At 39.2% G+C, this 144,179-nt stretch overlaps 6 protein-coding genes across 8 annotated transcripts; 5 read left to right on the forward strand and 1 right to left on the reverse strand.

The window, feature by feature from the left end:
• Positions 1-7,527: 7,527 nt before the first annotated feature.
• On the reverse strand, positions 7,528-9,034 carry LOC134874103 (glial cell line-derived neurotrophic factor-like). The gene is made up of 2 exons (XM_063898104.1): positions 8,800-9,034; positions 7,528-8,090 (listed from the first exon to the last, which is right to left on the reverse strand). Exons 1-2 carry the CDS (start codon positions 9,032-9,034, stop codon positions 7,528-7,530), a joined length of 798 nt encoding a protein of 265 aa, XP_063754174.1.
• A 6,451-nt stretch (positions 9,035-15,485) lies between these two features.
• On the forward strand, positions 15,486-40,635 carry LOC134873134 (pikachurin). 2 transcript variants are annotated; one of them, XM_063896561.1, is made up of 25 exons: positions 15,486-15,580; positions 19,480-19,589; positions 22,832-22,918; positions 23,953-23,979; positions 24,238-24,355; positions 24,464-24,599; positions 26,600-26,766; positions 29,606-29,718; positions 29,800-30,047; positions 30,675-30,862; positions 30,964-31,064; positions 31,143-31,243; positions 31,561-31,705; positions 31,940-32,129; positions 32,620-32,745; positions 33,171-33,414; positions 33,508-33,619; positions 34,111-34,227; positions 34,475-34,655; positions 35,036-35,059; positions 35,275-35,353; positions 35,503-35,646; positions 38,060-38,143; positions 38,524-38,627; positions 38,713-40,635. In XM_063896561.1, exons 1-25 carry the CDS (start codon positions 15,487-15,489, stop codon positions 38,862-38,864), a joined length of 3,192 nt encoding a protein of 1,063 aa, XP_063752631.1. In that variant the 5' UTR covers position 15,486; the 3' UTR covers positions 38,865-40,635. The 2 variants fall into 2 exon arrangements, with proteins under 2 accessions (XP_063752631.1, XP_063752633.1); XM_063896563.1 differs by lacking the exon at positions 35,036-35,059.
• A 4,592-nt stretch (positions 40,636-45,227) lies between these two features.
• Positions 45,228-47,640, forward strand: si:dkey-251i10.2 (uncharacterized protein LOC562682 homolog). The gene is made up of 5 exons (XM_063898096.1): positions 45,228-45,456; positions 46,354-46,466; positions 46,617-46,726; positions 46,807-46,871; positions 46,956-47,640. Exons 1-5 carry the CDS (start codon positions 45,264-45,266, stop codon positions 47,063-47,065), a joined length of 591 nt encoding a protein of 196 aa, XP_063754166.1. The 5' UTR covers positions 45,228-45,263; the 3' UTR covers positions 47,066-47,640.
• Positions 47,641-59,014: 11,374 nt separating this feature from the next.
• On the forward strand, positions 59,015-68,242 carry opn4xb (opsin 4xb). Of its 2 annotated transcripts, XM_063896412.1 has the most exons (10): positions 59,015-59,599; positions 59,688-59,883; positions 61,752-61,885; positions 61,982-62,185; positions 62,461-62,632; positions 63,110-63,271; positions 64,305-64,412; positions 64,546-64,708; positions 65,339-65,485; positions 65,576-68,242. In XM_063896412.1, the coding sequence occupies exons 2-10, from the start codon at positions 59,717-59,719 to the stop codon at positions 65,963-65,965; spliced, it is 1,647 nt and encodes a 548-aa protein (XP_063752482.1). In that variant the 5' UTR covers positions 59,015-59,599; positions 59,688-59,716; the 3' UTR covers positions 65,966-68,242. The 2 variants fall into 2 exon arrangements, with proteins under 2 accessions (XP_063752482.1, XP_063752481.1); XM_063896411.1 differs by having other exon boundaries at positions 59,015-59,883.
• Positions 68,243-75,635: 7,393 nt separating this feature from the next.
• Positions 75,636-89,424, forward strand: LOC134873801 (PDZ and LIM domain protein 5-like). Its single transcript, XM_063897666.1, has 4 exons — positions 75,636-75,881; positions 76,279-76,545; positions 88,717-88,868; positions 89,284-89,424. The coding sequence occupies exons 2-4, from the start codon at positions 76,450-76,452 to the stop codon at positions 89,390-89,392; spliced, it is 357 nt and encodes a 118-aa protein (XP_063753736.1). The 5' UTR covers positions 75,636-75,881; positions 76,279-76,449; the 3' UTR covers positions 89,393-89,424.
• Positions 89,425-102,027: 12,603 nt separating this feature from the next.
• Positions 102,028-127,213, forward strand: LOC134873341 (PDZ and LIM domain protein 5-like). The gene is made up of 14 exons (XM_063896848.1): positions 102,028-102,113; positions 102,465-102,526; positions 106,033-106,154; positions 106,847-107,265; positions 109,800-109,820; positions 109,942-109,959; positions 110,368-110,539; positions 110,801-110,835; positions 119,954-120,036; positions 122,427-122,628; positions 123,473-123,653; positions 125,147-125,267; positions 125,415-125,530; positions 125,696-127,213. The coding sequence occupies exons 1-14, from the start codon at positions 102,028-102,030 to the stop codon at positions 125,783-125,785; spliced, it is 1,728 nt and encodes a 575-aa protein (XP_063752918.1). The 3' UTR covers positions 125,786-127,213.
• The last annotated feature ends 16,966 nt before the right edge of the window (positions 127,214-144,179 follow it).

Here is a 144,179-nt window from a genome sequence, read left to right on the forward strand (position 1 = left end):
AGCAAAAACATTTACCTAAAACTCTCTATTATGAGTCATTGTTAGTGTAGCTACTTTTAATGAGAGAGTCAACAAGCATTTGGTAGAGATCAAAAGACAAAACTAGCTTCAGTTGTTTCTTAAGGGGTAGTCAGATTTATTGATTTCACCTTTTATGAAATTGGTGCACATGATTTTGAATCCCTCGTGTGGGTCAAAATTAAAAAAACTATTTCCCATAGTCCAATAGATGTTGACTAATTTCCATTCTGTATGCTAAGCTAAGCAGATCCTGGCTATTGTTTTATACATACCGTACAGAACATAAAAGTAGTGTCTATCTTTTTTCATCAAACTGTCTGTAAGAAAAACAATCATTTTATTTATCAGAATGTCTAACTTAAGGTTTTAAACATTTTGTAATCATGGTTCTCTGGTTTGCAGATTTAAGGCATCTTAAAACGTAAGCAATAAGGTCATTTGGAGAGAGTAGTAATGGATGAAAAGAGGCTGAAGGAACTAAAGGTATTAGCTCAGTGTTTGGCCTTTACTAAATGCTTGTGGCAGGGATTTATTTTTTACATCCTGGTGGAGGGGAGTTGTTTATTTTAGACCATTGCTGTTGTTCTGTGTATGTCAAAGGTTAGAGCATGGCAGGAACATTACAGAGGTCAATGTTTTATTTCCTGTCGTGGTAATCTCTGTTAAAATATGTTCCCTTCACAGTGGCATAGGGCACTTTCCACCATATGGCAAAACTTAAATGAATCAAAGGGCAAATAAACATGCTATGTTATTATCCACCTTCTGCTTTCTACTCATAGTTATATAACAGTAGAATTGTAGTCTTAAAGCAGTCCGACATCAATCACTGTGTCTCTGTGTGGGTTCATATGAACATCAGGTGTCCGTGGTTAGTGTCTGTATCTACCTCTGGATGTAGATCTAGATGATGTGTTTTAGTTAATTACAGGGAAACTTAGGCTGAGATATCAAATTTCCATGTCTCGTTGTGTCTCAGCTCACTCAGGCCTGGATGGGGGTTATTAAGGTCCGAAGAGGGGTCATAAGAAGGTCATTGTAAGTTTATAAAGGGGCTGTGAGTCAGAGGTTTGAACTTTTTGCTCCCTGCTTTCGCTCTGTGAGTCACTTTCTGGCTTAGTAGGATCCATTTCAACGTCCTTTCACCTCAGGGGTGAAACAGATGTCTGTCAGAGGATCACAGGGTTTTTAATATTTTACAGGTATTTTTGGAATGTTACACACTAATGTTAAATGTTGTTCAGTAGCTAATAACTGCAACATTTGGTGGCAGTCCTTGCTTATCCACCAGAAACCTACTGAGGTGGCCTTACATGAGTATTTGATGTGGGTTTTTTTTACTGAATGTATGGACTTCTTAAATATTCTGAGTGTGTATTCACAATGTTGAGTCTCGATGTGGCTCACGCTCTTCAAAGCCCTCCTCTATAACACATCTCCTGTTTCTTGTATGCATACTATTGAGTAAAGCCAAAACAATATGACAAAATTACAAAGATGAGGAAACACTGCTGTAAGGCTGCAGCTTTCACAAAGGAATACTTGCTCCTTTGCATGGTTGGGAAGTGCATATTATTCCAGTGTCCTGATGAGCTGTAGTTTAATGTATACACACATGGTCTGGTGGAATGTCAGTTTTTGGCATCCTGCAGTGTTGTTTCTTTGGATTTGGCCCAGTTTACATTATGGATGTGGTTTGTGTTAGATGATAAGGATACAGTACCATCTGTTTGTATTTGTGTGTTGTATCTGAGTGTGTGTTATTCTTGTAAGTCAGATACTAAAGCCAAGTTGCGTGATCTATTCATCAGATTTATGAACACCTCTTGCCATTTCCCTCTACAATGGATAACACAAACGCACAGTGCTGCATGTTTTCCAAACATGAGTAACAAAGACAAAGATAAATAATAGTAAGAAACTTTGATTCAGTTGCTGATGATTGAATCAATGCAGTGAGAAGCAGGCAACTTTATTTGCGGATGCTTTGTGTGATGATGTTGCTGATTGTGACTGATTTGTTCTCTGTTCCTGTTTTGAATTGTTTGTCTCTAACTGTGCTGCTACCCTGCTTGGCCAGGACACTTTTTTAAAAGACTTCTCCTGGTTTAATAAAGCTTAAATAAATAAAGTAATACATTTGCGAGGCATAGCTATAGTCAGAGAGGCTGTAGGAGTCAGAAGTCTTTGCTACAGATCCTTTGCATACCACTGAGGTGTTTATGGAGGAAGTGAGAGGTTCCTCCCCTTAACACCAGGGACTATACAGACAGACACATGCACAGCAGTGGACCCACACACAAACACGGGGGCCAAATCCTGAGTTTATTCACAGGGGTAACAATTACGAGAAAACAGAAGGAAGGAGAGCTGGAGACATTAATGGATGAAGGTAAATGACATCAAAACGCATGGGGACGTTAGGAAGGGGAGAGATGTGGGAGGGTGTCTGAAGATGAGGTAGTGAAAGATACAAGAGGATGGAGGGAAGGTGAGGAGCAAGAAGGGGGTCAAGGGAGGTCTGCTGTTTCCTCATGAGGTGAGAATGAATTGTGTGTTAGTACTCTGGTTTGCCTCTCGGGGTCTTGGGCACACACACACACACACACACACACACATACACACACATACACACACACACACACACACCATTACTGTGTTTACACTGGAGATTAGAGCAGTTCCACTCCGTACCTCAGCATAGCAGAGGTGCTTCAGACCCATATGTGTAAACGATGAGAGGAATGTATCCTGATGTATTGACAATGTATGCTATGTTCCTTTTGTAATATTTATAGCCTTTTTACCCCCGGAGGGAGCAGCTGTAGTATAGGGTCATGTAACTACAATGGACACTTAATTTAAAAAGGGAGCAACTGATAATAATTTAATAACTGCTGCAAAAAACAACAAAAACATAATGCTGTAACAGCTTATAGGGATTCTGTATATTTTGGGTTATCAATGTCTGAAGAAAAAACAAAAAAACTTTCTCTCCTGCAAATTTGAGAGTTTAGGTTTCAAGGAGTATAGTTTTTGTATTGCCACAAGAGACGTTTATTCTGCCTGTGATCCATTTCTTATCGTTTCACTCTGACAACACGGACAGAAGTGGCCGTCAAAAAATCATGTCGTCAACCAGCCTGTCAATGTTTTTGGTTAATTGGCCTATTCCTACAAGGCATTCATTCAGAATAGGATTTACACATATAGCCACAAGAGCAGGTCCAGCTTAATATTAAACGAAACAACTTTTATTTGTACATTACATTGCACTTTCTGGCTTTAAATACAGGTTGAAGCTGACCCTCTGCCATAGCACTTAACATTTATGCTTTCTTATATGAATACATGCACACACAATGGCGTGTCACATTCGTGAGGCTGAGAGCATTGCAATGCACATTCTCAGGTTGCACCTGAATATTTAACTATCGTGTTGAACACCTCGTACTCACCACCAAGCACGTGGTAGTGTTGCATTCACACCTCTTGCCATTTCCTTCTGGACATCTATAATTTGTGTCAAAATATTGCATCCGCTAAAGGAGTTGGGTCAGGTTCACAAGTTAACTGAAGTTCAACTGACTTTTATTACATACATTACAAATATGAAGCACTTGCATCATATGTATAAGCTCCAGATGCTCCTCTCTTTCAATTATTTCTTTTGCTATATTTCACAAAAATCCTCGTCAATTGCAATTAGGGTTTTGGTAAGAGTCTCACTACAGAGTTTTTTTTATGATGTCTATTGTTCTTTCTTTCATGTCCCTGATGATTGGGTGTATGAATGTATATTCCATCTGCAGGTCACTTGAGAGATGACTGATAACACATGTCAGTGTGTGTGGTAGTGATGAGCGGGAGCCTGTATAGCCTGTGGCTGGTGGTCCAGACTGGAGGTTTGGCGATAGGCCAGTAGACGATGATCAGGGCAGTGCGGTTAGAGCTCCGTGGTAATCCCCTCTGCTTCTGCTTTGTGTTGCAGCCAGTCCACTGTCAGCACAGCTACCCTTCTTAAACTACAGATCACAGCCTGTTTCTTGCGTGGATCACTAAAATACTAGTTTTTGTTTTAGACTTCTCTCAATATTTCTGAAGTTTGGCACCAAACCATGCCTTCTGCCTTTCTACTTTAACATTTTCTTGACCGACAAAATACTCCTTTTATCAATTGTGAATACGAGAAGATATCACATCTTGGAGTCTCTCTTATTCTTTAAAAAGGGGTGAGAAAGCTTCAGTGTTGCGTTGTCGTCATACATCTGGAATTGGTTGCTGTATTGTTTTCATCTGTGATGCCTTACCTTCCTCCTTCTGTGGTTGTCTTTACAATCGACTCTTCATACAGTATGAGTCACACTGACAGCAGTGCCACAAAGAGCTTCTTGTGGTTTGACAGATGTCTAATGAAGACCCACGTTATGTCTCATATAACCGTGATTACACTTCACGCCAGGTCACACAATGGTGGTCCACAAGGCTCTGCCCACAATTGCTTTCTCTTGTAAACAAATTTGGATTGAATGATGAGAGTTTGAGCTACTGCGAAGACACTTTATGAAGTGCAATTTAAAACCATCATGCTTCCTTCGGAAAAACGGATTTTAACAGCAGTGTTTACTTTGCCTGCACTATTTACCCCATAATAACTACTAAAATATGTCTTTGACTGCTTAGCTGCACAATGGGAGTATCCATATGGAAAATTAATTGAGAAAATTAAACCATCTTGTTTTTCTCTGAACCTGTTCCCTGGCAACTAATAATAACAATAATAAAACTGTTTTTATTTTTTTCAAATATATATACTTTATGTCTTATGTGTTGTGCACCATAAGCATTATTTTATATACTTCACATTATACTAAGATCTAATATATGAAAATGTTTCATGGTAGACAGATATTATATTTTAGCTGAACAGGCCATTTGAAGCGATTACTGTAACCTAAGTGTCTCCTTCTCAGTTCTGACAGAATTTAGCACCTGTTTGAAGCACCATCCTTTTAACCGCTATCACTTGTGTTGTATTACACTCTATAGGAACATTATCCTCCATTACAAGCTCCTCTGACACCACGAACAAAAGAGCAGCACAGGCTCATCCGACAAATGACACTATCCTCTGACTGTCAGTGAGCGCTAATGGTTTCCCCTGCTATTCACAGTTAAAGCTGAGGACCTTGTTGTGCATATTTTCTACAAGGGGGCCAATAAAGGTTTGGCAGAGTCATGGTTAACTCAGTTTTATGTTTTATTGGTCCTATCGTAGCAATCAAACTAAAGTCCACACTCGGCCAATTTGTTAAATGTTAAGTCTTGAGTGAAAACTGTGGCTTAGTAACTGAATTAAGGAGAAATAGAAGGTATAGCAATGGAAAGTGTTGACTCTTGGTTGACCAGAAAGCGAGGAAGCTCAGAAATTAAGTGAATGTGGCACTTGTTTTATTTTAATATTGGTATTGTGAGTAGCTGATTTCTCTCAATCAATGAATAACTTGCTGCAGCTTTTTTACAACTATAACAGTGTCATGGTAATATGTTCAACATCCATAAGATGAACATTTTCAAGTACAGAGACGTACACATCTGCAGTGCCTGCAGAGCTGAGCTATAAACACATCAGTGTAACCCCAGAATCTATTCATCCCCAGCTCTGAGCTCGACTGGTGTATCAGCTCTGGTTGCAAAGTTATCGTTTATCGAGATAATGACTTGCATAAGAAAATTAGGGAGCCTTGGCTAGCCCCAGTTTTGCCCTGTAATTGTTGAACCAGACATCGCTGACTCACAGCTCGGGGGACAGGAAGAGGAAAGACTGTGAAATGTGAGAGAGTAGCGGATAGATCAGATATCGACAACACACATTAGTTAAGCAAGACACATCATCTCTTCTCAAGTTCTCCTTCATCATTGTCTTCTCTGGATATGTGCCCCCTTTCTACTGTCTTCTCATTGTCCCCCCTTTCTCTGCCAACATATACGTTATCTCTTAACTCATTAATCCATGTTGTTTTTCTTTATGTTGTAACACTCGTCTTTCACCCATATATCTGCTGTCCATCTCATCTTCCTTTTATACTTGTACTATAGATACCATACTTTGCTGTATGTGCAGATACTCCATCCTCTTCTGTTTGATCTCGGTTCCTGTCATTTGATAACATCATTCTTTACATCCTTTATATATTACAAAGGCAAATCCCTGATGTCCCATTCCTCTCGTTGTTTTTCCGTTTTCACACAAAAGTGATGGAAATACAATGATTCATTTCTGTTACCTGTCTCGTTTCTATCAATGCCAAGTGTATGTAATGGCTGTATGGCGTAATGTTGGAAACCTGAGTCTCTCTGAGCATTGGCTTATTGTTCAGATGGACAACTTTTGAGAACATGGCTTCTTGTCTGCTAAACTCATCACCATAGACCTGAAAAACTAAATCCTTTGTTAATCACATACAGAATACACTGTGAAGAATACCTTTATTAATAGACAAATGAGAATAGGTTTAAAGTGAATATTGTATAAAAATATAGCTTTAGGTACATTTCTATAAGGAAATCTTGTTTCACTTACACATGAAGTAAATAAGAAAGTGAGGGCAGTTTTGAAGAGGTCCTGTAGAGTTTTTGATTTCTTTCAAGAGCTGGTCCCTGCTTGTTTGTATAGTATGAGCATCTGAGCGATGCACCGTCCTGCAACCATCAAAGTAGATTTGCAACAGCAAATAAGACGCCTGCAAGCGCTTAATCATGATGTAAACAATGCACAATTTAAATGATTGTTTTCAAAATCAACTTACAAAATGTTTTATGAGGAAGAAAATTATTTTGAAAACGACTTCAAGGACACAAGATGTGCTTTGGTGAGAAACAATAAATGAACACATAAATTAGTTTGCAAGACAATTCCACAGGGCGCCTAAAAGATTATTTTGAATTGTAAACCAGTCTTTCATACAGCTTTTGTATGGAAATAGATCATAACATTATTTGTTTTAATCTTTTGGCACGGTCTGAGATATCACATTACAGTAATAAATAACTTTTATAAAGCAAAATAAATATCAATAAGTTAATCAATTCAAGATTTCATAAATACATTTCATATGTATTTAACTTTTTCCATGTAAAATATGTGCTATACAATAGACAGAACGAGTCTGCTGATCATCCATTGTGTATGACTGATTTCAGTCCTTTAGGTAGAGTATCCATGGAAACATTTAAAATCACACTGAACATATTAGCAATGTGAGGTGTGAACTGTGATGGAAATTATGGATATTTGGATTGAGCAATTGAGAAGAAGAGGATCATTGCTTTGAGGTTAAAACTGTAAACTCCTTTCCTTATTTATTTCTTTACTGGTGGACTGGATTCGACCACACGTAATGCCTGGAAGTCTCCTCACAGTGGGAAAAGCAGAAGTAAAAACACTCAACATCAACTTCAAAGTGGGAGGGTATGTTAAACTACACAAAACCTGACACCAGCTCCCTACACACAGCCACACTTCCTGGCAGAGTGCTTCCTCACGATGTGGTACACCAGGTTGTCGTCCAGGAACGAGAGGTCATCGTCAAACGCTATTGGCCGACAGCAGGCCTGTGGGAGCGTGTCTTTAGGAGGAAGCCTCCTGTTGTGAGCGAGGTTGTAAAGAATTTTGTCATAGTTGGTCTCGGACTTCCTGCAGGGTCCAGAGCAGTACCTGAATACCATTTCCTCGCTCGAGCTGTAACCCAGCCCAAGGTCTGTCACATTGAGGTGGATCTGTTTAAGCACACAGCCCTGTCCTCGTCTGTTCCCTCCTTTTACCTTCCTTCCTGTCTCCCCTCCTCTACCTTTTCCTCTTCTACCTCCACTCGGCTGGCTTGCCCCCTTCTTCCTTTCCCTCCTGAGTCTAGTCCTGCTTCTCAGGTCTTCTTCGGAGGGGGGAGAGTTGGTGGAGGAGGTAGAAGAGGACACAGTGGATGAGGAGGAACGACGTCTTCTACTGATGGTCACTTTTATTAAATCCACCATGTCCTTAAACTCATTTGAGGGGGACTCCTCCATGGTGTCTGAAACACATGAAGAGAAATGGCACTCTTACAAGGGCAGCACATATCGTTTCACTCATTAATCTGGCTATGAGATGGAGGAGTGTTGTGTCAAAAACGTAATATTCAAAAGCAGAAAAGTTGCACATTTGGTTTGTTTTCTGCAGAAGAATTTATTTGAACTGATTCAGCCAGACTATTGTAATTTGAGGGTTTCATTAAAGATAAAGAAGCCACTATGTAGCATATACCGCTAGAGCTAAAATTGCGGATTTACAGAAAGTTAATTGACAACTATTATCACTTACAATATAGCATAATAATTGTATCTATTGAAAATAATCGTTTCTTGCCAACCTACATACCATAACTGAATTCTGCCCAAAACCAACTCTTCCATTTTACAGCCTATGCAGTGTTAAAGGTATAAAAAAAGTAATAACACCACAATCCAAGAGCTCTGAATGAAGCACGCCTACAGGTAGAGGCAAGGATGGGACACCATAACAAATGTTTCAAAACTAGATCAGCCATTATACATATGTACACACAAAATACGTGTAAACATTGATTATTCTCTGAAGTGTAATTCGGACAAATGAGTTTCACGTTTTGAGTTTTGCAGTTCATTTTGTAAAGAATATTTTTGGGGAAAATAAAAATAATTCAAGACTCATCAGGTCTGCACGAGGGTAATCTTATTGTGGTTTTTGGCACCTTGGGCTCTTACTTTTTTCTCCTTCAGCCAGCTTTCTTTCCCGGTCCGCTTTATCAGCCTCAGCACCGCCGATTGCCGGGGAAGTGAGAGACAGGCGGACATGAACCGGCCGGAGCTCCAAGGGACTCTCGGCGGCGGGCCCTTTCCTTTCGGTGGAAGTGGACTGTGGTCGGCTCCGTAGCAGCCGGCTGGCGTGCACGGCGCTCAGCAGTATCAAACAAATGGTCAGGCTATCCCATAACTTCATTGTCCAGCTCAGTCTGACACAAGGACATGGCGCGAGGAAAAATCAACAGGTATCATCTGGCAAATATGATTAACAGCATGTTGTAGACGTTTGCGAGGAACATATGGGGCGCACTCCGGGTTCCTACCACAGACAATTGTAAAAGATCGACGTGTTATTGTCAGCGCACTGTAAACTGCACGCTATCTCTCACATGCCAGCTGGCAAACGGTGTGCAGCGTGGCGCAACATCCAAGGAGGCACGAAACCAGAGGTACAAGGCAAAGACTTCCCGTAAAGTTGTTCGCAAATCCAACGATGCTTGTAAGAAACAAATTAGTCCCAGTTTATAGTCTACAGGTTTCCACTCACTGGTCCTGTTGGTTCTATTGCACAACACGGTCACTACTGCTCATCCCCTCTCACCATCAGTCCTGACTGAGCTGTGAGCAGAAGGAGAGGCTTGGCAGAGGTGGTGACGTCTGAGGGTCCATCCTCTGCTTCTTCCAGTCCCCACCCATGCAGAGTACACAGACGGATGGGGTCCAGATGAATGATTTCAGCTTCAACTTCAATTTCCAGGTTTGGTAATGGAGTAGGGGTTAGGTTGTGAAAGAGGCTCAGAGAGAAGTTTCACACTTTGCACTGATACTCCAGATTCCATATCGTGCTTTTGCTGTTAAATTGATATTGGAGGAGAAATGTGTTTCTTATTAGCCAGTCAAATACTGATTACATTGCGCTTCAAAGCACACTTTTTGTAGTTAATGAACACATGACATTTAATCATTGGAGTCCTAGGGAAAACTGGTTGTGAATTATCAAAGGTGAAAGCATATTCTTTGTTGAATTTCCTTTGCACAACTTTGAAGCAACGTGTCAAGAACAACCTGCTAAAAGGTTAATAATAACCTGTTTAAAGACAGTCAAAGTGTTAAAATCTGTGGACTTGGCAAAAGCATTCTGTAAACGTTTTCTGTTTTTATGTTAGGTACAATTGACGCACTATATGATATAATGTTGCTGTGAGACACGACAAACTGTATACGGATCAGCCGGCTGCACATGTGTTTTGCGAGTGATCCTGTTAAACAAATTAAACAACTCCAAACTTCCCTTGGAAACTCAAGCTGTAAACCAGTCATAGTGGGTGTCAAAAAGAAATTCAGAAATTCACTTTACACAAAGCTGAAAATTAAACTACGCCCAGGTCCCACCCCGACAACATTCTCCTGCATTATTTGGTGAAAGAAAGGAGGACGCTGTAAAGTAAATGTTATTTTCTTATGTAGCTAGTCATTGTGACAGATTTTCTTAAAATCTTATCATTTTAATTAGATAGGCTGTAAGGCAGATAACTCTTTGTGTTTAATAACTGAGACCGGAGCAATAATGAGTGGAAGTCATTTAGTTTATGTGCCTAATACTGCATAATAAACTAAATTAACGTAAAGTCATTCATTTGTTCCTTAGCGCCAGTGCCAGTTGTCCATGCACTATGTGTGGCAAACAATTGGTTAAAGGCGGGATATTTAGAGAGTATACAGAGGGGCAGAAACACAAGAGAAAACTCAAACGAGAGGAACAGAAACAGTGTTGAGGGATTTGTTTCTATCTCTATAAACAAGGCTTAACGTGACAATTGCTCTTTTTCCAGGATTTGTTAAAAGTTGTTTATTTTATTTTAGTCATCACAGAAGAACTTACTTACGCAGCTGTAATGCTTTAAGACTTTAGGTATAGGGTAAGCACAACAAATATTATATGTACGATTTATATGATTATGTATATACCACGTGATAATATTTGATTGAAAGCCCAGATGCAAACAACATCCATTTCAGTTTTAAGGAGATAACCAAGGTCAATTAAATTATTACGTGCTAGGATACTTTGAATCCTGCTTACATTTTAACATTCACTCTCTCTCTTCTTCCGCAGTTGTATTTGTGGGTAAAATGTGCTGCTGTTCCATGAAGAAGAGAAATGTCGCTGTTTTCTCTCCTGCTGCACTGAATAAGGCTGTTTCCTCCAAGGTAGTTTAACTTTACAAGACTGATGTGAAATATAAACAGTATGTCTGCATGTGTGTGTATAGTGAATGTAAATGTATAAACACACATGCACTTCCATGCACCCTTAAAGTGTTGTGTTTGGAAATGAATCATGTTCATGTCAGTGGATGTTAGCCACACTGTATTCTAATCACCTCACCACACAGAACATGCAAAAACCATTTGAGCATCCAAGTATGCTGTAACTGAGAAGTCCTACAGAATAACAGTTTTCTTCCACTTGTGTTTTTAAAAGTTAGACTACTAATCACTCAGAAGTGGCTATCCTTTTCCCTGACCCACTCCTAACTGTATGGAAATATCTCATCCTCAAGCAATTAGACCCTCAAAAGCAGCAAATACACCAAACAGATGTCCATTCCACTTCTTGCAAGGCACAAGGGCTAACCGGGGGCTGAACTGCAATTGAATCTGTCAGCCATTTATGGGGCTCAGTTTTACTCACATGAATAAGGGTTAATTGCACAGGTCATTTCACCCGTCATTATCAGCCAACATGAAACTGCATCCCCCAGAGCAACTTATGTGAAGAAGGAGTTGACAGCTGTAATGGACGTCTGATTTGGGACACTGCTGCTGGTGCAGAAATTAGCAGGGAAAAAAATAATATCATATTTTTCCAAGCTGTACAGAGTTGATGATAATATCCTGTGTTCTGTTTTGTACACGTGTTTTAATCTCATACTTAGAGTGGAATGTGCTTCCTCTTTAGCAAGAAACATGGCCCATTTGGTCCAGACTGAAATGTCAACTACTATTTGATGGATTGCCATGGAAATCAGTACAGACATTCATGTTCCCAAGAGGATGAACTGTAATGACTGTGGATAACCTGACTGTACATCAAGCACCACAAGCAGGTCACATTTTTCAGAGAAAATATCTTCCTTACCCAGAGAAATATCTTCCCAGGCAATGACTAATTCATTTTTTTCATCCCCTAAGTTCCCGTCCAGTACGGTAATGAGTCTAAAGTTAATTTTTTTGAACCAAAATGTCTTAATAGCTATTCAAATTATTGCCTAGAATGAATTTGATTGATCAATTACTAAACCACAAACATTTATAGTCATCTTCCGCTTCAGGGGGGTGATCAAGCTTCAGGAGCTGTGATAGGCCACTGATGAGCTGAACCACTGGAGCTCTGAAAGGTCAAAATAGGATTTAAAATACATAGTTTACTCCATGTTTGTCTTCAGTTTTCAAATAAGTGTGACATTATTACCTAGTAGGTAGCCATATAAAGCACAATTGTATAGGTACATCAGGGTTGAAAGCACTACCCCTCGCGATGTGCAGAAACACACATAGGACTTGCATGGATGAATGCTGCCACTAGTGGACACCGTTTACCATATCTACTGTATGTACTGCTGTCAATGTGTCACACATGTACAGCATTATGCAGCACCTCAATGTTGACACAAGAAAGTAACATTTTCATGTTTTCTTTCTTTCCTTTTTGTTTAACTTCAATACCTTACAGAGTTGAATTTTTTTCTATTATTTGTTATGATTATTATTTCTGTGCAATGTGGCCCTTAGATGAAATAGGTCTTGTATGTTAAAACGTACAACTGATTTTATTAAGTCCTTAAGGTTGAAGTATGACAACATAGCAATAATAACAAAACCAGTGATGCAAGTAAAGACTAAGATCAATTTATCTTGATATTTGTAATGATCTTGTAGTGTGAGAAAGAACTAATTAGTTCCCCAAATATCCAAAAAACCCTGTTACATGCGTATTACTAGCAACTGTTGCTCTTCTCCTTGAGAGGAACAATTTTCTAAACCACCAGTCTGGTTTATTAGGTTATTTAAAAAATGTAATTAAAAAATGTTTTAATTAATTTACTTGGACAAGGCTAACTTAATTTTACCTTGCGTTTCCCTCTTATTTTGAGTGAGTTCCCCAGAAATATGGATGGATGGTCTGGTTGTTTGTGTGACAATGTTTGTCCAGGAGATGGAACCAGTGAGTTTATTCATACAACGATTGACAATCATCTCAGCCACTGCTCTCACTTAAACGTTGTATTACATTGTAGAGATCCTTCAAAACTGTTGTGCTGATTTTGTGGTTATTCGAACATCTTGCCAAATGACTACAGTTGAAAATTAGCCTGCTGGCTAACGCTGGCACGTTTACAGAAATGTTGATCAATGTGCACTGACCTTTACATAAATAAATCAATGAAAAAAATCTGACTGAGTAATGACAAGTTTAATCCAAGCAGGAAGTTTTGTAGCTGAAATTAAGTCCTTTAAGTTAAACACGTTTTAGTTTTACAACTACATGGTGACAACACAATACACATAATCAGTTATGACCTCAATTATTTACTTTTTTTTTAACATGAAGAACTAGAAAATATAATTTAGATGATAAAATATGATAATGGGATCCTGCTCCACTAAATAACGTGGCCCTGAAGTAAAAATACTAAATATTTCACAGAACGAAACTACTTTTCCGGCTGTGTCATATTTTGTGATTGTTTAATTATTTCAGGTGAAGAAACTTGAATAATCAGATCACATTTTTCCTCTGTGACCCAGAGAGTGTATGATAAATATGAAGAAGATTGGATTCAAGTTGAATAGAAATAATGTAATTTCTGGATTGTGGTAATAAGACTAATATCATTGTATTATAGTATTTAGTATTTGTTCTGTAGGTCATTGATCATGATAGGTCGTGTGACTTTTTGGTTTCTTTTTTTTCTTTTTGCAATCTGATAGATCCATGCTATGAAGGAAAAATGTATTTGTAAGTAGAGTATTATTAGTTTGTACTTAAAGCAGATACAAGACAATTAGTTGTTTATTGATGCACACTATAATGAACAGTTATAACTTCTCTGATGGAGACAATTTCATATTTTATACCGTGGTGGTCATCACCTGTTTGATTACCAGCAGCATTGTTGTTGAATGCATCAACAGTGACAGATATCCTTAAATCAGCTTACAACTACATTATACTGAGTGCAATGTATTACATTTTTTTATACTCCTTGTAAACGCACCTTGCATGGTAAATTGCTGCTATTACTGCATGCATCTGTGTTAGGGAATGAGAGTTAAATTATAAAGCAGACTATAAATGAAGCAATTTACACTTTTACAAAGAGGATCATAACGTTTTGAAAATGACTATATACAGTTAGTTTTACATTTCTACTTTTAAAGACGTACACTTCTTTCACATAATAATAACAATGAGGCTGATTTGTTCAGGACAAGTGATGGATAAACTGCACGTTCACATAGTCTGACTTAGAAAAATATACTCAATCAGTGTGAAGATTGCCTGCTACTGTGTGTACATTGTTCCCAGTTTTCTTTCACTCTCCTTTTCTTTTTCTAGCTCATTGATAAGTAAAATGCCTCTGAAGTGATTTGGCTGAGCACTCCTGCAAACACTGCTCTCTCTCTCTCTCTTACACACACACACGCGCGCGCGCGCGCGCACACACACACACACACACACACACACACACACATGCACATTTACACACACTTACACTTACACTTATACTTACACACACATGCACAACACTCAAACAGCATTCCTCTCAAACAAACTGTATGTCTTTTTAGAGACTTAAAAAACATAATCAGTTAAAGAGTTGCAGTCGTAAAATAATCAGTACGGCAATGTCTTAGTGGGATTAAGACGTCATTGTTTTGCCGTCTTTAGTAATTGTCACACACACACACACACACACACACACACACACTCACACACACACACACACACACACACACACACACACACACACACACACACACACACACACACACGCACACACACACACACACACACACACACACACACACACAGTATACAGTTACTCTGCTTCTGCGTCTTCATGCTCTCCATCTGTGTCCATTGTGCGGATTAGAGGCTTGTTATCCTCTTAGCTCTAAATGGCCCCACGTTCCTGCATTCCGCTGTCCGTCTCATCTGCTGTTTAAGTCGCGGACTGGAGATGAGACGAAAGCGAGATTCATGCGTAAAAATGATCGAGCTCACTATTCAGTTGTTTTAGTCGTTTCGCATTACGCGCGACTTGTCGGGACAGCACTCTCTATCGCCAGTCTGAGCGCGTGGGGCACAGTGGATGTCTTTCCGTCCGTCAATGTGTTCAGCCCACTGATCTTTCGTAGACTGTAATCTTATCAGTGTCAAACCGTACCTGCCTTTTCCTCTCGGGCTGTTTCTGTCCGTCTTCGTGTGCCATTTGCAAGAGTCTGGATGAAAAAACGATTTGGGTTAGAGAAAAACTTTATCATCACAAGGGTCTGTTGTTATATTTACAGTTACAGGCACGTTTGCGTGTGGGATAACATGATCATTTGACCGTTTTCAATTTTCGACCTGCAGAAGACATGGGATCTAAAGAAAGGATTCTGTTACTTCTCTTCACAATATGCACAGCCAACGTTTGCCTTTGTGCAAGAAAATCAAATGCTCGGAGATCTGGTGAGTTTACCTGCTGACCTTTAGTCCACATTTGACATGGTGTAGTAAATATTATGATAATCCTTATATTGAAACATTGTGGATGAGCGCAGACTTTCTCATCTTTGAGTGTGCTCATCTTTCCATTTGTCTGATTACTCCAGTATCATAAAGCCTGCTTTTGAAATGAGTTACGTACCATTTCAATTATTACATGAAAAATACTATTTTAGCATTAATTCACCAACATTTACGTGACTATTTTAAACTTTTAAAGTCCTTTATAATGGCGATAAAAGCTGTGCAATATGAACATTCCTGTTAAGAACAAACACCTTCCTCATAACACCCCTGTTCATAAAAGTGATAATTCTACAACAGAATCTACAGTGCAGCATGTTACTTATAGACCATTTAAAGAAGTTCAGCTCACTTTTTACGATGTAATTTGAACACAATATATGTTCTGATAGATTTTAGGCAGGAACTTGTGACTAAGAGGGAAAGAACATGGATATAACGTGGTAAAAAACACATATTTTATGCATTTTCCTAAACATGAAATGTTTGTCAAACAAAGTCAGGGAAGTATTCAGCTTCGGACAAACTGCATACCCGGTAAAAATCTTGCCAATGGATGTTGATTTGTCCTTCCAACATGTGCCTTCTCTCTCCCCCTGTCTCTACCTTTTCTGATGTCCTGTCACCCTGAACACTTTTTCCGTCACAGTTTCTTCCCTTTCCTCCCTCTTTCCTTCTTTCAATCACTTCCTTTCTCTCTCGCTGTCAGTCTCTCTGATTTATTTCTCCCTCAGCCTAAGACCCACAGGCTACAGCAGGCTGACTATCACATCTGTCTGTCAGCACAGACACTCAACACAGTGGGGACTGCCATACAGTGGACGGCTGTGGTTCTGTCTCCATGACCTCCAGTGACATTTGTACTTGTTTTCTTTGTTTTGAGGTCTCTGAGGCTTCCTTCTGAGGAAGGGGGGAGTTGGGGGTGTCAACAGGGCTCTATGTCCAGATGCATCACATCAGCCTTTACACAACAAAGCTGGTAGCACTAGGAAATCGTTAAGATTGAATGACGTCTTTCCCCGAGGTTATCTTACTTTTTCCAGATTTTGACAGCCCTCTCGACAGTTAGTGGAAGCTTCTGAATTATTATCCTATCCTATTTCTTTAACCTACTGTAAGACAAATAAAAAACCTACTTGTTAAGAATATCATGCCTTTTAACCTAAACTATTCCATATTTTATTCCTGCATTTTTTTTTCATATTTTATAAGGCATTTCCCACTTTATTTGAAAGAGTAAAAAATGGGGTTATTACAAGCTATAAGTACCAAGGCTGGAATCAAACAAAGGACACCGTGGTAATGTAGCATGCATTGTAAACACTGCTACCAAGGAGCTCCAAAACAATGAAAATATACTTCTTTTTTTTCAGGAGATGACATTTGCCAGTTAATCCTGTCAGATTCATGTTTACATTTCATTCAAATATCTTATATCTTTACAAAAGCCGTGCTGAAGGGCAGCACACGTTTTGCTGGGTGAAATGGACCTGGAAGCAGTGTTTTTTCATATGACTGACTTCAAAAGTGGAGCCGGAAAATCAGAGTGAAATGTGCAGGTGCTTTGCTCTAAAAGATGTCTGGCTGCCACTCAATGTCTATGCCGTTTTGGTTCTAGAGAGCCTGAGTGTACCTGCAGCCAATCGGTAAACAAAATCCTGGGACTCCTGTGACATGTTGACTTACGTTACAAATAATTTATTTCTACCTGAAAAACATGGAAATGCTACCTGACCACTGAAAAGTGTAACTATTGCATTCACACTTCAGCGTAACAAGGGACTTCAAAGGAAACATCTCTGAGTGGTAATTTGACAACCTGGTGTGTTGAATTTTGGTGTGATGTGTTCTGCATGAGAGCCCGCAGATGTAACTTTTTCTTTATCAAGGCAGAGAGCATGAAAATGTTTGGGTGGCTGACAGTGTGGTCTCTTGTGGCCATTTTTTAAACAGTGTTTTCTACTGTACATTGTAGAAGTTTGCACCCTTTTGGCATGACCTCTAAAATCTGGCCTCTCCTGTCCCATTCAAGTATGCGGTGGGCAATGCACCCTATAGAAACTTACCAATCATGCGGAGTTTCTGGCTGGTACGCCCAAGTTGAACAAACAGTAGCAATAACAGCTTATGTGGCAACTATAGCCAGCAAAATAGGTTGATGAAGACAACAGTAACTAAAAACAAGGTTGATGGAAAATAAGTCTTCCAGAGCTACCTTGAAGCAACATTGTAAGCTGCTGTATGATCATGTACCAAAAATAATGATTTAAGAAGTCCTATCTCCATCAACAGTTTTTTCTGTGAGTTCAATTCACCCGTACACTTCCCTGGGGAGATATGGATGATCAGGCATACAGCTGACATATTGAATTACCCGCTTGGATGGAAGAGCAGGGAAAAGGGTTCGATAAAGCAGAAGAGATGTTCAGTGGATTTAGGAAAGAGGTCGGCATAGGAAGTAGAAGAAGGGAGTCACAAGACATAAAGAGGAGAGAAACATGAAAATGGAAAAGAGCAACGTTGTAGCTACATGAGATTTCAATTTACAGAGATCAGCCTCCTACATTAACCTTTGTTTATTCCCCATGTCAGTGTATACGAGGGACCTCTGTCCTTTTGTCAGCTAGACCAGATCAGGACATATAAAAGTCTCTATCACGTATAAAGGTCATAAATAAAACTTTAAAAGATGTTTGGCTATTTTTATGCGGCATTTTCATGTAGCCTCTTCATTGCTTGAATGCAACATGTGTTTTGTGTAAATGGTATGATATAAGGTGGATGACTATGAGGCCAAGGGTTCTTGTGTGCTCCTCTATCTCTATTAAAGCCAGGTGATGAATATACAACAGGTCATCAGAGGTGGTGATGATCTACACCTCTATAGCTCGTTCTCTTTCTTCTTCATCTTCAAGAGGTTTTTCAGGCCGCAGTCTGATGCTGGAGGTGCAATTACAATCTCTTGAAGTATCACACTAACACCCAGGATTTTAATAACTCCAGACCAGGAAAATAATGACATATGAATCCAGAGTCAGTTGACATAAGAATCCACACCAGAGAGCTATGGGTTATGCCATTTAAAATGATAATTTCATAACTCTTATAAAAGGTAAGGTTATGTTTATGTTCTCAATAGCTATTTGAAAAAAAAAAAACAGATTGCCAGGACCTGCTTTTGTTCAAACCTCAATGTGGTATTGACAAAGCATTTATATATAATTGACAGGCAATTTTTATTCTTACGTATTCTAAAAGTACTCAATATATATGCTTTAACCCCAAAATAATCTTCACAAAGACAAAGTTTAGGTTGGAATTTCATGTTGATTATTCATTTTATATTTATTGAACATCCCCTGATAATTTGCACTATTGGAAACATCAGAACAAGCTGTGAACATTTGCACCGATGAATGTTAGCAACAGGTGAATATTTAGACATGGAGCATATAAAGAGTACCACCAGCATTCCTTTAGATTTGAGTTTCTATATGTGGGTTTTTAAGAGCTTCCTTTGCCTTCTAAGACACTGTCCTGATGAAGGGGTTTAAAGCAAACAACAATGCCATCTGTAAAAACTAAACTAAAGACACTAAAACATTGAAAAATGATATGATAATTCTCAGCAGGTTGGATTTCAGTAGCAGCACCTTTCACATTTTATCCACTGTCTAAATTAGCTCATCATTTTGTCAACATACCGGTAGGTCAAAAGCTGCCATGTAAATCTAACTGTGTAGTTCAAATGAAGATTTCAAGTATTCCTGATCACTTGCACTTCCCCCCCTGTATATTTTCTGTTGCCCTCAATGATTTGTTTTCTGTGTATTTGTTAGATCGCCTGAGTCCTCCACTAGACATCCAGCTGGAGACAGTCAACTGCACTGCCTTTAGTGTACGATGGAAGATGCCCCGGCGACATGTCAGCACCATCACCGGATACAAGGTAGTCACACAGCGTGTCTTTTACATTAAATAATAACTCAGATACAAACTTGATACAATTTCTATCCGGGTTTTCCAGCAGTGATGTCATAGACTTTATATGGATGCTATCCACAAATTTAAAGAAACCCTGCACAGAAAAACAAAAGGAAATGAAAACATTCAGCTTTACAAACAGCAGGCTAACAAAATCCGCCCCTATATTCTGCCCAAAGTCCTTTTAAGAATGCATAGAAAGGTTTTCAACTTCAACATAAAAAAACTATTGATATGTCATAAATCATTTTGCCTCTCTTTTTTCTAAGCGGATGCCCATTTACCTCTGCAAGCCGTTGAGTTGGTGCCCCAACGTTTTTAAAGTGCCTGTCAAATTTACTGTCCAGCAAGATGGCCTTGAGGGCTAGATTGATATTTCTAAATGTCTTGTGGTTTAAAGGAACCTCTCACTTTGGAGTTATGCGTTTAAAGGGGCAATATAGCTCTGAAAGATGTGGACACAAATATGTGTTTTAGTGTTTTGTCAATAGATTTTTTTCTCCGCTCTGTGCTTCGAGTACTGAAGTGGGATTTATTTTCTTGGTAGAAACATATTGTATATATACAGTGGAGGAAATAAGTATTTGGTCCCCTGCCAATTTAGTTAGTTTACCCACTTACAAAAAAATGAACAATCTGTAATTTTTATGGTAGGTTTATTTTAACAGTGAGAGACAGAATAACATTTTTTTTAAATCCAGAAATGTAGATAAAAAAAAAAAAAAGATATCAATTGATTTGTGTTTAATTAAGGGAAGTAAGTATTTGATCCCCTTGCACCCAACAAGGATTCTTGCTCCCACGGAGCGGTTAAATAAGTCCTCTTGCTTTAATAAAAATTACCTGGATAAAAGACACCTGTCCACAGTCAACAAATCAGATTACAACCTCTCCACGGAGGGCAAGACCAAAGACAGGTCTTGTGATCATGGTGGAACTACTGTCTAAAGACATCAGGGACAAGATTGTAGACCAACACAAGGCTGGAATAGGCTACAAGACCACCAACAAGCATCTTGGTGAGAAAGAGACAACTGGTTTGATTATTAGAAAATGGAAGAAGCACAAAATGACCATCAATCGTCCTCGGTCTGGGGCTCCACGATCAATGATCATGAGAAAGGTGAGGGATCAGCCAATAACTACACAGGAGGGACTTGTTAATTATCTGAAGGTCAGCTGGGACCACAGGCACCAAGAAAACTGTTGGTAACACACTGCACAGTAATGGATTAAAATCCTGCAGCGCCCGCATGGTCCCCTGCTCAAGAAGGCACTTGTACAGGCCGTCTGAAGTCTGCCAATGAACCTCTGAATGATTCAGAGAAGGCTTATGAGAAGGTGATGTGGTCAGATGAGATCAAAATCAAGATCTTTGGCATCAACTCGACATGTCGTGTTTGGAGGAAGAGAAATGCTGAGTATTACCCCAAGAACACCAACACCATGGAAACATTATGTTTTGGGGGGGTTTCTCTGCTAAGGGGACAGGGCAATTCACCGCATCGAGGGGAGGATGGAGGGGCCCATGTATCGTAAAAAATTGGAAAATGGGACATGGATAGTTTTTCCAGCTCGACAATGACCCAAAACATACGGCCAAGGCAACTAAGGAGTGGCTACAGAATAGGCCCATTAATGTGATGGAGCGGCCTAGCCAGTCTCCGGACCTTCATCCCAGAGAAAATCTGTGGAAGGAGCTGAAGCTTCCAGTTGCCAAGCATCAGCCTCCAAACCTTAAGGATTTTGAGAGGATCTGCAGAGAGCAAAGGACCAAAATCCCTCCTGAGATGTGAGCAAACCTGGTGACCAACTACAAGAAACATCTGACCTCTGTGCTGTCCAACAAGGCTTTCTCCACCAAGAACTAAGGCATGTTTTGCAAGGGGATCAAATGGTAACACTTTACTTGAATGGGTGTTCATAAGACTGACATTACATTGTCATAACCATAACATGACACCTGTCTTAAACATTAATGAATACTTATGACAGTTGTCGTTAAGTGTCATTCGGTAAGTTATGTCACTTTTGATGCAAAGGTGACATTGTTTGAGATGTCCTTGTTATGACAACTTAAACATGTCATAGCAGACCTAACTGTCAAACTTAAGAATAATGTTTAGCTTGATATCTTAGCGTGACATTAAACCGTCATATATGGATGTCTGCTATGACATGTTTATGACAGGTGTTGTTGTCTTGGTTTATGTCAAGTTTTCATAACAAGGACATCTCAGACAATGCCACCTTTGCATCAAAAGTGACATAACTTACCGAATGACACTTAACGACAACTGTCATAAGTATTCATTAATGTTTATGACAGGTGTCATGTCATGGTTATGACAATGCTATGTCAGTCCTATGAACACCCATTCAAGTAAAGTGTTACCGATCAAATACTTATTTTCCCCAATTAAATGCAAAATAATTCATATATTTTCTTATTAATGTACATTTCTGGATTTAAAAAAAATATTCTGTCTCTCACTGTTAAAATAAATTACCATATAAATGACAGACTGTTCATGTCTTTGTAAGTGGGTAAACTAACTAAATTGGCAGGGGATCAAATACTTATTTCCTCCTCTGTATATATTGTATGATATGCAAAGGCAGGTCTGGAGATTGTGTATAGTCGTTGCATTAGGTGGAAAGGATGCTGAATAGAAAAAAGGCATTCATTCTAAGAGCCAATGTTCTATGTACATTTTAATTTTGTATTTTTTGAAAGAAATATAATGCCCTAGTAACTTCCTGCTTTCCTTGCTTGTTTGCTTCCTTGCTTCCTTCCTTCCTTGCTTCCTTGCGTTTGTTTTGAGTCAACCATTAACAAAGTGTGGATCAGGACCAGTGTGCTTTGCTTTTGACCATATGTCCCGATAAGAGGATTAGCCAGCTAGCAACGTACAGTATGTGTTCATTTGACCTATCACTTTAGAAGTTCATTGTTGATCTGGTTTCCTCATAATTTTTCCTCCATGTTTATAAAGAAACCATGACTTCATAATGGAATGTTAAAACAATGGTGCTTTAATTCAAAATAGCGAACATGATATTTATGAATAGAATAGAAAAGAAGTATGAATGCATGCCAAATCCAACACAGACAGAATAGGTTTGATTTTCAATGAAATAATGTGAATCTGAAAATGTTTCATACTAATAAGTATTTGTATATGTCTATGTGTGTGTGTTTTTCAGGTTTTCTACACAGAGATGAGGAATGGTCGTCCGATGGATACAGGGTCTCTGATGGAGGTTCCTCTCAACTTGGACATGCTGACCACTGTGAGAACTTTAAACTCTGCTGTTTGAAATCAGTGGTGAACATGGTATAGACTGGAGTATCCTATTTATAATCACCACTCAACTTTGATCCATCTCTAACTTCAAATGTTGACAACGTGGGAATTATCAGCTGTGGTAGCCAACAAATCTTTGCAGTGCTGCTTTATCATTACTTGAAAAAACATACTTGAAAAACACAATTACCCTTCCCATCAGTGTAGCCAAAGCCTGGTTCATTGTATTCCTCTCTTCATTCTATGCCAAAGAGCTCCTTTTTTATAGTTAATTATAAAAGTATACCTTTAAAAACACATGAATTATTCCCAGAGATTGACATGTTGCTTCATTATTGTGAACATGGACACTGTCATTTTTTTAAAAGTTGATCCCAAATGCATCGTCCTGCTGCGTTTATACTACAACACTGATTGTGTATTAATCTGCTGCTGAAAATATTTACGTGCAGTACAATGTTATCACTGTTTTCTGACATGTTATATAAAATTGCAGTGCCCAGTTATTTTAGAAAGCTATTTTGCCTTTTTATAAAATACAACTATATACTGGACCATAGAGCGACTATGGCTGCGAGGGAGTGCGGTCGTCTTTAAACCAGAAGGTTGTTGGTTCAATCCCAGCCAATACATGCCGCTGTATCCTTAGGCAAGATAAGATTCACACACAGTTGGCATGGCCAACTGTGTGTGAATCTGTTAGCATCCGTATTTTACCTAGTGGTACTGCTCTGTCGGAATGGAGTGTGAATGGGTGAGTGACTCGTACTATGTAAAGCGCTTTGAGGGGTCAAAAATACCTGATAAAGCGCTATACAAGTACAGTCCATTGACCATTAAATTCTTTAAAGTGCATTTTTATAAAACTCTTTCTCACTATCTAAAGATATTTAAACTACATCGCTACCATTAAGTTGAATATTAGAATGTTTTGGACCTGTAATTAAATGTCATAATATCCGCTGCACTGCTACACTTTTACAACTTTTACGTATACCTCTGCTCTTATTTTCTCCAAAGGGCCAATTTGACGGACAAGCAAGCTTTGTGAGTATTATTTTCCTTTTTTTACAAACTAAATTGGACTGCTTTTATTATCAAGCTTGACATTTACCGCTGTATTTGAACTACTTTCAACTTGGAAATCTCAAAAAACAAATCATATGTTTTTTAGTCTCCCACCATCTCTCCTCTTTTTCTTTATTGCCTCTTGTCTTTTTCTCCTTCTTCCTCGAACAATCCTTGTTGATGCGATCTTAATCCATATCTGTCTTTTTCTCTACTCTACCACTCTCACATCTGTAGGATGTGGACATCGGTAATCTTAAAATGAACACTAAGTACAGAGTGACAGTCGGAGCGTATGGTTGGGCAGGGGAAGGCAGACCCAGCATGCCTAGAGACATCAGCACTGCCTCACATGGTAAGAATATGTGAGTTGTAGTGACTTCCTTTTACAGCTCTTGCTAATTTTTCTGCAATGGTATTGTTAATATTATCTTCTGAATTACATTTATTTCTGTGCCACTAGACACGTGCATGCCCCCATCACCCCCCACTCAGCCTGTTGTCATGGCTGTATCTGACACTGAGCTGGCGTTGTCATGGCAGCAAGGAGAGAGTGAGGGAAGTGCACCTGTCCTTCACTTCCTGGTGGCCTACATCAGGTAAGTGGTTACATAAACAACGCAAAGAAACATGTAATGAACTTTTATGTTTATAAAACAAGCCATTTATTTCAAATCATATCACCCATTTGTAATCTTTAGTGGATATTGCTAATAGGTGAGCTGAACTGCACCTACTACGGTGTTAAATTGAAAGTTAAAAATAACAGGTAAAATAATTCAATTACACATGTCGTTTTGGACACAAACAGAAGAACATGTTAAAGTTTGAAACGTCATATTGTGAATAAAAAACACCCAGACATTGTTGGTATCACAAGATGCAAACTACTTGGCGTCTGTCTGGTGTTTTGACTCTTATCGATCGCACATCTTTCATTTATCATGGAGTTTGTCGCTTTTTTTATTAAGTCAACTCACATCGCCTTAGCTCCTGTCATAGATCCTATGCGACTACAGGTCAGTTTTGTTTACTTGTATTCCTTCTTTTGGTCATCAACCCTCTGAATATCTAAAAAAACCTACTTTTTTTCAGAAGCCTCACCAACAAAGTGTTGCTGCCAGAACTCACACTGACACACATTTACAGGTTCAAAGATTTGCAGATGCACTTCCCCCACACCTTTGGTTTGGATTAATCAAACTAGAAACCACCTTTTTCTTTCTTTTGGGCTTTAGGCTTTAGTTCCCAAATGTATAAACAGAGTGATCTCATATTTTACTCCCTGCAAGAAAGTAAATAGACAATATACGGACTATATAATGGCTACACGATCATTTCTAAAAGCTCTTTCCAAACATGTTTCTGTGTAAAGCTGTACATTCAGCCTCCCTTTGCAGAACATCTGCATACACTCATTGTCACATTACTACAACACAGAATACAACATTTTTCACTGAATTTCGTGAGGCCTTTGCTGGTCTGCTTAATCTAATCACTTTTGTTTTGACATGAGGATCAGGGATCAGTTAGACCCGAAAAAGAAAGAATTTCATTTTTGTGGCTGGTAACCTCTCTCTCACACACACACACACACACACACACACACACACACACACACACACACACACACACACACACACACACACACACACACACACACACACACACACACACACACACACACACACACACACACACACACACACACACACACACACACACACACACACACAAAGGACATTCAATGTCTAGACAAGTCCTCAGGCTGCAAATTCAAGGAAGTCTGATAATGATGCTTCTTCTCCTCTGTCCGATTGCTAGACCGAAATAAAAAAAAGAGAGTTAAAATGTTAAAATCCCTCCATAAGAATAACACAAGTAAAACTGTTCTAAATATATAAGATAAAACATAGTTTTGCCTTTTGCATTAGAGAGTTAACTCCCTGAGACTGCCTGAAGAGAGAAGGACAAAGACAGAGGCAGAGAAACTGTCACTTACTGTGACAGCGTAGACATGAATCAGTGTCTGTGTTTGCATGCAGGGGCATTTTCAATACAAAAGGGCCTTATCAGAGGCAAATATTTCTCCCCCTACTTCAAAAGAGGCCTTGCTGAAGAGAGACAGTGATTGGTGGTGAAGATGACTCTGTTCAACAGATAGTCGTGGCTCCAGGCGCAAAGAATCAGCACCAAATATGGCAGCTGGAGATGATAGGCAGAAGAGATGAAGTTCAGGAGTTCATCATTCTGTTTTTGCTCTACTTTTCAAAACAAAGAAAGAAAGAAAAAAGAAGAAAGCTTAAGACATAAAGAGCCTTAAAAATAGTAACATTTCTCTCTTTTGTGACTTTGAATTACTTAGATCTACAGTCTCTAGTTATTGTTATATTTGCAAACACTTATAGACATTTTCAAGGAAAACAAAGACAAATATCATCATCATCATCGTCATCATCCTCATCATCATCATCTTCATCTTCACTATCATCCTCAATCTAATCACTTTGAAGATGTTTTGAGAATGAGGATTATTGTAATTTCTAGATTATGAAAACAAATCCCAAGTAATGTATTTTGTGTGTCTTGTCGTTCACAGGCCAGAAATGGACACTGAGTGGACATATATCCGTGAGCCCATTGAGACGAACTCCATGGTTATGAAGGGGTTATTACCGGAAACAAAGTACCAGTTTGTCGTCAGAGCGGCCAACTTGCACGGAGTCAGCCCACCCAGCAACATCAACAACCCGGTGCGCACTCTTGGTGAGAAAAAATGTTGATCATTCTTAGCCAACGTGCTGTGATGTGACGGTCAGGAAATCTCCCTCGTTAGTCTTTCAACCACTTTCAGTTTACTTTGAACAATACAGCCACACTGAACTAAACAGACTGTGGTCATTTTTTTGCATCACCAAATCTTGATGTTCAACCACTATGCAAAACCCCGGTGTTACAGTGGAGAACAATGCTTTCTTACTCACTGCCCTGGGAAGCAACGAAACTTAGATATTCTTTCAATACAAGTAGATGCATTGTTTATAAAGAGGAGCAACATGTAAATGTAAGATTATTATGACTAAATTCGGTATTACTTTATTATATAAACAGTTTCTCTCTTTCCTTACTTACCAAATCCTAGTCTAGCTTTCTAATGAAAAAAAATGCTTGTAATTGAAGTAAATTCAGTTGTAAAAGCCTCATCACATGTAATCCCACAGTGTAATATTCTGAAATCTTGCCATTTTAGATATACTTTTTCCAAATGTGTTTTGATGTTGAGATCTCAGGCTCAGGAAACCTCCTCAAATCATAATTATGGTATAAATTAAATGCATTTTGAAACAGCAACACATTTAGCCTCCCCTAAGCTTGGATGTGCACAGCACCTGACAGTCTGTCAGTGGAGTCTGGGATGATGGAGATGGAGATCAACGGATTAATTTACATTATTATTTTTGCTGTGGTCAGCTGCTGTTGGTGGGGATGGGGGAAAGACACGGTAAACACAGATTGATATTAAAACACACACGCACATTCACACAGGTGTGTACTTCACACACACACACACACACACACACACACACACACACACACATACATGCAGCAAAAGCAATGTCCTAATGGTTTAGGGACCATGACATTCAAACAATTTACTTACAGATGTGAAGGCATAATGTCATGCTCTGTGAGATTGGATGCTTGTTCATGTCAGTCTTTGGGAGTAATAGCAGTAACTATTAATCAAATAAATCCAACAGTCATGTAGACACAATCACATTATCCAGACTTTTTTTGCTGTGTCCTACAGACCTCACTGCTCACTTGCTGCATGTTGGCAGGCGGCTGTAGCGCCACACGCTATGTTAGCTGTCAACTGATGTAAACGACTCTGATTGAGTTAAGTGCCCTAAGTCCTGCTAGACTGCTCTGAGACACAGACACAAAGCTACAAAGCCACACAGAAAGAGAGGTAATAATAGAAATAACTTGTTAAGAATAATGTCAATGAAAGTTCAATGAAGCCAAAGATAAGTCAGTTAGACAGACACACAGAGACAGACGGACAGACAACAGCGAAGACATGGAAAAGCGTGGTTCCTTAGCAGGGGATAAAAGCGGGTTACGCTCGAGTCTCATCAGACAGGATTAAGGACGGGATGCCAGGCCCCTTCCCTGCCAATGCACAGCCCTGATCGATGCAGACACACACACACACACACACACACACACACACACACACACACACACACACACACACACACACACACACACACACACACACACACACACACACACACACACACACACAATGCTCCGCAGCAGAGTGAACAGCGGGGGTGGGCTTGACTGACTGACATACTTTTCTTGTTGCTCTCTGGACTGAGTATGGACTGAGGGGGATTGTTACACAACAGAAGATTAGTTGAGGGCTTTTTTGGGTGCCCCCCTCCCTGTATGCCAGCAGTCAGCATTCAGGATTTAATGTTATTAGGCTGTGCTAATTGGCTCTTTAAATCTTGATATCCATTAAGATTAAACAATCAATTTTCCATGAGATCTTTCAATGTTTAACAGTTTATTTTGTTGTATAAGATGTTGGTATTCAATCTATAAATACAAATTATTATTTAATTCCCTAAATTTGCAGCGTTTGATATCATATACAGGGAGTGTGAGGCACAAAGAGACAGGAGGGAGGGGATGTTGTGATGTTAGCTAAGATTAAGCTTTATCAAGATAGAGTGGGTGGCAGAGGAGGTAAACATGCTATTGTTTCTATATCTTGTTGTTCTTTGGTAGAAAGGAATTCATCATTTCTTTATTTTTAAACTGTTAATGTCCAAATTCATAGAAGTCCAATGTTAACAAAACCACCAAGTTGATAAGATAAGGAATTATTTCTAATTAATTAAAAATAAATCATATATATCTATATATATATATATATATATATATAAACACATTTATTGTCTGTTGTCTTTCTTAATGAATGGTTAACTAAAGGAATAACAATGTAAGTTGTCTTTTATTTATCTTAACTCAAACCATTCAAGCTATATTGAACTAAATCTTTATAGGTTTATTAACAATACTATCTTTGCAGCTGCAGGTAGAGCTAATGACCAAAAAAAGACCCAGGTTTTATGCTATGCTCACATTATTCACTGTCTGGTTTTGTCTTTGTACCTGATGAGCAGCCGTTGTGTATCGAGGAGACACGTTTCAGTACATGGTGCAGCGGCCTGGCTACAGGCGAACAGGAACACCTGGTGGGCCAGAAGCTGTTACTACTATTCACTATCTGTGTCCCACCATCAGTGAAATGTTGTCACATTCCCCAGTGATCGTTCATCATTGGAAAACAGAGGAACCATACACCTTCAATCTCTCCATTTGTGCAACTGTCATATGAATTTCACACCATGTTGTTTGTTTTTGCCGCCTTTTTAATTGTCTAACAGCGTACTTGTGTTTCATCATTCCACCAACTTTGTTTGACCCTTAAACGTGCAGTCATTGTTGCATTTATAATCAACAGAAATAAAGAAATATAAAGAAGTATGTAATAAACATCATGTATCTTTATTGAAATTGTGAACAGGTGCATCAGAAGTTGGCAGTGGGGATTACGGCCATTACATCACAGACACAGGAGACAAAGATGAAGATAGCTTTGACATTGATGACTCTGATTATGACATCTTTATTGAGGAGGTGGGTGATTGCATACCACAGCTGGACATGAATGCTAACTGTATGCATATTTATCCTTATTATTCTTCTTCCTTTTCGTAGTTAAAGCCATTCCCAGGAATCAATAAAGACAACAGGAAGTCCCAGCTCCGTTCACGCCCCAATGGGCCATCTGGAAGTAACATTGTTTATCGTATGAACACCATCGCTCCCCGCAATGTTACTGCTACTCCAGCTTCCTCCACCACCTCATCAATCTTCCCAGATTTCACAGATCTGGCTTTCTCAACCACCTCAGAGCCCAGGACCACCATTGACACAAAAACTACGGCCACACTTAGCACAACCAGGTAAGATTTTAAACCTTAGTTTACCTCGAAAATCTGTTTTACTGAAGGAAAATGTTTCACATTATACTATTGCTGTTTATCAGCAGCTGTAGTAGCTATGGCGAATCTTTTAAAGATGGTTTTTCCTTATGTTTCTAATGGTTGAACAAAAAACAGCGGTGTCAAGATGCTTTTTTTTTTTTATCTCAGCAAAATCACAATTTTGATGTTGGATTCCTAGATTGTTCTCTCTTCTGTCTGTTATTTTCTCCTAAGATCCACACACAGTTTTGTTTGTATACGCTTAAACTTAATTATTTGATAATAGATGGACAATAGAGCAGTACAATGTCACATCAATCAAAGCCGCCATTCTGGTTGTGATGTACTGCCTGTCATCAACTGCAGCAGATATGTGTTGGCCTAACTAATGCTGTTTTGCATTTGATCTGTTTAATTCTTCCCCTTATAATTTACATTTATATTTATTCACAGAGGAAAAAAGGTATCACTTTAAGTTACAACTTAGGACAGAACTGATAGATACATTTCACAATTGCATTTCAAATTGAAATATAATTATTTGTTTAACCCCTGACTTTGAACTGCAAACATCAATGAACTTCTTTCATCCTCTTCTTATTTTAGCATGAATTTGCCCAGCACCACTACCCCCACAACCATGTCTGCCTGGAAAGGTGAGGTACCTCGTGTGTACGACCTGACCTGCGATGACACTGTGTGCCCCCCAGACAGCTTCTGTCTCAGCGATTTCGATAGCGGAGGCTCACGCTGCCACTGTAACCTCGGACGGAGAGGGGACAATTGCTCTGAGGGTGAGGGAAGTGTAATTGAGTTCAAGCTTTAGTTAAAGTGTAGTGATGCTGAAGAGGCAACTATCAATTTTGTAATACTTTCGTCTTTTTTTCCTACTCAGTGGTATCCGTGAACTTTCCCAGGTTCCATGGCTACTCTCACATGACCTTTGAGCCCTTGAAGAACTCTTACCAGACCTTTCAGATTACTTTAGAGTTCAAGGTAAAGCGCCATGTCTTTGATTTTACCTCTTTGATTTTGGATCACCAGATATTTAATACTTTTTTTTCTGTGATACAGGCCGACTCTGAGGATGGCTTGTTATTATACTGTGGAGAGAATGAACACGCACGTGGAGACTTTACCTCTTTGGCTCTGGTGCGAGGCAAGCTGCATTACAGGTGAAGAACAATGTGACTCACTGACAGGAAAGAGCAGATTAATTTAGATAAAGTTTACAAGACTGGTGGTCCTAAGAGGCTGGATTGTAAAATATTTGATCAAATAAAATAAAATAAAATTGTGTGTTAAATATTTCACTCTATAAACACAATATATCTTCGTTGAAGTGTTAGAACAAGCTGATTTTAAAATATATTTGTTATTCATAAATGGCCAAAATAATTGTATTGCATCACTCCCATTTGTTCTTATTTCATCCTTTGAATCATGTCAGCACACTTTATGTAACTGGAAATATTATCTGTTTTTCTCTCAGGTTTAACTGTGGTACAGGAGCAGCACAAATAATAAGTGAGAGTCGTATTGTGGTCGGTCTGTGGCACACGGTTACCGTCTTCAGAGATGGCATGAGCGGCTGGCTGCGTATGGACAACGACAACCCCTTATCTGGTCGCTCAGAGGTAACAATAACATGAACACATAATCACTTGCATATTTATTTATCAAATTGTTAAAGTGCAGTATGGCTTCAAAAATGGAAAAGCTTTTTGCAATATAACCATTTTGTTTTGTTGGTTTGGATGAATTTTGTGTGGAACATTGCTGCCAATATTGCCTTTCAGTCCTTTTAGCGAGTGGACCAAGCTCAAAGTGTTTCTACACTAATAAAGCACATTTTTATCTTTTGCTTTCAGGGCCAGTACACTAAGATCACTTTCCGCTCCCCGCTGTATGTGGGTGGATCCCCGAATGCTTATTGGCTGGTCAGGGCAACAGGGACAAATCGTGGCTTTCTCGGCTGCATTCAGAGTCTGACCGTCAACAACAAGGCGATAGACATCAGACCCTGGCCGCTGGGCAGAGCTCTGAGTGGAGCAGATATAGGTGAGGCGGCATACTACCAGCAGTATATGATTCGTACGAGTGTTGCCTATAATGCACTAGTTCTTCTCTCGTGTATTGTTGCTCAGACATGTAGTTTAGGAGCAACAATGCCTCCGGAGAGGGAAACAAGTTATTTTGGAGTCTGTACATAGGTCATGTAATGAGGTTAGAGGGCTCTATTTGAATGTCTATGTCAGTATTTATTCATAAGACAGTTTGGTGCTTGAGTGATTTCACTTTATCTAAGGAATGAGAGCATAGCATGACATGTTTTGATAGCAATTATTCTTAGGTTAAAGACAAACAAATATGTTAATATTAGAAAAGAAAAACAATCTAAATATTGTAAGTAGTCATCACCCAAGATAATTGTTTTGCACATTACCTTTAAATGGGGGAAGAGCCTGAGTTATTAGATGGAAAAAAAAGTAAAAAGTGTACCATAATAAAAAGAACCCTATCCCTGTCTAAATCCCCTCCTTGCTACCAGGCGAATGCAGCGACAGTGTGTGTGACCTGGTCAGCTGTGCCAATGGTGGAGTTTGCTTTGCAAATCGTGCTGATGGCTACATCTGCCTGTGCCCACTCGGCTTCAGGGGAGCACTTTGTGAAGAGAGTAAGACAACTGTATTTCTCGTACCTACTCACTATGTTTGACTCATACTTAAGAGTACTTACTAAACACACACTGTTATCAAGAGTCACATTTCTCAAAATCCTTTTGTGATGGCTGTCATAGATTGTCACCGAAACCTTTTAAAGTAATTACTGACCAGAAGAGTGCCATATAAAGGAACATTTTTTGAGATGAGGATTATTATGTTTTATATAGAGGCAGGGGGATTGATTGCGTGAGACTAGGTTTTAAACATTATATCCCCACTTTCTCTCCATTTTCTTTTGTTCTCATCAACTCCTTCTTCCTCCTCTTCACTCTTAATCACCTCTATGTTCTCACACCACTTCTTCCTACTTGGCCCAAATCATTTTTTGTTCTTTCTATTTTTATTTATTCTCATGTCTCCTCTTTCCCTTCTCTAGGTTTCTCACTGTCCTCCCCTCTCTTCAATGAGACAGTTTTTTCGTATGCCGTCATCCCGTGGCCCCAGTCCTTTCAGAGTTATCTGTCCTTCATGGAGTTTGAGCTGACGTTTAGGCCGTCGTTGCCCGATGGGACGCTGCTGTACAGTGATGACGCAGGCAGCGGAGACTTCCTGGCTATCAACCTTGTGGATGGATACGTAGAGTTCAGATTTGACTGCGGCTCTGGAGGATCTACTATAAGGTATTAAATAGATGCAATCTTATTGTATTCCCCGTCTGCTTTACTTTCTCAATATATTTGCAAATTAGATGGCTGAAATTTTGTGTGCTACAGGAGTGATGAACAGATCAGCCTGGACACATGGCATGAGCTGAGGGTGTCTCGCACGGCAAAGAGTGGCATCCTTCAGGTTGACAGCCAGAGGCCAATAGAAGGAATCGCTGAGGTATTTTGTTTTTGGGTTGAGGAAAGCTGCAGTATGTCATTTTTTACTAAAAGAGGGCAGGATAAAGTCACACACTTAGCAAAGCGTCTTTATACACTATTTAGTTCTGCAGGTCTCTATAAATAACATTGGACAAATAAGGAATTCAGTTGATGCAAGGCAACATTGGTGTACCATTGGAGTCACAGTTGAACATCAGCCCAACCTGTACACATCCTATGTCTATATCTCCTATGTTCTTTATTGTTTTCTTCTGTGTATTTGACAAAAAAATCACTTACACTCGTAGTTTGATTTTGCCTTTTAACATGTAATTTTTTTTTTTACATTTTCCAAATGTTTCTACCTTAACCCATTGGTATCAAAATGGTACAGTTTTTTTGGGCAGGAATCATTTCTATGAGGTTAAACCCACTGTACATAATTGCTTATATATGACATTAAATGATGTTATAAATCACTAAGTTATTTTCGTTTGATTTCCCCTATAGGGAGCTTTCACCCAGATCAACTGCAGTTCTCCTCTTTATATTGGCGGGGTGCCAGAATATGATAAAACCAAGAGGGCATCAGGTGTTATAAAGCCTTTCACTGGAATTATTCAGAAGGTAATTCACTTCTTTTTTACATTAGTATTTCAATTCTTTTTACATTTATTTACAATCTGGAAATGACTAAACACTTCAAAGTTATCATTAAAGTCAAAACACTTTGTTCTTTCACATCACTTTTGGTTCTAAACATCAAGAGTCTTTTTTTAATCCTCTCTCTCTCTCTCTCTCTCTCTCTCTCTCTCTCTCTCTCTCTCTTCCTCCATCTTGTCTATCTGTGTTTCTTTTCTTCTCCCTTCCCTAGCTGATACTTAATGATCGCACCATCCCAATAATAACTGGCTCAGCTGGTGGAGTTAATGTAGCAAATTCAGCTCACCCATGTGTGGAGAGTCCCTGCGCCAACGGAGGGACCTGCAGGCCTAAGTGGGACGGTTATGAGTGTGACTGCCCCCTGGGGTATGACGGGAGGCACTGCCAGAAAGGTCAGTTTCATATTTGCACAGAAAGCATAATAACTATAATTTGCAGAACTTGCTGTTTTAGCATAGTAGCATGTGCTTTGGGTCTTCTTTAGTCTGTACCTTACATACTATGCTATTGCAGTTACAAAATAGGGGCAAGTCTAATTAAGTTGATCAGAAATTGAAATTAACTTGTTATTCTTAATTAAATGTGAAGAAGTTAATGATCACCTTTTTTTGTGTGTGTAATTTTTTGATATTATCCTGTTGCATGATTTTTGGTCCCAGGGATTAATTGAGTTTTCTTTTTTCGTGTAATGTCATATTTAATGTTATGTTGGAAAACCTAATCCCTTAAGCCTTTTTATGCCTTCTCTGTTTTAAATGCTTTCACTGTACAGAATGTGGGAATTACTGTTTGAACAGTAAGTTTTTTTCAATGATTTAAAAATGCAATTAGTTGTAACCTGCACACCATAGTACTCATAACCTATCATTGCCTCCCTTAATACATAAACACGTTTTCCACTCGTAAATTTCTCCTCTCAAAATACCTTTTAGTCTTGTAGCTTAGTTTCATACATGCTGGTGCTGCCGCCTTGTGATGGTATGAAGTAAATACAATGTTTTCTCTGCCCAGCTGTGACTGAAGCCATTGAAATCCCACAGTTCATTGGCCGAAGTTACCTGACATATGACAACAGAGATATCCTGAAAAGGTTGGTTGAAAAAACGGCTGCAACTTGTCTTGTCATAGGTATATTTGTACTTCAGTTATTTACTTTAGGTACTTGTCATAATGTTTGTTACTATCAGAACAGTGCTTGTTTTAATTCCTTTTGCAAATAACTTTGACTGTATTTCTTAGGTTATCTGGTTCTAGGACCAACCTTTTCATGCGTTTTAAGAGCACAGCCAAGGACGGTCTGTTGTTGTGGAGAGGAGACAGTCCCATGAGACCCAACAGTGACTTCATGTCTATTGGGCTTCAGGATGGGGCACTCATCTTCAGGTATTTTTCTATGTGTAAAACATGAGGAAGAGTATCACACCACTGTTATGTACGTGTATTTTACTTGGTCTTTCTGAGATATCTGGATTCAAAGAAATATTTTAAATCCAACTAAAAGTCCTTCTTGCCGCAGTAGTGCTCTTCCTCGTATTATTGAGGAAACAAGGGGGGTGTAAAGGGCAGATTTTAGTAAGAGAAGAAAGTCACTGTGAGAAAGAAGTTGATGATTATGGATAGGGACGCTGATCCCACCAAAGGACGAGAAGAGCTATGCTCCCAGTAGAGGAAGAGCTTAAAAAAGACCTGAAGGCGGAAGCTGGACCTTTATCTGGAAAAGGTGATCAAGGTGACAAATGTGAACCCACTGCAGGTGTATAGAGACTTCATTATGTTTGTGTGTTTCTATATCTGGATAGAAGACCAGGTGTGGGCATGTTTTATATCTGTAAATATTTAAACTGCTGGTGATTTTGGTGGAGGAAACACATTGACACCTCTGGACCTTGTGCGGACTCGTTTGGGACGGATGAAGTATTGAATAATATTTTGTAAAAGAAAGCAATTATCAAAGTACTGTGTTGGAGACTGAGCATTTTATATTGTGGCTAAAATGTTATGAAGTGATTTGAATAAATAATTGACACACATACAGTGGGGCAAAAAAGTATTTAGTCAGCCACCAATTGTGCAAGTTCTCCCATTTTAAAAGATGAGAGAGGCCTGTAATTTTTTATCATAGGTATACCTCAACTATGAGAGACAGAATGAGAAAAAAAATCCAGGAAATCAAATTGTAGGATTTTTAATGAATTAATTGGTAAATTCCTCGGTAAAATAAGTATTTGGTCACCTACAAACAAGCAAGATTTCTGGCTCTCACAGACCTGTAACTTGTTCTTTAAGAGGCTCCTCTGTCCTCCACTCGTTACCTGTATTAATGGCACCTTTTTGAACTCGTTATCAGTATAAAAGACACCTGTCCACAACCTCAAACAGTCATACTCCAAACTCCACTATGGCCAAGACCAAAGAGCTGCCAAAGGAGACCAGAGACAAAATTGTAGACCTGCACCAGGCTGGGAAAACTGAATCTGCAATAGGTAAGCAGCTTGGTGTGAAGAAATCAACTGTGGGAGCAATTATTAGAAAATGGAAGACATACAAGACCACTGCTAATCTCCCTCGATCTGGGGCTCCACGCAAGATCTCACCCCATGGGATCAAAATGATCACAAGAACGGTGAGCAAAAATCCCAGAACCACACGGGGGGACCTAGTGAATGACCTGCAGAGAGCTGGGACCAAAGTAACAGAGGCTACCATCAGTAACACACTACGCCGCCAGGGACTTAAATCCCGCAGTTCCAGACGTGTCCCCCTGCTTAAGCCAGTACATGTCCAGGCCCGTCTGAAGTTTGCTAGAGGGCATTTGGATGATCCAGAAGAGGATTGGGAGAATGTCATATGGTCAGATGAAACCAAAATAGAACTTTTTGGTTAAAACTCAACTCGTCGTGTTTGGAGGAGAAAGAGTGCAGAGTTGCATCCAAAGAACACCATACCTACTGTGAAGCATGGGGGTGGAAACATCATGCTTTGGGGCTGTTTTTCTGCAAAGGGACCAGGACGACTGATCCGTGTAAAGGAAAGAATGAATGGGGCCATGTATCGTGAGATTCTGAGTGAAAACCTCCTTCCATCAGCAAGGGCACTGAAGATGAAGCGTGGCTGGGTCTTTCAGCATGACAATGATCCCAAACACACCGCCAGGGCAACGAAGGAGTGGCTTTGTAAGAAGCATTTCAAGGTCCTGGAGTGGCCTAGCCAGTCTTCAGATCTCAACCCCATAGAAAATCTTTGGAGGGAGTTGAAAGTCCGTGTTGCCCAGCGACAGCCCCAAAACATCTTGCTGTAGAGGAGATCTGCATGGAGGAATGGGCCAAAATACCAGCAACAGTGTGTGAAAACCTTGTGAAGACTTACAGAAAACGTTTGACCTCTGTCATTGCCAACAAAGGGTATATAACAAAGTATTGAGATGAACTTTTGTTATTGACCAAATACTTATTTTCCACAATAATTGAAAAATAAATTCTTTAAAAATCCTACAATGTGATTTTCTGGATTTCTTTTTCTCATTCTGTCTCTCATAGTTGAGGTATACCTATGATAAAAATTACAGGCCTCTCTCATCTTTTTAAATGGGAGAACTTGCACAATTGGTGGCTGACTAAATACTTTTTTGCCCCACTGTACATGTCCATCATAGCCTGCTCCCCCTTAATAATAATAATGAGCAACTTCCATTTAAGAAGTATCCTTTTACAGTAAATCCCATTCTTTTTGTGGCTCTGGGTCCATCCCCACTGTGCACCTTCTGTAACTCCTTGTATGTGTTTCCATGTTGTTCTAGTTATAACCTGGGCAGCGGTTCGGTTAACATCGCTGTTAATGGGACCTTCACAGATGGAAAGTGGCACAGAGTCAAAGCAGTGAGGTAAGCTCTAAATAAATATGAAAACATCCATGTTCACTAAGAGATCTCTGGGTATGTTTTGCACTTGACAACTCAGACAATGAAGATGCACCAATGTTTTTCTTTGTCCACTTGGGGGCAGTAGAACATCCTGACAAATCACCTTTGAAGTTGATTTATATCCGATGTGTTATGCCCATAAGCAATCCCTACATACCTACATCGTCATTTGATTTTTGATATATTCAGATGGATTATTTGAGCTTTAAGGAAAGGTATGACGTTCAGAAACAGCATCACTTCAAGCCATGTGGAAAATGAAATAAATAAATAAAAGGACAAAGAAAAACAAAAATAGAAATTTGAATTCTGACTTTAACTTATACATGACCCGATTTCAGAGATGGCCAGTCAGGGAAGCTGACAGTAGATGACTATGGAGCAAAAACAGGACGGTCATCTGGAAAGATGAGACAACTCAATATCAATGGCCCCCTTTATGTTGGTAGGTGGTGCTGACAACTGATCTTCTCAAAGTGCTTTACATCTACTGTAGACAATCATTTTAATTTCTATTTTTCCCCCTAAAGGTGGCATGAAAGAGATAGCCCTTCACACAAATAGACAGTACATTGGAGGCTTGGTGGGCTGCGTATCCCATTTCACACTCTCCACTGATTATCACTTGGCACTGGTGGAGGACGCTGCTGACGGCAAGAACATCAACACCTGCTCCAACTAAAAAAAATGACTTCAATAAACGAAGGTCTGTTTTCAGCACAACATTTTTTAACTGGAACGAACAACTCGACCAGCTGAAAACTGAAAAAAAAAAAACACCTACATTTTGTTCTGCCAATTCAAGGCTGACATTGTATTGAATGGAAGTGGGAAAAGACTAACAACTTTGTTACTTCAAGTCACAAGATGATTTAAGTGGCAACGTTTCCAAACCAACTCTAACTTGCCAAGTTTTATGTTTTATTTTCATGTAACAACGTGTTGATGAATTGCTCTGAAGATGTGTTTGGACATATGGCAACAGCAAAACGACCAGAGGATATTACAAAGCACAAGTTGTCTGTGAAAGGAGAGAAAAGCTTAAAGTTATGGGTAATGGAGGTCTTTGAAATACTTTTTTTTCATGGGATGATCCAAATCGTATATATTTATTTTTTCTGATGTTTATCCTGATTTGATTGCTGGAAGAACTGAGTGATTCGAGGTATCGCGGGCCATCACAAATGTTTCATGATCCTGACCCACAGCAGCTAGCAGAGATAAACTTCTTTTTAGACGATTTTGGTTTTGACCCTAGAGGACGTCTGTTTGTTTTTGTGGCATTGTGAGGTGTGTTCTTGTTGGTGACGTGTTTTCATTTTTTTGAAAGTCTGATTGATGACAATCTTTTTAAAGGTTGGTAGTTTTAAGGGACGTAGATGTAAGCTGCACGTAATATTTAACCTTTATACACTCCTCTTTTTCAGTTAACATGCTTCTTTATTTGGAACAATAAGATACTTGAAAGTCACATGAAAGTCGGATGATGACAGGGAAGTAGCCAAAATCCTTGTGATATTGTGCGTGACCGTCTTTTACTATCATCTGACACAAACCACATCCCTATGCACTTCAGCTTTGAAATTGAACTTCTGTTTCACAACATAGAAAATCAATCATTTCTTATATTCAAGCATTTTAAGTGCAAGATGGTTAATGTAGTGCTTTCTCATGCCTAAGCCTGCCTATTTTGAATGACACTTGCTTAAAAAACAACAAAACCAATGATATGGTTATAACATGAGTTTGCATCTTGAATTTGTTTTGAGGAAATAAAAGAAATGTAATAGTAATGGTGGCATTATGGTTTTGAAGTCTGAAGTTATCTAAATTAAGCACATCCAATGAAATATGCATTGGTGAATAAAAATAGGTAATGTGATCCACCACTGGGTAATTCAAGGGGTTGAACATCAACTGTACACATCGTAGCACATATTGACTGTTGAACCATGTGTGTGAAATAGCTGTGAACCATAGCCTGTAGGAAAATGTTGGTGTAGCATCTATGATGTCAGCATATGTGTCAGTTAGTGAAGCCAGATGATCTTGTGCATGGGAACTGACCTGGGTAGAGCTGAAGTGGGAAGAGCAAGCAGAAACCATCATGGCTGAGTGTGCTCATCCTAAACCTGATTACTACTCTAGCCTTAAAACTGTATCTCCATTAAGATCCCCTGAAAATAACAGAGTCATTTACTGCACCAAAAAAGTGTATAGATAACCATTTGTTATAAGAGTTGATTGTAGGCGAGTATGAAAGACAAGTATACATTTTCATTACATTTTTGCAACCATGAAATAAACTAGGAGAGATAAAATACGTAAGATTTGAATGGATAAAACCACCATTTGTTTTTTATTAATAACAAGAAATGTTCACTGTATTTGTATTTGGTACACTGTGACAATTGCCTGTCCAAAACTAGAGGCTGTAATAAATTCTAATCAAATAGTTTGCTGATTAAATAACACGTGGTCATGATTTGTAACAAATGGTCATGCTCTCTCCATTTATCTGGGAAGTGGACGCAAACATTTCAAAACAACATTTGTTATGGATTGAAAAAAATGTTATGAACAAGATTTCTGTTTAATATGGTCAACTATTCCAGAGGTAACCAACATCCTTTTTAACAGGATTGCAACCAAATAGCAATCCTCTTGTGGACAATCCGGAGAGCCAGCAGTATCTGAGGTTTGTTTCAGACTCAACAGCAAGTTAGATCTACAGGAATCCTCAAAAAGAAAACATTTGAATATATAATAAAGACGATCTATGTTGTCATCCATCTATATACAATGCAATACAGTGAATTGATATCAATATTATTCCAGCACATAATTTGTGGTCAACTTGTTTACAACAGTCAGATTGATAAAGGAGAGATTATTTAACAAATGACAAATTCCTTTTGGAAGCATGAAGGAATCCCAGATCTTGAAAAACAAGTGCAAAGCAAAGGTTGACCCTGTGTTGGCTTTTGTAAAACAAAAAAAAACAATATCAAGTACATGAGAAGAAGCGAACACATTTTATAACCTGTGATTCACAGAGGCAATCTTTACCTCACCTTTTCCAAATACTTGTTGTTACTATACTTAACATAGCTGGTAGATTAAATAAGATGTACAATGTTTGTTTGGAAAATTGTAAATGTCACACAATAACTACTTGGTGATAACCCACACAGTACTGGATCCAAGAAAATGCTTTTTTTCTTTTTTATAGTTTTGTATGGAACATTTTTCAACCACAATACACAAACAAGGTTCAGGAGAGCAAAGGTCTGCACATAGGAAAATACACATTGAATTGTTGTTTCTTTCCTTTCGTCAATTGTATTCTCCCCCTGTCATTATTGCCCTTTTCTGGAGGTCCATTCAATCACAACTAAGATTACAGGATTTGACATTACATTTCAGAACACGTTGGTTGTTTTGTAACATCCAGGTTACTACAATAGTTGTCTACCGTGCTTTGGAAAATAGGGCAGTTTGATAGACTTTTGTCTGCTGCAATACAACCCTCTATAACACTGGCTATAAAGTATTCAGTTGCACATTGTTATGCTTATATCCAACACACAGCTTCATCATATTAATGTAATCATGTCACTGGTTAATACTGTCATTTGATGCAAGCGGCTAAAAGCTAACAGATACATTGTCATGGTACATCTTACCATCTCCTTTGCACATTGCTGGAGATGACATGGCACATTTTGTTCAGGACTGAGCATCATTCAGAGGAATTTAACATTGTTTTTTATTGATTTTTTTGCCGCTGGAGTTCTGTTCTTTCACATCATCAGAAGCAATAACTTGTGTAGCCACACACACACACACAAACACAGCGCACTCCAGTACTACATTATCTACAGAATGCCTGATGCTAGATTAACACCCAGAGTTCACACTCAAATGAACTGAGAGCAGGGGGGACTAATGAATTGAGTTTTTCATTGAAGTGAAACCATTTACAAATTGAGGTCATCCTCTTCTAACCACAGTTTGAGGTTAAAGGTAACCTCTGAGAGATTCACTATAAACCTGCCACATTCAATTCACTTGTGATATCCAGTGTAATAACTAGTGGTTTATAATTTGGTTTTATCTTAGCATTCTGTATATTCGTCTTTGGATTAAAACTGATTGCAGTACAGTTACCTAACCTGTACCCTAACTCTAATCCTTTTTCTCACTCTGAACATTGACTTATATTTTATTATTATTATTATTATTATTAATAATAATAATAATAATAATAATAATAATAATAATAATAATAATAATAATAATAATAATAATAATAATAATACATTGTATTACATACACCAGGAACCCTGTAACCTCATCCTGCTCCACTTGCAGCTTATAGTGTATTTAAAGAGTTGACTTACCCAGAAGACAACACATTGTTCCCCTTACAGGGTATTAATTTATTTGATACTGATTCTGAACACCCAAACTATTTAAAGCAAACTAACAAAAAATCAGAAAGCACTGGTGACAAGATTTTAAGAGCCTCATCAATGTAAACAGCCAGATACAACAAAACAGGCTTCCAAAATCTTTCCATGTGACACAATCAGGATTGAAATAGAAATGGAGGATTTAAATTCATTTACGTTTAATCGTCATATGTGCGCAGCACTGCACACACAATCAACTTAAATGAAGCATCTGCATTTAACCTATCCTAATATCACAAGCAGTGGGCAACTATTATTTACTGGCAGCAGTGTGAGGGTCCTATGCCTTGCTCAAGGACATCACTTTTAGATACTTTACTTTTTTGTTTGCATGAACATGTTGATGGGAAAGCTGTGGTAAAGGGACATTTTTAGTCTGGAACAGACAATGTAAACACATCAATAGGAATATAAATGGAATATCTACTTGCTCGCATTTCACTGCTCTGAGTTGTTTGGCCCACGCTGCGAGCCTGTAGGGGATGATGGAAATAATAGGAAAAGTCTCTTGACCTTTGTCTTTGTGCACAATTCAGTCTTCTCTCACATTAGCCTTAAATAACTTTGTTACCAAACAAGGTTATGTTCTGTTGGATCTCTTTTCCCCATGTTCACTAGAACAAACTTTATTTATGGGAAGAGGGGAAGACTCTTTTCAGTCTTGCCAAACAGGGATTCTTTGGTTTATTGGTCTCCAATGATTTATATTTAAATTGAAGAAAATGAGAAAATGCACAAATGGAGGAGGCAAAGAAGGAAAGATATGCACAAAGCAGATGATCAATCTTTCCTAAATGTATTCCCGAATTCATTCGTTACCTACTCATTTTCAAGTATTTTTTTCTAAATTGTTCAAACAAACAAAGGCAACTCTAAAGTTATCCTCAGGTTGCTGATAAGGACTTTTACTACAGGCTATGGAGTGATGTTGAAAACAGAACACATTGTACCATGACTGTGCAGAGCACTGGGAAATGAATCAGTAAGCATGTGGCCCATTAATGATTCAGAATTCAGCTGGAACAAACCCTTATCTGACTAGAGTATCATGTCATAATGCTTCTTATATATGTATAAAAGAAAAGTTTTAAATCACATTTCCCCTGATAAATGATGAAAGGCTAGAGTCCTCTTGGGGAAATGTACATTTAAACAGATGAAGGCCATTGAGAACATGTCATGGGTGTGGCTCTGCTCATAGTGCAGTCTTGCTTCTTCCTCTTAGTGTCAGGTTCACACCGTTTGATCCTTTTTATGTAAAATAAAAAATACATGTATTCTGCAGACAGAAAGTGTGAAATGTTGGACTGAGAGACGGACTTTCTCTCTGTAATATTAATGAAAAGTGAAGAGAGATTCATTAGTTTTTCATATCTTTACTTTTGTTTCATTATTCACCAAATCCTTTTTGAGAAACAAAAGATTACAAAGCTAACAACACTCAAAAAGTCTCACTAATGAAAAACTAATCCTTTAAGCTCAAAGAAAAGGAATTATAAAGTGATTTTCTTTTACTGGTTTAGAGACTTGGAATATGTTTACAAAAAATAGAAAGTGCAGAATAAATAAAACGCATATGTGATCTTCAGAAATATATCTTTTTACCAAGAAAAACCAGTCCATCGCACTTAATGATACACCGTCTTGTCAGTTAGTATTGCATCCAGGCTGTTCCTAGTTTTGCTGACAGTGAAGACAAAGTGAAGCAAGTTGAAAGGAACAAATATCCTCTTTCTCATGTTATTAAAGCTTAACACTTCAGCTTTTACTCATACAGTGAAGAAAAAACACTTGTTTTGCTTTTGTGGAAAACAGTCCACCATCTTGTGTGGGGAACAATGGGCAGCACTGCTTGAGTGCAAACCTGCTCAAATGCTTATGCAGTTTTGTCAATGCAGAGCTTTCATATTAAGTAATCCCTTTCACAACACGTGTGGTACAGTGATAATAAAATTCAGTAAAAGGGTTTTAAATCCACAGTCATTATGTAGTGCAAATGGATCAATCAGACAAATCAAGTGTTTTTTGTCTAAAGTGTTTTCACTACAAGGTTCCCTCTTTATGTTTCACCTGACAGTAGGTCAATATATTCTCTAGTGACTAGTAACATTTATGTCATGAACTATCCCTGAAAGAAATATGCATTCATAACACTTTGAGTGACTTAGACAATGTTATAATCACAAGGGATTTTTGATTTCAGGAAAAACATTTACAAATAAGACTTTGCTGCTGAAGAGTATATGTATCATGTGCTTTTCCTAAGAAATGTTTCCTAACTTCCCTAAGCCGAAATCGTTTTCTAACTTCCCTAAGTCAAAATCATTTTTGAGTATGAGAAAAAAAAAAAGATTTAACTATTTTGTTTTTTCTGTAGAATAATCAAGCTTTGTTTCAAGAAATCATGAGAGCATCCACACAAGAAACACATTACATGGTTGGAAAAGAGATTGCTGGATAAAATTAGAATTTTCTGGTTGTGTGACTCAGCAGCAGTATTTCATAATTTTAGTCCATCTCTTGGCTCACATCGTGCGTTTCATCCTCATCATATAAGGCTATTTTAAAGTTTTAGCTCAAAGTGTGGTTGCTTTTCATTCAGCCTGATGGAGCTGTCATTGCCTGGGTTAGTTATGCTTCAGATGCTCTGTTTAGCTACTGGATATCCCACTGGGGCTCCTACTGGCGCCTGTGAAGACATGATGCCTCGCCATACTGGTGTGCTGCCACAGCCGTCACCAGCACCCTACACTCTCCTGGTCAACACTGGGACCTTTCAGCCGGGAAAGGCCATTACTGGTAAGATGTCTACGATCACTCTTAGAGATAAGAAGAAAAAAATCCCATAAACATTACAAACTATAAATAAACCAGTACACAGAAAGCTGTGAGCAATGGAGGAGAACATTTATGAAGAAATTGCTAGTCTAATTTTAACACTTGTTACAGATGATAAGGGATTTATATTCCAGTGTGGATAGTAAGAAACTTCTCATTGGATCTTTGTTACAAAAGCTTTGTTTATCTTACTGTGGGAAAATTAAAAAATTCATTCAAAAACTCACATCTGTGTTCACGTGCAATTCAAATCTTACAGAACAACCAATGGATATGATTGTTTGAGTCATTATAAAGCTGATATATGTGTTTGCATATGTTATATTAGGGCTGCAAATTACATCGTTTATATAGCCAAATATCACAAACGTTCGTCTCAGTTGACATTACTAAACAAACAACAACATTATAAACAATACAATTACAGGAAAATAATTCAAACAATGAAATGCCTTGTGTGTTCAATTCAATGTTCATTTTTTTAGGAATCATTTCTTTTAATTTCTTTTCAAACAAGCTATTTGCTGTAGTTTAGCACTATACTAAGGGAAGCAGAAAGGTAGACTGAGAACACTTTAATATCTGTTAACTTATTGTCAGAAAATACATTATTGCAATATTCAACAACCTAAAGCATATGGTATTTTCCCCTCATATCCTGCAGCAATGTGAACTTCTTACTCTAACTGGTTTGCATGCTATATTGGCTTACTGCATGTATCAATACATTAATAAAATGAGGAATATCCTGTTCATCTGTTGTTTTAAAAGCCATACTTTTATAAAGGAAAAGAAAATGAAGAGTAAAAGAAATATTACTCTATATACCGGCTCAGCTGTATCTGTGTATTCCTGCAGTGACTATCAGTGGACCAGAGTATCGTGGTGTGCTTCTGGAAGCTCGGACATACGGCAGCACTAATGCTATTGGGAGCTGGCAGCTCCCTCCTCCAGACACAAAGTTTCTTGAGGCGAGTGTCAAGCAGCTACCTCTCAAACCATCCGACACAGAGGAAATAGGAGAGATTTCTTTGCTAAGTCCAGTCATCTAGAAAATATATTGTTTTACATTCTTATGCCTGAGAGATTTCATGATATGATTTTGTTTTTTATATCAACAGTGTACAGGGAATCCACAAGGTGCTATTACTCATTCGAACATCAACCTGAAGGCCGATTCCACTGCATACAGCTGGATACCTCCTAACTCTACCAGCCCTGTCTACTTCATGTAAAATAATTTACTTTTAACTCAGTTTTTTCAATCACAAAAACAAAACACTTCCGCTTTCATACTCTGTGTTTCTTTAGGGCCACAGTAGCTCAACAGCGCGCAGTCTTCTGGGTAAATGTGAGGTCCGCCGCTCTGACAAGAGGTGGGTAGAGCAGGCAGAAATATCAGAAATAGATTAAAAGAAAAAAACTGTATTGATGATTTGCCCTTATCTTCTGCTTCTCAGGGAAACCAGCAAGTCTGGGATTGGCTACAGGAGCAAGTGCAGAAATGTCGAAAGAAAAACCTGTGCTTCTCCTCGGGATATGTTTTCTGATGATACTGGTGCTGGCATGAACATCTTGGGAAAAGACAAAGTTTTCCTGCAATCTACTGGGCTCTGAATAATGCTTTGTATTAATCACAAAATTGGGTTTGATGATCTCCCTTTTAAAATACTAATTTTGGCTACCATTATGTCATTACTTTATGTTCATTTACATTTTGTGTTAAGCCACAAACATGAAGTATAAAGAATTTCCCTCTCCTTAGAGATCATTTATAGATGTACTTATTGCATTATCCAGTCTTGTCCAAACCTTTTAGGGTGTGAGTTCAGTCCTATTTAATACGTAATAAAACATGTGGACTACTGCAAAGAGAGGAACTGGGGCACCTTTGCAGACATTAACTGACATTTAAAACATTTGAACGCTTTGAACAAAATGCATTCAAGCTTTTAAAGGAAATGTATGATTACATAAGAAAAGGTCAGTCATTCTGGTGCGTCATCTCTGTGGCTTTTTTAAAATATATACTCCACTACAGAACAATGTTTAGTTTAACAACAAGCACGTCACGCTCTTACTCCCTTATGTGCATGATTTACTGTACATGGAGAACCTCTGCATGATTAAAGATTTTCCACCAGACTTTTCTCTGTATTGTATGTTTCTCTGATGATAAAATAAATCCATCACTTCTCATATTAAAAGAAAAACTCATCAAATTAATGTTATCCCTTTAATTTCAGAGAGAGAGAGAAATGGATTGATAGAGAGATGTTGGTTATTATTAACAGAAATTCATTCCACTTATCGAAGAGCGGGTTATGAACTGCTTTTTCCACTTCGTTTGATCTATAACCTAGATTCCCAGTATGGTGATGAACCAAAAACCTTGGCAGATACTAAAGAGGCTTAAGGCATGCATTAAATGTGAGATTTAAAGCTCAATACCCATCATGTCCTGCTTGACTCACATTTCTCATCTCCACATGCTGCTGCACCTCCTGACAGCTGCGCCATAACCAGAGGAGCAGGTGCAAAGTCTGCCTCACTTAAACGGGGTAAGGATTCAACAGTTATATATATATATCAGCCACAATTCAAATAAACAGCAAAAAACACACGTGTCAAGTTTTAGTGAATGTTATTCATCTTTCCAGATGATAAATTATATCTCAGATTTACACATCTGTCGAAAGATGAATAACATTCTCTTGAGTCGGATCAGAAGAATGATGATCAGCAGAAATGCTTACAGCTTTGTATTTCTATTCCACCACAGTGTTAGAAATACTGAAACTTTTAATGCTATAGTAAAATAATTTAGTTCCTCCTCTGCTAGCAACTGTGGCTCAGAGAGGGCTTTTTGTGTGTGTGTGTGTGTGTGTGTGTGTGTGTGTGTGTGTGTGTGTGTGTGTGTGTGTGTGTGTGTGTGTGTGTGTGTGTGTGTGTGTGTGTGTGTGTGTGTGTGTGTGTGTGTGTGTGTGTGTGTGTTTGTGAGCATCTAGATTAGATCCTGATGAGACTCTGCTATCAGTGTATGACTCTGTGTGCGAATGGTTTAATGTTGGCATTTCTAAAAACGCTTTGAGGGCTTGGAAGACTTCGAAGGCGCTATATAAATGCCAAGTCCAACATTCAACACATTAATGCATCACTAATTATAATTCAATTATATAATATACAGTTTTTTATTCTTAAATGAGCTGTTTTGCTAAATTAGTACTTTTGTACTGGTCTGGGTGGATCTGAGCAGCAATCCCACTATCCAGTTCAGCTAAACTAATTGTTAATGAATAACTCCATGAAGCAGGGTGCCGATTATGAATGTTTACTCAAATTCAAAGAGTGAAACTGAAACACAAATGTAAATATATATATCAGTTACGAAACTGGATGCACTAAAAATACAAATACACAATATAACATATTGCAATAACTAAGTGCACAAAGGTTGGAGCTTTGCTGTATCACTCCACAGACAATAAACAGATAGGGAAAACATAGCTAGTGCCATATAAAGTGGTACAAATCGACCATCCAATAACCAAAACAATGCTGTTGATGCGTAGCTAAGGACCTAACAAGCTGCAGTACTTACAAACATTGCGATTATACAGCTAGCAAGACGAGGATGGTGGAAGATATGATTTTTAGTGTTAAGGTAGCTAAGTAGGCATTGGAATCACTTCCTGAATAGCCACTTCCGGTTTGACCGGAAGTACTAACAAATAAATGCGACTCGATAAAATAAAAGCCACAGCTTAAAAAAGAATAGGGTCCAGAACACTCCCCCCCCTGGGGGTCTCTAACGAGCCCAGATAAAACCAAAAGTACTAGTCTTGTGGAGAAAGGAGGAGGACCACTTCGGTCACGGGACGGGAGAAGACTCTCTGGGTGCCTTCCTTGACGACTCTGATGTCCACTTTCCTCACGACCCCGTCCTGGCTTGGAAGAGTCTCCATGACAATAGCCATAGGCCACTGGTTTCTCTTGGCTTGATTGTCCTTCATCAGGACGATGTCTCCTACTTGGAGGTTGGGCTTCTTTTCCTGCCACTTGCGACGGCTTTGAAGCGTGTGGAGATACTCTCGTCGCCACCTGTTCCAAAAGGTGTCCGCTAGACTCTGAACCTGTTTCCATTCTTCCTTGAAGAGGTCTCCTTCCCCAAAGTGACCTGGGGGAGGAGGGGCAGTGCAGGTCTTCTGGGTCAAGAGCATAGCTGGAGTAAGGATGAGAGGAGACTCCGGGTCTGAAGACACTGGGACGAGGGGTCTTGCATTCATCACCGCAGTTATCTCAGCCATAAGGGTAGTCAGGACTTCGTGTGTGAGACGCGATGATCCACATTGAAGAAGCATGCAGTCGAGGATGCGACGGGCGATGCCAATCATGCGCTCCCATGCGCCCCCCATGTGAGATGAGTGGGGTGGGTTGAATACCCAGGAGCAGTTGTGCTCCTGAAGATATTTCTCCATGGTCTCTGAGCTGGAGCTTGGTTTATCCATCTCGAGTTCTCGGCAGGCACCGATGAAGTTGGTGCCTCGGTCTGAGCGTATTTGCTTTGCTGGGCCTCTGATGGCGAAGAATCTTCTCAGGGCATTAATGCAACTGCTGGCACTCATAGCTTCTATTACTTCGATGTGCACGGCCCTTGTGCACATACATGAGAACATGACAGCCCATCTTTTGCTGTTGGCGTGTCCTCCTCTGGTTCGACGTGAAGTAACCTCCCATGGTCCGAAGACATCCACACCGACATAGGTGAATGGAGGGGCTACTTGTAGACGCTCGGCCGGCAGATCTGCCATTTGCTGGTGTTCTGTCTTCCCACGAAGCTTCTTGCAGGTGACGCACTTGAAGAGAATGCTGCTGATGCATCTTTTAGCTCCAACCACCCAGAGTCCGGCTGCTCTGACAGCACCCTCTGTAAAGTGTCTCCCTTGATGCTTCACAGCCTCATGGTGATGACGCACAAGCAGGTTTGCGAGGTGATGGCGGCCCGGGATGATGATGGGATTTGTTTCTTCTGTTGCTAGCTTAGACTGAGTTATGCGGCCTCCGACTCTGAGAAGCCCATTGCTGTCGATGATAGGGTGTAGCTTCAACAGACTGCTACGAGGGGGGAGACTTTGTTCGGAGGCTATGCTCTTTAGCTCTTCTGCATAAAGCTCATGCTGGACACTCTTCATCACGAAGATCCTGGCTCTGTCCATCTCCTCCTCTGAGGGGCCCCTTGGACAGATGTGCCATCCTCTGCAGCTGCCCTTCTGTGCAGGCAGGGTGAAGGAACGGGCAATATGGATCAAGCGTGCAACTGTGGTGGTAAGAGAGGTCCACTTTGAGAAACGCTCAAAGCGTGTGGGGTCTGTTAGGTGTTGAGAGACTACGGTGAGGTTCACAGCAATCTCGGGGCGTAGGTCAGAGTCGGAAGCGGGGTTAACGAGGTTGAATGCCTCTTGGGGTTGGAGAGGATGGGGAGATGGATTCCGAAGAAAGGCTGGTCCGGAGAGCCATGTTGTGCTGCTTAATAAGGCCGCTGGGATAGACCTAGACCCGTGGTCAGCTGGGTTGTGGTCGGTAGGCACATGCCTCCATTGGTCTGGGGATGTGGTCTGTCGTATCCGTTGAACTCTGTTGTTCACGTAGACGAAGAACCGCCTTTCTTGATTGTGAATGTACCCAAGGACTACCTTGCTGTCTGAGTAGTATGTGATACGGTCGACCTCCAGGTCCATCTCTTCCACGATCAACTCTGCAATCTCGACTGCAAGCACTGCTGCGCACAATTCCAGTCTAGGGATAGAGAGGTCTGGTTGAGGCGCCAGCTTGGCTTTTCCAAAGACGAAACCGACCTCAGTCTGTCCCTCTTTAGTGGTGGCTCTCAGATAAGCAACTGCTGCGATGGCCGTAGTAGAGGCGTCCGCGAAGACACAAAGCTCCTTGAGGAGAGTACTAGAGGGAGAGAAAGATGTGTAGGTGCGGGGTATCTGGAGCACCTGTAGGTCTTTTAATGAGTCTCTCCACCTGGTCCACTCAGCTTCCCTGTTTCCGGGGAGGGGTGAGTCCCAGTCCTCGGCTTGCTTGGTGAGGTCTCTGAGGAGCAGCCTGCCTTGTATTGTGACAGGGGCTAAGAAGCCGAGGGGGTCATACAGGCTGTTTACCGTAGACAACACTCCTCTACGGGTGAATGGTTTGTTGTCGTCCATGGCCTGGAATGTGAAAGTGTCCGAAGCAATGTTCCAGGACACTCCGAGGCTGCGTTGTAGAGGGAGGTCATCGGTGAGGAGGTTGAGATCCTTGATATCCTTGGCACGATCTTCTGGAGGGAATGCTTCTAGCACAGCAGGTCTATTGGAGGCTATTTTATGCAGCCTGAGGTTGGACTCTGCAAGCATCATTCGAGCACGTCTGAGGACACTGATGGCCTCTGCTTCGGTAGGGAAGGACTTTAGTGCGTCGTCTACGTAGAACTCTCGTTCGATGAACCTTCTTGCGTCGCTGCCGAAGTTCTTTTCTTCTTCCTTGGCTGCTCTCCTCAGGCCGTAAATGGCGACGGCGGGGGATGGGCTGTTGCCGAAGACATGGACGCACATTCTGTAATCCACAATGTCACTGTCCGGGTCGTTGTTGTGGAACCACAGGAAGCGGAGGAAGTCCCTGTGGTCTTCACGCACTATGAAGCAGTGAAACATGTGCTGAATGTCGGCAGTGATGGCAACGGGTTCCTTCCGGAATCTCATGAGCACCCCTAAGAGGGTATTGTTGAGATCAGGGCCTGTGAGGAGTACGTCGTTGAGAGAGACTCCTTTGTAAGGTGCGCTGGAGTCAAACACCACACGGATCTGTCCTGGCTTCTTTGGGTGATATACTCCAAATGATGGGAGATACCAACACTCTTGGCCTTCCTGTAAAGGTGGAGCGATCTCTGCATGCTTGTTGGTAAGCATCTTCCCGACAAACTCTAGGTAGTGGGCTTTCATCTGTGGCTGCTTGCTTAGAGTGCGGCGGAGAGAGTTGAGACGGCTTTTGGCGTACTCCCTGTTGTTGGGCAGTCGTTTTCGTGGGGACTGGAAAGGAAGAGGTGCAACCCAACTTTTGGACTTGTCTTGTCGATACTCGTCGTCCATGATCTGCAGGAACCTCAGGTCATCCATTGAAGGAGCGCGCTTGTTGTCATTGGCTGTGTGAAGGAAGACTGACTGACCCAGGTTTTCTCCATCGAGTGTCTGTGTGCTGTCTGTGGTGTCCAACGCTGGGTAGTTGTGGGCGAACGTCTCTTTCACCTGGATTTTGCTGTTGCATCGGCTGAGGAAACTGGGCCGTCCACTTTCCAGAATGGAGGTTTTGAATGTTCCGACATGGGGCGGCTTGTGCGCTCCCCTGAGGCACACGTCGCCGACAACGACCCATCCAAGGTCCAGCTTTTGGGCGAATGGGGCGTCATGTGGACCGTTTATTTGGCTTCTTACTTTGTGTACTCTCAGAATGTCTCTACCGAGCAACAGGAGTATGTGTGCATCTGGAACCAGAGGTGGGATCTCATCTGCGATCCGTCTCAGGTGTCCGTGGTGTCGAGCAGCATTGGGGGTTGGGATCTCCGAACGGTTGTTTGGGATTTGGTTGCATTCGAGGAGTGTGGGGAGAGGGAAACTGACCTTCTCGTTGGCTGACTCCACAACATAACCACGGGCCTTTCTCCCAGCTGTCTCCTTGAGTCCTGAACATGTCCTGAGTGTGTATGGCGATGGACTACACGCCACGTTGAAGATGCTGAAGAACTCCGACGTCGCCAAGGAACGGTTGCTTTGCTCGTCCAAGATAGCGTACATCCTTCTAGACTCCTCCCTTCGTCCTTCGGGGAAGACATTGACGAGGCAGATCTTGGAACATGCCCTGAGACTCATTCCATCTCCGCATACTTCCGTGCACTTGGTGGTGACTTCCTGGTTGTCCGCTTGTTCTCCCTCCTCCCCGTTCTCTGAAGCGGGGGGAGACGACTTGGACTTCCAGGGAGCTAGTCCTGGGTGGAGTGCTGAGGTGTGGCGGTTGCTGCCGCATTCCTTGCAGTCTACCTCTGTGACGCAGTCCCTAGCTAGGTGGGCTGTGGAGGAGCAGCACTGGAAACATATGTGATTGTCTTTTAGGAACTGCTTGCGCTCTTCTAGGGTCTTCTCCCTGAAGCCTCTACATTTCCTCAGTGGGTGGGCTTTGTCATGGATGGGGCAGTGGTTCCCAGGGTCGATGTTTACAGGTTTCTCTGTGGGGGACACTTGCGTCTTGTGTACTGATATGGCTGTCTTCGTATGTCTGTCTAACCTCTCTTTCTTTTCGGTTGCTGTGCGGGAAGGTGGGAGGTTGAAGCTGGGATCTGTTTTAACTCTGGCTTCCCTGCGGATGAAGTCAGCAAACACAGTAAAGGGGGGGAAAGCCACATTGTTCTTTTCCTTGTATTTGGACCCAAATGAAGCCCATTTATCCTGGAGATTGAATGGAAGCTTGTCGACGATGGGAGCCACTCCTCTGGAGGTGTCTAGGTAAGACAGGCCAGGTAAGTAGCCGTCCATCTTCGCAGCTTCGAGTTCTAGGAGCAGATCGCCCAGGTCGCGGAGCTTGTGAGGGTCTTTGTACGTCACCTTCGGAAAGTCTTCCAGTTTATCAAACAGAGCCCTTTCAATTGCCTCTGGTGAGCCATAGTACTCTTCCAGCCTCTGCCAAGCCATCATCAATCCGACCTGGGGGTGCCTGATGTTGACTGCTTTGAGCCTTCTTGCCTGTTCTGAGGACTCCTTGCCAAGCCATTTGATGAGGAGATCAAGCTCTTCTCCTGCAGACAGGCCCAGACCTGTGGTGGCGCCGTAAAAGGTGGACTTCCATCCCCAGAAATTCTCTGGTTTGTCATCGAAATTGGTTAGCCCTGAGGTCACCAACTGGCTCCGTGCGAGATACCTGGCAAGGTCGTTGGTGATGGAGGTGTCAGGGTTGCTTTGGTTGACCGTTCTGCCCTGGTTGCCATGGCGATCGTCAAGGGGTCGCTGTCGACCTCTTCCATCCATCCCTCGATCGTTCTGCCAGAGCGCCTCTGTTTTCATAGGCAGGGGTGAGTAAAGCATGGGTGTAATAGGCTGCTTTATGTCGCTCGTAACTAGTGGTAACCCCTGATAAGATGAGGCATGTGGATTGTGTGAGTTAGACTTCAGGCTGAGTTGGTCCTGTACATAGTGTTCTGTACGCTGGAGTCGTGTCTGGGGTGAGAGAGAGTTAGAACCTCTACTGCGGTGTGACTGATGGTCTGAGTCTATCAAACCTGACTCCAGTATTTCTGCTTCTACCAGTGCAGCATCCATTTCCTTTTCTGTTTGTAGAGCCTCTAGGGTGGCGTCCAGGCGGACCTTCTCTAGTTCGAGGCGGGCCTTCTCTACTTTGAGTTCTATTTCCCTCTGAGCGTAGGCAAACTTGGAGCGTCCTGCTTCTGCCTTGGCTCGGGCTTTGATGGCGGTCTGGGTTGATGAAGAACTGCGTGATGCTTTTGAGGAACGAGACCGTATTGACTTGTGGTCCTCTTCTTGGAAACGTTCTTCAGGCACTGTGGTGTATGCATAGCCCCCTTCTGCCATGATGAGGCGAGATGTGTGTGTTCACTGAGGTTAAGACGTCAGGGGAGGGTGTCGTGGAGGCTTGCTCGGGGCCTGTATGACAGTCCTTCGGTCTTTTTTCCAGCCGTTCCTTTCTTACAGCTTGATGTTATGCTGTTTTTTCACTGTACTGGTCTGGGTGGATCTGAGCAGCAATCCCACTATCCAGTTCAGCTAAACTAATTGTTAATGAATAACTCCATGAAGCAGGGTGCCGATTATGAATGTTTACTCAAATTCAAAGAGTGAAACTGAAACACAAATGTAAATATATATATCAGTTACGAAACTGGATGCACTAAAAATACAAATACACAATATAACATATTGCAATAACTAAGTGCACAAAGGTTGGAGCTTTGCTGTATCACTCCACAGACAATAAACAGATAGGGAAAACATAGCTAGTGCCATATAAAGTGGTACAAATCGACCATCCAATAACCAAAACAATGCTGTTGATGCGTAGCTAAGGACCTAACAAGCTGCAGTACTTACAAACATTGCGATTATACAGCTAGCAAGACGAGGATGGTGGAAGATATGATTTTTAGTGTTAAGGTAGCTAAGTAGGCATTGGAATCACTTCCTGAATAGCCACTTCCGGTTTGACCGGAAGTACTAACAAATAAATGCGACTCGATAAAATAAAAGCCACAGCTTAAAAAAGAATAGGGTCCAGAACAACTTTCCTTCTACATTGTGAAGCTAACACTTTTGTACTCTACTTAAGTACAATTTTGAATGCAGGGCTTTTACTTGAAACAGAGCATTTCGTCACTCTGTCTACATTTCCATGTCAGGGGACGGGCCAAGTAACATGGTATTAGAAGTTGTTGCCTTTACAGAGAACTTTATAAAAGTATAAATCTGCTGCACTGACTCATAAATCTGGTACAGGCACACAATAACACATGATCATCATGCTGATGCTTTGTAAACATCTATAAATGGTATGCCTCTATGTAGTGAAGTATTGATCTCCAACTGACTTGTGTGCCCGAGGTTGCAGTCCTAATCACAAGGCCAGTACCAATCAATAATATCTTTTCCACTGCAGGCCCAATGCCAGCTATAACAGGGAATTCAAACCAGGATTTATGCACCAACACAACCAGCTGGTTCAATAGTCATTGACTCATGGACATGTGGAATACCGATATCTATCTGCAGGTCATAGTTTATGAATCACACACCACTGATGTGTTTTTCCATAGAGACAAGGTCATTCATGCAGATGGTGTGGAGAGAAACAGAGGGGAGGCTACAGATAGTTGGAGCTCTGAAGATGAGAGACATGTGCATGCAGTACAACTAAACTACAGTGAAATATAGAGTAAGGAAAACACATCAGAAAACTTTTACCCCATTCAATAAAAACATGGAAAATACAGAAAAAAAAGATTTCCCATCGGAAGCCGGCGAAAAATCTCAGTTTCATTAAATCTCTTGTTACTATGTTCTCTTTAAATATTTAATCGAAATCAACCTTACTTCTCATGTGTCCAATTTGCTTTTCAAGTAAAATTTGACTTGCGCCTTTATCTCATGAAGACAGAGTTGGATGAGAAGGATGACTTCCTTTTTCATCTTTTCAAATCCCTCTGTAACTCAGGCGTGTTGCACACACCGCATTAACATGACGAGTGGCCTTGCAGCCACAGTCAGTGTAAGGCAAATCAACATCAGATTTGACCTTGTTTGTATAATCATAAGACCTCATAAAAAATCCACTTGTTTATTTTGAAGTTTGCAGTATACTGTTCTTTCATCATAACTTTTTTATGTTCAGCTTTATTAGTTTACATGATAAATGTTTTTGACTTCTGTTTATTGGAAATGTTTGAAATGGCTAATGTCATAAATAAGGATTTGCGGTCTACACAAAACAAATCCTGAGGTTAATATAGCACTACATGTCCTATCCTGTGTTTCCCTGCTGTGCTGACATACTGTAAACATAACAACTGTGATTAGGTCACCCAGCAGAACCCTGCAACAGTAATCCCATAAAACATCTGTGTGTATGCTCTGTGTGATACTGTACACCAATACATATGATACACAAGTACACATGCATGTATACAATATATGAACAGACATGCATGAATGCAGGCACACACACTCACACACATCAGCCATATACAAACATACATGCACATGTGAACTATCATGTAAATTCTTATTACAGGCAGATCAAACACTGATCCACACGCATGCACAGTTTGCAGATTAAGGCTATCCCTTGCTGTAGGGGCTTAGTTGACATCTCTGTCTAAGCTCTGCATTCTTCACCTCCCTCTATTCCCTTCATCTCCTTTACACCATATCCAGCACCATAAAAAGCAATGACCAGCAGATGAAGCATGCTTCCTTTCCATGTCCAGTCGGCAGTTGCAAGAATATAATTTAGAACAGGGCCCTATAATCTTTTTATTTGCTCTTTTAAAATTGATCCTAATTTCATTAGCTCACACAAATTTGTTTTGCTGAAGACAATATGAACCCTCTCAGATTCATTGTGTGTGTTGTTTAACTTAAAGTTCCAATTCATATCATTTACTGTAATGTCATGGCTTAAAAGATGCCAGTTGCTATTGTGTTCGTTATATTTGATCCATGGTGATGCATTTCATTTAATATGGGCCATATCATAAACATGATATTACAGGTGTATGATAGATTTTTATTGGGCCATTATAATGTATTTGAGCGCTATTTTAAAATATTTGCCCTAAGTATTTTGGCTTTTTATTTCCTGTGCTATTTTAAGCTTCCTTAAAGCCAGCCCTGTTGCACACTAATATGTTTTTCCTGCAGCTAAAAGGAAGGTAGAAATGTTAGATAACTGTGTAAGTAAATGATTGTGCATGTGTGTGCATGTTTGTGTGTGTGTGTGTGTGTGTGTGTGTGTGTGTGTGTGTGTGTGTGTGTGTGTGTGTGTGTGTGTGTGTGTGTGTGTGTGTGTGTGTGTGTGTGTGTGTGTGTCTGTGTGTGTGTGTGTGTGTCTGTGTCTGTGTCTGTGTCTGTGTCTGTGTCTGTGTCTGTGTGTGTGTGTGTCTGTGTGTCTGTGTGTCTGTGTCTGTGTCTGTGTCTGTGTCTGTGTGTGTCTGTGTCTGTGTCTGTGTCTGTGTGTCTGTGTCTGTGTCTGTCTGTGTGTGTGTCTGTGTGTGTTTTCTGAACCATGATGTGTGCCTTGTTTGTTAGACAGGTTGAGGTGGCTGTATTTGTTGTTAGTGTGAGGACCATTTTATACACTACAAAAAAGAATAAACCAATTTGTTTTATTTCATGAGAAATATTACATTGTTGGTAACTGTACAGCACAATGATGTTGCAGCAGAGTGTGCACTCTTTTGGTGAGAGAACGAGTGATGCAAAGAATTGCAGACTGGCAGGAATCATTTAGAAATGAGAGGTGACATACATGCACCATCATGTCAGTTTGATCTAAAATGGCAGTTAATACTGGTGTTAGTGAGCATTATGACGTTATGTAAGGATCTCATAGTTTAAGGGTTAGAGCTCAGGGCCGGGCCATACTAAATGGAGGATGGGTAAGGGTGAGAGAAAGAGAGAGAGAGAGAGAGAGAGAGAGAGAGAGAGAGAGAGAGAGAGAGAGAGAGAGAGAGAGAGAGAGAGAGAGAGAGACAGCGAGACAGAGAGAGACAGAGAGAGAGAGAGAGAGAGAGAGAGAGAGAGAGAGAGAGAATGACAAGTAGGCAAGGCAGAGAGAGCAACACAGAGCAAAATGGAATATTGAAAGAGAGACAAATAGAGGGAGAGAGAGAGAGGGGGGGGGGAGAGGAGGAGAGAGAGGAGGGGAGAGATACATTGAGAGTCTCCGGTTGGTAAGATAATCAGAGACAGGCCAGTGATTTAGAGCTTGGTGCACAGCTGGTGTGACGGGTGAGGAGGCTGCAGGCTAACATTGAGTGGACGGACAGTGACAATGTGCCATGGCTGGGGGATTTAATATACTGGATGGAAATGATCAACTCCATAACCCAAGTATCAAACAGGAAACATTAGGGAGAAGACAAGTTGTTGAACTGCACACTGGAGGGGATTAACTGGATGGATTGGATGTTTCTTTTATCTTTGGTACATGTGGAGATTACTAATGCCTGCATGGCTTTGGACGTCGTCTAGCTTAACAAAGAAGTCAAAGAGGATCTGTTTTTCCACAATCTACTTTTTGTTACAGATTATTTCTGAGTAATGTAAAAACGTGTTATATTTGCCATTACAACAATTATATCATTTTTTACAGATAACCCCTTTCATTCTTTCAGCTTTTACTCCAAGAGGATACATATGGACTTCACATTTCACATCTTCAAGTGGCAATCACCTGCTGCTTCGTATTTGGTACTCAGTACTGAATGGAGGGTTTGTGATGGCAAAAAAAGGGCTTCACTCAGTGAAGTGAATCTCCTCTCCATTGAGTAGGATCTAAAGAAGGATCTGTACGTCTTTTGCAAATGAAACTACTATGGGGAACAGACAAAGGCAAAACAAAGTTTACACTTCGGTTAACCCACTGCATCCTGCCAGGTAATCACTCCTGATGAGGTGTTTGAACCATGTGGTCCACTGAGAGCATGGAGCCAGAGAAAGCTCACACCCAGAGCAGCTTCATAAACAAGGTGGATGTGCCTGACCATGCTCACTACATCGTCGCTTTATTTGTCTTTGTCATTGGGATCTTGGGCATTACTGGCAACGCGCTGGTTATGTTTGCCTTCTACAGGTTGGTTTGAGTGTTTTTTCCTTCAGATTTTCACTTGAGTCATTGCCTGTGCCTGCTCTTTTCAGTGTAGCCTTTACACATGTTCAACATTGTTCTCTCTTTGATTCAGAGCCCTGAGTGGATTCTATGCTCACTCATATGCTGTAGGTTGGTGTCTCACAGAGAGCTGGACAGATGGAGAGTCAGACATGGAGAGACAGACAGAAACACAGAGTGTGGATCTGTAGGCTTAGGGGTGTTGTTTGCGTGTGACCTTTGGCGGTTTGAAACACTTTTACATTTGTGATTAATGAGCCAAAAGCCTCTCAATCAAAGTTGAGAAGTTTTTGCTCTCTTTCATTCACTGCAGGGTGAGGGTCAGTGTTGTCACGTATATTTTACAATCCAGGGGATTAAGGGGTTTCGAAAAGATCTGGCGATTACCACAAAAATAATCCTTGTATCTCAGTCCTGGCCAATGCATTGCAAAGACGCAGAATGAGGATCACTGGAGAAAATCTGTCCTGTATCCTCAAGAAACAATGTAAAGTTGTGTAGAAAACATTTTATTTTCCAATGAATGTTTTTAAACTTCCCAAATATACGCGCATGGTCATGTGATATAATACCAAAAGGCGATTTACTTTGCTTTTACCCAACTGTTTAATATAACCATTGTGCATTGTCTGCATTGTGTGTGTGTGTGTGTGTGTGTGTGTGTGTGTGTGTGTGTGTGTGTGTGTGTGTGTGTGTGTGTGTGTGTGTGTGTGTGTTTAGAGATTGTCAAGAGATTTTGTAGTTCAGCTGTCGATTACCATAGATTTCTCCATTGTGTTGTGCTGATAATTTGTGTTTACTGAATTAAAAATGCAAGAAAAAATCCATTAACACACAAACATGCACACGCACTCGCACACAGAGGGAGATGATTGTCTTTCAAGTGTGATGTCACCTGATATGATGATTTTCTAGGAATTGAATGCTTTAGTAATTTGCATATTCATGCGCCGGCACTTGGTTAGAACACATAGAAAGATCAGCAGTGTTATGAAAACAGATTCACGGTGTGATACACATACAAATCTTCAAGAGCTGACACAAAGAAGTCATGTTTTCACAAGGGTGACCTTGCATACAAAACCTGATTGTTTGATGAGAGGGAAGCCACTTTTGTGTCAGTAGCCGCAGAAACCGAGTTGAATCAATAAGACGTCAGTGGAGGTAGACAGCGGGTCAATACACTGCTCATTCAAGCTGCTATCTAAAGCAGGTTCACACAGAGCTAATAGGTTATAATAATATATAAGAACAATACAATAAGTAAAAAGTAAGAATAAAACAAATGTAGTGACATTCAGTCAAAGTCAATGTCTTTTTATTTTTGAAATTTCAAAGTTTTGATGCATGAAATATTTTTGTCTGTGATAGCTGGATTTCAAAAAAACAATAGAAGGTTGTAAAGTATTATAACATGACAAAGAGTTATAATTGTAGTCCAGTCCTAAAACCAGTAAGTAAAAGCCCAGTAAACAAGTAAAATAGCTTTAAAACCAATCCGTAAAAAAATGGTCTTCTAAATGAATTGAAGATTATCAATGAATTGTTTTAGAAAACCTGTGAAAACAGCATCACAGTGGTCCAACCTACTAAATACAAAACAAATTCAGTAACACAGGAACATATTGTTTGGCAGATTGTTGGCATATGAATAGCTGTTTCTTCTTGAAGTGGGATTTAAAATGTAAGTCTGAGTGAAGGATAATGCCCATCCTGTAAACAAAAAAAAAAGTTATGTTTTTACAGTAATGTATTTATATCACGTGTGTGTCTGTTTGTGTTGTGTGTGTGTGTGTGTGTGTGTGTGTGTGTGTGTGTGTTTGTGTGTGTAGTAACAAGAAGCTTCGTAACCTGCCGAACTACTTTATCATGAACCAGGCAATCAGTGACTTCCTCATGGCTTTCACACAGTCCCCCATCTTCTTCATCAACTGTCTCTATAAGGAATGGGTGTTTGGAGAAATGGGTAATGCACTTAATTTTTTTTTCTAACATCGTAAGATTATTGTGCACTTGTTGTTGTTTAGTAATTCATATGTTTGTATGTGTTTTTCCTCTGCAGGCTGTAAAATGTATGCATTCTGTGGCGCCCTGTTTGGCATTACTTCCATGATAAACCTACTGGCCATCTCAATTGACCGCTACCTGGTGATCACTAAGCCTCTGCAGGCCATTAACCTGAGCTCCAAGCGAAGAACCACGATAGCCATCCTCATGGTCTGGCTTTACTCTTTGGCTTGGAGTCTGGCTCCTCTTGTTGGATGGAGTAAGTGTCTTCTACCTGGATGTCTTTTTCTATCAAGTTCTTGTACATGCACAGTGTCTGAGAGAAACAGGCAGATGACCTGCGCTGTAGAAAAACTGACGTAGGCCTTGTTGTAACTGATTTCCATTTCCATTCACATCCAACTGTGATCTCAATCTATAGCTCCACAGACATCACATCAAAACAATCACAAGTCTTATGTGAAAGAAACACAGAGCAGCTGATGTTTTATGTGATATCTTATATTAAATGATGATGTTCTTTATCCCTTATAGGCTCCTATATCCCTGAGGGCCTGATGACATCTTGCACATGGGATTATGTTACATACACAATGGCCAACAGGAGTTACACGATGATGTTGTGCTGTTTTGTTTTCTTTATTCCACTGGGAATCATCTTTTACTGTTATCTCTTCATGTTTCTGGCCGTACGGAAGACTGGCAGGTACTGTAACTCTTTAATCAGCAGGAATGTGTATGTTACTTTTTTGAGCTTGTGCAGGTGGAGATACACGCACTATAAATGATGATTCCATATTTAATTCAAATGAATTTCAACTGTGTTTATCAGTACTCTGTGGGAAAAAGGACTTACTTTTTGTTACTTAATGTATGTTCAAAAAGCTGGTGTACAATGGCACCAAGTTGAAAGGAAAGTCAGATTATATGTTTAAGACAAAAGGTATAAGGTAAAGGTTTATAATTAATGTGTACACATATGAATACACATACCGTACAGTATATCCTTACAAACCCCCAACTAATGTATGTGCAAGTTTTGGTTTGTCTTTAGCTTTACTCACTTGGGCAGAGATTGGTCTTGCAAAAGATCATAATCCTAATTGTCCAGCAGGACATGCATAACCTGCATTTTGTTTTCCGGTCTCACTGTCTCTAACCCTTCCACCCTGCTCATCCACAGGGAGGTAGAGCGTCTGGGGACCCAGGTGAGGAAATCCACCCTGATCAAGCAGAGGTCGTTAAGAACCGAGTGGAAGCTGGCAAAGATCGCCTTTGTCGTCATTGTGGTTTATGTCCTCTCCTGGTCACCGTACGCCTGTGTCACAATGATTTCCTGGGCCGGGTAAGACTTCTTTCATAGATAGTAGTAGTAGTAGTTTTATGCTGCAATAGTTTAAACGTACATTTTAAGATAATATTTTTGAAAGAAAAATCTGCTGTGGAGTGACAGAGGCAGCACATGTAGTTGGATATGCAGCCTTCATGATATAGCTTCAAGTTCCTGCAGAGCTCCTGTACATGCAGGATGTGCTGGTTTACAGGGACATCATCGGTAGTTTAAATGGATTTTACTTTGATCAAAATGTGCCTAAATTTTAAATGAATCAACTTCTGTGTATATTTAATTGCCATTGGTCTATTTGATCATAGATTCAATGCAGAAATATATTTTCAATTTCTTTCATGCATTCATAAAAGCCTTCACTTTTAGAAATACATGTTGATGCATAACATAATAATATAATCCCAACTATTTTGAAAAATAAAACACATTCATCAGACATGTCATTCTAAAGTTAGGAAACTGCCTTTAAGAGTGTAGATAGTGTGTTGGCCATTTGAATATAAATCTCACCAAAATGGCGTTGATGTAAATTATATAATATTGTGCCCTGGATCAGTGACATACAACAGAAGGCAAAACTGCTCATATGTTCTCAGCTTATCACTAAACCCCATGTCTCTCCTGGGACACATGGGAGGATGAGGTGTACAGTAGTTACGTAACTTGGAAATAGCATACATTTTTAATTTTATTTATATTTGACTTACACACACACACACACACACACACACACACACACACACACACACACACACACACACACACACACACACACACACACACACACACACACACACACACACACACACACACACACACACACACACACATTGGATGAGATACACTATGCACCCCCCTGTGGCAGCTGGCACATTTAGGCTAATCCTTGACCCAGAACGACACTTCATTAAATTACAAAAAATAGAAAAATAAAGGGAACTTTGAGTTGTACTGCTGGTGTCACGCTAGAAAACAAAGAACTAGGCTACAAGATGTTTTTTTCAATCTACTGTTGTTCTGTTTTTTTCAGTCATGCCAACATCCTGTCGCCATACTCAAAGGCTGTCCCTGCAATCATAGCAAAGGCGTCCACCATCTACAATCCATTCATCTATGCTATTATACACAACAAATACAGGTACATATATACTTTTTTATTTAACCTAAACTGTTTCTAACATGTATGATATCATAAATTGGAAGTCATAGCTCATCACATTAAACTTAAAACAAATGAAAATACCTTTTTCTGTTGCTCTGTACTTTATAAGGATGACTCTGGCAGAAAAGTTTCCCTGCCTCTGGTTTCTGTCTCCCACTCCTCGAAAGGAATGCATCTCCTTCTCCATCAGCGAGTCCTCTCTCAGGGACTCCATCATTAGCAGACAGTCCACAGCATCAAGGACTCACTTCTTTAGAGCCTCGCATGACATGGTAATCCTTTTTTTAAACCAAGATTTTGTTGTTTTATAAGATCAAGATATTTATCCCTGATCAGAAGAAACTATTAAAACATCTTATGTCTCCTTTTTTATTGATGACTTTTACATTCTTTTACAAAAATCTGTGGAGAAACATACATGTAATTGTAATCTGGAGGTTTTAAAGTAATACATTCCAGATTTGTGTTTTAAAAATGCATTCCTATGTGCCTTTTTAATTAAAAATGTTGCATTTGGTCAAAATGTTATACTTCAATATTATAATCTGTATCATGTTCCTACAGAAATGTGCTTTATGAATGCACATCTCGGAGTTAAATAAAAAGTGGATATTTTCTTCCACCAGGTCAGTTATGTGAACAAATCATGTTTTGCTTTGCAGGCCAATGCTTTAAACTAAATAAGATTTTTTTTAAAACAGGGTTTCCTAACAATGATATTCTGGCTGCATATCATAGAAACCTTGTTTATGATTGTGATGTTTCAGTTTCTTGTCACATTTTTTAGTTTACCGTGAGAGTTTTAGTTGAAGTTAAATAACATGCTGATTTGACTTGAGTTCATCTGGATTTAATTATTTGTTGTTAAATTCAGCTCACACTAGTTCTGTTTTGTCCTACAGGTATTAAGGGATGTTGAGATGGAACCGTTGGGAAGGAAGTCAGGTGTTTCCCTCAGAAGCATGCCATCGTACAGACAGTCTTCCAGAAACAGGTCTTATAAGAAACAATTAGAGCGGAATACAGCCAAAACCCAAGCGGCAGAGGAGGTGAAAAAACACAGCAAAAAAAAGTGTAACTTCAGTTTAAATGTGTTTTGGCTAATTAAGGAAACTTGTTTTTTTTCTTCTCATTGCCAGTATCCATCTACCATGAATGAAACATACTGTGACCATGAGCTGGTTTGTGGTTCTCTCACTGTCGCCACCCTCCCCCTACTGGTCCTCACCAGGAAACGCAGTCAGAGTCTAACTGATGAGACTTCAGACTCAAGCGAGAAGAAAGACAGCAACAGGGATCCCCATAAGAGTGAATCCTTCGATTCTCATTTTGGAAACATACCAACCAATGATCCTAGATCACCTCAGGGTGTTCCTCGCATAATTGTCATCAGTCCCACATCTGAAAGCAGCCTTATCAACCATGACAGTGTCTGCTTAGAAGACAGTGTTGAGGCTATGGAGAACAATGTTTTTGTCAGCATAAACTTCTCATCAGAAGTCTTTGAGGCAGTGGAGCTGCTGCCTTGATAAGCTGGACTTTGGTTGACTGTGCAATGTTTTTTCCACTGAAGCTTTATTATTTATTGTGATTTTTCACAACAGACATATTCTTCCTTACTTTTTTGTTTGTTTGTTGACTCATCTTGTCAACTTATACAATTATGTTGCCTGTAATAGGAGTGCATAAGGGTTGATACTCAAAATGAAACAATATGACCTGGCTCTGGTATGCAGTGTTCAGTGTTTTCAGACTTTGGCAGAGGCTGGTGCACCCCAAGGGACAGCATGGGTAGAAGCATGTTTTTATTAGATCCCACAAAAAGGGTTTAAAATTATATCATCGGGGCCAATCACTAACTGTACTCTTAGTTCAGCTATGAACAACAATGTGTCCATTTAATGGATTATATGCTGGAGACTGAAGAGGCAATTGCATTTGAAATTAGACCATTTTATTCAAATCATATTTCCACATGGGAATAGGAGAAAATGTAAACTTAGCAAAAACTAAGTTGCTGATAATTTTTTGTTCCTGTTTCACACAAACACTGCTACAGCATAACAATTTAGGAAGGAGACTAGCACAATAACTTTAGGTTGTAAAAATGTTGGAGAGTAAAAAGGGTATGTATATTCAATTCTTGTCTTGTGGTAGTAGTTGCTTTAGGGAATGTGGACCTCTCAGACTTTGTTTGGCAGCAAGACAGTGGTAAAATGAAAAATGTGAGACTCTTATGTAATGCTGGTAAAAAAAAGGACAGGGCAGAGGCAGTCAAAAGTGTCTCATACCAAAAAAAAACGTTTAACCTTTGCGGTGACTTTAACATGTCTTGCTCAATGTGTGGACACTGCTTTATAACAAATGCTCCACTGATCCCCTGTATTATACCCGTTCATAAAAAAATACTGTTGTGTTGCTTATGAATGCTACAGTGTTGTTTCCAGTGATCTGAGTGTTATTCCAAGTCCCATCATAGGCAGAAAGCACTAGTAACATGGTGTATACACAGCACACAAGATCAATCATGTTAACAGAATAATTTGTTATTGTTATCATAATTGTTATTATTATTATTATTATTATTATTATTATTATTATTATTAATAATAATACTAATAATTCTTTAAAATATCCACAAAACACAATCACTCCATTCAATGAATAGTGCTCACTTACTCATTACTAATAGAAAAAATAAGCTCTTTATTCCCACACTTGTGATAACTCTTTGGTGTAATATCTGTATCATCTGCGTTTTAACAGTTGATACTTGTGCATCTGTTGTTTTTGAACTCATTATTGAGATCATTTGCATTATTATTCAAATACATACAATAGGAATAAAACTGTTATTTTAGTGCCGGAGTGGAAGCAATCCTGAAAGGCTCCTCCTTTATTCAGATACATCTAAAGATTGCAGTATTGATTACAGACATTATGGGGAACGATGGTAACACAATTACTTTTTCATGTAAGATCATGTGCTGATTAAACTTTTTGAATCCACCTTTTGTCAAACTTTTGTTAATCTGAAAAGAGAACTTATGATTATACTGATATTGTAGGTATTGCAAAACCATTCAATGACAACACTTTAGCTCATTTGATTCCAACATTTTTTTATTTTATATACAGTATATACTGTATATATTTGCAACACTATGATAACATAAAGAAATGGTGGCTATTTTGGCTAAGTTGGAGATAAGGTTTACATTACAGTAAAGAAAATGTGCATGATTGTTGACATGTAGTAATATCGTATTTCAGGGTTTGATAAAAATGAGTGAAATTATATAAAGATAGGAAAGTATATTACACATACAACTGCCATATGGACAAGCAGGGAAGAGTAAACATTTCCTCACATGCCTCACTGACGGTCATCTGCATATTTATTTTAATGTTGTACCAAATAAAGGGCTGTTTGTTATTTTTGTCTATATAATCTTGTATTATGAGGTTATTATAAGTTAAACAGATGAGAGTAAGAGGCGGCATTAGTGATTATTGTTAGAGTTGTTTTAAAGGCCACAGTGTGACCATTGACCAACTAAATAACTTGATCTCATTTTTCTATTTCACTGAATTGACCTTTTACAGATTACCTACCATCAACATTTGGGACTCTCCAGAGAATTCTTACGGTACACAAAACAACTTGGCAACATGTTCATCCGACGTATTCCTTTATATTAGTTTGACTGCACCACAGAGGGACCACCTTTCAATACTCACTGTATACACTCTGATATTTTACATTTGATGTGACATTTTTTTAAATCAAAATCATGTACTTGAAATTACCAAGCTTTATTTAAAGTCGACTTTACAAATGCTAGGCCTATATACAAGCTTTCCTACATGTGCATAAAACATGTGATTCTTTATGAGTTTTTTGAGAGGAAATGATATTGGATGGTTTTATAATGAATATCTAATATATTCATACATCTGTACTCAGTCTTTTCTGAGCTCTTTTTACTACCTGTTATATTCATGGGTTGTTTTATAATTTTACAGCAACGCAACATATACTATAGGATCCGTAAAGTTTGCCTTATTGGGGTTCTATTCTACCACTCTGTCCCTATATTTAGCCACTTCTCAGGAACCCCAAGCCAATGTGTTTCCTGAACTCTGAAGACCTGCCATTTTCCATCCATCCACCAGATGCCCTCAGATTTTCCGTATTGTCTCAGTCACATGACTCAGTCACCTGACTCATACATCATTCCTACCTATTCCTCATTCCCCAATTACCCCAACAGTATTTATACCAGCTTGCTCTTGCCAGATTGGCATTGTTGCTTTGTAGTATCTGTGCAGGGATCTCTGTATGCTTCAACCAGATCTTGTTCCTGGACCCTTTGTTGTACCCGCCCTGCCTACAAACAAAGCATAAACATGGGGAGGTCCCTGTCTTTGCCTTTGAGATGTACAAAGTTGGAAACATGGAAAAACTCAAGTTAAGTAACGACAAGTACCTCAAGTTTGTACAATTATTGAGTACCCTAAATGTATTTGGTTTCATTCTATAACTGTATATTTACAATGGTTGCTGCGTTTTATATGGTGTTTCCATATGTAATGTCTTTAAATTGCCGCTAGATGGCTGTATAATCATACTTACACTGCTTTTGACTCAGTTTAATATTTTTTAAAACTGCGCAGGCTAAACTGATGCTTAATCTGATGTTATTGATAGCCTGATAACATATGACATCGAAGGCTGCCAGTCAACAACAGGTTATGAACTTCTACAGTGCTTTTTCTGTCTTGTACCCAACATTTATTAATATATTAATATTAATAAATGAATTAAAGGAGATTCCTCATAGTGTATACGATTACATTATTTTATAAAAGTGGACTATTTTCTGGAAAGGGTTTTCCGTCTTCATAATAATTAGTAACAAATACTTTGGCAATCAGGATGAATTAATTGGATGACCCACTATCCTGCTGAATGCTAATGACGTGTCTCCATTACTGACGGACTTATCACACAAAGAGCTCAATAAATGGGGCAGAGGTCTTATAAACTGTAAAGCACACACAAGCATACAGAAGCAGGGGCGAAGCACAACGACACGGTGAGTAGGAAAGACGTGCTTAACCCAGTGACAGATTCCATTCCTTATGTTATTTTTGCTAGGTTATGTCACTTATCTTAGTTTGCAAATATGAATGTAAACACAAACCCTATTGCAACTGCAAGATACGTTAAGGGTCAGGTTTTTGGATTTGAACTGACAATCACTTTCATGCAGTCCCTCATATAGTTTCTTATGATGGCCTACATATTTAGTGGATTTGTTTAAAATTGTTGTTGCAAAAAAAATGATTTAAGCTGCTCTAACAACATCAAAAGGTAAATAGTATGCCATCATTATTGGTTTATTATTGCAAGCAAAAAAATATAATAAAAGACGATCAGAGATTAGAAAGAGACGATGAGAGAAGAGTGTAAAAATCTGTTCAATTGAGTCAGATAAAGCATTCAAATATATGGAGGAGATGAATACATATAGTTCAACCACGCAAGAGAAAGAGAGACATGTGTAGGAAGAGTGTATGGGGGATGGGAAGTATTGACGTATGTTCATGCTTAGGTCAGTCCTGAATAGAGCAGATGCTTTGATCTCCCCTTGAGACCCTGCTAATACTGAAGCATGGCCTCTGGTCACTGGTATATATGCAGCAATGGAAAGTGTACATGCACACACACACACACACACACACACACACACACACACACACACACACACACACACACACACACACACACACACACACACACACACACACACACACACACACACACACACACACACACACACACTTTATTTAAGATAAGTTGAGGTTTAGTTTATTTGTGAGTCATTTGTCTTTCACCTGTCATTCTTTTTTTCTCCATCATTCTGGGATATTAGCTGCCCTCATTGGCCTTTTCCCCTTTATTTCCTCTGTTTATTTTTTCTCTTCATTTCTGCAGACAACACAGCGCAGTAGCTGTACTGTCTGCAGAGAAAGGATGTAAAGCCTTTGGAAAGGCTTTACATCCTTTGTAAATCCTTTGTAAGTGCACGTGTCTGCGTCTTTTTTTTTTTTTTTGCTTCTGGGTTTATAATTGCCTCAAATTGATAGGAAGCACACATCCATGCATAATTCATTATCCACTAAAGCCAGGGTCATGGCACTGGGGCAGATTATAATGAATGGAGTCTGAAGAGGCACTGAAATAAAAAAAAAATATGACCAACTTGCGAGCAAGAAAACTGTCGGCAATGTGATGACAAACATTTGAGTACTGATATAGTACTCAAATAGATACGTCTAAATCTCTGTCCCAATTATACACTGTACACTACTCCAATTCTGTTAAGTTATTAACGCCCAGTTGTTTTGCCAGTCAAAATTCACAAAAATATGTACTTTGCTGATTTGTATGAAAGAAATTATACTAGACATGGTCCAAAAGACGTCAACCATAACATAATTATCCAAAGCTTTTGCCAATGCCAACAAAACTTAAAAAAACCCCTCTTTTTATAATGACTTGATTGCTAATTTTTCCACAAGATGTTCCTGGAGCTATCTCATCACTGACCAGTTTGTTAAATTTTTCCAGCTGCATAAAGCTGCTCCATTTCTGAAATGCAACACACTGTGGGAAAAAAAAGTGGCTAATACTGCATTGAAAACCTCAGCAACAGCTGTATTCATCGTGCCATCCTTGAATAAGTAAGTTTGTCATTTTTTAAGTCTCAACTATGGGCTGAAACGTATCTCCTGCCGTGCTGCTGACAGTGCTGACAGCCAAAAGATCAGTCACACTATGGAAGAAGCGGAGGACGATGAACCAGCAGAGGGTTCAAAAGTAGTTTAGCGAAATTCACTTTCATTGGTTCACTTGTCATAACGGAACAGAAATAAGAAGACCAAGGGTGAAAACAGATGATGACTCAAGTCACAAACTTTTAGGAGCAGCCATAGTGTCTCACACACTACAAACTAGCTTATTCTTCTGGTGGACGATTAAGAGCAGCTGATCTTAAGTGCTGGATGGCCTCTGTTAAATGTTCCGCACTGTCTCAGAGGGAACATTAAACTTGGCTCTTAAAATTCCTTTCTTTGATTGACCCAGACTTGACTCAAACATGGAGCAAGTGTGTGTGTGTGTGTGTGTGTGTGTGTGTGTGTGTGTTTGTGTGTGTGTGTGTGTGTGTGTGTGTGTGTGTGTGTGTGTGTGTGTGTGTGTGTGTGTGTGCACCTGTGTGTGTGTGTGTGTGCACCTGTGTGTTCATGTCTCTGCGGGTGAAGCCGGATTTCTCTCAGTTAATCTCTCTTAGGATGGTCAATCGTTTGGGCCGAGCTATCTGTCTCCCTGTGTGTTTGTTTGTCTAGAGGCTGGTAAGCAGTGAAGAATATTTTCCACTGTGAAAGCAAACAGATACTGTATAAACAGTGACTGAGCTCAGAAAGGAGGTACAGGTTTCCGATAGTAAGTTCATATCTGGATTCCAGACAAGTTTTCACTTATACTTAATAGGGTCGAATCATGACTAAATGTAATTTAGAAATGTTACATGGATTTGTTCCACTGTTCAATGTAAATATACGAGTTAAAAAACAGAACAATGTCAGGGCTCTTTCTGGTTTCTCTGATAACCATTAGAATGCATTCCAATAATTATAAATAAGCAAATAACTTATCTGGCAAGTTACTTATCTGGGTAGAATACAATTACTGGTTTGTCAGAGGATAAAACTAAATCCCACGATAGGAACTGTTTCGCAGACAGCACTATCAAAAACCTTGGGAACACAAAGGCAATAACCCTACCCCTAACTGCCGTATTTACAGAGAGGAGATGGGAGGGATTAGTTGGGCTTATATCAGTCTGGAGGGGTCAGACTGATTAGATGGCTGCCAGACAATTACTCTCCCAAATAAAAGCGACCTTACATATGTTTGTATGTCTACCTGTAGACATGTGTGAACACACCTGTGATTTAAAGTGATGTTTCTATACAGAATCTTTTGTGTGATTGTGTAGTTTTTCTTTTGTTCATCTGTTACTTGTTCTCACTAAGGGTGTTTAGGCTGGCATACTGCCCACTTCCTCTAGGTTCATCAGTCTAACTAAAGGAGACAGGAAACTACCTACCATTTCCACTCTTATTTTCCACTAAACAAAACTGCCTTCCAAAGATCTTTTTGAATCAGGTATTTATATTACCGTGTGATTGCTTTGTTGTGAACTTTGAAGGTGAAATTATCCCACTTATAACATAAAATAACATCTACTACTAACTGCACAGCTTATGCACTTTAAACTATACAATATTATTGAAGGTTCACAGAAAAATTAAGAGAAAATAACTTGTAGGCACAAAGCATACAAAAACAATACTATACTGGGAATAATATTTGCAGTGTTTTTGTATTTTGAACCTGATTTAGAATGAATGCTATTCAGACTACAGCTGTTGTCGTGTGTGTGTGTGTGTGTGTGTGTGTGTGTGTGTGTGTGTGTGTGTGTGTGTGTGTGTGTGTGTGTGTGTGTGTGTGTGTGTGTGTGTGTGTGTGTGTGTGTGTGTGTGTGTGTGTGTGTGTGTGTGTGTGTGTGTGTGTGTGTGTGTGTGTGTGTGTGTGTGTGTGTGTGTGTGAGATAGCATTCGTTTTTGGCTGGGGGCTAAGCTGTGATCATTAAGCATGTGGAGAGGTGAGCATATGGGAGACTGGAATAGACCATTTGACAGAACAAAGGACTGGCAGGGTGTCTGAGGTTTCCAGCTATAGCACACTCTCTATTGTTAGTGTTTGATATCATTATCCTGCGGCTTGCAAATCTCTTTTGTTCACTCTGTTGCAGTTTTGGCCATTGGCCATTTGTGATACTACAAGCAATTTATCAAATGTTTTAAGAGGGTAAAATAAACCTGTGAGCCCATGGGAGGTCCCATATTTTAGAAATGATATCTTCATGGGACTCAAAACCCACACTCTTCTCACACTGGAAAAAAGCAGACAAGTTTACAGTTAATCATTCATTTCTAATTCTGTACTCATTAGGTGGACAACTTATCTAAAACCTGTCTTTACAGGATCTTTTCATCTTTCATCCACTCCTCAAATACATATTCACGTTCAAAAGTGCAGGTCTATATTAATATAAATATATATGTGACCGTGTGAGAGAGCATCATCAGACCTACACAGTGTTTATATCTGTGAAACATTTTGTTTAAAGCTGATTTAAACAGGTCACATCAGCTCTAAATCCTCAGCATAGGGCTTATAGTGAAGTGAAGCAGCTGAATGTTATGTTACCCAAGTGTGTCATTTTGCATATTTTAATCCACAATAAGAATGAGAAAGCACTTTGGGGGGCTGTCTGAGCAGACAATCTTCTCATATGGTGCACTGTTACTCTTTTAGATGGCTCTCGTCTATCTGTCTGCTGTCTGACTTCTGACTTCCTGTTGTTCTCTGTTTACCTTGGATACCCCTGAACTTTGGTAGACAATTTTAAATGGGGGACTTTATTTAAAAAGAAAAGAAAGGATGTTGTGGTTACTGTTGTCGAGATAATCATCAGTGTGTTTTTAATTAATTTAACAGCAGAGACCGCTGGCATTGAACTTGTTTCTACAGTGGCAGACGCTCTTTGAATGGTTAAGTCCCATGGTGTCCACCATACATCAAACGACGCTATCCAGATCCCTTTATTATCCATGTCATCCTGCTGTATAAAAAGGTGGTTCAACTTTTAAAAACAGACACGAGCAACCATCTGTGCTGTAGCTTTGAATAAACACTTTGCCTTTTCTAATTACATTTGCTGTAAAATTGAAAAATGAAGCCCCCTTCAGCTCTGCAGAGGAAACTGGGTTTATGACCTTCTCAGCCTTCTCCTCCCAGAGTTTGCTTTTGAACTTAGACTTGCCAGAGAAGTTTACACTGTCTGCATTAGATTCAGTGTGGGAATGACTATTAGCAGGTTAATGAAGAACATCCTGTGTTTATGTTTCTGATTACATTTTCTCTAACTATGTGTCCATCATGATGGTATCTTATTAAAAGTGTTCCTTTCCCTCTTCTATGTGCACTTTATCTCTCTTTTTATCTATCTTGAAAATCGTCCAACCACTTCCTTTCAGCTCATGTCTAACTTATTTCTCAAGCTCTCCAACTCCTCTTTAATATTTAATGGAAAATGTAGTGGAGGTGAATCATGGCCAAGAATAGAGGATGGGATGAGGATTTAATTGAGCCACTACTATGTCATCTAAATACAAAGTCAATATTGATCTGTCTGGGCTGGAAAAGTGGGGATGGACAAAAGCCAGTGCAGAAGTACAGAAGGAGAGGAACTGCCAGCTGTCTGGAAATAAATAATGAGGAAACTGATAAATAAACAAGAAGGAAATGATGCAGCACTAAATTGCTTACAGCTTTTAACCAGAATCTAGAGAGGTTAAGGTCCAGATGAGTTAATCACTTGATTCATTGGGTGTTAGAGGGATGACACATAAAAGGAAAAAACAAACAAACTGATAAATATACCTTTAAATAAATGTACTATAAGACAGAAGGTATACAAAAATTAGGTAACGGTCAGTACCTACGGTAAATGAAAAATTATCCTTGTGGCATGACTGAAGCAGCGTCTGAGTTTGGGCATCAGTGAAGTAGTGAAACAAAATGTAACAGGACTTTAACAAGTTGATCCTGAGCTTGTATCAAATCTCCATCAGCCCACTGTATCCTCTAAACGTAACCTTTAAGAGACATTTTAATCAAAGCCTCTGGGATGTGTCCTCGGGTCACGATCTGGTTACGGCTGGTTCCACCTTAAATGAAGCAGCCTGCAGCACTGAGTCAATGTTCCCAAAATATCCAGATGAAAGATAAACTGTCCCCTCTCCTCTGCCCTTCTATCCCTCTCCTGTGCCTCTTCTCCCCTCCCTTTGTCATTTACTCCATGTGCAGTGCTCCCACACTCTTTGCCTTTATCCCCCCCTTCAACCCCCACCCCCCATTTTTTCTTTCCTCCCTCTTTTTTTTCAGAGTGTTGTCTCCCCTTATCCCCTAATCTCCTCCGTGATATCATCTACCTCTTTTCCCCTCCTCTTCTGTGTCCCACTCACTCCACCCATGGGTGATTCCCCTCCTCTTTCTCCTCCCTCTCTCTTCCCAACCTAACCTCGACCCGTTCTCCCTCTTGCCTTCCTCTTCTTCCCTCCCCTCCTCCACCTTTCCCCTCCCATCTGTCATTAGCTGGTATATAAGAGCATTGCATCCCTCTCTACCTCTCTCACACACAAACAGTGTGTTTGCTGGGAAGGGGATAGAACAGGGGAAACTAGGGATTACTTTGTCAACCTGCCTGTGAAGGACTTATTTTCCTCTCTGGAATTTTCACTGAAGAGGTAAAGTATTTCTATTTACAATTTCAATAGCAGTAAGTGGTCTGCAGTTATATTAACGTAATCTGTGTAGTGGTCCTTTAGTGAGGATTTGCTTGTTGGTATTTTAAGTCTAACAGACATTCTTTTATCATATTCATGTGTATGTGATTCAATTGTACCCTGCTAGTGCACCCAGTTACACAATGACATTTGTATCTAATAAAAAAAATATTTGTATAGGTGCACGTTTTGTTTGGTTTATGAAAGTGTGTAAGATGTTTTTATTTTATTTATTTTTTTACTTCTTGTCTCCACCATCCTCTTGACCCCGCTTGTCAACACTAACAGTTTTCCTTTGTCTTATGTAACCATACAATAATAGATGTAATGTGTTCTTTTCATTCATATCTTCCTTCAGATCTTGGAACAACATCCGAAAGGGAATCCTTGCCAAATTCTTACCAATCATCAAGACACACTGACATCATCTTTGTTACTTGATCTGCAACATACTTTCCTGCTGTCAAAATCATCACTTCATCGTCAGTGATATCAACGCAGAACGCATTTAACATCATCGAAGCAGACCATGAGCAGCTACAGCGTCACTCTCTTAGGCCCCGCCCCCTGGGGCTTCAGACTGCAGGGAGGGAAGGACTTCAACCTGCCCCTCACCATCTCCAGGGTAAGACTTTATTATGCACACGTTGACACACACATGATGATAGGTCCACTCAAACACACTTTTCTTTTAGTTTTATCTACTATGCCCCTATGCCATGTCCCTGTTATATCTCCACACTTGTTCATCACAGTGCAGCTGCAGAATGGCATCCCAGCAATGCCCCATGGCCTATCAGTGATTAAAAAGATGAAAACTGATTCCTGTGCTTCTATCCTTCCTGTATTTTTCTACCATCCTTCTCCATCGTTTCACAACCTTGCAACCACCACTCCGTGCGATGGCTGAATCATATGCCATCCGTCATGTATCGACCACACAGGAAACCTTTTCTCACTCTCTACGCATTCCACTTCACATTTAAGTGTGTGAGTGTTTAGTCAAAGTGCTGCAATCAAAATTTTGGCGCACAAATCTTGGCTTCCGTCTCTCAGAAACTTGATGGTCCCTTGGTTTTTGTGCCTTTCATTGTCTACTCTTAACATTACTTCCCGGCCAGCTGTTCAGTCACACATTAAAAGTCACACTTGAGGGTTTGGAGGGTAACTCATACATGTATTCCTTTACTAGTTGAGTATTTGAGTATCAAAATATGAAAGTAATGTAACCTGATTACTTTCCGTATTTTTTGATGACCTAAATATCCCAATAAATAAAAGAAAAAAGGAATATCAATAAGATGTTTTTTACTTGATTGTATTATGTATCAAAATGCAAAACCTACCTTTCATTGAGCAAATCAGAAATTATTCTTTAAACCAACAATATGACCAAATATTACAGTTTAAAAAAGAAAATCCGAGCAAAAAGAAAATGCCATTTTAGTTTGATACAGCTAAAGTCATTCACAGTATTTTAAGAATGTATAAGTTCACCATACTGAATAAACAAAACAAAAACGAATAAGAAGTGAAAACCATAGTAAATTCAGTCAGTAGGCATATACATTCATACTTAAAGTATTAGCCTACACAACAGGCTTACAAAGAAGAAAAATAAATGCTCCTTTGACAAGAAACAGAATATTATGGCTGTTGTTTTGTTTTTAAGTAACATTCTAATTCTGCTAGTAGTCATTTTTTGAAATGTAACAGTGAGGGAATACTGTTAACTTCTTTTGTCTTCTCTCTGTTTATGTAATCCAGTTACATGTAAAGTGTTACTCCTCAAGCCTGCACACAAATAGAGTATCCCTCATTGCATAAACTAAAGCATAATTCTGAAACGCATAACCCTTCTGTTCTGCTCTGCCTGGAGAGTGCAGCTGTTATTGCGCATGCAAAACACAGTCAAACTAATTGCACTGCACCCACCTACACTCATGAAGTGCACATGCGTCCACACATCACTAGAACTGGCAGTGAACATACATATTGCAACATAAGCCTGATGATGAATGGCTTGCCAGGTCCTGTGCCAATCCCCCTTGGGGCCGCATTGGGTTGCCATGTTTGTGTTATTACTTTGTATGTGATACTTTTCCCACTAACCGAAGCCATGTGAACTTTTACCACTGTTGTGTGCTCGTGTCTTTGTCTGGGATTGTGTGCATGCAGTTAAAATGATGGAAGTCATTATTTGTGCAACTGGCAGAAAAAACTGAGGACAAGTATAGAAAAAATAAAGAGATGAGGTGAATGTATTCAAAAGCAACACTTCATACAGCTGTAATGTGGGCTCTGAAATATTACATTTTGAGAACAACATTCTACATGACAAACATTATGAAACCAAAATGGAAACAAATGATAATGTTGGTCAGTTAAGGTTTGTCTTTTTCCAAGTGAAGATGGCCTTATCTAAACTAGAGTTGTCTCAGTAATCCACTCTGGCCTTTACTGCAGTATCACAATGACAGTTATGAGGTTTGAGGTTTCAAGATGTTGGCAAGACTGCAAGTGCTAGTGCAGTTTTTAGTGTTGATGTACTAAATGTACTTGAGACCATAATATCTACCATAAGTATAGGGATAAGGATATTATGACTTGTGAGTACCTATGCTTTTATAGTTTGCAGATTAGGTCCAGGTCAAGTCTAAAAATTGCAGTTCCAGCTAGTTATTGTTTTTCAATCAATCAGGCAAAGGTGAAACGGGGAATAAAGGACAATTTCCGAAACTTGAAACTACACAGAAATTCTGCCCTCGTCTTCATCTCAACATTTTGTCTTGAGTGTATAAGTTGCAAAATGCTTTTAGATTGGGTAAATGTGAATCAAAGCTTTTTGTATCGCAAGCAGTTTGTATAGAGTGTATTGTCAAACAGAAAATCAGTGCATCTTTGGGAATACTTAAACGGACTAAAGGGGGGCCATAGGTAAAACTGTGTTTCTCTAGGCAGAGAAAGAAATGTATATTAGCAGAGAACAGGGAGAGGTGGAAAGCTGGAATAAGTGAGTGGATGTAAGGTGATATAGATATGCAGTACATAGGAATGAAGCTGTTTACAGAGGGGATTTCTTGAGGGCTGATGACAGATAGTGTATGTGATGCAAACATATGATATCACTCAATAGGTCATCTATCTAGATCTTTCTTTGTGCCCCTGTCATTCTTATCATACCTCATACTGTCATACCTTCCTATTTCTCTCTCTCTCTCTCTCTCTCTCTCTCTCTCTCTCTCTCTCTCTCTCTCTCTCTCTCTCTCTCTCTCTCTCTCTCTCTCTCTCTATTTAATTAGGGTCTTATGTAAGATATGACTCACTCCTCAGAAAACAATACGGTTTAAAGTCTAGAGAATCTAATCCACTACTATTTTTGGCTGGCCTAATTAATCCAGTTTTTGGTGATGAATAGAATCGCTTCTGACTGCTGATCACTGACACATATGTCAATATACATGTTTGATTTGTGTTTTAGACACATCGCTCTCTGCAAGTCCAGCCGTAGAGTTTTTTCTGAGAAAGGGTTATTAGGGAACGCTGCTACTACTGCCAAGCCACACACTAACCCTAACAGCTGCTGTTGCTAAGCTCTTTACATATGTGGATATACTGTGTGTTTCGTTTTCGTAGCCATGGTATTATTATCACATTGTACCGGTATTACATCATTGGGTCAGTGTAGGTGTGACCACAACTGTGGGTCCAGAGTTATCTGCCCAGTAACTGCTGTTTTTCTCACCGCTTCTTTTATTTTACGGTGTCGAAAAACAGTGTTGCCAAAGTGCCAATGAAATATTTTAACACGGCAACTCAGTTTGACACAGTCCTTAAAAGGAGATATTTTGAGAAGAAAGGAAAAGATTTCAGTAAAAGCAGGCGGCAGTTTGACAGAGTGGGGTTTCTAAGTTCTACACAAGTATTTTTAATGATAGCCTGCAGCACTTTGAACATATCCTGCGTTAGTTGAGTAGTGGTTTCAACGTAATTTAAAACATAGTCATTGTGAAGCACAGCAAAACAGCTTGGTATGGCTGATGATAAGCTTTAAGACAGTAATAGAAAAGTAAGCTGTACTAGTTTAGGTAGAATCTTATATCTTTAATGGTTATGAAACGGTTTTATAGAAAAATAATGTAGTGCACAGTTAATCCCCTTTAAAACCATTTGTTGTGAAATCCAATAAATGTTTAACAGATCAAAGTATTTCCAAGAATAGCTGCCCTTTATTCGCAGTTAAATTTACAACACAGTGAATCCATTTTTAAACCTTTCTGAGGGCAGCCCATTTACAGGAGCCATTTCTAAAATAATTTAGCAGAAGGCAGCCCATGGGAGCATTAGGCTTCTGAAAATAGAACCATCTTTCTACAGGTCAGCTCTCCTGACAGTAGCCACTCATGGCAAACTGGTCTTGGATCTGTACCCCTGATTTATAGCTCCTGGGTATTGGTTCAATACTTACAATTAAAGCTTATTTCAGACATTCAAAGCACAAACTGCATCCTCATGCCAGAATAGATCAGTTATATTTGACATTATCTTTGTTGTGAATGTATTTATCTTTCCTTTTTTATTGTTATTTGAATCAATTTTGAGTTGTTTTAACTTAAAAGATAATGTATCAATGGCCTGCAACAAATGTCCCAAAGCTGGAAGCAAATCCAGAACGTATGTATGGCTGTATGGATGTATGGCTTAAGCTGTAACCACTTAGCTAAAAAGGCACACAGATTGTTCATATTATAATCAAAACCCAGATATTTTACTTATTTATTTTGCCTAAAGTATAACTCTTGTCTAAACCTAATCAAATAGTTTTGATTCAATTACAAATGTAACCATGTGACTGGTACTCTTTATACAACTGTAACATATATTGAAAGACATATTAGTTCCATGCCTAGTCTGTATTTATGCTGCTCGATGTCACCACTTAATGAATCCTACTTCTTGCATTCCATAGAGAAACGTCAGAGTTAAGATGTAACACAGGTTTTGCACAATTGCTAATTACAGGCAATAACGTTTCTGCTTTGACTTCAACAATATGACTGGACAGATAAGCTATATGAAAACCTTTTTGTGGAATTATGCAGTTCCTGGACCTACCTCAGCGATTTCTGCCTTCTGCCTCCCAAGAGAAGCTTCCACAGGCGATGATAACAACTGACCACAATGATTGGTCTATTTCAAAGTCTGATTTCATCTATACATTTTTCTCTCTCCTCCTCTTACAGTTCTTGCTCTTACATGTGTCAGGTCTCAAACCTCCGCTGCTACAATCTTTGTGCTTTGACCTTTCATACCGGACTACCAGAGCAAGGTGCTCCCACTTATGACTTAATAATACTTAAATATATCTTAACTAAACAAGTCCCACGATTCACGATTGAATATATAGCTATCTTAACTAAATAGCCCCAGAGCCAAAATCAACAACTTATCGTTTCCTCTGCCACAAACCAGTCTGTCAGTGCTGTTTTCTTTTTTTTTTTTTTGCTTATTGGCACAAACTTTTGTTTAGACAATGTAGCACAACGTAGCCTTTTCCTTATTGACAGCAGCGTGATAATTAATCTTTGATTTCTTGAAATGTGTGTGATTTGAAGTTTGATTTCAAAAGTTTGCTTTATTGTGGCATTTTGTAATGTCACAAATCTTGTGTTAATAGTTTTTTTTAATAAGCATTAGTAAGGTTGGTTTGCACCATAATAGCAGTGATGAGTTGAGAGAAAACAGAGGAATAACTTTTTGAAAACATGCCTGATCCTTACTTTTCCATATCGACAGTCATCTGGTCCTAATGGTGACCTCACTAAGATATTTCTGTCTTCATCCGTAAGGGACAGACTAATCCATTGTAAAAAGCCCTTTCAGTGTCACACATACCAATGCAGGAACGTGCTGAAATGAAAATAACACCATAAATGTTTTTTTATTAAACGAACCGTATGAAGGATTTAGTGGTCGATTTAAGGAAATACTAATAAAATACAAAGACAAAAAAAATCCTCCTTAAAATATGTCTTTGGAGGATGCTGCTTTAGTGTAACTGGAATGAACAGATTGATTTGAGGCCAGAATACTTTTGTAACCCATGAAGACAAGCACAGCCAGGTCATAACATGCACTGCAGTGGATTAACAATGAGGAGACTTCAATACCCTATTGTTTAATGCGTTCATAATGTATTTTCCAAGGTAGCTGCTTATCCGGCCACGTCTCGTCTGCCATCCTCTCAGGATACCGGCCGGTCAAGGCTAGTATCATGTTTAGTCATAATAACATTGGTTCACTACAAAGACTGATAGATAGAAAACCTTTAATGCCTGTGGGTTGGGAGATCAATCGAAAGAAAACAGCAGTAGCTATCCACTTTCTTCTTAGGCTTTTAGGCTGTGTATGATTTGTTGTTCAGTGCCTTTTTTCAGTCACTCTTTTCTTCTCACACAGAAGAGAAGACAACGCTAAGCTATGTTACTTCCCATTTTTAGTTTTGGTTAACTACTGAATGGCTTCTTTAAAAGCTGCATTGTCCTTAACCTTTTACATTTGTTTATGCTTATGTGCATACATTTGTGCATTTGTAGTGCCTACTAACCCATTTATCAACATATGCCAAAAACAAAGTCTTGAGAATTACCTTTGCAAAAGCTTTTTCTTGCAATGCAATGAGAGCAATATGTGATTTTTTGGGATGAGGTGTTAAGGAAACAGGTGCTAAAATAAAGCTTTTCAGACAGAGGGTGAATACAGGAATATGTTTCTTTTTTGAAAGTGAAAGCATCAGATCATTTTGTAGTAGGATTTCAAAATCCAAGTATGAACAAGAACATAAGCATGATATGGTACGTCCACTTTAAGGACCCTGCCTGCATTTCTGTGCAATTAGGTTTGTAATTTCTAATTCTTTAACTGCCACTGTGACCAGAAGCCACTTGATACTCAGGCTTTCACTCCAAAACATTCAGGCAGGTTTCATTTTGAGTGTCTGCACAAATGTTATCCCCCTCTGAGCAACTTGATTTAAAGCCTACTGAGTCATAACACTCACATCATTTCTTCACAATATAGTGAAATAATTGCTACTGTAACTCATTTTAATGTTTTCTGGCCAGGTTTCTCTTTTCAGATATTGACCATAACATTCCACTTATAGAACATATATTATAAACAAGTTCAACAGTACGATGCAATCTGAAACATAAAACCACCATTTTGGATTAATTACAGCCTCTGTAAGTGTCTGCTGCTGATGACGCACACTGTGTGTTCATATGGAATAAGAACAATCCAGACTTGTGTAATATATTCCTGAGTGTGTGTTCCAGCCCTGCCAATGCTTAGTCCCCCAGCGCCATGACAAACACATCATTGACTGTAGCTGTGAATGCTGGCTTGTTCGCTTCCAGTTTACCATAGTGCCATGAGTTTTTACAGCATGAAATAATGTCATGTGGATTTGTTGATACTTGTCCTGAGTGTAGTTTTACAATGTAGCCTTCTGTTACATACGCTAACTATAACCCCTCACTTCATTCCATCTAAAGGCCGATGTGAAGGAAATATTCACCCATCAGTTTTGAATACAGTGAAACTCATGTTTGTTTAATGATATCCAGCAGGTACATTGTGAATGTTTAGAGTTGATTTTGTTGATTTTTTTTCCTGGACCTATCTACTATTCTTGCCCACTGATCTTCTTTTTCCTAAAAGACCTTGTAAAGTTTTTGACCCTTGGTGTTGCCACATGGAGCAATCATGTTGCAAGTGAGTCTCATGCTGTGTTACACATACCTATGCTGCGAATTATGTCAAACAACTCTACTGATCAACAGGTGGGATTTAAAACTGAGTAATTCAGCAATAACCCATTATAAGCACGGAAGAAGAATACTGCTAGCAAGTAAAAAGGGATATAAATAATGAAGGTTTCACATTTTAGAGAAAAATTAGTTCTGTAAATGTTTTATGTGGAAGAGAAAGCATCTGCAATACATGACAGATACACAAAAAGTGTTTTTGCGAGTATTGCTAAGTGTAAACAGAAACATTGTTAACAAGAAAACTCCACGGGGAACCATTAAACATGTGCTCTCAGCTTTAGCTTTACTGCATTGAATAAAGAATAGACACGCTGCTGGAGCTGAAGCAGCCTGTTCCACATTATCTTTATGATTGTTAAAAATTACTTTTAAGAATCCATTTGACTTACTCTTCAGGAGAAATCAGCTAGATCCTAATAATTCTTATCAGCTTGTATCAGAAGGGGATTTTACTTTAATCCGGAGGCTTTCTATGTAAGTATGGAACATTTCTTGGCCATTCTCTCAATTTTTTTTGAAAGGCTTTATGTTTAATGTTTGCAATAAGTTTTTGTGGTTTTGGCAGCTGTAGCTGCAGTGGGCTATCTATGTGAACTCAATCTTGTATACCTTTTTCTTATTAAGTTCTTTAGAAATAACATACAGTCAGGCTGCGATTATTAGACACGGGTGCACAAACAGCTTTAGGGAAAGACACAGTTATTTTCAAAAGCTTTCATCAGATTGAGTGTGTGTGTGTGTGTGTGTGTGTGTGTGTGTGTGTGTGTGTGTGTATGTGTGTGTGTGTGTGTGTGTGTGTGTGTGTGTGTGTGTGTGTGTGTGTGTGTGTGTGTGTGTGTGTGTGTGTATGTGTGTGTGTGTGTGTGTGTGTGTGTGTGTGTGTGTGTGTGTGTGTGTGTGTGTGTGTGTGTGTGTGTGTGTGTGTGTGTTTGTGTCAGCATAAGGCATATGCATACATGGGTACATGTACAAACACACACAACCATATAATGTTAGAGGAATGTTCAGGGCTGACGTAGCCCTTTACAAACTTGCTATATTACATTAAATTGATTCTTACTCCCAGTTGAAGTCCTACTCTTTCCACAGTCTCTATTTTATTATTTCTCCATTATATTATTGCATGGAGGAGTACTCATAATTTATCCATGGAGTTTTGGACCTGATCATCATATTTTTAAACATTTCTTTTACATTTAGAGCAACCTGCCAGCTTCAGACTCGTTATAACAGCTATAGAAAAACAGTGGATTTTATCGAAGGCATTTCTACAATGCAGCTGACAAAACGGCATGATTTACCTCTTTCAGGAGCGTCAAAGTGAACGTTGCCTAACACAATTTAACATGTGTTACTGATGGATCATACAGCTAGGTTGATGTGATGTCTGCCGAGTTTCTGTCCCCTGCACTTTCTTAATCATTCCCTTTCTCTGTTATAAGTTTTTCCTGTCTCCAAATCTCTACCTCCTTTATATATCTCACTCACCTCGATATTTCTTCCGGTCTGTCTCATACCCTTCACACTCCATTTCTTTATTCATAAAACCTTTATTTGTTTTTTTGCTGTTCTTTGTTGCTAAGAGATTTGTGCACTGCCATGGTGTTTTCATATATTTCTGTTTAATATCAATAACCTAGGTATGATAGAAGAGCCAACCAATAAACAGTCATGTTTTTGATAAAAGAATAGTGATTATTCCAAATGTTTTGCTCCCATACACGACTCTAAAGGAAAACATTTGTTTCATGTAAGATTACACTGAAAGATATATACTGAATGTTGAATTACAAGGAGCAATTTGGGTATGCGTGTCTCCTGCTCTCAGCGTTTCAGTCATAGCGTGATGTTAACCATCTGCCTGTCATCTCTGTCACTTCTTGTGCTGAAAGCAGGCATTGTTCAAAGCACTCAAGCTGGTCACTCAATGTTCAAACCTGACAATGTTTCAGCACTCCAGCTAGACTTTTCTGCTGTGTTGGAAGTGCATTACATTTTCAAAGCACTTTAATCAGACGATATATGTGTTGCAAACTCACATATTATAAATATAAATTGTGGTCAAGTGTAAATGGATGTCCCTGCAGATTTGGAGGTGATCGCAGCTGCTATCAGAGGGTCTCTTTTATAGAAAACTATATGAGAGTACGTACATTTTTTGTTTGTAATCTTCCGTGGATATGTGCGTAGTGTTTAAGCTGCTGTTTTCTGTCATGGCCAAAGCAACAGAGCCATACATGAAAAGTCCTGGGAACCTTGAAGTGCTTGGCTTGTTGCATAGACAGATTATTTAGATTTCTGTTTCGGAGTTTCTCAATGACTTGTTGCACTCTCTTTCATGTGCAAATTGAAACTTCTTTGAGCTCTGAATTTTTTTTAATGCTAGTGATTGAAAACAAATGTTTGCTTTTGGAAACATGTCGGGTTTCCTGCCAGCATGACCAATTTCTTTAGACTTAAATATTTGTATTCTCTTTATGTTGGATAGACTATTTTCTGGTATAGTCGTAGGTTACTTTGAAACAGAGAGAAGCAGAGTTTAGGTAAGTGTTTCTGAGTGAGAGGTAGCGGTTGTGTGTGGGGGGCAAAAACAGAGCACTAATTGGGGTAGAACATATAATAGAACATTCTGTGGTGAGTGTTTGGTCCATAACAGTGCCAAAGTGGTTGGTATGAACACACCCCTTAGTATGGGTCAAAATGCACATGAAGAAAGAGCCCACAGATTCAGCAGGAGCCGTTTTTCTCCTTCCTCTCTCTTTTCCTTCATTAACATCCACGCTATTCTAATCAGTGTCAAGTCGATCCCTCATTACTCTATTCTTCCTGCCCTCTGTGGTTGTGAGTGGTGGTGAGTGATGTTGCGTGTGTTGGTCTAATATGACTATAAAAGGTTGGGGCCGCAGAGACTTAACACTAATCCGTGTGCAGAGCCTCTTTTATTAGCCCGGCCTGTGTCTGTCTGTCTTTGTGTGTGTTGGTGTGTGTGTGTGTGTGACTGAGAGACAAAGATAGAGGCAGAGGAAACAGACACATAGAAGGATGTTACGCACCAAAGAGGACCTATACGTTACACTTTATCATCCTTGCCGTCAGCAAAAACAGGTTTCTTGAGGCTCGTAATGAAAAAGCTGCTCTAGAAGTGATATATGGCTGGCAAGGGTAAGAGCCACTTCATACAAAGAACTACCACAAAAGTGGTTTGTGTGCATGTGTGTGTCCAGTGAAGTGGCCTGTGTGGTCCTTTTACACTGTGTCAAAAGAAACAAATGACCTCACTTTTCTTTGGACAAACTTGGACCTTGTGTGTGACCAAGAATGGTCAGAATCACAGCTGCAACTTCCTCTTCTTCTTGAAGGACTTATCATAAATGAATAACATAATAAAAGTCAATCATCCAAATTGTTATAAAATGAATGTAATATCAATATTTGTTATATGGAAATTTGTTGTAAAAATACCTACAGATTGGTCTTACATACAGTCCATTTGCGTCATGGGAAAAGAACAAGAGATGTACAGTAGTGTGTAACGTCCTACGCACATTTCCAAATGTGTCCGAGTCCTCCCTGAGCCCACTGATAAGAAACGCTCTGGTTTTTATGACACATAGTGCCACAATGTTTTGCCCTCTCTGTAATGGTGACAGTGATGTAAAGACAGTAAGTCAAATTACATTAACAGATACTAAAACAGTTTTCAAGTAGAACATGATTGTCAACAGATAAATATTGAACACATAATTACATATTGATCACATTTTATTTTGGCGCCGGTTAAGTGGTAACTGTTGTTTAAAACTTGTTTACAAATTCTGTTCAGCATTGCTCACAAATGGAGGGTCTACAGCAGCAGCTATGGCTGTGGAAAGTGCTGCATTTGTTCCCCGGACATTATTATAATTATGTATTTAACATTTCTGTCAAGATCAGAGTTGATACAGTGCAGCATGTGTCCATGTTAAAGCCATGTTGAACATGCTGGTACTAAATACCAGACCTGCTGTTCAACTTGAGTTTCTGTGTGTGGCTTGAATCTGGTTCAAATTATCCAGCTTCCCCCTGAGTTGAAGTACAGCAATTAAACCTTGTTTGGATGTAGATATTTTAAGCATACCTTTAAATTCATAGGAGACCCTAACACCAAGAGACAAAAGAAGAGTGTATATTTTATGATGCGTGCAAAACAAGAGATGTCTGGCTTGCTGTTTCCTCAAAGCCAATAAAACTAGTATGTGTATACAACGTGACACGTGTTCCCATTAGCTATTTGTCACCTTTTTAATTGCATTTTGTACAAAGTATAATTACATGATTGCTTTTTACTGGGATTAAATGCTATTTAGTTGATCTCTAATGTTTAAGCTTCATTTTTCTATTTTCAGAAGCAGACATTACCAAACACCAACTTTTTAGTTAAAATGCTACTGTTAAAAATGGCTCTAAACTTTGAACAAGGTTCTGCTTTATTTGTTTGATACATTTTTGGATACAAATCTAGCCTCTACTCTGTAATGCCGTATATTTTGTAATCTTATTTCGTTTTTCTTTATTTACCATAAGAAATGTCTTCATACTGTAGTGTAGAAGTTGGACATCAGGAGTGCATTATAGCTGTGATCTCTATTTCTCACATGCTATGGTTAGGAGACATTTTAAATGTTCTTCTAACACGTTGTAAGCCCAGTATGACAGCAGGTCATAAAGAAGAAACAAAGGTAACTCGAAGACGAAGCCTCCTGCCATTAGACACGCATCAGTGAATTTACAGTAGACACACCTACTGTGGTAAAGGACCAGATCTTTCATTAGCTTTGCCCAATTACTTCTGTAATGGAATAGATCCATCAATCCTGTGATAAATACAAGGTCAATGTGCACCTCCTGCCTCCTACTTGCTTAATATTCCTGAATTTGATGCTGTTTGTATCATTTAAACTGTCTGTGGTTTTGTGTCCCTGCAGCTGACGGATGGTGGGAAGGCGGCTAAAGGGGGCATTGGTATTGGAGACATGGTTCTGTCTATTGATGGCATCGCCACAGAGGGCATGAATCACCTGGAGGCCCAGAACAAGATCAAGAGCTGCAGTGGCAACCTCAGCCTCAAACTGCAGAAGTAAGTCATGAGCTCACTGTCTGTGTGTGTGTGTGTGTGTGTGTGTGTGTGTGTGTGTGTGTGTGTGTGTGTGTGTGTGTGTGTGTGTGTGTGTGTGTGTGTGTGTGTGTGTGTGTGTGTGCACACGCACGATTGCAAACAGGAAGTATTGTTTATACTGATTATTTGTTATCGACCCGCTCCTGAATTTGGGTGTTTTTTCGGCACCTTCAGTAGACACACCCCCAGCATTTCAGATAATTCTGCTTATTTATTTACAAAGCTGTAACCTAATTTGATATACTTGCTGTTATTTAATCATTCTAATTTGGCTGGGTGGTTATAATAATACCTATTTCTGTAGTGTAACAACTCAGAGCACATTATATTTTCTCTACCCAAACGTTTAACCCCATGCTTCCCCTTTGAACTCCAGACACCCCGCATACAGGCAGATGTTCACTGTTGTTGTTGGAGTTAATCTAACACCCAGTAACACCATTAGTTCGGCCTCATCTCCCGTTCCCCGAAGAAAAAAGGAATAACTGAAGTCACAGCGAGAGCATCACACATGTGGACCATCCCCTACTCCCTAGGGCATACTCCTAGAATCCTGTTGTACAGTGGGGTTGATTTATCACATGCAGTTGTGTTTGTGTGTGTGTGTGTGTATGTGTGTGTGTGTGTGTGTGTGTGTGTGTGTGTGTGTGTGTGTGTGTGTGTGTGTGTGTGTGTGTGTGTGTGTGTGTGTGTGTGTGTGTGTGTGTGTGTGTGATTGAGTGTGTGTGTCTTTGGTTTTATATTGGATCTCATGTGGTTTGGATTGTCCGGTTCCTTGGCAGCACCTGTAGGCATGCGTGCGTTTTCATTTAAACTCTGAGGGATGTGCAAGACTCCTACGTTAGTCGTTTTTGGGTATTAGGTCACTAAATATGGGAGCAGATTTACAGTTTATAGGCTACTAGAAACATGATTCCATATTGCTAAACCTGAAATCTTAATTTTCTTAATTGAAGTAATTAAATGCTCAGTTTCCTTTTTCCCCTCTGTGTTTTGTTTTGTCTATTCATCATGTGGCTGCATGTCTAGATTGCATATTCTGTCCATCCTCAATGACTTTTTATCCTTCTTCCACCCCTTGACTCATTTGAGGTTACTGGGTATGTCCTCTAATTTGTGTCCAAATGATGACAGACCAAGGATGTTTGCTTTTGGTTCTGTGGAAGAGATCACACACTGTAATACTGCAGGGCTTATAGTAACTAAAGGTCAGTGTGTGTTTGTTACTTTGAAAGACCAATGATCAAACTCTTTTCTATGATGCGTGAACCAGTTTCTGGAATAAATCTGGGCTAAAGTTGGTTGAGGGGTAATGAAGAAGGTCAAGAACAGTTGTGCTGACAACGACGTGTCAGAAATAGAACCAATCGGTCTGTCTGTCTTTTTATTAATACCTCTTAGCTGTTTCAATTATACGTGTCTCAGCATTTGCTAATACATCACAAAAGGTTTCTTACTGTGGGTGAAACCTTTAATAGATTCACCATTTCTGTCCTAGATCTTATGTTTGACATATAGTGAAAAAGGCTATGATCTCTGTGCTCCATTTTTTAAACATATGATTATATATATATATATTTATATATATATTTTCTCTCAAAGTAAAATATTAAAAACATTCTTCTGTCTGTTAAATAGGAAGCTACAGCAAGAAGGTGGTTGGTATAGCTAAGCATCGAGACTGGAAACAAAGTCAGTAAGCATTTTTTCCCCCTTTTGTCAAACCGTTCCTTTCAACATTCATCTTTTAATGGTAATGTTTTTCAACCGCCTTGACGAAGAGAACAAGATTTTTATCAGTTATAAGCTTTTATTTTCAATTACCTAATTATGGCAACCAAAAGAGTGGCCACATGCCTAACCAATCACATCTCTGAAATGTTAGGTTGCACTTGTTTGGGGGACCAGTTAAAGGATTATCTGTTCTGCATTTCTCTGTGGCAGACACCAGCCCTTTAAGGGTATCATGCCCTATTTAAAACACATGACACAGCTTGTTTCATTAACTGGCAGTATTATATTATTAAGCAGCGACTTTGGTGACAGCTTGCTCCAGCTTCTGCTTAAAAGGCTTACTTTAGGGTCTAGAAGATTGACAGCAATCCAGACTCCATTTACTGCACAATGAGAAATAAAATCCACTGTTTCAAGGTATATTTCTGTTTATGGCTGGCTTTTATTGGCACTGTAAGGTAGGAATACTGTATATCCAAAGAGTGTCATGCCTAGGTCAACATCTGGACTTCAATGGATTTAAATGCGTAATGGAAAGAACCAATCTACTCTCTTTGTTTCTGTTCACTCTTTAGACGTCACTTGCTTCTCAGTTCATTTTTCCTTTCTGCCTTTCTGACTGGGTCAAATAGAAGGAGGAATGATAACAGTGAGGAGATACAGGGTGATGTTAACAATGCATGTGGTGTCTGTATGTGTGTATTTAAAAAGGAGACAGGTTGTATTCCTTTTTCCAAATAAACAAGTGATGGGGGGAAGAGATGGGCAGCAGATGTGTGGACAAGGACAAGACTAAGAGAAACTGCAGTTTTTTTTACTTCAAACTAGTTTTGTACTTGAAAAAAGCCGATATAGATCAAAGTCTGTTTTATCAGCTTCTTTCATTCAGGAATGATCCTTTTTTATTTTGTATTGCAATTTTTACTGTTAATGTTGTAGTGCACATATGAATTGGTCTTGTGTTCTATGTCAGCATAAAGGGCTGAACTATTTTTGGCAACAGCAGCGATGTCTGGCAATGCACTGTGTAAATTGAATTACATGGCTGTAAATCTGTCACTTTATCACAGTTTGACTGAGAGAGTCTGTAGGCTTGCAAAGATCAGTATCATTGGTGACACATACTGTGATTCAGTTAATTGTTCAGTACTGCCTATCAGTTTGTTTGTCTTCACATTAAGTTGTATTGAAAGCGTTGTCATGTCGACATGACCTGTTACTGATCTAAAGTGTTTGTCATTTTACTGACATTTCAATCTATTTTGCACCGTCTAGGAATGCACTCTATTGTTGCGTTAAAAATAGCTCTCAAAACACAACCTTATGAGTCCTGACCTTTGGAGCTTTCACAGCTTTCTGGTAAATAACGTTGTATTGTGTGTGTGTGTGTGCTCTCCTGTTGAAGGAGAGGGGTTTCAATAGTAAAGGGACCAGAAACTGAATCTAAAGATAAAAAACTCAAAGAATGTCAATGGATGTGGAAAAAATGCAGTCGAGGTTCTGGGAATATCTTTTGCCAGTGAATGTTTTTACTGCTTTTATCTTCAGCATCACATTCAATTCCATGTGATGAGATCTTTAAAACAACTAATATGTTGTTAGCTTGAATAACTATTTATTTGAAGGAGATATGGACACATAGAGCACGTGTGTGCATAATACACACAATGGAAACACGCACAAGAAGAATGTCAAAAGGTTGTGTGGTAAGGTTTAAGTACATTCCATTGAACATCTTCAGTCTTTCTAGAAGCATATTAATTACAATGTTAAAAACAACAACAAATGTTAACAAAATAATAAGACAAACATAGAAAACATATTAACATTTCAAAATAATTCAGCCCATTACATTTTCCATCAAAACAGTAGTATATCAATGTAACTACAAGGAAGAGTTTATCATGGAAGTGTCAACAGAGCAGGAACAAGAGAGGATATGGGTATAGAAACTGATTAGATACAGCAGAGGGAAGTGTTTTTTAAAAGATGACAGATTGGCAGAGGAAATGTGAGAAATGTGAGAGAAAGCAGGAAAGAGGAAAGTCACTATGAAATTAGAGTGAGAACCTTTGAGTGAACAAGTGACAGCTTTGCTAACTGAGATGGACCAAACATTAAGATGTTGCTGATGAATAGAAAAGACAAATGGGAGTTTATTTCAAGCTCATAGCTCTGTGCTGAAGCAGTCCTGCTAGTATGCAACATTTTACCACTGAAATTACCTTCTTAAGCAATGTCATTATTCTCTTGAAGGATACACCAAAGTATTCAGCTGTTCATTTTACCTAATCAGCTGCCATGTCTGGTTAAATGCTTTATTCCCAACAGTAAAGTATTTTTTGCTCATTTGACTGTTTAATGGTCCTGTGTGCAAGTGGGTGTTTGAGGTTTTTTACCAGTGTTGGCACAGTCTCAATGTGTTGATGTGTTTGAAAAAGAAAGTACAACATTAAATCCAGTTGACCTTATGCACTCACCCAAGGCACATCACAGAATCGGCCTGTAAATGAATGCACAATTTAACCCGGTTAACTCACAACGAAGGGTTTTGAATCATCTACTGTGTTTTGCTTAATTATTTGGTTCTACTACTTTTTATCGGAGAGGAAATCTCACTGTTGAAAGGACCTCAAACTGGATAATTACAGTGTTTGAGCCTGCTCTTTGTGACCGAGAGTCTCATGTGGAGGCGTCACTTTTATAATGGCGCAGTATTTTGTGCACATGCAGAAAGCCACAAGAACAGGCCATAATAAGTCACGTATAAACACAACCGGGCTGTAGATGTCCTGTGCATGTGCACAAACTCAAAATTGCAACACATATCATAGTTGTTTTGCTGCAGCATCTGGGATTTACAGACTCCCCCTCCTACATGCAAGAACACGCATGTACCGTATGTATGCATGTGTAACTTAAACGCACATGCATATGCCCTCAATTCACATTACATACGGGCAGAATGAAAATCAATGGTGTGGTTCTCTTTAGTATGCCAACAAAGAGATACACGCTCGCACACACGCACACACGCACACACACACACACACACACAGATTCAGTGGCAGCTGTGTGAGTTATTTTGAATCTGAAGTTGGCTCTGGATGCTCGGATGAGGGGTTGGTTAAGGGAAGTTTATTTAGAGCTGTGGTATACGTTTTCATTTTGTTTACATTGTGTTCTCTGAATAGAGTCAACAAGATCCCCGGGTTGTAAATGGATATGCTGATGCCTGTTCACAGCCACAAGCCCATCAAACATTGCCCTAGAAGTAGCCAGTGACAAGATAGATCAGAGGTTCATGTTATTTTATCTTTAAAATATTGCATTGCAAAATTCACAGACTGACACAAATCTGTCCTCTTGTAGATGTTGTATTTACAATGCAGTTATTATCCTCCCAATGACTCTGATCTGTAATGGTGTTCAAATGTTGACAGTCAATATACAAGTTACATAGTATCAGTTACATAGTTGGTCATTTAATATATGCCTCAGTTAGTTTTTTGTAGCAAGACTTTTACTCTGTTTTTATTAACACTTTGAAATGAAACCCAGAATGGATGGCATGGTCAAATTGAAATGACCTGCGTGTAATAAAAACAATGTTGACCAATGTTTGACAGAGTTGACTTTGAAGGAGGCAAGGACAGATCAGAGTTTTCCAGAATATCTTGGCTAATGCAAGTGGAAAGCATTTGGCCTGTTGACGTTTTTGAGAGAAATGAAAGCCATGGTGTGATCCTAAAACATTAAGAACTATGATAGTCACAAGGTTCAATAGCTGGTATCCTTAGAGCTAAAAGAGCACCTTCTACCTTTAAGTCAAATGTAAATGGAATATAATGTTAGAAATAGAGACTGTGTTCTAAGGTTGACGTTTTTTTTTGACACGCAAATTCGTGAAGCGTTCCTTATTTTTTTGTTAGGGCGGTGGTGGCGAAGTCCATAGGGGCTTGGCCTGGGAACTGGAAGGTCACCAGCTCAAGTCCCCGAAAGACCAAGTGCCACCGTGGTGTCCCTGAGCAAGACACTGGTTACCTACACTGCTCCCCGGGCGCCGTACATAATGGCAGCCCACTGCTCCTAACACTAGGATGGGTCAAATGCAGAGACCGCATTTCGTTGTCCTAGTACTTGTACTCTGTGCAATGACAATAAAGTTGAATCTTTCATCTTTTGTATTGTTTTGGACATTTTGTGCCCTTATCCGACAGCAGAATGCAAAGGTTCATGGTCTGCGTTTAAACCCAAAGGTTCACTAGGGCTGTGTTTCCAACTAATTAGGGGATGTCAATGCAAACCGTACGCTTGATCAGGTAATTTATTTAGTATTGGAGTGATCAATTCAAACTTTAGACATTAGAAATTCACAACCCATTGGAAATCCACTGTACTCATAAACACCCAATGCAGCTGCTATTGTCACTTACTCGGTTCTGATATTTACCAAAGATGTTCCAAAATCAAAAGTGCTAAACTGGGCTCACCTGTCTCTGTCTTTCACTGGTCTGTAGTATTTACCAAACAGCATCACAAACGAATGGCCATTATCTATGGCTAGGCTTTAAGTATTTGCAGTAATATCATAATACCAAGAGAATGCTGCTTCAGTTCGACACACCTGTCTCTGCCTGTCTCTTTCTACTCTGGTGTTTTGGCCAAAGAAAATGCTAATCCCAGGCACATTAGGGGTCTGTGAAGGTAGCCCACATATATTCTGAGGCCAAGAACACTGAGTTAAGCTCATCTGTCTCTGTTTTTTTCATTCCTCTCAGCTATTGGCCAGATATATCTTACTGTAAGCCAAGAGCACTCATCTTTAGCCCAGCCAGCATTGAGTGATACCCAGACGGGCTGCTGGAACTGAGTTCAGAATCCTGTGGACTGATTTGAAGAGAAAAACAAGAAGCTTCATTACATAAAAGCTGAGTAATTATAATAACGGAGATCCACAGTGTGAGGCAGAACATTAACAGAACACTCAGCACTTTGTTTAAAATAAATAAACGTCTAGTTAAAGTAACAAATGTCTTATTCATAAATTGTAATCAACATCTTTTAAAACACTGTGCACTTATTCCCCAGAGGTAAGTTACCGCCTTCTTTTGTAGGTCTCACACTAAGATTTAGGTCAGCTGTGTTATCAGTTAAGATTGGCTGGGATGTATTTTAAATGATCCAAAAACGTGTTGGGTATGTGTTTATGCCATGAATGATTAACTCAATCAGATGACATCAGGTTTAAATCATGCAGACATGTGTAAGGAGCATATGTGGTTATGCGTGTCTTTTTGGGTTTCCGTGTTACTTTTTAACACACCCTACTGTACAGTATAGTTTGATTACATAAGACATATGTATACTGGATATATGGATATATAAAATGCACAGATGTTTGCACTGATGTCATTCTTCTAGTAAGTCTAGCACACTTGTTCTTTCTCTACCTTTTTCCACCATTATCCTCTTCAGGCTTCAGCTGTTGAAAATGGTATGATTTTAAAGGGGGAAAAATGATGGAAATTCATAACCTCAGGTATTTCTAGAATGTCAGAGCCAAGATCATTTGTGATCAATGTCACATCACTGTCGCCTAAGTTTATGAGACACGTGACTCTTAGCATTACAAAGAAAAAGGTCTTGAGAAAAGTGCACACAGTGTGTTAGTAAAACAGGCAGAGAAAGAGAAAATGGGTCAGACAAACAGAGACAGAAAGTTGGACACTGAACTGAGAATCTAAAGTAAGAAAAAAACATTAAGGAAAATAAATATGAGCCAGTAAACCTTCATCTCTGTGAGTGAATCCTCTAAGTGATACTGACGCACATTGGTATCTATACAATCCTCTCAACAGACCTGAGGCCAGATGTTGAAAATGGAAAACACTGCCTTGCCAGCTTTGCATCATTTTGATGGACAGGTTGTATGAGCACTGAGTTCTGGACCCAACTGGAGTGTTGTTTTATCGGTCTGTATTTCTTTCTGATGTACTGTGTTGCTTCTGCTACCTAAGAGAAACTACTTTTAGCTGACTGTGAGAAAACTAGAAACTGTGAAGTATGGAAAAGACAGCAAAACAATACAAATCACTTCCCCTCCCTCTTTAACTGCCATCGCATGTATATTTTAGGTGTAGCCTTCATTAGTCCACTGTTTATTCATCTGTTGAATAAACACACGGCTGGTGTAGTAAGTGCATAACTACATTTTTTGACAGTATAGTTGAGTGCCAGATAGATCCTACAAAACCACAGCTCTAAAGGCTCATTAATCTTGAATCTCTGCTTTAATTCATCCCATTTGGGGCCCACTACAACCATGTGAATGTCCTTATCCAGTGTGGGTCCCCCTGTGTGCTGGTTTCCCTCATCGAGCCCCAGCATGTGCTGAGTTTTCCTCCAAGGCAGAGATTTCTAAACTCCCTCCTTCCGGAACAAGCACTTAAAACAATGCAATCTTCATCTCAGTCTTATGAAATCCCACCAGGGCTTTGGTTGTGCTGGGTTTAACCTGTGTTGTGTAATTTCAGAAACATAGATTAGGGTGTACTTTAAATCAGACAACACTGACATGGCTATGATAAACCCAGATTTGCGCTGAGGATCTGTCTGTTTTTTCTCCTCTCCTCGAGTTGTTTGGTTCTTTTCTGTCATGATGTGTTTGTCAATCAGCTGCAGTGAAAAATAAAGTTCAGTTTGGTTATTTCTATATATGTTCAGTTACACTGTGGAACATTTCTACTATGTCATCCGCAAACAGGCTGGCTACCATCCAGTGACACAGTCCATAGAGTGGTTAGTTTTTTCCGTTACACTTTGAATCTTTAAATGACGATGGCAATGTTCTGCTTGGGAGTTGCCATGAAGTGTTTACAGAGGAATTATCAGGTCAAGAGTCACTATCACAGAGGGAAAAAATGATTGCCAGGTTTTGTTGCAAGACAAATATTTTGGGAATGCATGGGTATCTGGATTCTGCTATTTGGGTGTGGAACTGAATGTCAACTCATATTTGTGTCGGCCTTTCTCTGTGCCTGCGTTTATTTTCTTAGCTTTCACGTGAGCTCCTCTGTTTATATGTAGTTTGTACTTCTGGGTCGGTCTGCTATGAAACAAGCCTGTAAAAGTTTACATTTGATTTCTAAACAAAACACAGGACTCCAGTCTGCCATCTCCTTCTTTTACAGCCTCATGATCCCAGAGACGGTACAGGCAGTCAGACTTGCTCCTTTAGACAATACAGTTAAAGCAAACAGTTTCACATAAAATGAAAATGTGTCGCCTGCCTTTGAAATACTTCAAACATCAAAGAATGACATGCTTTAAAAGTATAGAGACAATATGTGTTCTTCAGTAGTAACACTTTCTTTGTAAATTGTATGCATTGAATACAATTTTACATATTGCTGTTTCAAACGTGTCTTCTCCAACCTTTCCGTTACTGTTTAAATGTCCAAAAACGCTAAGATATGTAAACTATTTGTTTATTTCGGTTTCTGCGACTAATGTTTTATTTTTTTCTCACACTTCCGTACTTTATGTTTGTTGAAAGTTTGTCCTCTCGTCTTTCTGAGCGTTAGTAATAGAAGTGCTGCTCCCCCTGCGCTGTCGGGTTTGATGCAGTACTGTTGACCTCCAGACTTTTTGACACATTGCCTCCTTTCTCCTGCCCTTGTGGCTTCAAGTGAATGTGAGTGTTTCCTCTCATGGTCTGCTTTTAAGACTCCTTGGTGTACCGCTGTAATGCTGTGTGTCTTTGTTAGAAAGTGAGCTACTATAAAATGTGCTTGTTTGCTGCGATGCCACCAGCAAACACAATAGCTGCGTTATTTAGACATGTTCTGATTTTCATTTTCCTGTGGTAATCAACATTTCACAAAAGTGTGTATTTGTTAACATATATTCCTGCTTATCTCAATAGATTTTTGTAGATTGTATAAAATGGGTCTTTCTGTACAATTAAGAGTACCACAGGAGCCATCTTAAAACCTACCATACAGAAAGAGTAATGGACCAGAATGTTAGGGTCAGGTCAAATCCATATTGAGTTAAAACTTTTTTTTCCATCAGAACAACGGGCAGCTAGTCTAAGAGCCTCTTTCATGAAAATCACAGTGGGCCGCATTGATCAATGGTAGAAGATAAAAAAATTAACAATTTAAACACAACAACTCCATTATGTCACCGACTACATGATGTATATATGTCATGAACAGACAATCTATCACATGGAGGATACTTTGCAATATGGAATTTTAGCGGCATACATGTTATGTTGGAAAAATGTATTCCCGACTGGGAAAATTCACAAACAAAAACGAATGACTTTCCAACTTGGACATTGAATTGGCAGAGGTTAGCTCTCCAAGTTCCTTTTTAGTTGACAAATGTTTTTCTAGTCACATCGCTCTGGTTTTAATCTTCTTCTTTTTGTCTGGTCAGTGTCAACGCTTCTTTTTGGGTCTTATGTGATGTCATACTCAGTTGAAAGGCCTGACGAGGCCTCTGTGGAGATACAGGCAAGAGGATGTGGATAAAGGATGGGGAGGATCACACACACACACACACACACACACACACACACACACACACACACACACACACACACACACACACACACACACACACACACACACACACACACACACACACACACACACACACACACACACACACACACGTATAAAGACCTTCAGTTCATCTCTCGGTAGCATCTGTCTACTATGGCCTTGCCAAGTTTGATAACTGATAAAGGCAGGCAGACTCAGCTTTCAGATTTATTTAAAGGCCAGTTCTAGATAAATTTGCCCACTGCTCTTGAAATAGCAGAGGAATAACACAGATGTTTTTGGATTAAATCCCAAGGGCATAGGAATGTTTCACCAGTTTGTGAAATCGGGAGTTGTAGTCTTTGTTCACTCTAATCTTTCGCTTTGAGTATGAAGTCATAGCTAAATCACACCTACAGTTCACTGACACACTGTCCCTCTGTACCCCTCAACCACCACAATTACTCTACACTACACACACTCTGTTGACACTCAGATGCTAAACCACACAAGGCAATAATTCTGCCAGTCATTGCTTTCACTTGGTGCCTTGGCATTTTGCCTCGGTCGCGTTGGTCTGTCTGCTTCAGTTTAAGGTAAAATTTCAAAGAAAAAACCTGAAACCAAAGCAGCCTACTCTTTTCCCTTCTTCCTAATAAGGCACAGAAAAAGCAATAAATAGACGAAGGCTCAGAGAGTGTCCCCCCTTCAGGAATGACGACTGCATATATTTTAGAGGGTATTGTTTCAATAATCATCATTACTTTTGTTCAAAGAACAGTGACCTCATCTCAGAGAAGATGAACAAAAGGTGGAAAAGGACATGAAAGACAGGAAAGATTACATTAGAAAAGGAGATAATTAAAACACAACAGAGAGAAAGGAAAGTAGTTTAAATGAACCAAAACAGAACAAAAGAGTGTGAGGTTAAAAGAGAAAAGGAAACAACATGTTGTATTTGTATATTTAGTTGAGACTGAAAGAGCCAAGTTAAATTTATGTTTTACTTTAATGACCCAGGGGCATAGTTGTGCCTGTACATACATTCCTTGCATCCTAAAGCTCCTGATTTACACAGTGAAACAGGAAGTCCCTCTCCTATCTCTCACTGTCTTGATCATGGGTTTCATACTCGTGTTGTTGAACCCATGGTCACAAATGTATTCTTTTTGCACACTTGGATGCAGATACAGAACACATGAAGTCACAGTATCATTTAATCTTTTCTACAGTAGACTTTATTTGATCATGACTCAAAAAGAAGGGAGATGAATGGACACAGGGGAAATCTGAATGATAAGAAAATATATATATCAGGAACACGTCATTTTTCAATATTACATCAGTGTAATGAAATCATTCCCTTCGGCTGTTGGAAGGAATGCAAATGTTACAACAGAAACATTCAAGTTTTTCCACACGTCTTATATTTGAAAATGTCATAGGTGCATTTAATCTAAAAAATGCCTGCACACCCTTGTTCTATGTCATGGGTGTGCATTCATGTAAAGCCTATTTGCAGTTGCAGATGCTGTGCAGTGTATAAGCTGGTCCTTGCAGTCTGTGTTATTGCACTACCCCGGTAACATTTCCTGGGCCAACCTGTCACCACACTTTGAATAATACATCACTGTGTGTGCATGTGTATGTATTTGTATCAACTGGGCCTTTGTCCCTTAATACTTTTAATGATTCCTTCATCCAATTGGCAGCACACTTCATTAAAGAGCTGCTTTATGCTGAAATACAATGATTTGTGTAGCTGTTTAAACAAGACAGAGAATGTGTGTGTGTGTGTGTGTGTGTGTGTGTGTGTGTGTGTGTGTGTGTGTGTGTGTGTGTGTGTGTGTGTGTGTGTGTGTGTGTGTGTGTGTGTGTGTGTGTGTGTGTGTGTGTCCATTTCAGTCGGTGTGTGCATTGCACTTCTACATTTTTTGTTTCCCATGTGGGGAGTTTCTGTTTGAGTAAACAAAAAGTCTGACGGAAAAAGGAAAAACATAAAGGCTGTGATAGAATCATTTCCTCTTGTAAAATCACTCCAGGCCTCTACTGTATATCATGGATGTGTGTGCCTATTTGTATTCTGTAGCATAGAGTCTACAGGTGTTACTAACAGATGCCAGTCGGTGTCACCTCCACCTACTGCTGCCTCTTGACCAACCCCATTTTCAGAAACACACACACACACACACACACACACACACACACACACACACACACACACACACACACACACACACACACACACACACACACACACACACACACACACACACACACACACACACACACACACACACACACACACACGCGCACATTGTCAACAATCTCTTATTGATTCAGTATGGCGGGTTGCTCGCTGTGTGAAGCTGATGGCATGTCAGGGCACAGCCCAGGAAGCATCGGTCAATGATCTCACTCCTGTAAGAGTAGAGCTAACAGATTAAACACAAATGCACTACTGAGAACAGAACAACAGAATAACAGCCGCGAAGGCCCGGGTGATTTGAGAAGGGATGAAGAACAGACCATATCCTCTTTATTAATGTATTTGCTATAATGCATAAAATACATGAAACTTCAAAGAGATGCTAAGCAGCATGAATGCATGCCCAACCACAGGGGTTGCTGTCTCCTTTCCTGTTCACCTTATACACCACTGACTTAAATACAACTCAGAGTCATGCCACCTGCAGAAATTTTTGGATGATTCTGCAGTGGTAGGGTGTATAAGGGATGGACAGGAGGAGGAATACAGAGCGCTGGTGGAGGATTTTGTGGAGTGGACTGGAAGAAACCATTTGCTTCTGAATGTGGCCAAGACCAAAGAGATGGTCATTGACTTCAGGAGGAAGAGGATGTCTCCAATGCTGCTGTGCATTCTGGGAGAGGATGTGGCTGTGGTGGAGGACTACAAGTACTTGGGAGTGCACCTAGACAACAGACTGAACTGGAGGGCCAACACTGATGCTGTACACAAGAAGTCTATTTCCTGAGGAGGCTGAGATCCTTCAACGTGTGCAGCAAAATGTTGGAGATCTTTTACCAGACTGTTGTTGCAAGCGCACTCTGCTTTGCTGCCGTTTGCTGGGGGCCAGCATCAGATCCGGTGACACCAGCAGACTTAACAAACTAATTAAGAAAGCTGGCTCTGTCATCTGTATCAAACTGGACCCTTTTGAAGCTGTGGTGGAGAGGAGGACTCTGAACAAACTGTCAACTGTGACTGTCCATCATGGATAACCCCACCCACCCTCTCTACCTGCAGCTGGACAGACAGCGGAGCTCCTTCTCCAACAGACTGCTCCAACTCCGCTGTCACAAGGACAGGTACAGGACAACATTCCTGCCCACCGCAATAACAACTCACTGCTCCATAGCCTCTCTGTTAACTGGACATAACATGGACACTTTACACTCTACACTTAACATTGTACATTATATTTTATATATAATTATATTTTATTTAATATTCCATTTCATTGAACTATTTGTACATCTGTAGATTTCTTATTTTTATTTCTAATGATTTCTTATGCTTCATTTTGTATTTTGATGCTGCAACGAAAACATTTCCCAGTTTGGGATGAATAAAGTATTTCTGATTCTGATTAACATCGGGGGCTCATTGAGAAAAGAAGACTTGACAAGAAGATGGTTTGAATAATTTGCTTGTAATGATGCAGTGCATTATAATAAATCAGATGGAGGAGAAGTAGATACATTTGTGTCCTGAAAGTCACAGAATGATAGAAAAAAACATGGACACTAAGCAACAAAATGCAATCCAGGAACACACTATTTTGCAAGATGTCCTGCTGTTTTGTTCATTCCCTGTGAATATGAAAAGAGAAATTATTGTAGAGAGTGAAATCAGAACAGAGATAAAATAACAAGCTCATGATAGCGTGCCATCTGTGTTATTTAAAAGCTTATGATGTTCCCAAAAAACATAAATTAGGAAAACATCAAATATAGGACTGAGGGAAATAAGAAAAAAACAAAATGACTGTTTTGTGCACGCAAACCTTTATGGTTAATATTAAATGACAAGTAGAAAAATATATCCCTAAATTACTTTGACTTTAACAGAATGTGGAAGCATGCTTAAGCACCACCACTGTAGCCATAGCAAGCCTTCGGATGTGGTAAGGCATCAAAGCAAAACCAAAATGGTTGTCACCACATAGAGTAGCTTGAGGATCACAGACTCACAGTTACAGAAACAGATCAATCCCTCAGCAATATGATATTCAACTACCATGAACATGAAAGAGAGTGAAGGAAACAGACACACAGAGCCTGACAGTTTACATGGAACATGCAGGGTTACACTTGCAAAAAGAGAAAACAGACAGGTTTTATACCAGTTGCTCTTAAATTATGGATCAAATGTTATTGTGTTTGGGAAAAACACACACACACATGTACAGCCAAGCAGATGTTGCCATATGTTTGTCACTGCCACATTGGCTCTGATGCATCCACTTACTCTCTAACCTTCACACATTTGAGATATGGAGAAACATTCCTTTAGTTTAGTGTTTGAATCAGTGCTAGGTCACGTTGTTCCTCTGCTATATCAGCGCCCAACAGAAGACCCATGTTCTGCTGAATATGGTATTTTTGATATATTTATTTATAGGAATTTGAAAATGAAAACAAAATCTAATTTGGTCACTGCTATTTGAAGGTATAGCATACAACTAATGCAGCGTACATTCTCATAAGTTTTATGAAGGTCATGCCAAGTCCCACATAATAAAACAGTATGTTGAAAGCTTTACTTCTGAATCTAAAAATCCCCAGAGAAAAGGATTGAAAGCCTCTGAGTTAAATTACACTCTAGTTCTCATTCAATTTTTAGCAGGGATCTTTTCCCCTCCCCCTTAGAATACGATCCCAACACATTTCCATGTTGGTGTTTCCAGTTATAGCTGCAGTGTAATAGAGGCTTCGGAACAGAGGGATGGCAGTGACGTATTTGAAATAGCTACAAGACCCTGTACCTCTCGCTCCTACTCTATATGCCTCACACATGTCCAAGCCATTGGTTGCGCAAGAGACATCTTGCTCGGGGATATTGCCGTCCTCAGATAAGCTTTGATGTCAGTGAAAACTTTGGTGTTGCACTGATAAGGTACTTGTTAGATTATGTACAGTATAGTGTGTCCAGGGAAAAGCTCAGGCACTCTCAGACAAAAACCAGTTGAGCTGCGTTACCTCTGATGATAACAGAAATGTATTTAACAGTTGCTCTGGGGATTATTTTGCATTTAGTTGGGCCTTGGACTCTTCTGTTAAGGCAGCAAATCCTTTCTTCTTTACTCTGAGTGAAAAATCCCAACTCAGATTTGTTCATCATTCATCACTCCTGTAGGGCGCATTCACAAGTTATAGTTCGATGCTGGCACAAGCTCAAGTGGACAAATTAAAACTATGCTGTGGGGCATATACAAAGGAGATTTCATCTTGTTTTCACTCAGCACTGATCTATTGTGCACACAAATCCTATCTCCTCCAGTTTGTCCCAGACAAATAAATTGGTTTGAAAAATGGCTGAACTACCTCAAGAGTCACTGTCTAGTTGTTTTGGTCTGTGCCAGAGTGTGGTTAATGCACAACTGCCCAACAAAACCGCACCAGGTTTAAAATTACGCTTCGATTAAAACAGACTGTGTGCTGGCATGTCAAAGTGCCCTTAATCTTAACTGTTGTAGAAATAATTTATCTTGAGATTTCCTTTTTCCTTCTGCTGTTAAGAAAGATGACATTATCAGGACACTGTTGGCAAACTACTAAGGAACAGAAGGCCAGGAGGAAAAGGCCAAGAATATGAGTAGCTGTGTCTGTAGACTGATGTGTTTTCAGCTACTACAAGGCTGTCAGTTCAAATTTACAGAGGTGAAGGACATGAACCTCCCTCAGGAAGTTTCTAGAAGGGCTGCTCTGAAAGGAATGTCGGTCGTTGAGAATCAAACGTCTTCTGTTTCTGCACAGCTTACTTAACCTTTAATTTACGATATCTCTTGTATTTTTTTCCTTTCATATCATGCTAAATGAAGCTGTGATGCACTCAAACAACCATTTGAGTAATGTGTTCCATGTGTGTTGCTGAACGTAAGCTTCACTCTCCTGAATATTATATCTGACTTGTTTACAAAAGAGTAAATATTGATCAATGACTGCTCTAAATTATTGAATTGGATAATTTTGCATAAGTCCTTTCCTGTTGTGTCAGTATTATTTTCAACCAGATGAGTCAACAAAAAAAGTGTAGATGAAAAATGATCTGAAGTGCTAAGCCAATATCACTTCTGTGTCAAATTAACACTTTGGGTAGTTACTGGCCAGTTCCTCAGATGACCTTAAGGGGAGCTCATGGCATCAGGAATATCAAAGACCAAGAGTATCAAATTGATTGGAGCCTTTAAAGACTAAAAACAGCTGCCTTCATATGCAAAAAAGCATTGAAGGCAGCCATATTCGTGGAGCTCTAGCAACTTCAGTTTCACATTCAGAAGCTGTGAGACTCTTTTGGATTCTGTCATAGCTGAGGACAGAAACTTCTCCATGTGGGTTTCTTTGCTAAGAGCTCAGGTTTAGTAATAATTCACCACGACCACAGTTCCTCTAAACCTCAGTGAGATCTGAATGTTTTAAAGTATGGCTTAAGCAGCTTTGAATGGCTCTATAAATATCAGCGGGCATCCTTTGAAAAGCTTGTGCTATTTTATCCTTGTAAGCTAACAATCATTTAAAGTTATTTTTAAAATACATTTTTATATGTCAAAACCAGACATATTATATAAATGTAATATAATACAAAATAAAAGGAAATATTGAAATAAAGAAGAAGTGCACACCCATAACTCCCTCTCCCCTCTCTCTCTCTCTCTCTCTCTCTCTCTCTCTCCAGGGCTCCAGTGTTCCTAAACCTCCCCCTGTGGCACCAAAGGTACAGTAACATAGCATGTATTTATGTTACTATTTTATTCACTCAAAGCACCCCACGGTGAACATGTTTGATTCTGGTTGGATTGCAATATTTTATTTTGTGTTTATACTTTCTGAAATTTGATAAAGAGGTAATTGTCATAAGCACATGTTAAGTGACCAAATGGCATACTCAACAGTTTAAAATTGTATGTCATTGTAGTTTAATTTGGTCTTGGATTTTTCCTCTTGATTTTTTTCTAAAATGTGGAGTTACTATGGAACAGGAAAAAAACATGAAACATATTTTAAATCATATTCAGTATGATTAAAAAGAAAAATAGATATTCGCTTTGGGTACCAAGTGCTTTGAATCCTTTTGATACACCCTTCTGAAACGATTCCATGCATGCATGAATATTATTATTGTTATTATTATTATTTCTCATGTTACTACATCTGTTTTTCATTTAAAATGAGCGTTAAGACTGGTGCTTCTCAGGACATACTGTATTATAGGGTCTAAATACATTTTCCCCAGCTATTCCTAAATTCAATCAAACTATAATATATAGACGGATCAAATGCTTTATACAGTATACACTTAAAGCAAAACAAACACACAAACTAAAACTTGAGAGGCATCAGTATAATGTGTGCTGTGTTGTGATTTGTTTTCGTTTGTGTTTGCATGCTCTCCTCTCATGCTGGTAGGATGAGAGATCAGACATCATAAAACCAGTTGCCCTCACCCATCCCCCTACACCACCCATTCCCTACGCGCACTCCTCCAGCCCCTCAGCTGCCCACTACAACAAGGCCCCCAGACCCTTTGGGGGCTGCGGAACAGAGAGTGAATACCCTCCTTCACAATCCCCTTATGCACCCTTCATCCCATCCCCATCCTCTGCCTTCACTCCTGCCTCCTCCTACACCATCCCCCCTCCTCCACCTCCTGTCTCTTACCCATCCTCTTCCTCCTCCTCCCCCCCTGGCCTTGTTGCGCCCCAGCCATCAGTGTATAACACACCAATCAACCTCTACTCCACTGAGAACGCATGTGAGGTGGCCATGGGGCAGAGGCGGGGCCTGTTGGAGAGTCAGGGTGGAGCCTTGCCTTTGGAGTTTAATGGGTGAGTGGTGTTCACTCTAGCCAATCAAATATATGGATCAATCCATTCTCTGCGCTTTATCTCCCTCCGACTTTCTGCGTCTTGGTTCAGTTCAAACTTTCAGATGGGAGATGAGATGCTCCTTGACATGTCATATATCTGCTATATTATTTGGGGGGTTTTTTCCAGCTTATGTCAATGTTTATGTTTGTTACTGGCTCGCTAGACTCCGGTTTGGAATCTTGAAATCTTTTTAAAGTTATTCCACATAGTTAAATCAGATTCACATGTTTGTTTTGTTTATAGAAGATAAACCTTTAAAATAGATCAAGCAACTAGATTGCTAACTATTAGGATATTTGTCAGCAAAACAAGCCAAACTGGGAGGCCTCGGTTTGAGTCTTGTTTCTCAAAATGTTGAAAAGTAACAGTCAAAACTCTGCAATGTGCTGCAGGTTTGTTTCCATTTAACAATCAAATGTCACCAAACAGAAATACTTTCAGTTATTTGTGACACCACTTCATAATATTCATATTGATACCTTCAATCTCCAAAGTTATAAAATACAATACAAAATAAATACAGGAGTAAATGTAAGATATTTACCTTTTGTAAAGGAAAAGACTTGGACACGGAAATACTCAAGCAAAGAAGTACAGTACTTTAGTGAATGTTTTCTTTCCCAGATTTAGACTTTCTAACTTCTTTTTCATGTTTACTATCTATCTGTGCCTATTCTGTGGGCAGAACTCAGTGACCAGTGGTTTCTCTGTCAGTGACAGTGGCAGACACCAGAGATCTGCACAACATAATTTATTCCATCCGGACGTGCACAAACACACACCACCATTGAGTTAGGAAGATAGCCTTTCAAAGTATTGCCGATGTCATTTAATATCATGGACTATTGTACCAAAGCAAAGTCTGGATCTGTCTTCAGTATGTTTGGGCTTTAACCTGCTATCTTAAGTGTGTGTAAACATTTCTATTTCAATGTTCTTTTCCTTTTAAATCATTGTTGCATATGCACGGTAAAAGGACTATTGAACGATTACAATATTTAATGTGCAGAGCCAGAGTAGAGTTCAACATGCAGTATTTGAAGAACCATTCTTTCCTTTAATTTCTTGGAGTTTGAAATAACTTGTTTTTTCATTTATTCCTCAATTTGTGCAAACACATGTGGACAATTTTCAACACATACAATTGCAACAACAGATGTTATTGATTAACAACCCATAAAAGGGAACAGATTAGGCGCTGCAAGTGAAAATAAAGATGATTAACATATTTGTTTCTATTACTGAGGCCAGAATGTGTGGCAGCATGTGTACATCCTTGCATCTTGCTTACCCGTTTGCATGCTTAAAATGATCTGTGTGGTTTGTTTCAGAAGGGTTTTTTGAATGACACTTTGGAATGTTTTTACTGTAAAATGACAGAAGTGTGGACATGTCTATGTTCTCTTTCCTTCTCTCTACCTTTCAACCCTTGTTTTCCTGCTTTGCAGACTGCGGCTTGTCAACAAATCACAAAGTTAGTTTCTGAAGCATGTGAAATGATGTCCTTTTTATTTTGATCCACCTCTCGCTGTACCAATCTCTTGTGTCTACAGTTTCAGGACAGCTGCATGCATTTCCTTAAGATTTTACTGCAGAGCATGATTTATTCTAGTTATGTGAATAGTTTAGTTAGATTATTCTTTATGTTGGAATTATGCATGAACTGCAGCACACAGCATTCAGCTAATTAAAATTTAACATTTTGTGTGTCATACAAAATGCTGAAGCCAGAAGTGAACTGTTGAACTATGAATCACTTATAGAGTGGCACAGCCATACAGGCTATTCTGTCAGACACCTCCAGTCTAACTGTAAGTGTGGTACCAGGCTCACATAGAGCCGTCAACACTCCCACACCCACATAGCTGCTGCAGTGACAAGAATGTGTTGAGAGACACTCATAAATAAGTCTATTCATTGTGCTAGGTGAGTGTTGGTGGGTGTGTGTATTTATAGTTGATTTATTAACAGCGGTCTGACTACCCTTCAATGCCCCTTTGTGTGTATGTATGTTTATTAGCCATAGCAGTTGATTTACTGACAGTCAATTAGTAAAAGGGCCTGTGTGCAGATTGTTGCAAAGGTAGATTGTAAATATGCACACGTTTAATGATGTGTTTGCAAAAAGACAATCCAGACACAGTAAATCGTATTCCTGCTGAACTCTCATGTGTTTGATTCTATTTGATTTCTATTAAAATCTTATTTCTATTACTGTCCAAATTATGAAAAACTAGACTCTTACAAAAGTCCAAATAATCCAGTAGCACCACCATGTGGTTAAAAATAGAACTGTCCTTTCTTTAGAGATTGTTGATTTGAGTGTTTTGCATGCATTGGGATTTGAGCTCCATATGGACTTTTATTTTGTTTCAACTTTCAGCCATTCTACTGCCTGCTTGTGAACACTTACTTTGATTATTTGTTTAATAACTATATTAATTCTTCATAACTGTGAATTTTCCTCTTCCTCTGCTTTCCTTTCCTTTTAGTGGACCTCAAAGTATTTTAAAGTAAGTCTTTTCTGTCTCTTTAAGACTGTTATAAACATTACTGATTCATTCTTTGCCTGCCTTTATTCAGTCTCTTTCTGTTTTCTTCTGTCCTGCTTTTTTTCTGTCAACGGTTTATAAGAAAACCCCAGCCACCAAGGTATCAGATTGATTCAGTCCTAGACACCAAATTTAACAAAGTGCAGTCTGCTGCATTCATGTAACCTCCAGTCCAAAAAGTTAAATGCCATTCCACTAACTTCATTTTTTCAAAGCATAATTGTTTTCATGTGTGTAGGTTACTGTATATCACTGTAAATCCATGGTTGAAATTAATCTCGTAAAAAGACTAAACACGGAGTTGTTCCACAACACACTCTGATGGTCGGAGCTAACTATCTAAAGTACACTACAATAATTTAACAGCTGGTGTACTTTTCACTTTGATATGCTGTATGCTCCACAAAAATTAACAAGTTGTCATGTCTTTTACTTTTATCAATCATGTGAAAGAGAATATATGAATTTAAAAGTATATTTGCTGATATTGTTCATCCTGTCCTTCCAGAGTTCCCAGGAAACATATCGTTGACACCGACATCCATTTCTATCATGTGCCCACTCATGCTGATGCCAGCAGGAAGCGCATAACGGAAGACACGGAGGATTGGCGCCCACGCTCCGGCACCACCCAGTCCAGGTCTTTCAGGATTCTGGCTCAGATCACCGGAACCGAGCGCTGGTGCGTTACTGACTAACATTTCCATAGTCTATCTTTAGTGCACCTTATACTTAATGTACCTTAACCATTGACTGAACACATTTGAGAAAATGACAACAATAAATACTAAAATAAACATTGCAAAACCACGATTCATACTGTGTACCATATTATTTATGTTTAAATTAATTATATAGTAAGGCTCTATTTTATTTATTTAAAAAAAAAAGTGAAATACTACCCTGTTTTTCTTTAATGGATTTCTATATGTTCCCTTGTAGCTCAAGACGAGGAAGCTGATGCAGCCAAGACAAAGTAAGTGCAATGTTTGTTGTTGCTCGTTCAACCTTTTTCTTTGGGTTTCTCTAACATTTAACGTCATTAACATACAAGGAGCCCCAAAAAACTCAATGCAGATGTTAATTTGTAGCTGCTCCAAAAGTTCAGAAAGCTTTTTCTATCAAAGACCCCTCTGAGATACTGAAAGTTGATTTTAAATGCTGTCATGTCCTTACCGGTGCATCAAAGTGAAGCTTTGTGTGATAGTGTGTGTGCTCCTACCGGTTGTCTTGGCATTGGGTTGTGGATGTGACAACCTTGCAGTGATGCATGTTGTTATGACATTTGATTGTGTTGTGGGCAATCATGGCTGGACTGTTGGTGTTGTTCTTAGTGTGATGTGACCCATTGGATGTCCATTGCTTTTTGTGGTTTGTTGTGATACATGTGATCACTGTGTGTCCGTGGTCACTTGTTAACATGCAGAGATTTCCTGTCTGTGTGTTGGTGCTTCACTGTGAAATGTGTTAATCATTTCAGTCCATATTGGCCACGATCCATGGGATGCATTATGACCTCATGTGACAGGGGTTAACTGTTCTCAAGATATTCCTTACAGTTTATCTTCTTTCTCCCTATGTATTGATTTCTGTCATTTTCTATTCTGATGATGGCAGCATAACTTCACATATCCGACTCATCAAATAGTTCCCTGTCTATAATCAGCTTCTTGTTTGTGGTAACATCCCTTATCATACCATCAGGCTTTCCTTGTAGCATGGCTTGTAAGTATCTTATGATTGAAGGGCAACCTCTCTGCTTTTCCTAAATCCTTCTTTTCTCTCTTGTTTGGTGTGTTTTCTCTTCTTTCCTCTCTTCCTGTGACAGCAAAGCAAACAAGACCACCACTCGAATGGTGATTGGTCCTAAGTACAATGAGCTGAGAGACTGGCATCACGGAGTGTCTGCTCGCACCCTCAATGTCCAGTAGACTGTGTGTGTGTGAGTGTGTACCTGTGTATGTGTGAATTATATCAGTTTGACTTCTGTGGATAGTAAATAAGGAAATAAATAAAAGAAACGTGAAGGGGGAGCCTGCAAAGAATCTATTGGGTATTTCTGTGTGTGTGTGTGTGTGTGTGTGTGTGTGTGTGTGTGTGTGTGTGTGTGTGTGTGTGTGTGTGTGTGTGTGTGTGTGTGTGTGTGTGTGTGTGTGTGTGTGTTTTTGAGTTATCCTCATTCAGACTTTTAAATTGAGTGTTACCGATACGTGCCTGGCCAATCCACTGAAAACTAAAGGTAAACTGTAGGTGCATTAATACTTACTTGTATTTGTGTGTTCATCTTACTGTACATGAATTTGGGTTTGATTAAAGCATTTTTATGCTCCTTTTGGTGGACATGGTAGTGATTTCGTAAAAAAGTTCTGCCTTTGTGGTCGTGCAGGTTTTTCATATATATATAAAACCAATATACAGAACATTTAATCCCACTTATTACAGATGTGTTACATTATTACAGTTGTTCCTACCACTGTACATTTGAAGTCACACAATGGGGAGGTGTATGGTTACGAGAAAGGAGACTATTTCTCAGATCTGAAAATAGCAAATCTGGCTTGAATGCACTCTCCCAGGGCATTGTATGTTTTTTCACATTTCTTGGTAGTTTGTTAAGATATATCTTATGGAAGACTCATCAAACCTATTTAATGGCTTTAATGGTTTGTCTACAGCATTGAAACTGCCTGATAAAACCGGTGTCTTGAAATATGGTGGCATCAGAGTAATGGAAAAAAGAGATTTCAACGTATCATGTTTGTAGAATTTACACAAAGCAATAGTTAATATGCCATTCTCCTGGGATGCAACCAGCCCATCCAGATACGTGCCGTATGATAAGCGGTATATGCAAGTCAGAAAAGCTCTTTTTAGTGAGCACGTTGCTCAGATAAGATGATGTGCAAAGTGACTGTATAAGTGCTATAAATGAATTTAATGCAAAGGTTTTATTTTGAGACCTTTTTTATGTATAATATTTCTCCAGTGCCTTTACATATCATTTCCATCCCTATGTTTACTTACTTCAGAATGCTCACTTGCCCCCTGAGACAAATGTGTGTGATATTGGGCTATAAAAATAACAAATGATTGATTGACTTTAATAATATTTTCTTATTTGTAGAATCGAATGCTGTTGTATTTAAATAGTTGGACATCTAGTAGTTAAAACGTATCTCTTGTGTTTTGAGTTTGAAGAAAAACTATCATACCATATCAGAGCAAATAAAGTGATATTATTTTTTCTTGTTTCCTTTTCTGTCTGTCTCTGGTGTCCCTGTCATTTCTTCCTTTCTCCCCTACTTCCTTAGTTCCTTAACTCAAGGTTCTTCTAAATATCTCTCTGAAACTGAGACAAACAGTTGGGAGGTCAGGTATAATTTATCATTTAAACTTGTTAAACCTTTTTTTAACCTCTTCACCTATCATGATAAATTGTCCCACAACACAGCAGTCACTTCCAATAAGACAACAGTCACTTAAGGGTTTTTAATAAATAACAGAATAACAGACACTAACGTCTAGTGTGTGGTGTACAAACATGAAACCAAATGTTTGTACAAAATTGATGAGTTACAAACTTACATCCTTTTGCTAGGTATGACACTTATTTCACATTTGATCTTTACACACCTGCACTATAGCACAATTCCTCTTTAATCTAAGATCTATTTATAGTTAAATGACACTAAAAATGAAGTACTATCATTCTTTGCTATCTGTTATCTGCCAGTGACAGATCTCCACATAAATCATCTGAAGTAGAGTTTTACTATCAGCCTTAAGTGGACTGTATGACGCAGGAGTCAAACACACTTCTGATCACATTGACCAACCACAGCCACAGGGGTCAGGCTTATCGGCCAATCAGCAACAGCCTGAGGAGATCGCAACAGTCCCCAATTATACCCAAATTTCCGAACCTGGAAGCCTTTTGATAACTCAACACCAAGAGAACAATGTGTCTTATTCAACAACCCTTCACTAGGTTGCCATCCCAATGATGCATTCAAGTTCTGTTGGAACGTTTTGTCAAAAACACTCTCCCCATTTGTCTTAAATGAACTATCCGGCTCCAGTGCTGGTGCCTTTATTATATACAGTACTTGTTCAACACCAAGTCAAATACCCTCATGTGATTCCCAAAAGTTAAAAAACTCATCTCATGATGCAGTGTTTATGCCAGCAAACATCCCACATTATCTTGGACCGAGTCCTGTTTGTACCCAAACTCTAGCATCCTGTTAACCTATATGTAATCTATCACCTTTTCGAGGGCTATACTTGTCAAATGCTAGCGACTCCTCATTAGTTCAAACCAAAGCATCAGATGTTTCTTCTGGTTAAGTCCCTATTGATGGACCACATGCTTCAGATAATATTGTCACAGAGTCACCAAGCCTGAGTCTGCCCACAGCCGGAAAGTACATCTAGCTTGGGAAGTTTTATTCAGTGTTACCCCAGAAAATAGGTCCAAAATGAATTAGAGCAATTCCCCTGTAAGCTCACTAGAGGGCAGCACATACTCAAAAAAGTGTGAGTGCTGTGGCTTTATGACTTGTAAAGATGGTGATGACAACAAACTACATACTCAAGCTACCAAGTCTCTGAAGGCTGTGCAAACTCAGTGTGACCTTTCATTTCAACAAAGTTCCTGCAATTCAAATGACTTGATTACATCAAAGTTTTCACTGGCAGATCATTAATTGTTACAACTATCTTTCCAATCTGTTCCCTCAGTTCCCGGTCGAAGTTAACAATCATATATCTCATATATCAGCACGTCATCATGTACATTCCACCAAACCAGTCAGGTAGGCCTACAGTGTTTTTTACTAAATAGTGCAGGAGCTACAAATGAATTCAGCTTTAACGATCAATATGACACACTTACTGACATATTGTTGTTGTAGTTCTTTCCAGCATTTCCTGTGGAAAAATTGAACATCACTTTGTGTATTTATAAACAGGAGAGAACTTCTGTCAAGTCCTCTGGACTTTTTACCTAGAGCAGCTCCCCGCCCCGCTCCACTCATCCCTTGTGCATCCAAACAGACCAAACAAAACACAAACCTTGAACACCGGAGTCCAGTGCAGGCTAGGTAAAATACCTCACACAGATGCCACTGAATCTGTGTGTGTGTGTGTGTGTCTGTGTGTGTGTGTGTGTGTGTGTGTGTGTCCGCGCACGCGCGTGTGTACGTGTGTTTTTGTGTGATTATCCCTGAAAGTATTCTTATGTGTATTCCTTACCAATTATCCCTATCTTAAGGCTTTGTTTTACTTCTTCTGAAAGGTTATCTTCTCTTTATACCCTTGTGATAATGACTCACATTGACATCTTGGTTTCACACTTATTTCCCTTTGATACTCCTCCTCATCTCTTCCTCAATGTGATGTAACTGACAGAACAATTTATCAGAGCAGTCACCAGTCTCCTGAGAAATCAGTGTCTCAGTGCTTATTGGACGCCCTGCTCATCACTCCAATCACTAAAGCTCCGCCCCTACTCTTGAGGAAGAAGAAGAAGCGTCGTCGCGTCAGTGAGCTGCACCTGCCCAAGAACAAAAGGTAGATGGCGCAGACCTGGATAAAGCTTTTACTGTTTAACTCGAAGTGTTTTTCAATATTTCAACAAAATTGTTGTTAGACACTTCTCGTCGAAAATGATTAAGATCAATCAAGACAATCAGCCTTCTTCATGCTGTGATTGTTCGAGGTTCAACATGTCTTTAACAAGAGTTTTGTCCAGGTCTGAGTCTAGCCAAGAGTGACAAATATATAATTATCTAATTAAAGAAAAGTGATTTATCGTGTGACGACTACTCATTTACTCCAATGTGATGTGATGCATGAAGCTTCTAATAATGGCACTCATAAACTCATTGTAACAAGGAAGACAACTTTAGTAATACAGGTTTTAGGAATGTTTTATTCGTTGCACAATTTGTCGAATACATATATTTTTTAAAATGATAGACGGTAACTATTTTAAACATAGTATAAACAGCTCTAGTGTCTGTTGAACATGCCATTCATTGCAGTGAAAAGGCTGTGTTTGGTCAGAGCATGCCAGCACCAAAAGACAAGGTCCATATGTCTCTGTAGAGACACCTCATACCAACTATGACATTCTGTGGTCGCTGTGAAACTACTTGGCAGCATCCCACAGAGATCAATCATTGGCTAGTGGACATAACTGTACACATTTAAACCGTGAAGTATGGAGAGAGTGTGTATGTGTTAGAGAGAGATAGTTTGAGTGGATGTCTTTGTTATTGTGTGCGTGTGTCTATGCACACACATGCATGGCATAGTGTGTGAAGATTGAATTTGATCCAAAGACTATCACACTGCTGAAATATATACCATCTGTTGTGTGATAGGGAGAGCTGCTGGACAGCAGTCAGCTATGTTAATGGACCATTTGTTCAATGTTGAAACCCACACATTTATGAGATGCACAATGCAAGTTCTCATCGGAGCTACAATACACAAGGGGTTACCTAAGATAATGTAAACAGTTGTGCCTGAAATGTACTCTTTTTCCCTCATTATCACTTAAACCAGCCAACAAGAAGTCTCATTATTTGGCAGCAGGTGGTGCTGAAAATAGACTCTAGATAAGAAAAAAAAAGAGAAAGAACAACAGACATGCAGAGCAAGGCCAGGCATGATGCATGATTTAAATGTCATGGTTGCACTGTAATGTTATAAAGTGTTGAATACAGATATATACAGAGAAGAGAAAAACTGATAAAAATAAGATAAATGTATCTCTCTTTCCTCCTTCCTTCCATCTCTCTTTAATTATCCCTTCAGTTAACTAGGTTCATGTGTGGCCCAGTGCGTCCAGATGGTCAGCACTCCAACTGGTTACTATTGAATTATACAGCGGGGCCTCCATTAATCAACCAATCAAAGTCCTGCAGAATACAATTAAGTTCCCATATAATGGGCCTGATTGGTGGAGAATATTAACGAGCTATGCTGTAATTGGCTATAATGAATGACAGACTGGGGAGCATCTTATTTCCTGCTCGACTTGTCACCTGTTGTTAGCCAATTACCATAGCTAATGTGCATGAATGTTGTTCGCCTAGATAACTTGAATATATGGCACTATAGCCTTTAATCTCAGTTATCGCCTAATAGCATAATGGGGATGAGATCCTTCCTGTTCTTTACATGGATGTTCCGCTTGGTAAGTTGATGCCGGCTGACGTTCTTGTTTGCATTTTAAAATGCGTATAAAAGAGATTTCTGATTTACTTGCTTAATTTAACTATTTTTTTTTTACCTTGAAGGTGATTTATATCAGTAGTCTGCCAATATTGGGGTCACATAAATTGGTCTTACCATGAAGGATTGCATTAGATAATGATTTGATAAAGTGTCACATGCAGAAAACATTGTGAACCATAGACTTACAAGATTTACAGACACTTGTGTAGTTAATCCCACCAAAGTATTTTTGGGGGATGCTCATTTTAATCATGAATAATCCGGAACAGGAGTAAATTAGACGGCAATGAATAAGTTAGTGAATAAGAACTTAGTTTATTTTATGTTAGTTTGATTTTACCTCTCACTTTGTATTACTTTCCCACATTGTCCTGCAACTGTTGCCCAGCAATTTCCCTCAGATAAATAAAGCTTCTTGAATCTTAAAATACAGTTATAAAAGTAACGTAGTTCCGTTGCTCCATGCAGACTTGTTCGTAATAAATTATTTAAAAAACAAAATGGGATGAAATAAAAATTGGGATGACACTGAACACTGTTTTTCGTACTGTCTGTACCCTTTATCTTATATATATATATATAAAAAGTTAGTGTGGAGGGTATCCACTGGCTTCTCCTGCCAGGCACATGGTGTACAACATGATAAGAAGATAATGAAAATGAAGAGAGATGTTTTTCAATGTGACAGTCTCTTTCCTATAGAGAGTACTTAGATCAGGACCGTATCTTCTAAAGGCTGATTAGCTGGAATCAATGCTAACACAACAGTCTGCTGGGTGCATTCATCACAATCCTTGTCACCACACTGAAGCTTGTGTGCTTATTGTTTCACAGAGTCTATTTTCATCACATGGCTTTCCTAACTATGTGTCTATTCATTTGAGATACACATTTTGTAAGTGCTATTTTCTAACAACTACTAAGGGAAATAATGCAATTTTAACAGCCATGTAACCAACCATCTCAATCTCTTTGCATACATGTATTTCTTTCTTATTCTTTATTTCTGAAATGATTTTTGTTGTCACCTGAAAGGGTGTCTTGGCATCAGTCTGCTACAGAAGAGGGAGACCCTCTCTTTTCTTCTCCTGTAAACGCTGTCTACATCTTTAGGTACATTTTAAGTGTCATCTCCTTGCCTTGACAGTTGTACATTTGACCAGATAGCCGAGACATGGTATTCCGCAATACTGATTCATAATGTTTTGATAAATGATTTCAGAAGTAGTCCTATAGGTAAACCAAGTGATCCACATCTTTGTAGGTATACCTTTTGATGTTATGGCTGGTTCAAAGGTTCAACAGTGTGTGCACAAGTACATATCAGGCAAAAGTAAGGACAGAAAAACTGAAATCCTCTGATGGCATCACAAACACAAGTGTGACATTCTTCCTTTATCTAAACGTTGTAGCTCTGTCTGTAATTTCACCTCTCATAGTTTCAATCACTCTGTTTTTTCTCTTTCTCACTGACATGAAACATACGAACAAAACTCAATGTAACTATGACTGCAGTTGCCATAAAACTTGTCTTCCATGAGGCCCTTAACAACTAGGAAAAAGAAGAACACAGCAGTTTTCCAATTGTTCGCATTGGCTACAGCTATGCGTTATGGGTATTGTATATCTGGGGGGATGTTACTAGCCCACCCAAGCTTCTCAACTGGCGCTGTCAAATACTTGAAAACGCAAGCAAGTCATAGAGAGGATATCTACTGTGCATCATTTGAAGAGCAAAACAAATGTTCCTCACAAGGATATCTGGACAAGCTCTGCCATCCCTCTGCATTTTCAAGAAATGAATAAGAAAAGGACTTTCAAATCCTGTCTTGGTGTAATTCAAACCCTACGTGTAAATAATAGTTTGTCTTATTTAAAATGGTATTTTATTGGTTCTGTAAAAGATTTGATTAATTATGGATTTTATGTTAAAGATTGTTTGTGAGGTCAGATTTGTATTACTCAGTTTTAACTTATATATACTTATAATATATTAATGTTTTTTTTGATGTGATCACCAATACATTTCACTACAAAGTCTCTATAGATTACTCAGCCTTTGACCCAAATGTGAATTTCAGGTTTATTTCTTGGGGCCCATGAAAATGGACTGTCATTGTTGCTGTGGGGAACTCTCTCCACCCCCATTATTAGTTCTCTGACTCTGGCATCTGTCTACAGCACATCTGGAATGGGCACTTTCGTTCATTACACTATGCTATATTTCACTCCACCGTAGTCCATTTCTGTCTGTTAGGTCATGGGAATTTATATACTGGCATCATTTTTGAACAAGTTTGCTGTATCATTAGTGCTGTGCAAACTCGTTTCCCATCCATCATCAGGCCAGGGGCCTGGACTCTGTTCTGCTGTGAAGTGGCACATGGCACATTGTTGTGAGTGTGTACTCGCATGTAGGAATTCCACCGTGAAGTTGAGTACTGTACTGTGTTGGCTGAAGCTCCATGCAGTGTTATGTTTGGTACAATATTTTTCTCCGCTCTGTCATCAGGTAGGTGGTCTGGAATCTGTCTTACTGTATTTTGACAGAAACTTGAATAACGAGACTGTGCTGATGTTTTTTTCCTGTCTACTTGACAGGATTTTTTCTAGTGGCTATTCGTACAGTAGGCTCTCAGTGATATTTTGCTGGGAATTACATTTTTGAAAAAAAAAACTAAGACACATAATTCACAGTAAATACCAACCATTCTGATTTAGTGGTAACCATGCATTTTACGATTCAACCATTGAATACTGAGTTGGTGTAGGGGAAATTGGTTTCTAGTGTTAATTACACAACGTTTTCCCATTAATTGATCAGAATATACTTTCGATTCCATTTACAGTGAGGAGGGAGAGGAGCCAGAACTCAACAGCCATGAGTCAGCAGTTGTCAAAACCATGACCAAAGGACCGTCTGCAATCCAGGGTAAACAGGGTGTGTGTGTGTGTGTGTGTGTGTGTGTGTGTGTGTGTGTGTGTGTGTGTGTGTGTGTGTGTGTGTGTGTGTGTGTGTGTGTGTGTGTGTGTGTGTGTGTGTGTGTGTGTGTGTGTGTGTGTGTGTGTGTGTGTGTGTGTGTGTGCATGTGTATGTATGTATGTGTGTGTGCTGCAATTGACATGTGTATTATAGAAATATTTATATATAATAATAGAAATCACATATCACAATCACTGCTTAAGGAAGTCTGTAGAATAGAACATTACTGCTTTAATCTGTTGCTAAATACAGTTTAAGTATAATTGCCTATGTGTGAATGATTTTTATTGAAGGCATGTGGTGGAAGTTTTTCACAAAATGTACTAGTGGAGTATTATCAGACTGGTGCCTCACACGTTTTCTTAGCTTAAGTCATGGTGGGTACCTTAAATGTAGAGTCCCTCAAAAGAGATTCCTAAAATAAATAAATTTGGGAATTGAACTCCTGTTTTAAGTATGTATTTTTGATTGATTAATATATCCCCCCTACAGTAAAGAAAATGTTGTTTTTGTTCTTTAAAAAAATCTTTGGTTTGAAATCCTGACATAGTGTAAAACTGATTTACTGCTGTTAGATGTAATGTTGTTGCAGCCATTTAGCGAGGGGGTAAGAGGCTTATTTTTCCATGGTCCAAGTGTGACATACGTTGTGAAATAGGTCATTGCAGACTTTCTTTCTCCGTGGAAGCCCATTAAGCAGGCAAAAAAGTCCCGCTCTGCCTGTGGCACTTTGCTCAGTAAAACGTGCAGCAATTCTACTCCGTAAGAAAGATAATATTTACTGAAGACTTATGTTATGTATGGGAGTTATGAATTAAAGGCAAACCACAGTGCTGCAGTAGGCACATACTCCACTGTACTGCACAGGGGCTAACAGTTTATGGGAGCAATAATTATTCAGTTTATGATATATATACCCCCAAACATTTGCCTATTTGGCCTATCTAACTGCTTCAACTTTTACTCAATCCAAACTCAAATCACAAGTTCTCTTCTTTCCGCCATCTCTCCCTTAGATGTAGTCACTTATCCAGGGACCCAGGCTCTTGCAAATATACTGCTAGCCGAATAGCGATGCAGTAGCAGTAGGCCACTGACCCATTATGGATCCTGAGACCGTCCAGCTACTGTCTTGTTGCAAATGCCCATTGTAAAATACTGTATATATGCACAGTGTTAGAATTTTAACACTCCCACACACACATACACACAAAAATGTTGTCAAACACATCTTGCTTACCCCTTCTCCGTGATTCTTGAAGGAGCCTGATCTTCAATACACAACATTGTGAAGTGTATGCTAGAGGGATTAACTTCAGTTCACTAATAGATTCAAAGGACAATCTGTGTATAACATTTTTTGAATCAAGTATGTCCTTGCATTTAACAAAACTCTTTTTCGCATGACATGTTGGTTTTTAAAGTGAGGAAGCATTCATATCTAAAGAACCTTAAAACTGTGTTTTTTCATACATTTAGGACTGAAATATTCAACTTAACGCAGATGAAGCATTTAGCAGCCAAAGAGTCAGATATTTCCAGGAGACACCAAAAACAGAGCTAAAGGTAGATATTGGTCTTACATCCGTTAGATGGTCTAAAAAAGAATCCAAATCAATAAAGATGTTGCTCCTTAGCAGCAGGTTTGTTAAGCTACAGTTTGACATGTTTGCTGATCATCCTAAAAGGAAAGGCTGAAAATGTGCTTGGAGTTGTGCAAATCTGGGTTCAGGTTTTGCTCCTCGAGTGTCATTTTCAAAAATCCTCCTTTCAGTCTAGTGTAATGTTAGTGTGTTAGCAATTGTAAAAATGCAAAATGTAAAAGAATACCTGACTAGCCTCAACATTAGATGGAAAACCAGCCATATTATTGAGCCAAACAGACACATTTATACATGGCATGTAAAGGTAAAGCAAAGATCCTAAAGTAGTCCGTTCCTCCCCATGTTCATACAAAAACAAATCTTCATCCACAGTCTGAAGATCATAGGCCAAGCTATATGTTTAGCCAGGTGTTGGTTTAGGTTTTAGCTGAAGGAATGCCTTGGTGGTCTATGTGTGGACGTGTGCGTGGCCATGTGTATGAACGCACATATGCTATAGGAATGCGTCAAAGTTTTAGTGAAAGATTTTGGGAAGATTGATCTGGTGAATTCATGGTTGTGACAACAGTAGTCACCCAGCTGCATGCATCACCCTGACACCTGCTGGGTGTATAGACAAGAGGTTAGAGGTCAAATAACTTACACACCTAGGAAGAAAACACAGACCTTTGTTATTCTATAAGTTCTTTCTGTTAACAGTTTCTATTATCTTTATCTCTTTTGTATCTTTTTCAGGTCGAGTCCCAAAGGCCGGTTTAATCACCCCATCTTTTGGTATAAAGGGTAATGGAAGTGCCAGTGTCCCCAGGGTTCCTGTCCCAGCCCGGCCTTTACCTCAGCCCCATCCTGAAGATGAGGACACCCTGGTCCAGAGGGCAGAACACATCCCTGCTGGTTTTCGTACGCCCATGTGTGCCCACTGTAACATGGTCATCAGGTGAGAGCCACATACTTTACTTTGGCTAATAATGGAATTTACAACTTAGGAACCCATTAAGAACCGTCTGAATGATTTATCAAAATTAACCTACACAGTTACCATTGTAAAAGTATTCTTCTTGGTAGCAGGGTGGAGATATTACAAATAAAGAATCTATGGGCTCTGTCATCGGCCGCACAGACATCCAATTGTACTTAATCAAGTCACCATTGGAACATATTTCCTCATCTAAATTATTCAGCGTCCCAGTTAGGCACTTAAAATAATTAACTGGAATCAATCTCTTACTGTTGTTAAGATGAGTGATGGGGGAATTAAATTGCACCTGCAATATAACAAACAATTGACAAGATGTAGGCTGATACCAACTCTTGGTTATCCTGTTCTTCCCATGACTGCCCTAACACAAGAGATATTTCCCAACTTGTGTCACCTTACATGACATATCACAAACGATAGGGTAGCTCACATGCTAATAACTGCCAGGCTTCTGCTACTATCTGAGAAAGCACACCTATTGTGTGCAGTAAATTAGTCTGTGTTGTTTTCCCACTTCAACTAATCATTAGAGAGGACAGTGCCAAAGTGCTGTCGACGCAGAGGATGATTGTCGCAGTAGAGCTTTAGGGACATCAACACATCAAAATTCTCAAATCTGTTTCTTGTTTTTGAAGCAGCCTTATTGACATGAGAAGACTACAATACGTTGATCCAGCAATTTGGATTGCTGAAAAAGATGTAGACTTTTGGACTGTTCTTCTTGTAACGTCAAGTAAATAAAAAAATAAAATGTTTCTTTTAAACTTATCCTTTTGTCTTTGCTTGTCCTTTTTTCACCCAGAGGGCCATTTTTGGTAGCAATGGGAAAGTCATGGCATAAGGAGGAATTTAACTGTACCCACTGCCGTAAATCCCTGGCAGATATAGGCTTTGTGGAAGAACAGGGATCTGTCTACTGTGAACATTGCTATGAAGACTTCCTCGCTCCCACATGCAGCCGCTGCCAGGATAAGATACTGGGGGTGAGTGTATGCGCGTGAGTGTGTGTTTGTGTTGTTGTTGTCCAGCCACTTTTTTTTTACAGTTAACTTCAGGTTTATTAACTAATCATTGTTTACAACTGATATGCCAACTACACTTTAGCATTGAAGTTAAGATATTTATTACATTTTTTATTATTTTAATTTAAGTTGTTTACATTCACTTACTGCACAGTTGGCCTTGACATTGTGTGTGGCTGTTGTTTTCAAACTCTGTCACCTGTTGTTTGGAGACCAAAGGGATAGTACTCCTCTGTGGCATTCAGTGCAAACCCGTCACACATGTCTGACCTTACTTCTTCAACTTGATTGAAATGTTTCAGTGTCATCACTGTTCTGTGGTTTTCTACTATGTGCCGGTTGTATGTTGAAAGGTTTGAAATTAAAATTGGATGCATAACGAAGTTTGGTATAACTACAGGATTATAATAAGATGAAGTAGCTCCTAAATGCCCTTGAGAGGTGTATTTAACACATACTACTTAATAAAAGTGGTTGAAACAACATGCAAAACTATACTTGAATTGATATGTTGATACAATGCTTCATTACTCTTGGATTTTTCTCTCTTTATAATTTCTTCTGTCTTTCTTACTTTGTTTATAAGAAGCCAATGGAATCAATATCAGACCAAATAATAAAGGGATATTAAATGTTGAGGTGTAAACATCATCAAAGTGTCACTTTTATGGTAACAATATAATACCTGAAAATGCAGGATAAAGAAGGCCCATGTAGGGAGGCTGTAGGGAATTTTCTATAGTGACCACCACTGAAACTCAGGAATGTGGTGTATGTTCGGGTGTTAGGAGAATTAGGCTTAGAGGCCTTGAGGCTGCAGGTGCAGCATGAACCCAGAGCGTCAGGAAGCTGAGATGGCTGCTCTCATAACAGCACTGACATTCATCCCTCACGTGTTCTAACCTCTTTACCCTCAATCCCTTTCAACCCTCTATTTCTCACACATCTTCAACCAGCTTACGGCTTCTTATTAACCTGTTTTCTCACTCCCTCTCCTCTAATCCTTTATTTCACTCTGGCCCACCAACCTTTAATTGATTCCCTGTCCTGTCTTGTTCTCACAGTTTAAGGGTGGGAAAGGAAGCAGTTTGTCTATTTTAAGCCGGGTCATGTGGCCACACAAGAAATAAATAATATTTAAAGGTGACATGAGAAAAGAACAGACTGTAGGAATGGCTGTGTGCACTCCTGGCAAATGTAAAACAGACACAATTATCCATTTTGATCCAAGAAGGTTTGATAATAGAATTGGAATGTGTTTTCACACATCACATAAACAGTAATTTTACAAATAATTCCCCAATTAGCAAGTTAACATGGGAGCATCCAATAAAACGTCTAAGCATCCTGGATCTCATTTTACTATTACTTTTACCAACAAAAACAGAGACCAGTGCTCCTAATGAACTGTGTGATGCTTCCAACTAACCACAGTGTTTGCTTTTTGCATCTAGGAGGTGATAAATGCTCTCAAACAGACGTGGCATGTCCACTGCTTTTTGTGCGCTTCCTGTCAGCAGCCAATCAGAAACAACACCTTCCACCTGGAGGAAGGAGAGCCATACTGTGAACAAGGTAAGTGATGAGGACTCTGATTGGGAACATGCTGATGAAGTGACTCTCTGTTATGATTAGACGTTATTTTAGTGACGACAATAACCAAAGAAAAGCGTTGAGGGTTTTTTTGTTAATGAGATGCTATGTTGTTTTGTCTGTAAAAAGACTTTTACAGTATGTTCGGGACCAGCTGCCATGGCTGTGAATTCCCCGTTGAGGCTGGAGACAAGTTCCTTGAGGCCCTTGGTTACACCTGGCATGATAACTGCTTCGTCTGCGCTGTAAGTGAAGACCTTACAGTTTATTCACTGTACTGTCAATTAAGGGACTCCTTGTTTTAAACTTTTTTTGCTTTTTTTAAACCACCAATCATCATATTATTGTCATGGTATTGTTTATTTTTCATAATCATTGTCTTGCTCATGTGTGTGTATTGTTTTCCTCAGGTGTGCTGCACTACTCTGGAAGGCCAGACCTTTTTCTCCAAGAAGGACAAACCTCTTTGCAAGAAACATGCTCACACACTGAAGATATAAATATTGGACTTTCCTCACACTATTTCTAGCTATACATTCCCCCTTGCTTAATGGGGTGGGAAGGCCTTTTAAAAGTTCATGGGACAATAAACTGAAGCAATACTTACATAGTGACTTAGCTGCCAGAAACAGGAAAACACTACCTTGTATGCAAAAGTGAACTTACTCTTGTCCAGGGACACAGACCCATTTTAAGACAAAAACTACCAGAGTTTCCTATCCATTTTCTAATACAATCCGCAGAAAAACTGCCAGTAAAGAAGCTTTGTTTTTATCACCTTTCATCAAACATTTTTTATATTAATTTTTATCTGGATTTTCTTTCTCACACATAAAAAAGTAGAGCAGTTTTTCTGCTATTAGTGCAGTGTCTGTTTTCAACCACCAGAAATCCCCAAAGTCATACATTTAATAATACAAATAATGTAAGAATGTTTTAATAACATCATATTTAGCATTGTATATCAGTGTACAAAGAGGCTCAGGTAACTTGTAGATTCACACTTGAAATAGACACAACCAGAAATGTGTGAAAATATACCATATATTCATATCTTTACTATGGGAACACAGAAGGAGCAGGATTTTGGACAATTATTTCCTAACCAGGAGTTTATTATTGTTAGTGTGAATGTTTGTGTAGCAGGAATGAAATGTAACAATCTGATCTGCAGCTATTAAAACTAAAAACACACCGACCATTCTTGTATCACTGCTTTTAATACAGGTGAACTGGATGTCTGACGTGATGCTAAAACCTCTTGTTTCCTTAAATAATATAATGTTTTTATGTTGCCCTCCAAAACAATAAAGGACATAAATGGCTCTACATATAGATTGATTAACATATAACAAACTATAAAGCCTGCATTATGTATATCTATGTATTTGTCCTTATTTTGATACACTGACATGTTTTGACTATTGAATAGTACTGAGTGCCATATCGTATAATTCACAATATTCACATTTTTAGTTATTGAACTCATATTATAATATAAAAAAAATATTTTAACTATTATAATAACTGCATACATTTCTGGTTGATGCCTCTCTTGATATGCTTCATAAAAGTTAAAAGCTCTTTCTGCAGGAAAATAGGGTTAAACTATGGCTTAAATAATTGTATTGTTGTAAACGGTACTTTATTCTGTTTTATAGAGGTAAGAAATGTGTTATCTAATGTGACTGTCCAAGCACCTCCCTCTTGGAGGTATTTACTTTACCTTAGAGAGACAAATATACAATTTTTTCAAACACCAGAAAAAATGGCAGCAGATATCAACTTTATTCATTTCACCTGATTATCATTAAAGAAAGCTTGGTTTTTACTGTATGGGACAAAAGGGGTGAGTAAGTGTACAGCAGTAATGGAGCGTAGTAAACAGTTATCTGAGTTGTTTGATAAATTATGCTTTTAAACCCCAAGAGGCAAATCCTGTGTTTCTTTATGTTTGCTTTCTTCTCTGCCAGTGTAATACTATCTTACCAGGCTAAACTTCCTGTATTATTGCTTGAGAAACCACATGGCAGTACAGAGGAGTGTGACATAAGCAGTGTGAAATCTAGATTTTAATGCATGTCTCCACCATGCTGAGAAAAGGTCAAAGGAAACACACTCACATTATTACTCTGGTAGAATGAAGAAGTGAGTGAGGCCACTGTAGGAAAGATCTGTGAATTTGAGAGTTTTCCCAACACAAATTTGACTTAAACCTTTGTGTTGGAGAAAAAGCACATTATTATTTTTTTTCAAATGAATCAAATGTTCATTTAGACCCACTCACTACAAATTCCAACACCTACCCTACCCCTAAAGATAATGGGAATTTGTCTCATTATGAAACTAGAGCAGAAAAGTCTTTGTATCTGCTAATACAGTGTCCTAGAAAAGGCCACGATACACCAAAAGTAAAATTTAGAAGTGCCGGTAAGTACTGTCCCTCTGCATTTATTCTTTTGGTTTGGAAATTGAGTTTATTTCTTTTAGTTTTTTAGAATGCCTTCACCTCTATACCAGAATAACCTTTTGAGATGATTGTACAGTATGCAGTATGCAGTCCTTTTTGGAGGATCATTTGTCAGTATTAAACATAAACTGTGGTGTAAGTGTAGGAGGGACAGGCTGGATCATCCGTCACAAATGAATTTCACATACATTTAAGCCTAATATAGTGTTTATATTTGGTTTGGTATTTTATTGCTTTACCTACATTATAATGTATCATGATTTGTTTCTCAATGTTTATTTAGTGTTTTTTGTTACATAGCACTCCTTGTAAAATGTAGGCTATGCCATTAGAGTAGAAAGTCTGTGACTAGGGTTACTAGTGAATTTACCAGTCTATAATTAGTGAAGAGACAGTAAGGTTTTTGTAGTTGTTTATTATTTATCAACAGAAGAGTCTTTTTGCAAGGCAGTCAGATCATGGCTTGCCGGTGCACTCTATCACTTTTATCTTTGCTAATGCACTTTTTGGTGGCATTAATCACCCCTCATACAGCTGAGTGAGGCGCAGAGAGGTTTCCGTGTGTGAGACGAAAGTGTGACCTAGTGCATTTATGTGTGTGTGTGTGTGTGTGTGTGCGCGCGTGCATACGTGGGTGCGTATGGGTATGAGTGTGAGTGAGTATGGAGAGAGAGTGAGAGGGAGGAAGAAAGACAGGGAGGGAAAAAACCTACAACTCTGGCGTGAAAACAGACCGAGCCGCATCTGTAGCCTACCGAGTGCGAAACCATTCCCCTCCATCAAAAGAAGGAAAACTAAGAGCGTAACTTAAGGTGAGTAAACTTTGAACAACACTGGTGTCATTTTCACACAGTTTTTAAGTGGTTTACGTTTACAATGTCAGTTTTTAGTCGCGACTGTTGGGTATCACGTTTGGTGTGACAGGCGATGCTCTTTTTGTTTGCTAGGTGTTGACAGTGCTGCGCGTGCTTTTAACTTATTTATTTGAGTTTTAGATAACTGCTTAGTGTAGATGATAACAACCTAAAAGAGATGCATTTCATTGATAATAGATTGAATAGTTTGCCTATAGCTCTATATTAACGTTGCTTACGTTAACGTTGTTTACATTATTCTCAGTGCAGAGGATCATATTGATCCTGTATTGTTAACATAGAAGAGTCCAAACAATAACACAATCTGATTTTGTTTATGTCAAACACTAGAAGAGTTTCCCTTTGAGCCCCCTCACTCTAAAATGTAATATTCTAGGTCTAGGATTACTTCATTTGTCATTAGCCCAGGCCTGTGTGCTGTTTAATAGTCATAGTCAAATTTAAAGACATTGTAAAACGTAATGCTATGGCATGCAGTTGGAAAAATGTCCCAGAGGTGAGCTAGCATTACTGTTAATGCAACAGTGGCGGCAGTACGTTTTCATGTAGTGTTTAACTTTTGTAGTGGCCAAGATGCTTTATAGCTGTTTGTGTGAAGGATTGTAACAATGTCTGGTTAGGGTACCAAAAAATAACTATCTTTGTCAATTCAGGAAGATACTTTGACAAAAAGAAAGCAGTTACTGCAGCTGTAAAGCAAAAATACTGAAACACTGATAGTAAGAACGTCTTTAATGTGACGCTCATTTCAGAGTGAGGAATTTCACCACATTAGTTTTTGCAGGTATTACACATAATGGGGGACAATATCTTAATAACAATCGATTTCACACTCAATTATAGATGTGAGAGACGTATTCGAGACGTTGATATCTAATGCCATTTAGAAAGGTTGAATATTAACAACTTTTAATCAGTTCCCTGGATAAGTTATTAAAAACTGTTATGTGGAAAATATCTGCAGAACACTTTTAATATGAATTCTCTAAACATATTAACAGTGTATACTATAACACATTATTTACAAAGTCCTACGATCATGATTCTCAGTTACCATCAGAAAAACCCTCTATTCAGCGATTATTTGTATTTGGGAGCCAAAATGGTACGGCATTTGCCATACCTTTTGATTTTGAGACTTGGTGAAGTGAGCCCCCTTCTTCAAGGGCTCAAAAAGCTGAAAAAAAAGTTACATTAACCTCAAAACAGCCTCCAGTGCTGAATAACCTACAACCCAGTATTCCCCATTCACCTACACACACACACACACACACACACACACACACACACACACACACACACACACACACACACACACACACACACACACACACACACACACACACACAGAGTATTCAACTCTCCCTCAGAGTCCAGTAACCAAGTCCAGGTGTTTGTCAGTGTGGGTTATGACAAGAGTATATCTGTGTGTGTGTATGGGTGCACATGAACAATCATGTGTGAATGTATATCCAGATGGCATTATACTGTGGCTCCAAATCTTACCTCACCTCATCTAAGAGGGTCCAGGGGCAGCAACACAGGGGAAACACATTGCAAATATGAATAAGGGAAGAAGCGGTCCAGTGAGTGCGTGTCAGTGTACTGTTGTACTATGTTTGTCTATCTTGTAAGTATATGCAGTTATGGAGGCTTCATAAGAGTCAGCAATCTTATTTAGATCAGGAACACATCATGCAAATCTGAGAAACAGCCAAATTCTCAATTGGCTGTGTAATTGAGTTTCACATTGCAGCTGTAAACAGAACACTTCCCCCTTTTTTCTTCTGTGTGTGTGTGTGTGTGGTATGTACATTGTGTGTGGGAGATTGAGTATTTGAGACATTTAAGACTTTCAGACGCCTTGTGATTTGAGACGATGTGTCTGATTCTGACTGTTGGAAAAACAGATCACATTGCTAGTGCTTAATCTACTCGCCAAGAATAGCAAATTTGCTAAAAACTAATTCAATTTCTGTCTGATGAGTGAAAAACAAAGCAGAAAAGACTGACAGAGAATATAGAGAAAGGCTACATATGTGTACATGAAGGCCCTATGGAGCCATATTCAGTTTGAATCAAATGTCATTTTATTTCTGCTTGATTTATTTGGTGTTAGGTCAAGGTCCACATAAGGAAACAAATTGTAAACATACCAACATACAGTACACCAGTCGAAAGCCTCTACATGGAAACTTATAGTATTATTGAATGTTGTTTTTCTTTATATATGGCAGTCAGAAAGTTTCCAGTGGAAGTGAACTGGACTAACAACAAGGTGAGCTGTGGTGGCAGCTCCTCGAATGGACATCCTCAAGTTTTCAGTGAAAGCAAACGCTGTTATAAGATCAGAAGATTTCCAGAAATGTGTCATGTTCTTAACGTTTCCCATCTGATACAGTGATGGCTATTTGCCTCTCATGCGTTTCCACTTATAGGGGGGAACTTTGCTAAGAAAACGTAAATGCCTTAAGCACTGAATCCGATTACTGTCACCACATTATCTTGCAGAGGTAAACCTATCTTGAGAAATGTACTGAAGAACAATAAGAAAGACATCAGGGCAAAGATTCCATAAAGAGTAAAAGTTATTGTTCATCTGCACTGTCTGATGACAGTTTGCCAATGTTTTGCCACTCTAATATCCAATTTCCTCAACTTTAGATGGAGGTGATAACTGCCATGAGCCTGAGGCTATCTTCCCAAAGATCTATCTATCGCTCTTAATTACTGTGTCAAATTGATTTATAGAAATGTTCCACTTCAAACATCTTTCTTTACTTGAATTTAGTAACGCAGAGTGCTTAAGAAAGGTTTCCACGGGCCTGTACAACTCTTAAAAGTTTATAAAGCTCATAAAGCTGAGACAACCAAAACACAACAGATGTAGTATTGTGTGAAACGAAACTGCATCACATTTATAAGCATGCATCCAATCTCTGTCATTGTGAAAAAAGGAAGTGAAAGAAGAGGTTTTACTTAATTCTAATGTTCGTGTTGCAGTTTTGAGTTTCACCAAAACAGCTGTAATCTCCTGCAGTTTACATATTAGCAACTTGTAAAAAAAAAAACAGGTACAAAAATCATGTTCAAATGTAGATTCTACTTTTTCACCTCAATTAAAATGTATTCCATGGCCAACTACCTTTCCACACGACTTCATGCTTCACAATAAAACCTGCATTTCTTTGTAAAGAAAGAGGCAAACAGCTTATATTAAGAGCGGGTTCTTGTTTGTTTCCTCCTCTGCAATGCTTTAATGCCATTTAGTTTGTAATCAGGTATATTTGTTGATCAATGTGGCTTTCTTCAGAAATAATTTGTTACGGACTGTTGTTAGTTGTCCCGCATTACAACATTTACAACACTGTACATTTAAAAACCTGCTGTCTTTTGGGAGGCAATTTGTAACAGGAGAACACCTTGTACAATCACACTGCAGTTACGCTTATCTTGAAACAACTGCAATGTAACAATTATACAAACATTTACGTTTTCAGTCTTAGCAACACATGTCCTTGTTATCTTTGCTGGTTGCCAGATGTCTGCCAGCCAGGAACGTATAAGCATGAACAACAACAGGTTTATTTTGGAGCTTAGAAACTTCCCTTACTTGTTGTCCAAAACAATGTGGTTCCTCAGACATCATATGCCTTCATGACATTATTTTTTAAATGAAAGCCAACATCTTTTAAGTATGAATTGTCCAACAGCACACCATGGTGACATGTGAGTTAGTTTAATTAAAAGGTGAAAAACTAAATGGAAAACTATAACCCTGTTCACAAACACTTGAGGTCACCATCAGTATAGTGAAGACAGGGCTATTGGTCCCTGCTCCAAATTTTATTCTCACATTTAATTGGGAAATTACTAGTGTATGGACAGTGCACTTGGAATCTTCATTTGAAAAAATTGTGATTGAGTAAGCTGTGTTATAAGCATGCATTTATGTGTGTGTGTGTGTGTGTGTGTGTGTGTGTGTGTGTGTGTGTGTGTGTGTGTGATCTTTGTCTCCACACACATGGATCCAACTTGTTCTTCTGCTGTTGTCCTCTGAAGCTGGGATGAGTTAAACATGTGACATTTGCTTTTAAGATTGAAAATTTGATCTGTTGCATCCGCTGCTTTTTACACGTGTAAACAAGTAACACTGACACATGCACAAGATCAAATACAATTATTCAAATCAACCAGTCAAATCACAAATATTCACAATACTCATCTTGTTGTCAAAGACATACTTTTTCCTGCAACAGCATAGTGTTTCTTACTAAATGAAAGTCAACATTTTGAAAAAATTATATTTCAACCCAAGATTTTCCATCAATATTTAAAACAATTGATTTGGAAGTCTGAATTTTTATCAAGCAGTTATAGTTTTTTATTACAAAGTTTCACACCAGATAGTTTTGAAGACATAACGTGAAATTAAGTTATTTGTGAAAAAATAAATATATACCCTGGATCACTGTTTCGTTACCTGGACCTTTATACCTGATATAACATTATGATAAAAGTGAATACAAGTTATTAACATTGTGAGGTATGTTTTGTCCCTTCAGAGTTTTAAGTATGCAGATAACGGCTGAATATGTCCATTTTAACTCTGCCCTACTAGTTTGTCAACATTAATGGATATATGATTACACAGTGGCCATACCAAAGCTATGAGTTAGTACATATATTAGTTGGTTAACACCTGAGATGATGAAACAATTATTTTTTTAAGGTAAAACTGTACCTCTGTAATCTATGTTAGTCAGCCATTGCAAAAAATAATTTCTTCTTAATTGGAGTGACTAGTGTATAGTATATGATTCAATAGTCTGCTGGTTAAATAGAGAGTGCATGACGTGGGCTGCGGACACGAGATAGGATCTGACAGGAAATGTTTCCACTGGGTAGATATAGCTGGGTACATGAAGTAGGCAAGTAATCATCTAGTCTAAGAAAGATGAACCAAAGAGCACTCCCAGCAAATCTACTTGTGTGTGTGAATTTTCTTTGTGTGAATCTATAGGCCTGTGAGGTTACAGTGTTTTGTATGCAGGTATTTATTGCATAAGGGGTGTTTTTATTAATGCGTCTGTGCTTATTAGTCCTATCTTTTTTTTTTCAGAACCAGATCATGCAGTGTAATTATACTAATCCTTATCTCTGTTTCTCTCCTGTTACCCCTGAAGGCGGACAATAAAACACACAAACCCCTCCTCATCTGACGATGAAGCTATTCTGTCCTAGTGCCCTATAATTCTCACAGGGCACACAGTTCAGACACTCCTCCCCTGGGGGTCCCCTTTTCCTCTTCTTTTGAATGATGTGTCAAAGAGTTGGCATCAGCACCTTTACAACAATACTTGAAATGATCCAGCCTGTTTTTAAGGACATATCCCAGACCATATAGTAGTAATCAGCAAATAACTGTGACGAACTTTGTGGCTAAAGTCAGGCTGCTGCTCTTAATACTGCACCGAGAGCAGCACAGATTTTAAAGGTATATGTTTAAACCATGATTTATTAGCCCGACTAATAGCTCACAGAATCAGTTAGGGCTTGTGTCCCACAGGGCGGATGTTATAACATACTACAGCTTCTGATCTCATGATTTGGCTATTTCTCTTACTGCTCTCTAAATCTCACAGGTTGCAATGCTCAGACACTCCTCTTTAGTTTATTTCCTCTTATTTTTCTGACCTTTGCACCCTTTATTGTTTGAGAAAAGTCATTTTCTCTATATTCTGACTACCTTTTGGTGGTAAATAATTTGTCTTTGTGGGTGAGGGTTAGCAGATGTGTAGGACAGTAAAGGGGCTATTGAAGTTTTGTCATCGCACACACTGCTTCATGGCGAGGATGTTCAGGGTATGAGGTGTACGTTGGAGAAGGCAAGGAGACGACGATTGTATGATTTAACCACCTTGTATTGACGTATATTCAAGCCACCAATGGGCAACAGACGTATGGCTACAGGGGGTTTGTATATGTTTGTGTGTATGGTTCTGAAACAAAAGAGAACAGGAAAATAATATGTACAAACTCCGACGTAACCCGCACGCACATAACTACGTTAGCATATTAGCGTAGCAGGCTAAACTCACGGCATCACGGCGAATGTAGAATATTACCATAATCACATAACCATATACCCACAAGTACTACAGGCAAGTATGTAACTACATTATAACGAATAGTACACGTCACCAACACATTCCATTCATTATAACAGGGAATAACATCATACTAAACTAGGGTGACCAAACGTCCTCTTTTGCCCGGACATGTCCTCTTTTTACGTCCTGTCCGGAGCGTCCGGGGGGGTTTTATAAATTCATGAAAACGCCCGGTTTTCACTGTTGGGACCATAGACTGTATATATTGATATTCTATATATACAGTCTATGGTTGGGACCATTAAAAATTGACTGGCGCTTCCCCCCACCCCCCAACAATCGCAAGTGGGGGGGTTTATAAATTCATGAAAACGCCCGGTTTTCACTGTTGGGACCATTAAGCGTGTACTTAAATTGACTGGCGCTTCCCCCCACCCCCCAACAATCGCCACCTCAAATCTGGTCACCCTAACTAAACAACTCACTTCTCGCATGGACGCACACTTTAACAAACAGGCTTTCTGTCGGCAACACGGTAAGACGTGCTACTCTAAGAGCGAATAAAACGTAAACAATGCGCGTCGTGCTCAGTGTGACGTAGGTCCCGTAACTAACAAAGTATAAGTCCCTAACCTGAAACGGAGAAGTCAACATATTTAATGCCTAGAGCCTTTTGTACAGTCTTATACGATGTTAAATTTATTGAATAAATTAAAAACGTGTATTATTGATGAATTCAACTGATCACAAACTCTCAAACAGGTTGAGCCCTGAGGATGCTTTAACTTGCATAAGGTTTAGCTTTGAACTGCAAAGCTGTTATGCATTTGGTAGACCACAACTCTGTCTTCTTGTGTTTGGTTTGGCTCATTCCTCACTAAAGTAATCACTGGCCTGTAGTTTACTCAAAGAAGAGAGAGCAAGAGAGAGGGGTAAAAAGATGGAGTGATGAGTGGGGGACTGATATCCATCTGGATCCACTTGTAGACAATTTCATCCCTCCTGCCCTCCAAAACCTGAGACCCCAATTTTCATGGTGCCTCCTTTGAGGTGCCATTCCATCAGTGACGGGAGAAATATTTGCCTACGAGCAAATGTCATTCTTAAGTTTCAGGAAGTGCCTTTACCTCTTTGTGTAGACATCCTCTCACTACTCAAAACTTCCTTAACAGGGTCGACTACATGCAAAATATGCCCGTATATCAATATTTTAAGTAGTCTTAATAAGATGTGGAATGACTTGGAAGTAACAGTTTTCAAGCTAAGGTCGGACTAAGAAATAGAAAATATAGGGAAAGTAAAAACTGTCAATTCATGTCTACTCCAAAAAAAAAACCCAAACAGATCAAGTAACAGACAAATAGGTTAGTGACTCACAGGCAATAAGACAAATCGACAATATGCAAAAAAATGTGATTAAATTAAGTGTAACTATTTAAGGTATTATCTGCACCTCTTTGGGTTATGCAGTATCTTCTTTGTTTTGTCCTCTTTTTCTCTGTCTGTATCCCTCATAGTCTTTGACTGACTCGTCCTATACTCCTCCAAATGTATTAAGGTCTGGAATGATAAATGCCTTCCTTTGATTTGTGCAGGATGTGTCTTTGGCAAAGGATGGCGTATAATTAAACTCAGAAGCCCCTAGTTATTTTCTTTCTCTGTCTGTCCCTCTCTTATTATAAAAGCCCTCCATCTGTTGCAGATGTATTTTTTTGTGTCACATTAGATACCATGATGGATGAAATTGCATCCACATTGTCTTAGCACACGGCACCTTCTCATGAGACACACATTCACAATGAGCTTGTCAATGGGTTTTGCAAAGTCATTATTTCAAAAATTCATACCAAATTAAATTTAGCTCCCGAGACAGTGAATCTGATGCACATGAAATCAAATCTCAAGGGGGCCTGTTTCTTCACTTACCCGTCCAGTGGATTTATACATGCCCATCTAACAAGCAAATTACAATGTGAAACAGGCCTCTGGGAGTCTTTGCGTGGTGTTCTGTGCATCATGATAATGCATATTGAATGAGTTTAAGGGGGGTTCTGTTGATGACTGAGATCTGCTGGTGAGAGCAACAGGATATTTATAACCTATTGTGATGTATAGTTTCTTAAGAGACTAACGATGAGTTCAAAAGGAGACAAGAAGTAGATGGGAAAAATGTGAGGTTTATAAAAAATGTTGATCATATACCAGATACTACAGTAGGTGGTCTGTTGTTTTGCTGATTTGATTTAAAAGTGATATAAAAAAAGAAAAAAAACTGAAATTACCTGATGTCAAACATCAATCTGCTCTACCAGACTTGCTGTATTGCTGTCTCTCTAACACACACACACACAAACACACACACACACACACACACACACACACACACACACACACACACACACACACACACACACACACACACACACACACACACACACACACACACACACATACACACACAGTAAATTCTTCACACAAAGGCACACTCTCACTTGTGCTACCAGCATCTCTAGGTTCACATTCATAACCAAGCACACAAATTTGCACCACATGCTCACTGGTTTTATATTCAATGTGATATGCTGGGAGCAGTGTTTTTACAAGTGGGTACCCCTGAACCATGTCCAGTCAGCTTCCTGTATGAAAAAAAAATCCCTTCACCTATACCCTGCGCTCCCACCTAGCTGCAATGTGTTTTGTTCTAAGGCTCGTAGCTAGGTTTTTCTGCTCGGCATACAGTAGCAGATGACACAACACGCAGTAGAACAGTACTGACGTAAAGGTTAAGAACACAATTCAGGCTCAAAATGTTTTATGCATGGGCCAGGTTTAATGCTTCTGCCAGATGAGCCACCAGGAAAGCCATTACCTTCCACGAGGCAGCTGTGCAGAACACGAAAGACAGATCAGCATTCATACTGTATTCGCTTAAAATGAACTTTGTATTTTTTACAAGTTGAATAAAATCACATTTCTTTAAGTACTGCAAAATGAGACAAGCTAACACAATAATAGAAGGAATGAGGAAAACATAACAGAGCTTCTTGTAAAACAATCAGTTATTGTTTAGTTGTGCAACATTCAACAGTATTGATTGGGTCATAACTTCTTACTCGCTTGTCATTATGTTGAAAAGAAGTAATAAGACAGAACGAGGCAGAGCAAATGTATTTATATATCACATTTCATTCACTGAGGCAACACAAAGGGATTTGCAGCAAGCAGGGGTTGAATCACTTGTGTATTCTCGTTTATAAATGTTAAGTAATGGTAGTGACTGCTCAGGGTAAAGGGCTGCTATAAAGTATCTGTTATTGCTTAGAATCACTGCAAGGATGCCAGTGAGCTTAGTTGTATCAGCAGCAGACAGAGAAGCAGACAGATAGCAGGAGGTCGACAGATATCTGTGAATCTGTTTGTTAATTCACTCTGTGGATTCTGTGAATTCTGCCGTCTTTAAAGATCCAGTTAGCCAAATCGAAAAAGACATGATTTGTAAAACATTGTGACAAACTCATTGACCAAACCAGGTCAAATGAGAATTTGTTCCCCTGTTCCAACATGAGCGGCTGCAGCAGGCTCAGTGAACAGGGACTAATAATAATAGCAGTGCAATGTGTTGTGGCAATGTGTTTTGCTGTGCATGTGTGTACTTGTGTGTGCAAATTCTCCTCGGAGGCATCTGTTGTAGGTTTCAGGCACATCTTGTGGGATTAAGGAATTAGCTGCAAAAAATAACCTCATGCACACAACACACACTAAATTCACCACATAACACCCCACAATTACTAACCAAGACCTGTACACATCCATACATGTCCTGCCAGTGTTTGAATCTTAAGCTCAGTCTCTCTGTATTTAGATTGGGGATGGTTTCGTAGGTGAAAAGCTATTTTACGCTGTTTATAATGAACTCCCAAATATCTGGAGTATCAGATTTGCGCATTTTCAGGAGTTTCCATTTCCCACATGTAGAATTCAACTGTCCATCCAGAGCCGCTGTCACTCACAGGAAAAGTCCAACTTTACTGTGGTCATGTAGCTGGTTGGCAATTTGGTAATAATTAACCGGGTCTTTCCGATTCTTAATTTTTTGGAGTATTTCGAGATGTTCCACACTGAAGTTCCCGAATATTGTGGTCTCTCCAGTTAAACATTTATACTATATTGTTGTCTTTGTGTAAATGACCCCTCTTCTTCAACTTTGGGTGTTTTTGTCCTCTGTTTTATGCCTATAGCTATAGAAACGTCTTCAATACGCCCACTCGCTCATCACAGACCATGAGCAACTCTATTCACACATGGGCTTAATAGGACTTTACACACTCTTCGCACTAAAGAGCTGGCTGGGTAAATTCAATTTGATGTACCATCGATAGGATTTCGGAAATTTGTGTTCAGCTCTGGATCAAATCAGGGTTGCAGATGTATGTATAAGAGGGGTTTTAGTGACAATGGAAGTTGCATTAATGTTAGGCTTACATAAGTAAAAGATAAAGTAATAGGATAGGGGGACACCATGTTCTCAGAGAATCCCTTTCTCTTAAAAGGTTACAATAAGGAGCACTGAGCTCTCCAGTGTTGCCACCGGGTTCAGGTTCTAGCTAATCAACGGTGCACACAGCCGTGACTGTTCTGTTCCAGGGGACTGGAGATGGAGGGAAGGAGGGGGGAGGACAGGATGAGGGTCCTGCCTAAAATGGGGGCATAAGAGTGGAAGGAAGAAGAGAGTGTATGTGGTTGCGTGATTGAGGTGTGTGTTCATGAGTCTCAACAACCGTCTTTTTGACTGCATATCTCCAAGGGCCAGTGTGTGTGTGTCTGTTAATTTTACGTGTAGATGAACAAATTATGTCAGTGGTACAAAGTCACCCTAATAGCAGAGATCTAAATGAATTTTGCTTCTGAGGCTGTGCTATAATCACTATCAGATGTCTGGGTGGAGGAGAGGGAAAGAGGAAAAGAGTGTGTGTGTGTGTGTGTGTGTGTGTGTGTGTGTGTGTGTGTGTGTGTGTGTGTGTGTGTGTGTGTGTGTGTGTGTGTGTGTGTGTGTGTGTGTGTGCGTGTGCGTGTGTGAAATGATATGACTGTTGTATGTGCATGACAAAGAATGTTATTACTGCACATGTTTATGATGTGAGATTTGGACAAAAAATGGATGCTCACTTAAAGGTCCCCTGTTATGCAAAATGCACTTTTTGTTGTCTTTTATACATAAATATGTGTCCCCGGTGTGTAAGGAGAATCACAAAGTGTCAGAAAATACAACCCTCTCTTTTCCTCCTTACATCTCTAAAAATGGCGGTACAAATGAGCTGATCCAGATTTGCTGCTGATATGACGTCATATCTGAAATGTGGGCTGGCTTTACATTGAACTCCTGGCAATTTCCCGCCCACGTGACACGTCCCAACCTGTCGTCCCCCATATACAGTCGCAAACTGAATCCCCTCTGCAGCACCTCTGTATGTCTGTGTTCAGCAGGATGTCTGCAGGAGGGACTTAGAGTAGTTGTATATATAATACATATGATGTCACTGTTCTAGTGGTAAACACTGAGCAGTGTTTCAGAAATAATGCTGGATGTGGTTTGGAACATAATATGGGGTTTAATTACGGCAGCGTTAAGCTGAGTATCTCTGTTAGAAACTTCTCTCTTCAGACAGAGAGCTGCCTGACGCTGCAAAAGGGGCGTGGCCAGCTTCAGGTCAGCTTAAATTTAAAGCGACAGTCACATAATCAGCACTTCAGGAACAGGGCTGAAATAGAGGAGGATGAGCCATGCTACAATGGGTGATCTGTTTGGTATTTTGAGCAAACACTTCACACACGATTTTTGTATAGAGATAGCCCTACAATATATTGTTCAAATATAGCATAATAGGAGACCATAAAACTTAGTCGGTCTGATGGACCTCTACACTTCAATGTTTTTTTACAAAATGTTTCGCTCCCATTAGATCAGTGGATTTCAGGTATAACTTGATGTGATTTGCAGTGTTGAATTGTTGCACATACAGGGACATTTATTTTTAGCGTTTAGCCCAGTTCTTCAACTGTCTAATTTATCTTTGATTTGACACATTCTGTCTGCATTGTTATCCTAATACTGAAAAATATCTGATGATTTAACAATGATGAGTTACTGGTTCATACAGTTATTACTGCTGATTGGACATGTGGGTGGTATGTTTAGTTTTGCTGCATATAAAGGTGTGTTGCAGCAATTGAGTGTGCAGGCTCTACTTATTCAGCGAGGCCATGTCCTAATCATTGTCAGATGGTGGACAGAGTCCTCACGTCTGGAGCCATTTACAAGGCCTGCGGCCGCCTGGGGGGAGAGGGAGGGGGAATCAACCCAACGAGGTTGTCCTTTGTTGTCTGAGAACTTGTGAGATGGAAAATGGGAAGCAAATGATGGAGAATTTGTGGTTAGCCAACACATTTTATATGACAAACTAATGTTTGGTTGAGGATCTAGCTACATTTAAATGATTGTGTTGGATTAATATTTCAGTTTGAAATTTTTAGATTTTTTAAATGAAAAAAAGACTTCCTATTGTATGTTGTACAGATTGGCCAAACCAGCAGTAGAGCTGTATTATATTTAGGTTGTAATATGATGGTAAAGGCTCGTCCAGCTAGGATGAATTCCAGTTCAACTAGTAACATTTCTTATTAGTGAGTTTGAAAAGGTGCCATATTAATAAAGTTGTTAAATGAAAGAATTGTATTATAAAAATGTAATGTTAAAATCAAAATGTTCCTTAGAAAAGAAGAACTGTCCATTTCTTCAACATGTTAATGGTTAGAATTTTCAATATTTGGTGTAAATTTGTCTAACAAAAAGTCAGCTTGGTTTTGAAAAACATGGTATAAACTGTGGTCTTTGATTTAAAAGTAAAAATAACACTGTTTTTCTTGAACACTTAGTCCTGTTCATACTTGGCTTATGTATTAGGAATTTTTCTTTTGCCAGTGTTGTTATTTCTCTGAAATCGTAAATGTTCTGCTGCCAGGAACTTGACTCAGCTACATATGTTGTTTGACATCTTGTCATTCCACAAACTGGCAACTAATTGCTTAGAAATGAGGCACACACTTATAAAAAAGTAAAACAATCCATTTGGCCTACGTTCCTCTTCTGTTTTAAGATTTAATAAGCTCAGACTGGCACGAACAAATGTAAGGGGCCCTGCTGGGTGAACTCAAACTCAACAGAGGTAGGTGAAGGATGTCAAATAAAATATAAATGGAATATTCAACATGCAGCTGGTAAAACAATGAATGCTTTAAAAGATTGACTAAAATAGCCTGTTTGAAAATACCCACAGTGTTTAGAGTTTTTGAGACCTTTCCATACTCTTCCAAGAAGGGTGTGGATTTACATATGAGGTAGGTTTCTGCTCTTAGCAATATGCTGTTCTGCTTCTGATTTGTCCTTTTTCTTTTCTAGAAACCTACTGCTCCACAGTACTCTTTTAACACTCAGTGTATGATTTCTAAGAGGCCAACTTTGCACAAGATACATGTAAATTCAAAAAATACACCAAACAGCATGTATTTTTCACAGTGATTTTTGTCTTCACAGTTTGGTTGGCAGGGATGCTGCTTTGTCATACAGATCTCTTCCGAAACTTTTCCTGACCCTTCGCAAATGTATGTAATTAAGCAATGAGCTGTACCATAGCCAGGCCTTCTGCTGCAGGAAATTAAGGATAATCTGGAAGCTGTGGATGCTATTTGTTGCCACAAGGCGTTCTCAAGTTGAAGTGGCTCTGCTTCAAGATTGGTTTTCATCCCGTATGAATTAGTTGTGCGTGTTTTTGCCCTGGCCATGCCCTTCTTGTTACCTCTCTGTGTTGTTGTCTTGTCTGCTTGTGTGTCTGCTGTCTGCTTTCAAACATCTCACCAAAACCATGACAGGATGGCCATCCATCCAAAATAACAACAACAACATGCTGTTCTGATCTGTTATTAATCTACCATCATACTAAAAAAAACACATTTTAGAAAAAACTAAACGTGTTAAACTATTCTCCATTAAACAGCAGGATAGGTAATAAAGTAGCCTGCCAATACTATAAGGGATCTGGGTCCCTGTCTGATTCTGTGGCTGTTTGGACGATGCAGATTTTGCTATGGTTGAAATAATTTATAATAAGGTAATTTATTATAAAGAAATACAATCAGGGGAACAACTACACTAAGAACTAATCCAAATCTGTAAAGCAGTTTTTTTTTACTATGTTACTATGTCTTTTTAATTCAAATATTGCATGTCAGAAGAACATTAGCCTTTAATTTAATAATTACATCAGACAATGCTCCCCGTCCTATAACAGCAATATGTGAATACCATGGGATGAATAACTCAAGGGTGCTGGCACATCTTTGATTCTAATTTAAGGAACTGAAAGGAACAGTGTTAAACTTTTGCTAAACCATGTAAACAAATTAATCTCTGATTATGGCTTTAATCACATTATTTTGTCCTTGTAAACATTGGTGCTGTTAACTGCTAAGTGATCTCTGTCCAGCAGTGATCACGCTAAAAAAACAAAATGTATTTGCAATCATGCTACGATTTATTGCAACATCAATTAAGGAGTATGAGATTTTGCGATTTTGCTTCTCTCTGGTCTTTCTCTCCACATTCTTGGGGATTTAGTCAGACTGGGTTGCAGGTAGTAAGGGAGGGCCTCACATATTGGATGTTGTAAAAGAGCAGTGAGTGACTCTACTGCATGGCAGTAAGCCAAGGGCTCTGTAAAAGTAGTGTAGTGTATCAATGTTGTGAAACCAAAGCGACAAACCTTAAATTGTTAAGAAACTTTAGAAACAAACTTGCATCCAAATGAGTTACATTTCACGTACTTTGAGTCCAACTTATGACGTCATGTCGGCTGTGCAAAGCACAGTGAGAGGACAGTTTGAACTTCCTGGACTGAAGTTCAACAGTAGATGCAATTTTCTCCGTGATTTGAGACACGAGAGCCTTATTCCCCAGAATTACTCAGTAGGAGCATGTGATTTCATGGTGGGTCTGCTTTGCAGTTGTGTCGAGTCCCCGTGTCTGTGTTGTTTATAGAAGAGGAGACAAAAAGAGATTCATCGACTGGTAGGATAATTGTTAGTGGGCTTCAGGTTTCATCAGCTTTGATCTTCTAATTGTGCAAGTCCATCCATCAACCTGTTCTTTTAAGGCACTATGTTACAGCTCATTTACCTTGACATGACACCCATTTGCTTGTTTTTTCTCTGCCTTTTTCTTCACTTAAAAACTCCTTTTTGGATTTAATGCTTATACTAAGGCACATTTTATTTATTTATACTATATAAACAAATGAGCTGGCAGGTTGACTTTGCAAACCACACATTTTAACGTCAGTGTTGAGGTGAAAAAAGGTTCCAGGGCCAACAGGCGGAAGAGATT

This window comes from Eleginops maclovinus, chromosome 12 (genome assembly GCF_036324505.1).
Source record: "Eleginops maclovinus isolate JMC-PN-2008 ecotype Puerto Natales chromosome 12, JC_Emac_rtc_rv5, whole genome shotgun sequence".
Lineage (NCBI taxonomy): Eukaryota > Metazoa > Chordata > Actinopteri > Perciformes > Eleginopidae > Eleginops > Eleginops maclovinus.

Excerpts from the sequence above, each read along its gene's own strand:
- LOC134874103 (XM_063898104.1), bottom strand. The coding sequence starts at position 9,034 with ATGAAGTTATGGGATAGCCTGACCATTTGTTTGATACTGCTGAGCGCC. Across the intron at positions 8,091-8,799 it reads GCTGGCTGAAGGAGAAAAAA|ACACCATGGAGGAGTCCCCC; the intron begins GTAAGAGCCCAA and ends CATGTGTTTCAG.
- LOC134873134 (XM_063896561.1), top strand. The coding sequence starts at position 15,487 with ATGGGATCTAAAGAAAGGATTCTGTTACTTCTCTTCACAATATGCACA. Across the intron at positions 24,600-26,599 it reads TTCCTGGTGGCCTACATCAG|GCCAGAAATGGACACTGAGT; the intron begins GTAAGTGGTTAC and ends TGTCGTTCACAG. Across the intron at positions 32,130-32,619 it reads TCTGAGTGGAGCAGATATAG|GCGAATGCAGCGACAGTGTG; the intron begins GTGAGGCGGCAT and ends CCTTGCTACCAG.
- si:dkey-251i10.2 (XM_063898096.1), top strand. The coding sequence starts at position 45,264 with ATGGAGCTGTCATTGCCTGGGTTAGTTATGCTTCAGATGCTCTGTTTA. Across the intron at positions 46,467-46,616 it reads CAGACACAAAGTTTCTTGAG|TGTACAGGGAATCCACAAGG; the intron begins GCGAGTGTCAAG and ends TTATATCAACAG. Across the intron at positions 46,872-46,955 it reads GTCCGCCGCTCTGACAAGAG|GGAAACCAGCAAGTCTGGGA; the intron begins GTGGGTAGAGCA and ends TCTGCTTCTCAG.
- opn4xb (XM_063896411.1), top strand. The coding sequence starts at position 59,717 with ATGTGGTCCACTGAGAGCATGGAGCCAGAGAAAGCTCACACCCAGAGC. Across the intron at positions 62,633-63,109 it reads GCCGTACGGAAGACTGGCAG|GGAGGTAGAGCGTCTGGGGA; the intron begins GTACTGTAACTC and ends GCTCATCCACAG. Across the intron at positions 64,709-65,338 it reads TTAGAGCCTCGCATGACATG|GTATTAAGGGATGTTGAGAT; the intron begins GTAATCCTTTTT and ends TTTGTCCTACAG.
- LOC134873801 (XM_063897666.1), top strand. The coding sequence starts at position 76,450 with ATGAGCAGCTACAGCGTCACTCTCTTAGGCCCCGCCCCCTGGGGCTTC. Across the intron at positions 76,546-88,716 it reads TGCCCCTCACCATCTCCAGG|CTGACGGATGGTGGGAAGGC; the intron begins GTAAGACTTTAT and ends GTGTCCCTGCAG. Across the intron at positions 88,869-89,283 it reads CTCAGCCTCAAACTGCAGAA|ACACCCCGCATACAGGCAGA; the intron begins GTAAGTCATGAG and ends TTTGAACTCCAG.
- LOC134873341 (XM_063896848.1), top strand. The coding sequence starts at position 102,028 with ATGGTCATTGACTTCAGGAGGAAGAGGATGTCTCCAATGCTGCTGTGC. Across the intron at positions 102,114-102,464 it reads GCTGTGGTGGAGGACTACAA|CTGGACAGACAGCGGAGCTC; the intron begins GTACTTGGGAGT and ends CTCTACCTGCAG. Across the intron at positions 120,037-122,426 it reads AGGACCGTCTGCAATCCAGG|GTCGAGTCCCAAAGGCCGGT; the intron begins GTAAACAGGGTG and ends TATCTTTTTCAG.